Genomic DNA, 144,179 nt, shown 5'->3' with positions numbered 1-144,179 from the left:
CTATTATACATGTCCTGCAGATCACATAAGGCCAACAACCTTCCTGAGTGAATCTGACCAAACCAACTTCAAATGTTATTGGGAAATCTTTAACATAATTTAAAAAATACGATAAAACCGAGATAACATTGCATTGTAAAATGTAGTCAACCTGCAGCCTATAGTGATCCTTAGGTCAGCTTTGATGGCCCCTCCCAGGCTCCATCTGAGTCTGCTACCACAGCACTGTCCCACTCTCTCTGTCTTGGGCTCTCCTAGGGTGGGCTCAGGTTCCACTGAGGAACCTCTCCCCTCCCTTCCAGGTCGGATAGACAGAACCCCAAGGGCTGATGGCAGAAGCTGGATGAGGGGGGATGAGGGAGGATGACTGAGCCTCAAAACAAGGCCTAACTATTTTGCAATGTCTGAGTCCTGCTGCCTGGCTCACTTAGACCTCTAGGGGCCACTGGTAGGCTTCTAAGAAGGCAGAGAGGAACTAAGAAGTATCTGTAAATGGGGGAAGCAGAGAGCAGAAGAGGAGAAAAGGAGAGAGGATGAAAATGATCATCCTATCTCTGCCATTTCTTTTCTTTCTTTTTTTTTTTATTTCTATAGCCCCTGAAGGCTTATGTTCAGGACCTCCTGCGGTGAGCTTGGGGAGGTTCCCAGTGGCATGGGGGCAGTGACTCTCAGTTTTCTAAGATTCTGCCACTGGAAAGAACAACATGGCACTTTCTTTGCTTCTGAGTCTGGTCCTGGTAGCAGCTTGAGACCCAGGAGCCTGTCCACTGAGGCTTAGATTAGGGAAGCACAGGGGGCTCAGACCCAGTGGGCTGGCCATTGGGCAATGGAGTCTTTGCCCAGAGTGGCCCATGAAAAAAGGAATACCACAGGCCAGCCTTAGGGTTGTGATTGGCATTCTCCTGCCCACCTAGCCCCTTCTTAGTGATGGCAGCCACATGTCAGAAAAGGAAACAGAAGGCGGTAAAAGCACACATTATTTCAACCATTTCTAAATATTAACTTGACCGATACTGCTGTGAATGTGAGACCTTTGTTCAATGCTCAATGAGTAGCTTTACTGCTGGGGAACTGAATTACATCAATGGCAGTATTCTCTCTAGACATGACACAGATATCTGAGACAAAGAACAATTCCCCCTTCGGGAATAAATGGTTATTATCATAAGTCTGGGGATATGAACAGACTGTTCCCAGCTAAGAACTGCAGACTGTTAATGCCCGTATGGATGAAAGCCCCAAATCATCAACAGCGAGATAATGCAAATCACCACAACGGTCCCAACATTTCACTTTATATGTAACAAGTTGACAAAGATGAAAAAAAGAAAAATTCGTAAGTATAAGGGTCATTGAAAGACACTAATGCATTATTGGTGGAACTGGGAATTGGCCCACACGTTCTGGAAATCAATAGGGAATCATGTGGAAAAAACCCTAAAAGGTGTATACCCTTTAACTCAGAAATCCTAAGGTGGGCATGTATCTGAAGGTGAAAAATAGAAAGAAAGCTTCCCATATACAACTATCTTCCAAGCAACACTTTGTGTTTGTAACAAAGAACTAAAATCCATGCCTATTGACTTGGCAATGGCTAAAGAAATGATGGCACATGAATGTAATTGTGGATTATTTATCTATGAAAAGCAATGATGATGAAGAGTTCAGAGAAAATTGAGAAGACTCATATGGACTGAGACAAAGTGAAATAAAAAGCAGTGAATCATACTATTTTCCACTTTTTTTTTCCTTTCTTTTTTTCTTTTCACTTGAGTCTCCTTGTACAAAATGATTAATATGGAAATGTTTTACATGAGTGCATATATATAACCCGTATGTGATTGCTCACTGTCTTACAGACAAAACCCCAAAATGTTAAAAAAAATTGTTTTAACATTTCATTGGGGGAGATACAAAATATGTTTTAAAAAAGAACTGAGAATATAATACATGCGATGTCCACAAAAACATAAATGCAAAACAACAGCCTTGGGCTTGGGGAAAAAAAGAAAATATACCTCCTTGCCTTCTTTGCAGTAGCAGAGTTGGGGGAAGAGAGGAGGTATGGGTAACAAAAACTGATACATCACCACAACCAATTGATAGATTTGTTACTTTTGATAAACTGCTTTTCTTTTTCCTCTTTCAATCTTATTCTTTGTTGCAAGGTATAGCAGAGTGGGTAGTGGAATGGAGCAGGTTATACTTGGAAATGAAAGTGATACAAAAACTAAACAAAAGATAGCACTAAATTTTTTTTTAAATGAGAGAACGTGTAAGAAGGTGACCAAGAGAACATCAGTAACCAATGGCCAATACAGAGATATCCTTACCCATAGAAAATGTTTAGGAGAATAATCTGGACACATATAGGGCCATTGTGGCTAATGACCAAACAGGCTTTAACAAGCAGGCATTTGACTGAAAGATGTCAAGAGCAGAAGTTCCCCATGGGCTGACATTTGTATCAAAGTGACCAAAGTGGTAAAGCAAAACCTTGTCTTATTTCAAACCCTTCCAATGAGACGCTTCCCAGGTATACATCAAAATAAGCCAAAGAATGGAAATACTGAGATAACCTTGTTTAGCAAGTAAGATATAAAATGGGGAGGCGTAGGCCTCCTGTTGCTGGATGGCACTGTACCTGTTGCAGCAAGTTAAAAAAGACTGTCAATTCTTTGGCACAAGATCCTGAAGGATACAGCCAGTTATCCCACATCTTGACTTTCCCCATTGTGGTTTTGATGCTTTCCTGGTCAGCATGAAAAATTAAATGGGAATTGGTGTGTGTGGGGGGGAGTTTTGTGGAAGGTACAGATGACAGAAAAAGTTTAGAAACTCAGAAATGCATAAATGCTATTTAGAGAATTATAGAATATCAACATATTTTATCTCTTAATACCATAATAATCCAGACTTTTCTGGTATGAAGGGAAAGCCAAAATTCTATGCAGATTTTCCAGATTGGAGATTGGGATTTCTAACCCCAGTGATGTGGAAGGGAACACTGTATGTACTCAGGAAAAGCCGGACAGATAAAGACTACCTCTTATTACCTATTATTATTGCCTTTAAACAGATGGCTCACAGTGTCACCAGTAAGGATATTTGAACATCTCGGACAGATGCTGCAAAAGGACCATAAGTTAGAGCCTGAATTAAGTAGTAGAAGGAGACTGGACTGACTTGCCTTGGGGAAATTAGAAAGTTCTTTTAATAATGTTGAACTTCTCCTGGAAACCCAAGGCTCATCATTTTTTAATATAATTATTTGACCAATGTTGATTAGTGAATGTGAATCATGGAACATAACAATCTCAGAAGAACAAGGAGTTTCTGAGCTGTGGAGGACCTTAAACAGAATGTCAAGGTATGGAGCGACACGAGAACGAAGGACAGCGGGGCTAAGAAAGAACAGAGCATGTCATACACAAAAGGGACCTTGGAGCACAAAATGCCCTTGGGATGTATCAGGTCAGGTCTTGGAGTACTCCCGGAAAATAAGACAGAAATAATTAAAATCAGAAAGATCGTTTTTAGCTTCCTTATGACAAGCCCATGTTGTTATAGAGAAAGAAACTGAGACCCAGAGAAAAAGACCTTTTTTAATATATCCTATAGTTAAAGCATCAGAGCCAAAATTCTACCTCAACTTTGAGCCTCCGGTCCCATCCATAAACTGTGGGGAATAGGATGAAGAAAGGAGAGAAAGCAGGCACTATCTTGCCTCCTTCTTCACTGAAAGGGAAGGCTAAATCCTGAGGTTTTAGGCTCTATTCCCAAACCATGCATTTAGAGCTGGAAGGAACTCTGGGACCATTTTTTCCAGTCCCTTCACCCTACAAAAAAGGAAACTGAGGTCTAAGGAAATGATAAGATCTGCCTGGGGTCACAACTAGTAAGGGACTGAAGTGGTATTGGAACCTAGGACTTCCTGAATCCAAAAATCCAGTGGCCTAGCCACTTCCTTAGAGGTATCAGAGTTTAAATGTCATTGGAAAATCTTTAACAGAATAAATAAAAATACAATAAAACCGAAAAAACATTACATTGTAAAATGTAGTCAACCTGCAGCCTATAGTGATCCTTAGGTCAGCTTTGATGGACCCTCCCAGGCTCCATCTGAGTCTGCTACCACAGCACTGTCCCACTCTCTCTGTCTTGGGCTCTCCTAGGGTGGGCTCAGGTTCCACTGAGGAACCTCTCCCCTCCCTTCCAGGTCGGATAGACAGAACCCCAAGGGCTGATGGCAGAAGCTGGATGAGGGGGGATGAGGGAGGATGACTGAGCCTCAAAACAAGGCCTAACTATTTTGCAATGTCTGAGTCCTGCTGCCTGGCTCACTTAGACCTCTAGGGGCCACTGGTAGGCTTCTAAGAAGGCAGAGAGGAACTAAGAAGTATCTGTAAATGGGGGAAGCAGAGAGCAGAAGAGGGGAAAAGGAGAGAGGATGAAAATGATCATCCTAACTCTGCCATTTCTTTTCTTTTTTTTTTTTATTTCTATAGCCCCTGAAGGCTTATGTTCAGGACCTCCTGCGGTGAGCTTGGGGAGGTTCCCAGTGGCATGGGGGCAGTGACTCTCAGTTTTCTAAGATTCTGCCACTGGAAAGAACAACATGGCACTTTCTTTGCTTCTGAGTCTGGTCCTGGTAGCAGCTTGAGACCTAGGAGCCTGTCCACTGAGGCTTAGACTAGGGAAGCACAGAGGGCTCAGACCCAATGGGCTGGCCATTAGTGAATCGGGGAACATCATCTCAGAAAAACAAGGAGCATCTGAGCTGTAAAGGAGCAGAGTGGCCCATGGAAAAAGGAATATCACAGGCCAGCCTTAGGGTTGTGTTTGGAATCCTCCTGCCCACCTAGCTCCTTCCTAGTGATGGCAGCTGCGTGTCAGAAAAAGAAACAAGAAGGGGATAAAAACACACAGTATTTCAACCATCGCTAAATATTAACTTGATTGTTGCTGGTCTGAATGTGAGACCTTTGTTCAATGCTCAATCAGTAACTGTACTGCAGGAGCACAGTCTCCAAGTCCCATGAGATGGCAGCTTTATAATTCTTTTATTTCTTGATTGCAATATGCTCAGCTATAAGCCTCAGCAATTAAATTCAACAAATATTTATTGATCCCCTACTGTGATACAATCTGATCTATGCTTGAACAGAGGGTCACGTCTTCACCGTCACGCAACTGATTGAAATTCGTAGACAATCCAGGCTCCTATTCTGCTTTCCATTTGTTGATATATACAAATCATTCTCCCAACAAGGTACCTTCCAGGCACATATCAAAATCATCTCAGATTTCACAAGAGATGGAAAGAAACAGGGGAAAAAAACCTTATTTCATAATCCTTTGATTTTTAATTTTAAGCAAGGAATTTATCAGGGAGGTCTAGACTGTGCAAAGGTGTCTAGCTAGGACTTCTAATTTGGAAAGGGTTGCCCTTTGTATGGTGAGGTCCTTGACATACCCCATCTGTGGGGGGGCGGACAAATTCAAGATACTTCCAGATCTTCTAGATACTTAAGGGCACTGATATATATATATATATATAGATAGATAGATAGATATAGATATAGATATATAACTATATATCTATAAATATAGCTATAGCTATAGAAATAGATATATAGATATAGATACCTCAGTACAGACACAGGAAAAGACAAATAGAGGAAGACTACCTATTACTGAGATGATTTAAACAATTTAGCACACTCACTCCCCAGTGTATATTTTTATGTTTTAGACAGACACTGCAAAATGGAGTACAAATTTGGGCCTGAATCAAACAGGAGAGGGAGACTGAGCTGAATTGTCTTTGGGGAATTCTGAAGTTCCTTTAATAATGTCAAACTTCTGGCAATCAAGGCTTATCTTTTTTTTAATACAAATGTTCTGTTGGTATTGATGCTTAGCTATGAGTCATGGAGCATGAAATAGTCTCTAAAGAATTTAAGTTCAGCATCACTCACAGGGCTGTGCAGAGGCTCATGGTGGGTGGGAGCAGGCTGCTACAGAGAACAAATAAATTATTATGAAGAAGAAACGGGATCTAGGATGTAATCAAATAAATGTATGATTGAAAAGAAAACTATTCATATCTCTGGAGCTGCAAAGAGACCTTGATGATTAACTACTGCAATTTCTTCATTTCATAGATATGGAAAGTGAGGTCCAGAAAGTTGCACAGTGACTGGCCCAGGATCAAAATAGGCAGTAATCACTAGAGATGACATTTGGACCCAGTTCCCCTGATTTTTAAAATGCTACTTATTTATTTGCTTGCTTCCTCCACCCCCAATTGCCTGATAGAAATCTTTATTAAATATTCTGCATCCTTTCCTTCTGTACTGTGGATTAACCCTTTAGAATTACTGACAGCAGTAACACTTAGAGGTGAGATTTAAACACAGTTCCCCTGATTTTATCTTTAAAATTTTATTGATTCTGGAAACTGAATGGATGTCCATCAGTTGGAGAATGGCTGAATAAATTGTGGTATATGAATATTATGGAATATTACTGTTCTGTAAGAAATGACCAACAGGATGATTTCAGAAAGGCCTGGAGAGACTTACACGAACTGATGCTGAGTGAAATGAGCAGGACCAGGAGATCATTATATACTTCAACAACAATACTATATGATGACCAGTTCTGATGGACCAGGCCATCCTCAGCAACGAGATCAACCAAATCATTTCCAATGGAGCAGGAATGAACTGAACCAGCTACGCCCAGAGAAAGAACTCTGGGAGATGACTAAAAACCATTACATTGAATTCCCAATCCCTATATTTATGCACACCTGCATTTTTGATTTCCTTCACAAGCTAATTATACAATATTTCAGAGTCTGATTCTTTTTGTACAGCAAAATAACGTTTTGGTCATGTATACTTATTGTGTATCTAATTTATATTTTAATATATTTAACATCTACTGGTCATCCTGCCATCTAGGGGAGGGGGTGGGGGGGTAAGAGGTAAAAAACTGGAACAAGAGATTTGGCAATTGTTAATGCTGTAAAGTTACCCATGCATATATCCTGTAAATAAAAGGCTATTAAATAAAAAAAAATAATAAAAAATAAATAAAATTTTGTTTATTTTTACCTTGTTCTCCTATCCCCCTCTAATTTCCTGACAGAGATTTTTATTAAATATTCTGTACCCTTGTCTTCTCTACTGTGGATTAACTCCTTCAAATTACACAGCAGGGAGCTGACATCAGTAACTATTACAGGTGAGATTTGAACCCAGTTTCCCTGATTATATTTTATAACCTTTGTTTTCATTTATTTATTTATTTATTTTGCCCATCCTAATTCCCTAATAGAGATTTGTATTAAATATCCTGTACCTTTACTTTCTCCACTATGTATTAACTTTGTAGAATTACACAGCAGAGAGCTGACATCAGTAACTATTAGAGGTAAGATTTGAACCCACTTCACCTGATTTTATTTTTTGAATTTTATTTGTTTATTTTTTGCTTGCTCCCCTCCCCCCTCTAATTTTATGATAGAGATTTTTATAAAACATCCTGTACCTTTACCTTCTCCACTGTGTATTAATTCTGTAGAATTACACAGTAGGGAGTTGACATCAGTAACCATTGGAGGTGAGATTTGAACCCACTTCCCTTGATTTTATTTTTAAATTTGTATTTATTTATTTATTTATTTGCTTGCTCACCTCCCCCTCTAATTTTCTGATAGAGATTTTTATTAAATATTGTGTATCCTTACCTTCTCCACTGTGGATTAACTCTGTAGAATTACACAGTAGGGAACTGACATCAGTACCCATTAGAGGTGAGATTTGAACCCAGTTCCCCTGATATTAATTTTAAATTTTTATTTGATTATTTTTTGCTTGCATCTACCACCCCTAATCTGCTGATAGAGATTTTTGTTAAATATTCTGTATCCTTACCTTCTCTACTGTGGATTAATTCTATAGAATTACACAGCAGAGCGATGACAACAGTAACCCTTAGAGGTGAGACTTGAACCCAGTTCTACTGATTTTACTTTTTAAATTTAATTTGTTTATTTTTTGCTTGCTCCTGTCCTCCCCCTATTTTTCTAATAGAGATTTTTATGAAATATTCTATACCCTTACCTTCTCTACTGTGGATTAACTCTGTAGAATGACACAGTAGGGAACTGACATCGGTAACCATTAGAGGTGAGATTTGAACCCTTTTCCCCTGATTTTATTTTTAAAATTTTATTTATTTATTTTTTTGTTTTCCTTTTCTCCCCTTAATTTTCTGATAGAGATTTTTATTAAATGTTCTGTACCTTTACCTTCTCTATGGTGGATTAACTCTGTAGAATTACACAGTAGGGATCTGACATCAGTAATAGTTAGAGTTGAGATCTGAAGCCAGTTTCCCTGGTTTTATTTTTTAAATTTTATTTATTTTTTTCTTTGCCTTTCCCCCCTTGTAATTTTCTGATGGAGATTTATATTTAATATTCTGTATTTTGACCTTCTCCACTGTGGATTAACTCTGTAGAATTACCCAGTAGGGAGCTGAGATCAGTAACTATTAGAGGTGACATTTCAACCCAGTTCCCCTGATTTTATTTTTAAAGTTTTATTTATTTATTTTTGATTGCATTTTTCCCCTTCTAAACTCCTTATACAGATTTTTATTAAATATTCTGGATCTTTACCTTCTCTACTGTATATTACCTCATTAGAATTATAGAATAGGGCCTATCAACTGGAGAATGGCTGAATAAATTGTGGTATATGAATATTATTGCTCTGTAAGAAATGACCAACAGGATGATTTCAGAAAGGCCTGGAGAGACTTACATGAACTGATGCTGAGTGAAACGAGCAGGGCCAGGAGATCATTATATACTTTAACAACAATACTATATGATGATCAATTCTGATGGACCTGGCTATCTTCAACAATGAGTTGAACCAAATCAGTTCCAATGGAGCAGCAATGAACTGAACCAGCTACACCCAGCAAAAAAAACTCTGTGAGATGACTAAGAACCATTACATTGAATTCCCAATCCCTATATTTTTGCCAACCTGCATTTTGGATTTCCTTCACAGGCTAATTGTACAATATTTCAGAGTCCGATTCTTTTTGTAAAGCAAAATAACGGTTTGGTCAAATATACTTATTGTGTATCTAATTTATACTTTAATATATTTAACATCTACTGGTCATCCTGCCATCTAGGGGAGGGGTTGGGGGGAAGGAGGGGAAAAATTGGAACAAAAGGTTTGACAATTGTCAATGCTGTAAAGTTACCCATACATATAACCTGTAAATAAAAAGCTATTTAAAAAAAAAAAAAGAATTACAGAGTAGGGAACTGACATCAGTAATTTTTAGAGGTGAGATTTGAACCCAGTTCCCATTATTCATTTTTTAAATCTTTATTTATTTATTCATTTCCTTGCTTCCCCTCCCCCTAATTTCCTCAAAGAGATTTTTATTAAATTTTCTGTACCTTTACCTTTACCTTCTCTACCCTTACCTTCTCTACTGTAGATTAACTCCTTAGAATTACACAGTAGAGCGCTGACAGCAGTAATCATTAGAAGTGAAATTTGAACCCACTTCCCTTGATTTTATTTTTTAAATTTTATTTCTTTATTTTTTGCTTGTTCTCCTACTCCCTCTAATTTCCTGATAGAGATTTTTATTAAATATTCTTTACCCTTACCTTCTCTACTGTGGATTACCTCTGTAGAATTCCAGTGGTCCTCAAACTTTTGTTCTCAATATCTTTATGCTATTAAAAATGATTGAGGATCTGTCCAAAACGTTTTTGTTTATGTGGTTTATAATTATAGATATTGATCACAATAAAAATAAAAACTAATTATGAATTTGTAGACTCTCTGAAAGGATTTCAGAGATTCCCAGGATGCTCTGGACCAGACTTTGAGAACCACTGATACACAGTAGGGAGCTGACATCAGAAACTATTAGAGATGAGATTTGAAGCCAGATTCCCAGATTTTATTTTATAATCTTATTTACTTATATATTTAGTTATTTGTTGTTCTCCCCCCCCCCAATTTACTAATAGAGCTCTTTATTAAATTATTTTATCCTTACTTGATCTACTGTGAATTAGCTCTGTAGAATTACACAGTAGAGAACTGACAGCAGTAACTATTAGGGGTGAAATTTGAGCCCAGTTTCCCTGATATATTTTTACAATTTTATTTGTTTATTTATTCTTGCTCCTCCCTACTGTGGATTAACTCTGTAGAATTACACAGTAGAGAGCTGACAGCAGTAACATTAGAGGTGAGATTGGGACCCAGTTCCCCTGATTTTATTTTTAAATTTTTATTTATTTATTTTTTGTTTGCCTTTTCCTCCCTTAATTTTCTGATAGAGATTTTTATCAAATGTTCTGTACCTTTACCTTCTCTATGGTGGATTAACTCTGTAGAATTACACAGTAAGGATCTGACATCAGTAACCGTTAGAGCTGAGATTTGAAACCAGTCCCCCTGATTTTAAAAACGTTATTTATTTATTTATTTTCTTCCTTCCCTTCCCCCTAATTTCCCCATAGGGATTTTTATTAAATATTGTGTACCATTACATTCTACACTGTGGATGATCTGTAGAAGTATCCAGTAGGGAACTGATATAAGTAACCCTTAGAGGTAAGATTTGAACCCAGTTCCACTGATTTTATTTTTTAAATGTTATTTGTTCATTTTTTGCTTGCTCCCCTCAACCCCTAATTTCCTGATATAGATTTTCATGAAATATTCTGTACCCTTACCTTCTCTACTGTGGACTAACGCTGTAGAATTACACAGTAGAAAGCTGATATCTGTAACCATTAGAGGTAACATTTGAACCCCGTTCTCCTGATTTTATTTTTTACATTTTATTTATTTATTTATTTGTTGGTTTTTTTCTCCCCCTCCTAATTTTCTGATAGAGATTTTTATATAATTTTTTTATACCTTTTCCTTATCCACTGTGGATTAAGTCTGTAAATCTACACAGTAGGGAACTGACATCAATAACCATTAGATATGAGATTTGAACCCAGTTCTCCTTATTTTATTTTTATAATTGTATTTGTTTATATTTTCATTGCTTTTCTCCCCCTAATTTCCTGATACAGATTTTTATTAAACATTCTGTACCCTTACCTTCTCTACTGTGGATTAACTCTTTAGAATTACACAGTAGGGAGATGATATCAGTATCGATTAGAGGTGAGAGTTGAACCCTGTTCCCCTTATTTATTTTTAAAATATTTATTTATTTATTTGCTTGCTTCCCCCGCCCCGCAATTTCCACATAGAGATTTTTATTAAATTTTCTGTAGCTTTACCTTCTCCACTCGGGATTAACTCTGTAGAAATACATAGCAGAGAGGTAACATCAGTAACCATTAGAGGGGAGATTTGAACCCAGTTCCCCGATTTTATTTTTTGATTTCTTTTCTCCCATTAATTTCCTGATAGAGATTTTTATTAAATATTCTGTAGCCTTACTTTCTGCACTGTGGATTAACTCTATAGAATTACACAGCAGGGAACTGACATCAGTAACCATTACATGTGAGATTTGGATCCAGTTCCTCTTACCTTATTTTTAAAATGTTATTTGTTTATTTTTTGCTTGCTGCCTTCCCCACCTAATGTCCTGATAGAGATCTTTATCTCCACTGTGGATAAACTCTGCAGAATTACCCAGTAGGGAGCTGACATCAGTAACCCTTAGAAGTGAGATTTCAACCCAGTTCCCCTGATTTTATTTTTAAAGTTTTATTTATTTATTTTTTATTGCTTTTTTCCCCTTCTAAACTCCTTATACAGATTTTTATTAAATTTTATGGATCTTTACCTTCTATACTGTGTTCCCTACAGAGTAGGGAACTGACATCAGTAATGATTTGAGGTGAGATTTGAACCCAGCTCCCCTTATTCATTTTAAAAACCTTTATTTATTTATTTGCTTGCTTCCCCTCCCCCTAATTTCCTCATAGAGATTTTTATTAAATGTTCTGTACCTTTACTTTTACCTTCTCTGCCTTTACCTTCTCCTCTGTGGATTTACTCCATAGAATTACACAGTTGGGAGCTGAATTCAGTTAGTATTAGAGGTGAGATTTGACCCTGTTCCCCTCATTTTATTTTTTAAATTGTATTTATTTATTTTTTGATTGCTTTGCCCCTCTTCCTCAATTTCCTGATAAAGATTTTTATTAAATATTCTGTATCTTTATTATCTCTATTGTAGATGGACTCTGTAGAATTACACAGTAGGGAGCTGAGAGCAGTAAATACTAGAGGTGTAATTTCAACCCAGTTCCCCTGATTTTATTTTTCAATTTTATTTACTTATTTATTCATTTGTTGTTATTTCCCCCTCCTAACTTCCTGATTGAGATTTTTATTAAATATTCTGTACCATTAATTTCTCCACTGCGGATTAATTCTGTAGAATTACACAGTGGAGGGCTGACATCAGTAACTCTTAGAGGTGAGTTTTGAACCCAGTTCCCCTGATTTTATTTTCATTTATTTCCTTGCTTCTCTCCCCTCTAATTTCCTGATAAAGATTTTTATTGAATATTCAGTAACCTTACCTTCTCTACTGTGGATTAAATATGTAGAATTACACAGTAGGGGGCTGGCATCAGTAACTATTAGAGGTGAGATTTGAACCCAGTTTTCCTGATTATATCTTATAATCTTATTTATTTATATATTTTTTATTTGTTGTTGTTTCCCCTCCCCCCCCCCCCCCCGATTTCCTGAAAGAGATTTTTATTGAATATTCTGTACCCTTACCATCTCTACTGTGGATTAACTCTGTAGAATTACACATTAGGGAACTGACCTCAGTAACCATTAGGGGTGAGATTTGAACCCAGTTCCCCTGATTTTACTTTTTAAATTTTATTTATTTATTTTTAATTGCTTTCTTTCTCCTCCCCAATTTCCTGATAGAAGTTTTTATTAAATATTCTTGATCTTTACCTTATTATACTGTGGATTAACTCTGTAGAATTACACAGTAGGGAGCTCAGATCAGTAACTATCAGAGGTGAGATTTCAAAACATTTCCCGTGATTTTATTTTTTAATTCTTATTTATTTATTTTTTGTTTGGTTTTTCCCCTGCCAATTTTATGATAGAGATTTTTTTAAAATATTCTGTGCCCTTACCTTCTCTACTGTGGATTAACTCTGTGGAATTATACTGTAGGGAACTGACATCAGTAACCATTAGAGGTAAGAAATGAACCCAGTTCCCCTGATTTTATTTTTAAAATTTTGTTTATGTTTTGATTGCTTTTCTCCCTGTAATTTCCTAATAGAGATTTTTATTAAATATTGTGTATCCTTACCTTCTCCACTGTGGATTAACTCTTTAGAATTTCACAGTAGGAATCTGACATCAGTAACTATTAGAGGTGAGATTTCAACCCAGTTCCCCTGATTTTATTTTTAAAGGTTTATTTATTTATTTTTTGATTGCTTTTTTCCCCCTTCTAAACCCCTTATACAGATTTTTAGTAAATATTCTGGATCTTTACCTTCTCTACTGTGGATTACCTCTTTATAATTACAGAGAAGGGATCTGACATCAGTAATTTTTAGAGGTGACATTTGAACTCAGTTCCCCTCATTCATTTTTAAAATCTTTATTTATTTATTTATTTGCTTGCTTGCCCTCCCCCTAATTTCCTCATAGAGATTTTTATGAAATTTTCTGCACCTTTAACTTTATCTTCTGTACCTTTACCCTCTTCTCTGTGGATTTACTCTGTAGAATTACACAGTAGGGAGTAAGTATTAGGGGTGAGATTTGAACACTGTTCCCCTGATTTTTTTTTTAATTTGCATTTATTTATTTATTTCCTTACTTCCCTCCCCTCTACTTTCCTGAAAGAGATTTTTGTTAACTATTCTGTACCCTTACTTTCTCTACTGTGGATTAACTCAGTAGAATTACACAGTAGGGAGCTGATATCAGTAACCATTAGAGGTGTGATTTGAACCTAGTTCCCCTGATTTAACTTTTTAAATTTTATTTATTTATTTTTAAATTGCTTTCTTCCTCCTTCCCAATTTCATGATAGAAATTCTTATTAAATATTCTGGATGTTTCCCTTAGCTACTGTGGATTAACTCTGTAGAAATACACAGTAGGGAGCTGAGATTAGAGGTGAGATTTCAACCCAGTTCCCCTGATTTTATTTTTTAAACTTTATTTATTTATTTTTTATTTGGTTTTTCCCCTCCCAATTTCCTGACAGAGATTTTTATTAAATATTCTGTACCATTACCTTCTCCACAGTGTGTTAATTCTGTAGAATTACACAGTGGAGGGCTGACATCAGTAACACTAAGAGGTGACATTTGAACCCAGTTCCCCTGATTTTATTTTTAAAGTCTTATTTATTTATGTTTGGTTTGGTTTTTCCCCTCCCAATTTTCTGGCAGAGATTTTTTTTTCAATATTCTGTATCCTTACATTCTCTACTGTGGATTAACTCTGTGGAATTACACTGTAGGGAACTGACATCAGTAACCCTCAGAGGTGAGATTTGAACAGAGTTCCCTGATTTTATCTTATAATCTTATTTACATATATATATATATATATATTTTGTCATTTGTTGTTTCTCCCCCCCCCAATTTCCTGAAAGAGATTTTTATTGAATATTCTGTACCCTTACCTTCTCTACTGTGGATTAACTCTGTAGAATTATACATTAGGGAACTGACCTCAGTAACCATTAGGGGTGAGATTTGAACCCAGTTCCCCTAATTTTACTTTATACATTTTATTTATTTATATTTAATTGCTTTCTTTCTCCTTCCTAATTTCCTAAGAGAAGTTTATATTAAATATTCTGGATCTTTACCTTATCTACTGTGGATTAACTCTGTAGAATTACACAGTAGGGAGCTCAGATCAGTAACTATCAGAGGTGAGATTTCAAAACATTTCCCCTGATTTAACTTTTTAAATTTTATTTCCCCCCCCCAATTTCCTAATAGAAATTTTTATTAAATATTCTTTACCCTTATCTTCTCCACTGTGGATTAACTCAGTAGAATTGCACAGCAGAGAAATGACATCAGTAACCATTAGAGGTAAGATTTGAACCCAGTTTCCCTGATTTTATTTTTAAAATTTTCTTTCTTCATTTTTTGATTGCTTTTCTCCCCCTAATTTCCTGATAGAGATTTTTATGAAATATTCTGGATCTTTACCTTCTCTACTGTAGATTAACTCTGTAGAATTACAAAGTAGGGAACTGACTTCAGGAATTATAAGAGGTGAGATTTGAACGCACTGCCCCTGATTTAAATTTTAAAATTATATTTATTTATTTGTTTTTTTTCCCCGCCTAATTTCCTGATACAGAATTTTATTAAATATTCTGTATCTTTAGCTTCTCTTGTAGATTAACTCTGTAGAATTACACAGTAGGGAGGTGAGATCATTACCTATTCCAGGTGAGATTTCAACCCAATTCCCCTGATTTTATTTTTAAAGATTTATTTATTTATTTATTTGATTGCTTTTTTCCCCCTTCTAAACCCCTTATACAGATTTTTAGTAAATATTCTGGATCTTTACCTTCTCTACTGTGGATTACCTCTTTATAATTACAGAGTAGGGAACGGACATCAGTAATTTTTAAAGGTGAGGTTTGAACTCAGTTCCCCTTATTCATTTTGAAAAATCTTTATTTATTTATTTGCTTGCTTCCCCTCCCCCTAATTTCATCATACAGATTTTTATTAATTTTTCTGTACCTTTACCTTCTCCTCTGTGGATTTGCTCTGTAGAATTACACAGTAGGGAGCTGATATCAGTAAGTATTAGAGGTGAGATTTCAACCCAGTTCCCCTGATTTTATTTTTAAATTTGTATTTATTTATTTATTTCCTTACTTCCCTCCCCTCCAATTCCCTGAAAGAGATTTTTGTTAAATATTCTGCACCCTTACTTTCTCTACTGTGGATTAACTCAGTAGAATTACACAGTAGGGAGCTGACATCAGTAACCATTAGAGGTGTGATTTGAACCCGATTCCCCTGATTTAACATTTTAAATTTTATTTATTTATTTTTAATTGCTTTCTTCCTCCTCCCCAATTTCGTGATAGAAATTCTTATTAAATATTCTGGATGTTTCCCTTAGCTACTGTGGATTAATTTTGTAGAAATACATAATAGGGAGCTGAGATCAGTAACTATTAGAGGTGAGAATTCAACCCAGTTCCCCTGATTTTATTTTTTAAACTTTATTTATTATTTTTTGTTTGATTTTTCCCCTCCCAATTTCGCGATAGAGGTTTTTATTAAATATTCTGTACCATTGCCTTCTCCACTGTGGATTAACTCTGTAGAATTACACAATGGAGGGCTGACATCAGTAACCCTAAGAGGTGAGATCTGAACCCAGTTACCCTGATTTTATTTTTTGAATCTTATTTATTTATTTATTTATTGGTTTTTCCCCTCCCAATTTTGTGACAGATTTTTTTTTTCAATATTCTGTACCCTTACATTCTCTACTGTGGATTAACTCTGTGGAATTACACTGTAGGGAACTGACATCAATAACCCTTAGAGGTGAGATTTGAACAGAATTCCCTGATTTTATCTTATAATCGTATTTATTTATATATTTTGTTATTTGTTGTTGTTCCCTCCCTAATTTCCTGAAAGAGATTTTTATGAAATATTCTATACCCTTACCTGCTCTACTGTGGATTAACTGTAGAATTACACAGTAGGGAGCTGACATCAGTAACCATTAGGTGTGAGATTTGAACCCTGTTCCCCTGATTTTACTTTATAAATTTTTATTTATTTATATTTAATTGCTTTCTTTCTCCTCCCTAATTTCCTGATAGAAGTTTCTATTAAATATTCTGGATCTTTACCTTATCTAGTGTGGATTAACTCTGTAGAATTACACAGTAGGGAGCTGGGATCCCTATCAGTAACTATCAGAGTTGAGATTTCAAAACATTTCCCCTGATTTTATCTTTTAAATCTTATTTATTTATTTTTTGTTTGGTTTTCCCCTCCCAATTTTATGATAGAGATTTAAAAAAATATATTCTGCACCCTTACCTTCTCTACTGTGGATTAACTCTGTGGAATTACACTGTAGGGATCTGACATCAGTAACCATTAGAGGTGAGAAATGAACCCAGTAACCCTGATTGTATTTTTAAAATTTTGTTTATTTTTTGATTGCTTTTCTCCCCCTAATTTCCTACTATAGATTTTGATTAAATATTCTGCATCCTTACCTTCTCTATTATGGGTTAACTGTAGAATTACAGAGTAGAGAGATGATATCAGTAGGCATTAGAGATGAGATTTGAATCCAGTTTCCCTGATTTAACTTTTTAAATTTTATGATCCCCCTAATTTCCTAATAGAGATTTTTATTAAATATTCTTTACCCTTACCTTCTCCACTGTGGATTAACTCAGTAGAATTCCACAGCAGAGAAATGACATCAGTAACCATTAGAGGTGAGATTTGAACCCAGTTTCCCTGATTTTATTTTTTAAATTTTATTTTTTCATTTTTTGATTGCTTTTCTCACCCTAATTTCCTGATAGAGATTTTTATGAAATATTCTGTACCCTTACCTCCTGCACTGTGGATTAACTCTGTAGAATTTCACAGTAGGGAACTGACATCATTAACTATTAGAGGTGAAATTTGAACCCAGTTTCCCTGATTTCATTTTAAAATCCTATTTATTTATTTGTTGTTGTTCCCCCCCTTCCCCCAGTAATTTCCTGATAGGGAATTTTATTAAACATTCTGGATCTTTACCTTCTCTATTGTAGATTAACTCTGTAGAATTACAAAGTAGGGAACTGACTTCAGGAACTATAAGAGGTGAGATTTGAACGCACTGCCCCTGATTTAAATTTTAAAATTATATTTATTTATTTGTTGTTTTTTTCCCCTCCTAATTTCCTGATACAGAATTTTATTAAATATTCTGTATCTTTAGCTTCTCTATTGTAGATTAACTCTGTAGAATGACGCAGTAGGGAGCTGAGATCACTATCTATTCCAGGTGAGATTTCAACCCAGTTCCCCTGATTTTATTTTTAAAGTTTCATTTATTTAATTTTTGATTGCTTTTTTCCCCTTCTGAACTCCTTATACAGATTTTTAGTAAATATTCTGGATCTTTACCTTCTCTACTGTGGATTACCTCTTTATAATTACAGAGTAGGGAACTGACATCAGTAATTTTTAGAGGTGATATTTGAACTCAGTTCCCCTTATTCATTTTTTAAATCTTTATTTATTTATTTGCTTGCTTCCCTTCCCCCTAATTTCCTCATAAAGATTTTTATTAAATTTTCTGTACCTTTATCTTTACCTTCTGTACCTTTACCTTCTCCTCTGTGGATTTACTCTGTAGAATTACACAGTAGAGAGCTGATATCAGTAAGTATTAGAGGTGAGATTTCAACCCAGTTCCCTTTACTTTATTTTTAAATTTGTATTTATTTATTTCCTTACTTCCCTCCCCTCTAATTTCCTGAAAGAGATTTTTTTTCAATATTCTGTACCCTTATTTCTCTACTGTGGATTAACTCAGTAGAATTACACAGTAGGGAGCTGACATCAGTAACCATTAATGGTGTGTGATTTGAACCCAGTTCCCCTGATTTAACTTTTTTTAATTTTATTTATTTATTTATTTATTGCTTTCTACCTCCTCCCCAATTTCTGATAGAAATTCTTATTAAATATTCTGGATGTTTCCCTTAGCTACTGTGGATTAACTTTGTAGAAATACACAGTAGGGAGCTGAGATCAGTAACTATTAGAGGTGAGAATTCAACCCAGTTCCCCTGATTTTATTTTTTAAACTTTATTTATTATTTTTTCTTTGATTTTTCCCCTCCCAATTTCCTGATAGAGGTTTTTATTAAATATTCTGTACCATTACCTTCTCCACTGTGGATTAATTCTGTAGAATTACACAGAGGAAGGCTGACATCAGTAACCCTAAGAGGTGAGATCTGAACCCAGTTACCCTGATTTTATTTTTTAAATCTTATTTATTTATTTTTTATTTGGTTTTTGTCCTCCCAATTTTCTGAGAGAGATTTTTTTTCAATATTCTGTACCCTTACATTCGCTACTGTGGATTAACTCAGTAGAATTACACAGTAGGGAACTGACATCAGTAACCATTAGTGGTGTGATTTGAACCCAGTTCCCCTGATTTAACTTTTTAAATTTTATTTATTTATTTTTAATTGCTTTCTTCCTCCTCCCCAATTTCCTGATAGAAATTCTTATTAAATATTCTGGATCTTTACCTTAGCTACTGTGGTTTAACTCTGTAGAAATACACAGTAGGGAGCTGAGATCAGTAACTATTAGAGCTGAGATTTCAACCCAGTTCCCCTGATTTTATTTTTTAAACTTTATTATTATTTTTTGTTTGGTTTTTCTCCTCCCAATTTTCTGACAGATTTTATTTCCCAATATTCTGTACCCTTACATTCTCTACTGTGGATTAACTCAGTAGAATTAGACAGTAGGGAACTGACATCAGTATCCATTAGAGGTGAGATTTGCACACAGTTTCCCTGATTTTATCCTATAATCTTATTTATTTATATATTTTGTTATTTGTTGTTGTTTCCCTCCCCCCAATTTCCTGAAAGAAATTTTTATTAAATATTCTATACCCTTACCTTCTCTACTACGGATTAACTGTGTAAAATTACACAGTAGGGAGCTGAGATCAGTAACTATTATTAGAGGTGAGATTTCAACCCAGCTTCCCTGATTTTATTTTTAAAATTTTATTTGTTTATTTTTTATTGCTTTTCTCCCTTTTATTTCCTGATAGAGATATTTATGAAATATTCTGTACCCTCAATTTCTACACTGTGAATTAATGCTGTAGAATTACACAGTAACGATTAGAGGTGAGATTTTAACCTAGTTTCCCTGATTTTATTTTATAATCTTATTTATTTATTCATTTATTCATTCATTCATTTATTTGTTGTCTTTTTTTCTCCTCCTAATTTCCTGATAGAAAAAATTTTTTTAATATAGCTTTTTATTGACAGAACATATGCATGGGTAATTTTTACAACATTGTCCCTTACACTCACTTCTGTTCCAACTTCCCTCCCTCCACCCCCTCCCCTAGATGGCAGGCAGTCTCATACATGTTAAACATGTTATAGTATATCCTAGATACAATATATGTGTGCAGAACCGTAAAGTTCTCTTGTTGCACAAGAAAAATCTGATTCAGAAGGTAAAAATAACCTGGGAAAAAAAAACAAAAATGCAAACAGTCCACATTCATTTCCCAGTGTTCCTTCTCTGGGTGTAGCTGATTCTGTCCAACATTGATCAATTGGAACTGAATTAGATCTTCTCTTTGTCTCAAATCTGATAGAGATTTTTATTAAATATCCTGTACCTTTACCTTCTCCACTATGCATTAACTCTGTAGAATTACACCGAAGAGAGCTGACATCAGTAATGATTAGAGGTGAGATTTGAATCTAGTTCCCCTGATTTTATCTTATAATCTTATTTCTTTATATATTTTGTTATTTGCTGTTGTTTCCCCCCCACTTAATTTCCTGAAACAGATTTTTATTAAATATTCTCTTCTCTTACCTTCTCTACTGTGGATTAACTCTGTGGAATTACACCATAGAAAACTGACATCAGTAACTCTTAGAGTTGAAATTATAACACACTTCCCCTGATTTTATTTTATAATCTTATTTATATAATTAGTTTTTTATTGTTGCTCTCCCCCCCCCTAATTTCCTGATAAAGATTTTTATGAAATATTCTATACCTTTACCTTCTCTACTGTGGATTAACTCTGTGGAATTACACTGTAGGGAACTGACATCAGTAACTCTTAAAGTTGAGAGTTGAACACAGTTCCCCTGATTTTATTTTATAATCTTATTTATATATTTAGGTATTTGTTGTTGCTTACCCCTAATTTCCTGATACAAATTTTTATTAAATTTTCTGTACCTTTATCTTCTGTACTGTGGATTAACTCTTTAGAATTACACGGTAGGGAGCAGACATCAGTAATTATTAGAGGTGAAATTTGAACCCAGTTTCCCTGATTTCATTTTATAATCTTAATTATTTGTTTATTTGTTGTTGTTTTTTCCCCCTTCTAATTGCCTGATAGAAATTTTTATTAAATATCCTGTACCTTTACCTTCTCCACTGTGTATTAACTCTGTAGAATTAAACAATAGAGAGGTGAGATTCGAACCCACTTCCCCTGATTTTATTTTTAAATATTTATTTGGGGGGGGAGGTTGGTCCCCCCCACTACAATTTTCTGATAGGGATTTTTATTAAATGTCCTGTACCCTTACCTTCTCTACTGTGGATTCACTCTGTAGAATTACACAGTACGGAACTGACATCAGTAAGCATTAGAGGTAAGATATGAACCTAGTTGCCCTGATTTATTTTTAAATATTTATTTATTTATTTATTCTTGCTTCCCCCCCTACTGTGGATTAACTCTGCAGAATTACTCAGTAGGGAAATGACATCAGTAACAATTAGAGGTGAGATTTGAACTCAGTTTCCCTGATTTCATTTTATAATCTTATTTATTTATTTATTTATTTGTTTGTTTGTTGTTGTTTTTCCCCTTCTAATTTCCTGATAGAAATTTTTATTAAATATCCTGTACCTTTACCTTCTCCACTGTGGATTAACTCTGTAGAATTACTCAGTAGGGAAATGATATCAGTAACAATTAGAGGTGGGATTTGAACCTAGTTTCCTTGATTTTATCTTATAATCTTATTTATTTATATATTTAGTTATTTGTTGTTGTTCCCCTCCCCCCTCCCCGTTTTCTGATAGAGATTTTTATGAAATATTCTGTATCTTTACCCTTTCTACTGTAGATTAACTCACTAGAATTACACAGTAGGGAAATAACATCAGTAACCATTAGAGGTAAGTTTTAAACCCAGTTTCCCTGATTTTATTTTTAAATTTTTATTTATTTTTTTATTGCTTTTCTCCCACTAATTTCCTGATAAAGATTTTTATGAAATATTCTGCATCCTTACCTTCTCTACTGTGGATTAACTCTGTAGAATTACACAGTAGGGAACTGACATCAGTAACCATTACATGTGAGATTTGAACCTAGTTACTCTGATTTTATTTTTAAAATTTTATTTATTTATTTATTTATTGCTTGCTGCCCTTCCCCCCTAATATCCTGATAGAGATCTTTATCTCCACTGGGGATTAACTCTGTAGAATTACCCAGTAGGAAACTGACAGGAGTAACCCTTAGAGGTAAAATTTGAACCCAGTTCCCCTGATTTTATTTTTAAAATGTTATTTGTTCATTTTTTGCTTGGTCCCCTCAACCCCCAATTTCCTGCTATAGATTTTCATGAAATATTCTGTACCCTTACCTTCTCTACTGTGGCTTAACTCTGTAGAATTACACATTAGAGAGCTGATATCCGTAACCATTAGAGGTAACATTTGAACCCAGTTCTCCTGATTTTATTTTTTAAATTTTATGTATTTATTTTTTTGTTGTTTTTTTCTCCCCCTCCTAATTTTCTGATAGAGATTTTTATATAATTTTTATATCTTTTCCTTATCCACTGTGGATTAAGTCTGTAAATCTACACAGTAGGGAACTGACATCAGTAACCATTAGATATGAGATTTGAACCCAGTTCTCCTTATTTTATTTTAAAAATTTTATTTGTTTATATTTTCATTGCTTTTCTCCCCCTCATTTCCTGATAGAGATGTTTATTAAGTATTCTGGTACCTTTACCTTCTGTACTATGGATTTAATCTGTAGAAATACGAAGTAGAAAGCTGACATCAGTAACCATTAGACATGAGATTTGAAACCAGTTCCATTGATTTTATTTTTTAAATTTTATTTATTTATTTTTTGCTTACTTTCCCCACCTTTAATTTCCTGATAGAGATTTTTATTAAATATTCTGTCCCCTTACCTTCTCCATTGTGGATTAATCCTATAGATTTACACAGTAGGGAAATGACATCAGTAACTATTAGAGGTTAGTTTTCAACCCAGTTCACCTGATTTTATTTTAAATTTTTATTTATTTCTTTGTTTGTTTTTTCCCCTTCTAATTTTCTGATAGGGATTTTTATTAAATATTCTGTATCTTTACCTTCTCCACTGTGGATTAACTCGGTAGAATTACACAGTAGGGAACTGACATCAGTAACTTTTAGAGGTGAGCTTTGAACCTAGTTCCTCTGATTTTATTTTTAAGATTTTATTTATTTATTTATTTATTGCTTGCTGCCTTTCTCCCCTAATATCCTGATAGAGATCTTTATTAAATATTCTGTACTCTTATCTTCTCTACTGTGGATTAAATCTGTAGAAATACAAAGTAGAAAGCCGACGTCAGTAACTATTAGACATGAGATTTAAACCTAGTTCCCCTGATTTTATTTTTTAATTTTTACTTATTATTTTCCCTCTCCTAATTTCCTGATAGAGATTTTTATTCAATTTTCTGTACCTTTACCTTCTCTATTGTGGATTAACTCTGTAAAATTACATAGTAGCAAAGTGATATCAGTAAGCATTAACGGTGGGATATGAACCTAGTTCCCCAAATTTATTTTTAAAATTTTATTTATTTATTGCTTGCCCCCCCCTTATTTCCTGATAGAGATTTTTATTAAGTATTCTGTACCTTTACCTTCTCTACTGTGGATTAATTCTGTAGAATTACACAGTAGGGAGCTGACATAAGTAACCATTAACCATGTGTGATTTGAACCCAGTTTCCCTGATTTTATTTTATAATCTTATTTATTTATCTATTTGTTTTTTGTTGTTTTTTTTTCCCCTTCTAATTTCCTGATAGAAGTTTTTATTAGATATCCTGTACCTTTACCTTCTCCACTGTGGATTAACCCTGTAGAATTACATAGCAGGGAAAGGACATCAGTAACCATTAGAGGTAAGATTTGAACCCAGTTTCCCTGATTTTATTTTTAAAATTTTCTTTATTTATTTTTTGTTTGCTTTTTTCCCTTCTAATTTTCTGATAGGGATTTTTATTAAATATTCTGTATCTTTACCTTCTCCACTGTGGATTAACTCTGTAGAATTACACAGTAGGGAGCTGACATCAGTAACCTTTAGAGGTGAGATTTGAACCTAGTTCCTCTGCTTTTATTTTTACATTTTTATTTATTTATTTATTTGCTTGCTTCCCCCCACCCTTAATTTCCTTATAGAGATTTTTATTAAACATTCTGTATCCTTACGGAGCTGACATCAAAGCCATGGAAACCTGGATTCCCATTTTGCTTCAGCCACATGCTGGCTGTGTGACTCGGTACCCGTTCCTAACCCTCTATGCTCTAGGTTAGGGTTTCTTAAGTTTTTTCTCCTCAACATCCCTTTTTTTTTACAGGAGAAATTTTTACATGACCCCTGTTTCTGGTACATAAGTCTCTAAAATAGATATACAAATCATGCATTTCCTGATAATTGATTATAGTTTCAGGCCTGCCCCATTCAGTCCATCTGGACTCGCGGCCCATGTTTCAGAAGCTTTGCTCCAGACACTTCGGCGATTTTTAGTTGCAGAGAAAGCGCTGATCAGCATTAATAGAGGGAATCCCTGCCTTTAAAGTTGGTGAAACTTCAGAAGGTATTCCCACAGGTGAATAGCCTGTGTGTGATGATATCAGGAGAAAGCTAGGAGGTGACCTCCCACCCTGCCTCTGTGCACCAGGAGGACCCCCCCCCAGCTCCAATTATGGCAGGACAGGGCCAGGGGTCTCCCAGGGCCCCGGGGCGCCAGATGTGCTTGGGTTTGCTCCGCACTGGATCCCCCCTCCCATCCTTCCAGCTCCACTCCTTCCCTCTCCCTATTTGCCTCAGCAGTGTCTCAGTTTCTCTTCTTCCCCCCCCTCCACCCCATTCCTCAGCTTTGAGCAGACTTATTTGCGTCTACATTGGTTTTCCAGCTCCTCACACGTCCAATCTATTTCTCTATTTTCAATTTTCACACAGTGAACTTGTCTAAGTGGGTGTTTAATAAATGTTTCTTAGACTGATTCGAAGTTAGCTTATGTCTTCCTTATGCAAAGTTGGTCTTGGGGGGAGGGAGGAGAGAGTGGGGAGGCAGGGGTTGATGGGTAGCTACTTATGATCAAACATGCCAGAGTTCTACCAGGGACAAGGCACAGGTTTTTTCCTGCCAAGAAATTCATCTAATGGAGATGTATTTTGCTATTAGTCAAGTCCCATGTGTTCCAGTGAAGGCTCCCGGGAACAGTCGCACACAGATGGCTTCTCTGTCCTCACGCCCTTATGTTTTAGTCTTTATTAACTCATTTATGTAAATTATAAACAAACACTTCTGGAGTGCTTAAAGGGTTGCAAAATGGTTTTCTTTTAACAATACTGTAACTTAGGGAGCACAATGGGGCGTAGACGATGGAGAGCTAGAAGTCTTTAGAAACCATCTGGTTCAATCCAGTCATTTTAGACAGGTAGGAAAGGAGACCCAGAGGTGGGATGTGGGCTAGTGACTTGCTTCGGGAAAGCCAGGTAATTTCCAGGGCGGTCATTTAAAGGCCGGCTCATTCCACTACCTCACGAGGCTTCATTATTATCCCCATTTTACAGATCAGTGAATTGAGGCTCAAAGAATGAAGTGATGTGCCCTCAGGTCATTTAAGCAAATCTCTTGCCATCTCACACCTGACGTGAAAGATCCAAAGGACAATGTGATCTCCCAGTGATGTGACAACCATCTAAAAAGGATTAGTATGAGAGAAATTGGAGATTCAAAAAGGGGGCTTGAAAAAAAGGTGAATCTATGCTTGTAAGATATGACAGGGACAGCCTCCTGGCTCATCTCTCTGTCTCTCCAATATCTCCCCAGTCTCATTCCACCTTCACGATCAGGTCTGTTGCCCTGCTGCCCCAACAATCTTCCTAATGCACAGGTCTTGTCTCCTTACTGTCCTCCTCAAAAACTTTTCATGGCTCCCAAGGCCTTAAGGAACAAAGTGTTAATTCCTGGGGGGGAGGAGGGGAGGGAGTGTGGAATTCAAGGCATCTGGCTGTGTGACCCTAGGCAAGTCAACTTTACTCCATTTTTCCTCAGCTTCTTCATCCATAAAAATGGAGATAATAATAGCACCTACTGCCTAGAGTTCTGGGGAAGCTCAGATGAGATAATGTTTGTAAACAGCTTTGGAAAACTTCAAGTACTATATGAATATTATTATTATCTTTCTCATCTTACAATCCATGCCTTTGCTTAACAATGTGCTGGATTTGAAGAAAGAGGATCAGATTTTTCATTAGCTACTTTTATGACTTTGAACAAATCATTTCTCTCTCTGGGCCTTAGTTTCCTCATCTGTAAAGTAAGGGGTTTGGACTAGATGGGCTCTGCTATCCCTTCTAGATGTAGATTTTTTTAAGTTTATTTTTAATATACATTGCTTTATGAATTATATTGGGAAGAACCATGAGAGAGATTTTAAAAAAACAGAAAAAAGAAGTGAACCTAGCATGTGTTGATTTACATTCAGTCTCCTTGATTCTTTCTCTGGTTGCAGAGGGCATTTTCTGTCCCAAGTCTATTGGGATTGCCTTGGATCACTGAACCACTGAGAAGAACCAAGGTGATCATCACACTTTTCTTGCTGTTACTGTGTACAATGTATCTATTCCTGGTTCTGCTTGTTTCTCTCAGCATCAGTTCCTGTAAACCTTTCCAAGCCTTTCTAAAATCAGCTTGTTCATCATTTTTTATGGAACAATAATATTCTTTTAACTTCATATACCACAGCTTATTCAGCCCTTCAACAACTGGCAGCCATCCATTCATTTTCCAATTCTTCGCTACCACAAAAAGAACTGCTACAAACATTTTTGCACAAATGGGTCCTTTTCCCTTTTTAAAAATCTCTTTAGGATCCAAGCCCAGTAGAAACACTGCTGGATCAAAGGGTATGCACGTTTGATAGTCCTTTGGGCATAGTTCCAAATTGCTCTCCAGAATGGTTCGATCAGTTCACAACTCCACCAACAATGTATCAGTGTCCCAGTTTTCCCACATCCCCTCCAACATTCGTCATTATCCTTTCCTGTTATTTCAGCCAATCTGAGAGGTGTGAGGTGGTGCCTCCGAGTGGTTTTAATTTGCATTTCTCTAGTCAATGTGATTTAGAGCATTTTTTCACATAACTAAAAATGGCTTTAATTTCCTCATCTGAAAATCATCTGTTCATATCCTTTGACCATTCATCAACTGGGGAATGACGTTCATTCTTTTAAATTTGACACAGGTCTTTATATATTTTAGAAATGAGCCCTTTAGCAGAAACGCTGGCTGTAACAATTTTTCCCAGCTTTGTACTTCCCTTTTAATCTTGTTTCTGTTGGTTTTGTTTGTGCAAAACCTTTTTAATTTAATGTAATCGAAGTTGTCCATTTTCAGGCCTAGGTTTCTGACTCTGTGATCCTACCTCCCTTCCTTCAAGGCCCAAGGCAGGCCACAAAACCTTTCCTGGCTCTACCCCCATGCCCTCAGCCTTTAAAATTGTATGATTGGACCTCTTCTTTGTGTTAGTCAACTCCTACCTTGTTTTATCATTATTAGGGCCTGTGATCTTCCATCCATCACTGTTCTTCGATCTATTCTCCATATACGTGTATCCATGTACACACAGGAAAATCTACAAGTCACTGACAGAGAGTGTTTCCCCTGCTTAAGACCAGGGACTGTTTCCCATTTCTTCCTTGTTTCTAGCATAGGGCCTGGGACATGGGGAGCTTGAAAAATCCTTTTTAATGATTAACCCAATCAGTTCCCTGTCTCCTCACCTCCTTCCTTTATTCTTCCCTAAAGCAGGATGGGAGTAACAGAGCTAGCATAATATCCCCTGGGGTCAGGACACGGTGTCTTGCACAAAGGAGATATTTAATGAATATTCATTCAATTGAACCACTAATGAAAACCCGCTTACCGTAACAGACTTAGTAACAGAACATTATAAACTTACGTGGGACTCGGGGCCTGACAATATGCTGAATGTCCTGTCCCCGTTGTGCATCTGGGGAGATTGGTTTTAGAAATGGCTTGCTTAAGTTCATACAGTTGTTGGAAAGGATGTACAGCTCCCTCCTCCCTGTTAGAAGGGATCAATTGATTTGGTCCAATTCATCCCCTCATTTTACAGAGGAAGCAACAGGCCCAGAAAAGAGAAATCATTTATTCAAAGTCCCACCTAAAGTCATGAATTTAGAGCTAGAAAGGATTTCTTTTTTGATAGAGGAGGAAACTGAGGCACACTGAAGTGACTTGGTCATCGAGTCCAACCTCCAGGTTTATAGAGGAGGAAACAGGCTCAGAGAGTAAAATTGATTCATCCAAGGTCACACACATAGCAAATATCCGAGGCAAGTCCACTGATCCCAGAGACTCTTCTACTGAACCACGCTATCTCTGAGGCAGAGCAAGAACTCAAATACAGCTCAAGCGGGCAGCCCCCTGCAATCAGACTACAGGAAGTTCTCCAAGCATGGGGTTGCATTGTCAGGAAACGGCGCATGCAGTTTCACAGTCTTTGGTAGTCGAGAGATGGGATGTGTGGACATTGGCCTGTTGCAAAGGGAAGTGGGCTGAATCCGGCAATTGGCACAGAGGGCCCTCGCTTGCCTTGGCCTGGAGGTGGGGGAGATGAGAGCTGCCAAGTGCCAACTCTGGAGGAAGCTGAGGAGACCCTAGAACATGGCGGCCAATGGCTCCATAGGCCATGTTGACTGGCTCAGGCTGGGCGTGGAAGGCCCAAGGGTGGAACGGAACAGACGGGTCCAGACGGGTCCAGACAATAACAGAAGAGTTAAAAAGTAGGAAGTCACAGCCAGAAAGTATCCTGGACTGTCAAACTTCTGAGATGATCCAGTCCAGCTGGGTTTTGTCTCATTCTGTGGGCCTTTTCATGAGAGAAAAGGCTCGAGAAGAATTTTCAACAAGAAGAATATCAATTATGAAATCCTGTCTGTATAAAATACTTATTATACTTGGTGATTTTTTCCATAATAGGTTCATCTTCTTTTATTTTCCTCTAAAACAAACCTCTGACCTCCTGTACCTGGGAGATACTCCATGCCCCCAGTCCCTTTGAGCAGCATTTATGGCTCCAACAAAAAATCACAAGCCCTGCTCCCTCCTCCCCCATCATTGTTCTGGAGCCAACTAAGGTTGAGAAATATTCATCTAGACCAAACCCTTAACTTTAGAGAAGAGGAAACTGAGGCAATAGGAAGAATAAGGGACTCTCAAGCTCATAAGGTTCACCTAGAGAAATGATGTAGAAAAACCATCGAATCTGACACCAGAATAGACTCAAATACCACCGTATGACCGTACTGGCAAGTTACTTAAAGGCTCAGCGCCTCTCTGAAATGGATTCCATCTCCAGACTCCATGCTTTTTGCCTTGGCTGTGACCCTATGCCTAGAAAGCTCCCCTTCTTATTCATACATGCTGACTTCCCAGGTTTCCTTCAAGGCCCATTCTCTACAGGAAGCCTTTCTCCATTCCCTTTAATTCTAGTGCCTTCCCTCTGGTGATTATTTCTCATTTCTCCTGGATATAGTTTGCTAGGACACGGTTCTTTGTACACTGTTTTTTTTCATTTGCCTTTCTTAGGGTCTCTAGTGCAGGATGCCCGGTACACAGTAGGCCCTTCTTACTAAATGCTTGCTGATAGACATGCTCTGACAATCCATATTGTAAGGTCCCTTCCAGCTTTCCCATTGCATCAAACTCCTTTGGGGGTTAAGTGACCCCAGATTATTACATGACTGCCGTGTGTCCAAGCCAAGACTCAAGATACTAGCACCAGCTCACTTCCCAGCATACCTCACTACCTTTCCCTATAGTCAGGGTTTTCTAATTTAATGGTTCTCTAAGTGTGGTCCAGGGAATCCTGGGGGTCTCTGAAACCCTTTCAGACAATCTACAAATTCTAAATTAGTTTTTATTTCAAATATGGTAAATATCTATAAATATATCCCACATAAACAAAAACTCTTTGGACAGATCCTCAATAATTTTAGCTTCCAAACTTCCAAGGCAAGACAAACATCCTAAGGCCACTGACAGAAGAAAAGATCATGAAAATCAGTCAACTTCAATTTGGGAGTGTTTGATCTCTAAAACATTACCTCATCTGAGAGACATCTAGGCACAAATATCTGGAGGTTTGTCCCAACCGTCTATAGTTAGTTCCTTAGGAGGTGCCTAAGACATTTGGAGATTCAGTGACTTACCCAAGATCACACAGCTAGCGAGTGTCCGAAGCAAAATGTGAACCCAGGACTTTCTGGCTCCAAGCCAAGTCTATTCCGTGGTGCTCCTCTCACCTGTAAAAAAAAAAAATATATATATATATATAATAAGCTTTAAAGAATGGCATAGAGCAAAGCTGCTTAAACAGTGGGTCATGAACTCATATGGGGTTGCAAAAAAATTTGGCAGTAATAAAAAGTACCAAATATTGCACCAAGAATTAAAAATGAACAAATAAATTAAATAAGAAGCACCATCTCATTAGTATGCAAATTTGCTTTCCTCTTTAATAAATAGTAAAATTATATGTATGGTAGAGAATTGTTTTAAAATAAATTTCTTTATGATTTGTGATTATGTTTGATTTGTACACCCATTTTATGTACCTGGGGTTGCATAAAAATCTCGTGGGCAAAAAGCAGAAAAAGTTTAAGCAATCCTGGCATAGAGGGTTGACCTCGTACGTGGGTTCAAATCTGGCCGGCAACACATCCCGGCTGTAGGACACCGGGCAACCTTCTGGGACTATCAGTGATGGGGCGTTTGCTGTTCTCCAATGGTAGAGGGAGCTTTCCCACGGGGAGCTCCCTGTACCGACAAAAGCCAAGCACCCAACCCTGCCCCCCACATCTTTTCATGTTATACTGTACCAATTGTTTTGTGAGAAAAACACTTTGCAAACTTTATAATGCTCAAGAAATGGGAATTATTCTCATGTCTATCTCTGATATTAAACTCTAAGCTCTCTAAAGGAAACATTTGCGTGAGATCCTGCCTTGTATCCCCAACGTCTAGCCAAGGGCTTTACCCATAGACAAGGCTTAATAGATGCTTGTCAGATTGAAAAATACACTTTGTCAGTTTTCAAATTCCCTAGAAATGTGAGTTATTAGTATTGTTGTTGACTTTTGACAACCTTGTTTCCACAAAGCCCCCACTAAAAACTAAATACAGCATTTTACCTGGAAAGGGAGAGGAGGGAAGGGAAGCAAAGCTGAAGGATAGATAGCTTATCTAATTCACCTCTCTAAGAAGGAAGGAGAGAAGAGTAGTACTTAGACCTTCCTATTGGGAAAGTAAGTCCCTAGCAAAAAAAAAAAAAAAAAAAAGACACCTCCCAGAAGCCTCCAGGGTTTAGTCAGGGGGTATAGTGAAACAGGAACCAATTCTGACCCAACTTGGGGAGAGTGGCCAAGACAGGAGGGAACTAGAAAGCGGGCTGGCCATGTGAAAATCAGGTGAGGAAACTGGGGAGGTTTTGACTGAGGAAGAGAAGACTTAGATGATTGTCTTCAGGTCTTCAGATATCTGCAGGAGAGAGAAAGGGATTCATCTGGTTCTATTTGGCACCAGAGGGCAGGTAGATCTAAGTTTAATTTAAAGGGAAAGAGCAATTCCCAAGCAAAATGTGCTGCTCCGGTGGCTTGGTTGGCCAGGTTGGCTGACCTCTGGCTGGGGATGTTGTAGTTGAGGGGATTCCTGCTCAAGACCCAAGTAGACTAGACATTTCAAACTCCAAGTATCTAGAATTACGTGGTTCAGGAGGTAATGAGCTCCCTGCCCCTGGGAGACTTCAAGAAGTTGAAGGACCTTTTTTGAGAAAATTCTTTGGCGTGTGAACGGTCACTAATTTATAGATTTCAAGCTAGAAGGGACCTTAGAGACCTTCTAGTCCAATGCTTTCATTTCATAGATGGGGAAAGCGAGTCCCATAGAAGGGAAGTGACTTGCCCAAAGTCATATCACTTTTCACTGGCAAGGCTGGGACTAGAACCCAGAGAGGGGGAGAAGCTGGATGCAAGGAGACACATTAAGAAGTCATCGTAAATACAGTCAAGAAATGATGAGGGTCGTAGGGTGGAGAAGGCACATACGAGTTTCTAAGCTCCTCTCATCTCCTCACAACCAACTATTAAATTCAGCCTCAAAAATAGCTCTTCACTGCTGAAACTCATGAAGATTAGAAGCACACAACTTACCAGCAGAAGAGAATCTGGAAGATGCCAGGAAAGGTTTGTCCTGAGGGGCCAGAAACAGACCAGCGCAGGCAGGGAGAGGCTAGCGTCCTGAGCAGACCAGGGGCGGGGGTGATCTCTGTGGCTAGAGAAGTTCTAGAGACCACTCTCCCAGAGGCTAACTGCTCTGCCTCGATTACAAAGCAGTAAAGCGGCAGAGAAATGAAAGCCTAAAACTGAAGGGACTCGAAAAAACGCCAGAACCTAACAAGGTTTTAACCACCCAAACCCGGAAGTGATTCAGGCAGACCCTTAACGCAGGCCTGCAGTTCGGGGCTTTTGAGGGGCAGGTACAAATCCGCAGGGGAGGGGGGCACAGTCTGGGCAGCCTCTAACCTGCACAGCGGGGGGCCTCGGCCTGCGGCAATAGAACTTTCGCAGCAAATTGTGCTTCTGGGGCAGAGACACTTCCGGTCCCTGCAGGGCTCTTCACGTTGCTCATACCCACAGCCCCAGAGCGGGATTTGGCTTGGGGTAGTGAAACTTTCACTGCTCAGCGTCTAGCCCCAGGGCAGTCGTTAACCCGCATAGCACGGTTCTTTACAGGGCACTTCCGCAGCTGCGCAGTGCAGGCCTGAGTGACTTCCGGGGGGAACTCTTTCCCAAAGCACTCCAGTATCTCACTGCTTTTTGCTACCCGAATATACCTATCACTGCTCTGCAGAGGAAGCTGGTAACCTCCTGGCCCTGAAGGCAGACCCTACAGGCTTTAACAAAATGAGGAAAAAAATCAAAAGGACGACTGATAGCTTCTAGACAGAAAGAGAGCAGCTTTTCAACCCCAAGGAAACTAATAGCAGTCTCCAGACAATTGCTGGTCCCCAATACAAACGGTGCTCCTAGAAGAGGCTGTTAAAAACCTTAAAAGAGAACTAGAAGAAAAATGGGAAAAGGAAAGAGAAGCTATGCAAGAGAGCAACAACTTCCTCAAAGGTGAATTGGAAAAGTAAAAAAGCTCCCAAGAAGTGCAGGGAAGTGAAGGTGGCCTCACTGTACCTGATCTAAAACTGTATTATAAAGCAGCGGTCACCAAAACCATTTGGTATTGGCTAAGAAATACATTAGTTGATCAGCGGAGCAAGTTAGGTTCACAGGACAAAATAGTCAGCTATAGCAATCTAGTGTTTGACAAACCCAAAGATCCCAACTTTGGGGATAAGAATTCATTATTTGACAAAAACTGCTGGGATAACTGGAAATTGGTATGGCAGAAATTAGGCATGGACCCACACTTAACACCGTATGCCAAGATAAGATCAAAATGGGTCCATGATTTAGGCATAAAGAACGAGATTATAAATAAATTAGAGGAACACAGGATAGTTTATCTCTCAGACCTGTGGAGGAGGAAGAAATTTGTGACCAAAGATGAACTAGAGACCATTACTGATCACAAAATAGAAAATTTTGATTACATCAAATTAAAAAGCCTTTGTACAAACAAAACTAATGCAAACAAGATTAGAAGGGAAGCAACAAACTGGGAAAACATTTTCACAGTTAAAGGTTCTGATAAAGGCCTCATTTCCAAAATATATAGAGAATTGACTAATTTATAAGAAATCAAGCTATTCTCCAATTGATAAATGGTCAAAGGATATGAACAGACAATTTTCAGATGATGAAATTGAGACTATTTCCACTCATATGAAAGTGTTCCAAATCACTATTGATCAGAGAAATGCAAATTAAGACAACTCTGAGATACCACTACACACCTGTCAGATTGGCTAAGATGACAGGAAAAAAGAATGATGAATGCTGGAGGGAATGCGGGGAAAACTGGGACACTGATGCGTTGTTGGTGGAGTTGTGAATGAATCCAACCATTCTGGAGAGCAATCTAGAATTATGCCCCCAAAGTTATCAACCTGTGCATACTCTTTGATCCAGCAGTACTACTACTGGCCTTATACCCCAAAAAGATACTAAAGAAGGGAAAAGAACCTGTATGTGCCAAAATATTTGTGGCAGCCCTGCTTGTAGTGGCTAGAAACTGGAAAATGAATGGATGCCCATCCATTGGAGAATGGTTGGGTAAAATGTGGTATATGAATGTGATGAAATATTATTGTTCTGTAAGAAATGACCAGCAGGATGAATACAGAGAGGCTTGGAGAGACTTACATGAGCTGATGCTGAGTGAAATGACAGAATCAGGAGATCATTATATACTTTAACAACGATACTGTATGAGGATGTATTCTGATGGAAGTGGATTCCTTAGACAAAGAGAAGATCTAACTCAGTTTCACTTGATCAAGGATGGACAGAAGCAGCTACACCCAAAGAGAGAACACTGGGAAATGAATGTAAACTGTTTGCATTTTTGTTTTTCTCCCCAGGTTATTTCTACCTTCTGAATCCAATTCTCCCTGTGCAACAAGAGAAATGTTCAGTTCTGCACACATATATTGCATCTAGGATATACTGTGACATATTTCACATGTATAGGACTGCTTGCCATCTGGGGGTGGAGGTGGAGGGAGGGAGGGAGGGGAAAAGTCAGAACAGAAGTGAGTGCAAGGGATAATGTTGTAAAAAATTACCCTGGTATGGGTTTTGTCAATAAAAAGTTATAAATATTTTAAAAAATAAAAGATTTTAAAAAAAGAAGTTGAAGGACCTTTTTTGAGAAAATTCTTTGGTGTGTGAATGGTCACTAATTTATAGATTTCAAGCTAAAAGGACCTTAGAGACCTTCTAGTCCAATGCTTTCATTTCATAGATGGGAAAAGTGAGTCCCATAGAAGAGAAGTGACTTGCCCAAAGTCATATCACTTTTCATTGGCAAGGCTGGGACTAGAACCCAGAGAGGGGGAAAAGCTGGATGCAAGGAGACACATTAGGAAGTCATTGTAAATAGAGTCAAGAAATGATGAGGGTCTGAACCAGAGTGGGAACCGTGGAAGTACAGAGAAGGGACTTCCTTGAGAGGTGTTATATTGGGCAACTGAGTGGCTAAGGGGATGAGGAAGAGCGAAAACTAGGAAGGGATGTGAGATCGTAAATGTGGGATTATAAAGTTGCTGGGAGCAGCCGGTGTTTATAAAGAACACTGAGCACTTGCTAGCATGTAGGCACATGGAAGCAAAAACCCAACAGTTCCCCCTCCTGAGAAGCTTATATTGTAATGGTGGTGTCCTGGACAGAAAAAGGGAAGTTGCCAGAAAGGGTGGTTCAGGGAGGGGGGTGCCAATTCAAAATGTCCAAGAGACAGTTGGTGATGTAGAAGCAGAGTATGAGACTGCCCAGGGCTGAATAGATGCACGTGGAGTCATATGCAGAATGATGAGAATTCAGTCCGTGAGATAAATGATCCAGGCCATCATGAGCCAATGGGGAGGCGGGGGAGAGGACCTTGCCAGGACAGATCCTGGGGCACAAATTCAGTGAAGGAGCTGCACATGGATGATGAAGGAACTGAGGAGGAGTAGTCTGATGGGGGGAGGAGACCTGGGAGGGAGAAATGTCACAAAATCCCAGAGAAGGAGGGAGCAGTCAACAATGTTGAAGACTGAAGGGAAGTCAAGAAGCCTGAGGATGGCGCTGGGGCCATCGGATCGAACACTCGAAGGAGCGGCAGTGCCCTCAGAGAGAATGGTTTCTGTCCAGTGGTATGGTCAGAAGCCAGAGAGGGCACAGGGTGAGGAGGAGGAAAGATGAAGCCATGAAAGGAGACAGATTTTTCGAGGAGTTTTGTATGAAAGTAAAGGGAAATAAGGAGATGATCAGGTCAAATAAAGATTTTAAGAAATGTAGTGCGGCTGTGGGTCTCAGAGAGTGAAGCCGTGGCCCAGCAATTAGGGAGAGAGGAGAGATGAGGCAAGGGGAGCTTTTGGAGCAGGTGGAAGGTCGGAGGCTAAGAAGGGAGGGCCTGGAAAAAGGGAAGGGGGGACAGAGGAAGAGCGGGTCGGGGGCTGAGAGAAAGGGAAGCCTGCTGCTGACCTCCTCACCGCCTTCTGAGCCTCTCTGGACCACAGACCCCTTGGAGTCTATGGATTCCTCCCAATCATCTGAAATGCTTCCAATCAAATCTAGAACCTTCCAGAGGAAACCAGTTAGATGGAGGTGCGGTCATCGAAAAGGTGGAAGAAAAGCAAGTTTGTGGATCCCAAGTTAAGAGCTGTTGAGTGCTGGAATCATTATGGCACTGATGGAAAACCTGACTTTAAATTCCACTCTGGGCATTTGGGGACCCTGGCTAAGTCACTTAGCTGCTCCGGGCCTCAGTTTCCTCATCTGTAAACACCTGGAAAATAGAATCAACCTCAGGGGATGTGGTGAAGAGCAGGCGATATTCTATATATGTGTGCATATATATATATATATATATATATATATATAATATTTATATCTTATACATAATGAGGCAACCTTCTATAAACATACACAGAGAGAGCCATACACACATATGTATGTAACTGCAGAGAGGGCCGCCTCACTTTCCATATATGCAGATATTCCTGCACATGTATATTTCTATATGTATGTATAGAGAGGCCTGTCATATTTTATGTGTAAATGTAGATTATATATATATGTATATATATATATGTAATATATACATACACACACACAGATCTCTAGACATACACACATATATGTGCACACATGAATATACAGAAGACCGTCTCATCTTATATATGTGTATGTATATATATGCAGTCCTCTGTATATACACGTATATAATGAGACAATTTTCTGTGTATAGACACGTATCTATTCATAGACATACATATGCATATATAGACAGATTAGCTGTGTGACTGGCAAGTCACTTCACCCTGTTTGCCTCAGTTTCCTCATTTGTAAGAAAAACTAGAGAAGAAAATGGCAAATCGCTTCAATGTCTCTGCCAAGAAAACCCCCAGATCCCCTCTAATGCACATACACGCAGATATAGACATGCACATAGACAGACAGAAGTCAAAGAAACCTATTCAGGGTGTCTTGACAGGCTTTTAAGTGAAGTTTTAGGCTTTAACCGCTTCCAAGGGCCACTAAGGCTATGGGTGCCTTTCCATGAGAGGAGGACTGTTAGCTTTTCTCTAGAGAGCAGGAGGCAAACAAGACAAAGTCCTTGTCCCCATCCCTGCCCCTCCCTTCCCACTGCCGTGGGCTGGGCTGGCTCAGGGGTGAAATTAGGAAACGGGGTGGAGAAGGCCCAGAAGATAACTTAGGCTCCAGCCTTGGGAGCAGGGGAAGCGGGACCTTGGAAATCCACAGTTGGGGGGGGGTCCTCAGAAAGCAAGGAGGCCAAATCCTTTCAGCATAGGGAGCCACTCTTCAACATGGCTGACGGGCGGGCAGTCATCTGTGTCTCCTTGGGGCCCTCTAATGGAGCAGAGAAGGTCTCTCCTGGCTTTGGGGATATAGCTCGTGGCTGAGAAGTGTTTTCTGACATGGCAGCCCAATCCAGTCAACTGCTGGGACGGCCGCCTCCTCCATTTGAGTAGCACCCCTCTTTTGGCCTCTACCACCCCGGCCTCTCAGGTGACAACCCTAGCAGAGAAGAGGGTCTCAGGGCTTGGGGCTCAAGGCCCAGGGGCTAGATTAAATCATTTTAAAGGTAGAATTAGGTTTAGGAATAGTACCAGAGATGGAAAGGCCCTCAAGATCCAACCCTCTCCTTTTGCAGAGGAGGAAACTGAGGCCCGGGGAAGGGGGAGGGATTTGTCCAACATCAGCCAGATCCTCAACAAGAAAACTAGAATCTGATTCCAGATCCCCTTGCTCCAAGGCCATCCCCCTTTCCACCGTGCTCTGCTGTCTCTCATGATGCGAGTGCAGCTTGACTGAGAATTTTTTGGGGCCCCCAGGGAGCCACAGTGGGAACCCCATCTGGTGTGGGCCGCTGGACTTCAAGCCTTGGACCTTAGGTGAGGGGGAGGAGCTGCCCCAGGGAGGCCAAAAGCCAGAGTCCTTGGCGGCTTTTGGAGCAGGGGGGAAGTGGGGCGGGGCGGGGGGAGAGGGAAGAGGGGTATTTCACAACTGGGGAGTTTTGTCATGACCCATCCAGATTTCCGTTGGCTAACCTCAGTCTTATCTTCCTGCTTTGGGCTTCCTCTTGCAGAAGTCCAGAGGCCCTTCAAAACACCCAGCCTTCCTGCCTCCTGCCTCAGTGCTTGGCTCTCCCTGGTCCACGGAGCTTCTCCTTGCGACTTGTGAGCTATCCCCTACCCCCGGCTCCTACTTTCCTCATCCCTCACTACTCCAGGTACAGTATTTGGCTGCATCTCCCAGACTGGGGCAGAGGAAGAGGATGGGAGATTGCAGAGGGTTAATCTTTTTTCTAGAGAATGTCCTTTGGAGTCCCGGACCTAGAGCTGGAAGGGACCTCAGAGGCCACCCAGTCCAACCTCTTAATTTTACACACAGGAGAAAACTGAGAGTCCAAAGAGGGGAAGTTATTTGGGCAATATTGGGGAGCCATTAAGTGATCCAGGTGCCTTGAGTCCTGTGATTCCACCTGAGCTGCTCTCATCCTCAGCCTTCATCCTACCCAAGGTTTGCTGGGAGGGGAAGAGATATAATGAGGGGAAGAGGCAGAGAATGGCTCCTTTCTGTCTAAGGAGAGCCGGGGAAGGAGGCAATGCTTCCCACCGACCTGACCCCCTGGATTCTGTTTGGGGTTGCTCCCGTGGGAGATTACAGGATAAAAAAGGTAGACCGAGTCCTCTGGCCTGGACCGCTCCTTCTTGTGGCCACCTCTACAGAGGGGGAGCTACCAGGGGACCGGAACCAAACCTCGCCCTGCCCGGCCCACTGAGGCCCCCCAGACTCCAGTGCTAGAGACAAGGCAATTGGCAGAAGGTGAGGCTGGGACGAGCGCTGGAGTTGGGAGCAGAGGTTGGGTTTCTGCTTTGCCATTTGCTATCCGTGGGATCTGAGGTAAGTCACAGCTTCCACGAATCTCACTTTCTTCCTCTATGGGATGAGGGTTTTAGATCACAGGGTCATAGCTTTCAAGCTGGAAGGGACCTCAGATGGCATTGAGTCCAACCTCCTCATTTTACAGATGGGAAAACTGAGGCCCAGAGAGGCTGACTGTATTATCTCTAAGGTCTCTTCTATCTTGAAACCCTACCAGTGACCCTGGAGGTCACAACATTGCCCCTAGAAGGGACTTGTGGAAATACTGATATTCTCTGTGGGAGGGAAAAGCTATGAAATAATCACCTACAAAGCCCTCTGAGATTGGATAACAGAGTGCAGGGCCCTGAAGGGCTCAGAGACTCAGGTTGGGGAGGTTCTGAATGGCAGAGGCAGTGTGGGAGGCAGGGGAGGGAGTGGAAGAATAGGGAGGGAGTTAGAGGGAGGGGACTCAGAGTACCTAGTTCATGTCAAAGGGCAGTAGGAAGCCCAGAGAGTATATGCACAGGGTGGTGCAGGGAGGCAGGGCAGATTTTCCAGAAGAGAGCCTTGATGGCCCATGAAGTCCAAGGACAATTTCAGGGTAACTTTGGGCTCTGAGTGATTTTCCAAGTTTCCAAATAATGTGGGGAGTAGGAGAGAAGAGAGGATAGGCCCCACTTCTATTTGCAGGGTTTGCTGTTAATCAGCTCCTCCCTGAACTAGGACTTGAGTCCCCTTCTCTGAGAACTTTTCAGGGTCATGGAGGCTCCTCCTTCTTCACCGGTTTTGGAGATGAGCAGGGCCTCTTACTCCCTGCCCCTTCTCCTCCACCCCAGATGTCCCCAAGTCCCCATAGCTTGCCTCCAGCCGGTGACCTTGTGGCCCTGCCAGCCACTGGATGCCCAGTCCCCCACCCCACCCCGGGGGGGCCTCTTCGGTCAGCCCCAGGTGATCGGTTCCTGCCCTCCCCCCCCCATTAAAAGTGGCTTGGACTGCTGCTGAGCCCCATCTCCTCCCGCATCAGCCCTGCTTCCCAGAGCCCACCAACGCCGTGAAGCTCTGGCCAAACATTTTCCCTTCTCTGGGCCCCAATATTTTCCTATAGAAATTGGAGGGGGCCAGACGGCGAGACCTCCAGCTTAACATTCCAGACTAAAAATGATATGAACGCGAATTTTAGAAGCCGAGTCTTACAACTGCGAGGGCTCCCCGAAGGTCAATTCATTCATCCCTCTGCAGCAGGCTGAGTAGGTGGCAGCACCTATATGTAGTCAGGAATTACTCCTGGCTTTCAGGGTCAGGCAGGGCAAGAGAGGAGGAAATTGGTCCCTTCCTGACGACCCGCGCCCAGGCTACCTCCTAGCACTGACTTCAATTTCTCCCTTCTTCCCCCTTCTTCCCCTTCCATGGGCCTGGACAGATGGGTTTCTGAACGGAGGACGGAGAGGAAAGCCGGGGGGGGGGGTCTCAACCCTTCTCTGCTTTCCTTCCTTCCTTCTTTCCTTCCCTCCCTCCCAGAGTCCTTCAGCACTGTGGCAAGCACCTTGTTACATTTAGAGAGCTAGGAAGCGGCACAATCAGTTGGAAGTACGGAACATCTGAGAGGAACCCCATTCTAGTTCCTCATCTCCACCCCCACCCCCATCAAACCCTACTTGGCAATCTCTGGAGAAGCAAGTCCCCTCCTCAGTCACCACAGGATGTCTTGGGGGCCCTCCCCGGGTTCCCTCTGGGCCCTTTCCCCCTGCCTCCTTGGTTTGGTCCTTCTCAGTTTCTCTCTCCTACCTCCCAGGGCAGTGAAGAGTATCCAGGGGCTCATGAAGGGGGCAATACTTTGGAAAATTAACCAAAGGGTTAACCAAAGGGGGGGATTGAATCCTGGTTGTTTTATAATTGGGGAAACTGGGGGGAAGGGACTTGTCCAAGGCCACTTCCAGATGGTAGCCTATCCCCTGCCTCCGGACTCACAGACCATAGAAAAGTCCCCTCCCTGGGCCTTGGTTTCCCCAACTATGACAGGAAGAGGTTGGCTAGATGAGCTTTAAGATCTCTTCCATCTCCCAGATTCTGTGGGGTGCCAAGAAGACTCCCCGAGCCCTTGAGAAAAGGGCTGGGGAGGGCTGAAGGAGCAGAACTTCCTGGGGACCTCGGGGCGGAGGGCGGGGTTTACAAGGTTGCTGTCTTGGAAGATGGGGGCACAATCACACAGGACTCTTTCCATTGTCTAGAGGGGCCCATTGAGGCATGGAGCTGAGGATTCAAGGCCCCAAGACCTATAAAGCTGCCCCCCTTTCAGGGGAGAGATGGCTATTCAGCAATGGAAGGCTGTACTCAGGCCAGAACACACAAATACACCCCCACTCTCTCCCTCACTCCCTTTCTCTCTTCTCTGATTCTCTTTCTTTCTTGTTCTCTCTCTCTCTCTCTCTCTCCTCTTTTGTTCTCTCGGATTCTTTCTCTCATTCTCTGTTTCTCCCTCACTCCTATTCTCTCTTATTCTCTCTGCATGCCCCCCTCCATCACGTCCTCATCCCTAGTTTCAGTTTTTCTCACTGAGGCTTACCTTAGTTTCCCCTTTTGTAAAATGAGGTTAGACTGGATCACTTCTGAGGTCCGTTTCCACAATTCTATGATCCTGTTCTTTCTTTCTCCTCCCCTCCATCTCCTTCTCCTTCATCTCCTTTCTCTCTTTTTCCGTTCCTGTCTGTGTCTGCCTGTCCATCCGTGACCGGCTGTCCATCTGTGTCCGTCTGTCTCAGTTTGCCCGTGATTGCCCGTCCATTTGTGTCCGTCTGTCTGTCTGCCCGTCCGTCTCTATGTCTCTCTTTCTCCTCCAGGACTGCCCCTCGCCTCTCGCCTCCAGCTCCCTGGCCTCTCTTCTGACGGCAGGCCTGCAGTGCCACACTCCGTGTATTTGACAAGCTGAGTCGGACACTCCGTGTGGTAGAGTGTCAGTTTGTCAAATACCCCAAGTGAGGCATTTGCCTAGCAACCCCGGACTGGGGCCGAGTGGATGACCAGCGGACCGCCTTGCCAGCCTCGGATCTCCGGGCCCTGACCTCCAGAAAGCAGACGTCAACTCAATCAAGGGGGCAGCTGCAGGTGGTGCTCTCGGCTTGGCCCGAGGTGTTTGGGAAGTGGTTGGAGACACAGAAAATGGAAGGGGAGGGAAGGCAAGAAAGCTAAGCTTGAGTCCCACCTGTGCTATTTCCTAGCAGCATGACCTTGAGTAAGTCCCTTCCCCTTCAGTTAACACATCTATTAAATGGGCTCCGATGAGAAACCAGTGAGAAAACGTACATAAAGTGCTTTGTAAACTGTGGCGCACTAGATAAAAATTTGCTTTTAATAATACCAAGGCTTCGGAGGTCTTCTCCCATTCTAGGAGTAGCCACTCTTCAACCTCATGACCTGGCTCCGTGGGGCTGGGCCCAGCAGGCTATATAAAGGTCATCCAAGCCCTATGGTCCCCCGCATTGGGATGAGGGAGAAGGAAGAACTGAAGTCACCTCCTTGGGCCCTGTGTTACCTTGCTAAAATAATTTCTGTTTAAGTCCCAACTTCTCCAAATGGAGACAATAATCCCTGCCTCGACTACTCTTCAAGGCTGTTAGGAGAACCAAATGACAGCCATGTGTATAAACTAGAAAGTGCTAGAGAGGTGGGAGTTAACATTACTCTGCTATTATCATTCCTGCTTATTCTCTGTTAGAATGGAAGCTCCTCGAAGCAGAGACTGTTTTGCTTTTGTTATTGTAGCTGAAATACAGCAGGCACTTAATAAATGCTTGTTGATGGATTGCCCTGGGGTGCCAGAAAGCTGCTGGTATTGTCTATGGACACAGTCACTCCTCTTCCTAAATCCCCTGTTGCTACTGAGGGGACAGTCATCTAAGTGTCATCCTGGCCTCCTGAGTCATTCTCACACTCTGTATCCATACCTTTGCCAAGGCTTGTCCACCACATCTCACTTGGGCCCTACCCATAATCCCTTACTCTGGCCCTACCCATCATCCTTCACCTGAGCCCTAGCCACCAGTTCTCGTGGGCCCTGCCCAACATCCCTCACAGTGGCTCACACAGCCACTTCTCGTGTCCTTTTACCTGGACTATCTCCACAGCCTCTTGATTGGTCTTTTTGTCTCATGTTTTTCTCTGGATCCAACTCCTGTTTCACATGACTGGGAAAGCGATAATCCCAAAGCCTGGGACTCACCATGTCACTCTTTTGTTAATAAACCCCAGTGACTCTCTAACGACTCTAAAATTCAGGGCAAACTCCTCCGATATTTAAAGGCCTTCAGGCTGGCTCTGAGTCTATTTCTCCAGGATCATTAGACTTCACTGCCAGACAGATTGGTTGCCATGTCAGGGCATAACATCACCCCTCACTCAGGCCCTACCCATCATGCCTCACTTAAGCCCTACCCATCATCCTTCACTTGGGCCTACCCATCATCCCTCACTCAAGGCCTATCCATAATCCTTCACATGAAGTCTACCCATAATCCTTCACTTGAGCCTTACCTCACTGAGCCCCACCTATAATCTTGCACTTAAACCCTACCCATCATCCTTCACTCCCGGCCTACCCATCATCCCTCACTCAAGGCCTACCCATAATCCTTTCACATGAAGCCTACCCATAATCCTTCACTCAAGCCCTACCCATCATTCCTCACTCAAATCCTACCCATAATCCTTCATTTAAGCCCTGCCCACCATCTTTCACTCAGGCCTCCTCATTTCCTCTCCCTTACCTCTTAGGATTCTGAGTATCCTTCAAAGCTTAGCTCAAGTGCTACTTAATCATTCCAGCTTCTCATCCCTACCTCCCAAATCATCCTAGATTTATTTTTAGATATATCTTATATATTCTCATGGAAGCAGATTTTATATAGTATATATAAACTGTGTAACCCAGGACAAGTTGTTTAAACCTCCCTGTCTTAAGCAGCTAAGCAGCTAACTTGCAGCTTTCTGCCAGTCTGCCTTTGTCAAAGGAGTTTCCTCATCTGGGAGTCCTTTGTAGCTGGGAAGTCACAAGTTTAGTCCCTATAATCACACACACATACACATACATATTATCTCCTATAAGCATTTCGCTAATTGCTGCAGAACTGTGTTTCACTCATGCCTGACTCTCACGACCCCATGTGGGATTTTCTTGGCAAAGACACTGGAGTGGTTTGCCATGCCTTCTCCAGCTCATTTTACAGATGGAGAAACAGGGAAATGGGATGAAATGACTTGCCCAGGATCACTCAGGGAGATGAAGCTTCCTGCCTCTAGGCCCAATGCTCTATTTATTGTGCCACCTAGCTACATATATCCTTTTTTTAAAATTTTGTTTTATTAAAAATATATATAAGAACAAAGAAAAGCAGAAAAGGAATACAGAACAAAATGAAACAAAACAAAAGATAACATTGTCATGTGCTCAGCAGAACATCAGGGAGGATTCAAAATATGTAACAAGTCTATATAGTCATAGAAAAATTATATTCATGACTGTCCTTTACTTCCTTGTAAATTTTTCTTTTGTTCTCTGCTGTGCACTTTCTCACTTTATTTTTTCTCCTTTCATTCCCCTGCACAACCAAGCAGGCTATAATTAAGAAAGGATATATTTATGTATATATATATATATATATACACATATATACATACTTACACATACACATATCTTTCCTCTCCCTGCTGATTCTTTGTTTTAATTCTACTCCTCCACTTGCTTGCTGTTACTTAACCTCCCCCCATCCATGGATCCCTCCGCTGACTTCTTCCCTCACCCTTTGCATCCCCCTTCACTCATCCCTCCTCCCTTATTTCTTTATAGATTTTGGAGGGTGCTGTGAACTTCATAGTATTTACATAGTGTTGCCTATTTAACCCAAGCCCAATAGGAGAAGGTTTTCAGAACTGCAAGCCCTCCTCCCCCTCCAATGCCTCTGTGTCTATTCTTCCTCTGCACCTCATCTGAATGATATAATTACTATTTTTACCTTAACTCTGCCCCAATCTTGCTTTGGAGCTGCCCTATGGTTGATGCCAATCTTATACATACGGTATACATTTCCCATGGGGGAAAAACAAAACATAAACAATTTGCCACATTGAGTCCCTTGAGACTGATCTTTGACATTGGCTTTTACATGTTAAATTTTCCATTAAATTGGAATTTAGTGGATAGAAAGTCCTGAAAATCTGCAAGTTCACTGAATGTCTATTTTTTCACATTCAATATTATAGAAGATTTTGATGGACATGATATTTTTGGACTCAGGCCTAGTTCTTTTGATTCTTGGTAGGTACAAGTCCGGGACCTATGGTCTTTTATTGTGGCTACTGATAAATCCTGTATATTTCTAACTGTAGCTTCAGTGTATTTGAATATTATTTTGTTTCTTGCAGAATTTTCTCTTTGATCTAGGGGTTTTGAAATTTGGCAATAATGTTCCTATTGTTTTCCACAAAAGATCTCGTTGAGGTGATGATGGGTGGATTTTTTTTTATTTCTACTTTTCCCTCATGTTTTATCACTCCAGGACAATTTTCTTGAATAATTCTTGTATTGTTATATTGAGGTTCTTTTTTTGGGGGGGGGGATCACAATTTTCAGGCAGTCCAATTATTCTTATATTTTCTCTTCTTGATCTGTTCTCCAGATCTGACATTTTTCGGATGCATCACATCCTGTTCTATTTTCTCATTCTTTATATCCTATTTTGTTATTTCTCATTCTCTCATAGCTCCACTGCCTTCCCCTTGTCTAATTTCAATTTCCAAAGAGTCATTTTCATCTTTGAGACTCTGTATGTATTTTTCTAGTTGGTTAACTTTTGTTTTCATAATCTTATTTTTCTTGAATGGTTTTTATTTTATTTTATTTTTTATTTTTTTCCTCAATGTCTCTCATTTGAGTTCTAAATTCTTGAGTTCTGTAAATTCCCTCTCAACAGGGAACCATTTCATGTTACTCTATGGGGTAGAAGTTTTTTTTTTTTCCCTGAGGCAATTGGGGTTAAGTGACTTACCCAAGGTCACACAACTGGGAGGGGGAGCTTTTTTTTTTTTAAACTTCACTGTCCTCCATTGTGCCATGTTATTATAGACCAAATTCATGGATCCATAGTCAATACAGACCAGATGAGGGAATATATACCATTCATCCCACCTCAGAAACCTTGCTTTTCTTTGCCAAGGAGTTCCTGTTCATTTTTATTTTCAATATTCCTATGAATCCTAATAAACATCAGAGTTGGAAGGGGCCCCTGAGATTATCATATATCTAGGGCAGCTATTTGGTAGATAAGAAAACAGGGCTAGAGAGTGTCCCTCTGAGGTCGTGGAACTTGGCCATAGTCACACAGAGAAACTAAGTTTTGAACCTGTGTCCTCTAACTCCAAATTTCTTCTCCACTCTACTGTCCCTCTATACTTCCTTGCAGGCAGGGGTATACAAAAAGTCAGGGAACACTCCCCCAAATTTGACCCCACTCTACTAGCTATGTTCTCCTCTCACCGCATGAGATGGGCCATTAGATGGCACTGCAGTAGACAGAATATAGAGTCAGAAAGATCTGAGTTCCAATTTGGTCTCTGATACTTACTGGCTGGATGATGCTGGGCAAGTCGTTTCTCCCTGCTTACCTGAGTTCCCTCATCTGGAAAATGAGTTGGAAAAGGAAATAGCAAACCACTCCAAGTATCTTTGCCAAGAAAACCACAAATGGGGTCATGGAAAATTGGACATAACTGAAATGACTGAACAAAAACAAACCCTGGGCTTGGTCTTAATCTGCAATTCACTAAATGAAAATGGAATGGAATTTAAGGAAATTGAAGTCTCAAGATCTGGGATCAAACAGTTTGGTTATCTTGAGTAAGCTACATAACCTACGAGCCTTACTTTTCTCATCTATAAAATGGGTATAAGATCGGCGGTACCCATCTCACAGGGATGTTCTGAGGAAAGCACTTCAGAACCCTAAAAGCACTTGTCAGAGAACAGATTAAATAAGTCCAAGGAGCCATGTCACTGCTATGTAAGCAAAAAACAACCCTTGTCACTCACTGGGCGACTTTCTGGAGTAAGCTCATCTTAATCAGTAGATTGCTGTTGGTAATTGTTACTTCTCCACTAAAGTCTCTCCCTATGCCTCCTGGATACAACCGTAGGGCTTCTGGGTTATAAAAACTGAAAAAGTACCAGGTGTCACCACGCTAGGGAAGCTAGTAGGTGTACCTATATCAAGTACATCTTTTAAAGTGTTGAAGGAAATGTTGTTGGTGGGCTTGTGCTAATGTCTTCACAAATTTATCTGGACTCTGGGGTCAGGAACTGATCTTCTTCATTTTTGTGTCCCCCATCACACCTAAGGCAGGCTCCTGGGATGGAAGGTGCTTAGGGAATGGGTGTCAACTGATGGGTTTTCCATTACACCCTGTGTCTTTGGACCCTTCTCATCTCTGAGACTCAGTCACTTAAAAGGAAAGGAGTTGGGCCCATTTACATCTGAAGTTCAGTGTTCCCAGGTCAGATCAAGCCCTAAGGACAGTCCCAGCTATGGCCCCGGGTCACTATTGGTTTCCATATTCTTTCTTAGCGGGTCCCTTCCAGCCCCGATTTTCTCTGTTCTGAGGTCCCTCCGGGCTTTGTTCTCCTGTGACTCAAAGTTTCTCCCGATTCTGACCTTCTGTACGCTAAGTCTCCTTTTCCACACTGACATTCAATATTCTAAAGTCAGTTCATGTTATGACACCCTCAGTTTAATGTACTTCATGGCCCTAAACACTCTGTGTTCTTCGGAGACCGTGCCTTGCTTGGCGTGACTCATATCTATAAATCAACAGCAGCAGAACATCGAAATTAAAAAAGATGAATCTCAGGTTTCCAAGAGAATTATTATCTTCATTAAAGAAATTAAAATTTCCCAAAGACAAGTCAGTTCGGTCTCCTTTTCCTATTTAATTAAGAACTCAACTTGTTCATTTGCACTGTCTGCCCAAGATGTAAAAATACACACTCGGTGAATAGGATAAGCTGTCCGTTTAGAGGCCCGTTATCACCTCAATAATAGGAATTCTTCATCTCTCTGGCTTTCCCTGTGTATGCAATTAAGCCATATCCTTTAGGACTTCGGGATCTAGAGCAGTGGGTCTCTCACAGACATCATCACATTTAGGGAAGCTCTCTCCTACTTGGACCCCCACGCCGGATCTCCTCTATGACCATAGCGAGAAGCCTCGCACGGTCCATATCTCTCCCTTTTATGCTCTGCTTGACATTGGGGGTCAGAGGGTTAGCAGGGTACCTCTATGTTTCCATCTCTTAAGAAACCTTGGTTAATCATGCTGTGTGTCTGGAAGATCCCATGTCGGAAGTGTCTTTAAGACAAGGTTTTGCTTTACCAAGTCATTCATTTGCTATGAATATAAACCCATTGGGAGCTTCCGCTCTTTACATCTTGAAATCACTTGTGTGATGGTAAGTCTGTGGCCCGCCGTGATATACTGCTTGTCAAAACCCATCCGATAGTCATCCACAATGGCCCCCGCAAGGTTATTCCCCCCGCACATTTTCTATGGACAGAGACATCATTGTGTTGGCGAATGATTGTTGATGTTCCCTTGGTCACCTTATTTTCAGAGGTTCTCTATTTTTCTAACTTTTAATGATATATTATCTGTAAATCATTTTCATTTCCAAATATCTCTCTTCCCCCCCTAGAGGATCCAGAGAGCTCCTCCTTGTAATAAAGAGGGAAAAAAGAAAGAGAGGAAAGAGAGCAATTCAGCAAAACTAATCAACACCCATTGTTCCCCACCACTGCAAAGAATGGAGGGAGGTGCATTTTCTCACCTCTTCGAGCTCGAGGTTAGCCATTATAAATACAGTTATTCCTTACACATAATGGCTTTCCCCGTGGTGGTTTTGCTATATGGAGGATCGGCAGAGGAAATTAAATGGGAAATTTGGGGGAGTTTGGAGGGAGTCGCGGATGGCAAAGGCCATCGGAGGACACAGAAAAAGTTTCGAAACAGAGAAATGCATAAAATGCATGGGGAGTATCGTGTAATAGCACCATATTTTCTCCTTTAACACCATAATAATTTGGATTTCTTCTCTGGTATTCAGGAGGGCCAAAACATTTTACAGGGATTTTCTAGACTGGGGGTGGGGGGCTGTGGCCCTCACCCCCTTGATATGGAAGGGATAACTGTATAGAGTTCTGTTTCATGGCCTTTTTCTCCACCTTTTTGTAGACATTGCATATATTGTTTTTTCAGTTTTTTTTTTTTACTTCCACTTATACTCTTAAGACTTTAAGACTCACCACTACCTCCAGGTGCCCCAAAGTAGCTGGCTAGATGTCTTCAGCTCCCCTTAAGCCCGAGCTTACTTAGCTATTACTGCCTCTAATCCTGGGCCCGTTTTGTGCCTATGAGACAGAGAGTCTGCGGTAGAGGGAAGAGCACTGGATTTAGATTCAGCAAGATTTGGGTCCGAAAACCACCCTAAACATTGACTAACTCTGTGACCATCCACAGTCTAATCACTTAACCTCTCTGTGCTTCAGTTTCCTGAAAAACGGAGTTGGACTAAATGGTCTCTGCTGTCCTTTCTACTTCTAGAATTTGATGTGTCATGGTCTTGGGGTTCAGTTTCCTCCTCTGTAAAATGGGTCAAGGGGTAAGGAATGGCCCTTCCAGCTCTAGGATCTTGTGTGTGACACTGGGCCCTGTGCCTGTCAGAGCTGGCTCGGGTCTTGTTTTTCAGGGGGAGAAATAGGAACCACATGGCTTGGAGACCGAGGTGCTCGCTTCTCCTCCTTCCTCCCCACCCTGCTACTAACAACTTGTGGGGCTGACTGTGGGTTCCGAGATTGGAAAGAAAACTAGTGATCTACAGGGCTGCATCCGGGCTCTGGGAAGCTTGGGACTGGATGGTCTCGGGGCCAGATGTGCCAAGATGCCCAGAGGAAGCAGAGGCTCCATCCAGGAGCCGGTGGCCCGGTTCAGGAGCCAGGGTCTCGGGCCCAGGGTCGGCACCCAGGAAGGCACCTTTCTCCTGCCCAAGTGGCTTCAACCTGACTTGAGACTGCGCTTCCCAATTAATCGGGTGTTAGCTTGCCGCTCCATGATGACTTGGAACGCTCCTTGTAGCGGTTTTGCTATAAAATGAGTTTCCCAAGAGGGCTGAGATGTGGGTGAAAAGGCCGGCGCTAGGGGTGGCTCTTCAGCCAGCCTCGCCTTCACCTCCTGGCCAACTTTTGCTCCCCCTCAAAGCAGATTAGTATTGAAGGTGGGATTAAAAGGCCTCTGCTTGGGCTTCCTTCTTTATTGTGCTCCTGCCCTCCCCCTCCCCTTCTTCCCCTTTTCTCCCACTCACTCAACCTCTTTCATTCAGCATGTGTAACTTGAAGCTAATTTGTACCCCTGGAAAGCTGCCCAGAGCCACAGATACAGAATCTGTGTCATTCTTAGTGAAACACAGCATGGAATTAGCATTAACCTCAAGTCAAAACAAACCGAAATAAGAAGAAAGACAGAAAGACGGAGACAGAAGGAGGGGGGAGGGAGGGAAGGAGGGAGGGGAGAAAGAAGGAAAGAAAGAGATCAAAAGAAAGAAAAAGAGGGAAAGAGAAAGAAGGGATAAAGAGAGACAGAAAGAGAGGGAAAGAAAAGCAAAAGAAAGAAGAAAGGGAAAGAAAGGAAGGGAAAAAGAAAGAAAAAAGGAAGGAAGGAGGGAAGGAAAAAAAATCAGAGAGAAAAAGAGAGAGAGAAAGAAAGAGAGAAAAAGGAAGGAAGGAAGAGAGGGAGGGAGGGAAAAAGGAAAGAAAGCAGAATAAATGGCGAGCTAAGAAACAAAATGCCTGGGTTTGATTTTGTAGCCCTGATACTTAGTAACTATATAAAATGGTAGCCAAGTTCTTTTTCCCATTTTTGAAAAAATGTGGAGGATTACATTTGATGACCTCCCAGATGTTCTCCAGCTCTTCTATTGTACATTGTATTTTACTGGGGCAGCTGGGTGGGACAGTGAATAGAGTACCAGAAAGACCCAAGTTCAAATGTGACCTCTGACACTAACTATATGATCCTGGGCAAGTTACTTTCTTTCTATTTGCCTCAGTTTCCTCATCTGTAAAAATGAACTGGAGAAGGAAATGGCGAAACCACTCCAGAATCTTTTGCCAAGAAAAGCCCAGTTGGGCTCACGATGAATCAGACGAGACTGAAAGAATGACAAAAAAAAGGGGCCTCCCCGCTCTGACCTTCGATGTTCTAAAATCCTATCTTTTCTCTGTCCCAAGGCCTCTCCTACATCTGTGTTCTAAGGTCACTCTCCATGCTGCCCTTGCGTTTTAAGACTCATCTATCACTCTATGGGCTGAGCTTCCCGCCCCCTCCAGCTCAGAAGTTTGGTATCATCAACTCCCCTTGAGCCTTCCTATTCTCTATCCTCAGATCTCTTTGCCCTCCGACATTGTTTAAGTCCTGACACTGTGTTCTTCTGAGACTGTGCCTTCTGTGGCAAAACTCACATTCAGCAATTAATATTGTCCTAATATTTGTATTACAAAAAGGGAGCCCTGAGTTTCCAGGCGAATTTTATATCATTAAAGGAACTTTTTTAATTTCCCAAAGGCGAGTCAGGCCAGTCTCTTTCTTCTACTTCTTTTTTCTCTCTTTCTTTCTCTCTCTCTCTTTTTCTCTCTGATTTTTTTCCTTCCCTCCTTCCTCCCTTCTTTCTGTCCCTTTCTTCATTTTCCCTTTCCTTTCTTTCTCTTTTTTTCCCCTTCTTCTTTCTTTTGCTTTTCTTTCCCTCTCTTTATCCCTTCTTTCTCTTTCCCTCTTTTTCTTTCTTTTGATCTCTTTGATCTATTTAATTGTGGTCTGTGTGTCCCAGACGAGCAACTCAAGGATGTGTGTTCCTTATCTCCCTGGCTTTCCTGGGTGTGTGGTTGGGTCACAGCCAAGAGGATCTTCTGGATCCCGTGCAGATTTTTAAACTCGGTATGAGGAGTACAATTCCAACCACCAACAGGCCTCTCTTCCTTGGACTCCATGCTGGATCTCCTCTGGGACTACAGTGAGCTCTTTTACAGAGTCTATACCTCCATTTCATGCCACATCTTATCTCCACGTTTTGTTTGTTATTTGTTTGTTATTAAGCATCGGGAAATCGTTAAACAAGGCCGTCTCTGTGTTTCCATCTCTTTTTTGTTGTCGGGGAGGCAGTTGGGGTTAAGTGACTTGCCCAGGGTCACACAACCAGGAAGTGTTAAGTGTCTGAGGTCCCATTTGAACTTAGGTACCCCTGACTTCAGGGCATCTGATGCTGTAGCCACTGCATCATCCAGCTGCCCCCCTCCCCCACTGTGTTTCCATCTCTTAAGAAACCGTGGCTAATTTTGATCTGTGCCTGGGAGGCACCTCATTGGAACAATGCCTTTAAGACAAGACTTCCTTTTATTAAATCAATCACTCGAATAGAAATGTAAGCCCCGGGAGAGCTTCTGTTCTTTCCATCTTTCGATCAATTGTGTGACGGCAAGGCTGGGCCCGCTGGAGAATATTGTTTACCACAGCCTGCCCGGTGGTTGAGAAGAGAAAAGTCCCTCTGGCCACCGTTCAGAAGAGATTGGAGGGCCGAGGCCCAGAGATCGCCAAGAGTGAACAACGGACTCGTTCCAAGGGGACTAAGGGAGATTGGGGGTCAGACAGGGACCCTCCTTCATCCCTCTGCTTTCCTGGTCTTCCCTCCTTCCCTCTCCACATCTATTTACCCTTTGGTCAATTCTGCCCTGGTCTTTTATCCTGTTCCCTCCCTCCCTTACATCCAGCCACAGAGAGCCTGCAGGTCAGCCCAGGAGGCTTTCAGGGGAAGATGGAGTGTAGGCGAAGCTCTAGCAGCTGACCCTGATGCAGGCCCTGACCTTGTCTGTGACTTGAGGCCCTTTGGTCACCATCACAAGCTCACAGGAGCTTTGAGATGGGAGAATTCTTAGAAATCTGGAGCCTACCTTCCCCTCTTTCTTTTACAGAGGAGGAAACTGAGGCGACAACATGGTCATTAGGAACTCGCCCAAGCTGAGCTGGCGCATGCAGTCTGGGGCCTGTTTGGCGTGGCCGTGGTGTCAGAATTATGAGTGATCTAGCAGACAACATAAAGACACATGGTATAATGGAATGAGTACTGGAACGGTACTTGGAGATCTGGTTTGGAATCCAAAAACTCACTAGCTGTGTTTTTGTTATCTGTGGACCTCAGTTTCCCTCTCTGCAAAATGAGGGGGCTCAACTAAATGACTTCTGAAGGACATTCTATAGGGCTCTTGAGGCAAAATCCTATGTGTGCCTTTGGATAAGTCCCTTTTCTTGGGTCTCAGTTTCCTCACCTGTAAACTGAGAGGATTGGACTCTGGTGGTCCTGTCAAACTTTAAATTCCCACGGCCTTTTAATACCTGATATTCAAGGTAGGCAATAGTGTATCACCAATGACGTCTTAGAAACAAAAAGTTCCCTGTAAGACAGCATCCAAGAAATGTGGGATTGTGGGAAGGGAGGTGAGGCAGACACGATATAAGAGTGAGGGATGACAGCAACTGCCTCATGAGTGTCTGGGTCCAAAGAGCCAGGGAAAGGTGGATGCTCTTTTAAGGATTTATGGAAGAAAAAAAGAGAAAGAAAGAGAAAGGAAGGAAGGAAAGAAGGAAGGAAGGAAGAAAAAAAGAAAGGAAGGAAGAAAGAAAGAAGGAAGAAAGAAAGAAAGATATGGAGCCAAGTTGCCCAGGGTGGGCAGGAATGGAAGAAGTCTCCCCATCACTGAGATTGCATATGGGAAGAAGGGAAGTAGTATGTCACACTGGGAGAGACTGTGGGATTGACTGAGATTTCCAGTAATCTTTTATTGAGAAACAACACCGTGCCAGGCGTGGGCTCACAGAAGGCGACAGAGTCCATCTCTGCACAGTGTCCGAAACACTCTCCTCTAGGCCCAAAGAAATATGGAGAAACCCTCTATGTATCTAGCACCCGGCTGCCAAACCCAGGAGCAGTGTTTCTTTCCCTTGTCAGCATGGGGAGGCAGGGAGGCCGACGGCTGGGAGCAAAGCTGAGACCTACAGCGGCAACTTTCCAGGCTAAAGCCTATTTTTCCCAGAACATCTCATCCCATCGGCCAGGAACCGAGGGGTTTGTGCCGGGAGGTGGGATGGGAGGCGATGGCAGGGGAAGGGATGCGGCAGGGCTATGGGCAGCATGGTTGGGGAGGACCCCTCCTATCTCAGAGAGGGAGGAAGGGAAGGCGGGACAAGCCAGGCCAGTGGCCGGCCAGACCATCTGCCCCCCAGCCCCATTGTCTTTAGCGGTTGGGTTTTCTGTTATCTTGCATCTCTAATTCCGCCGAGTTGTTCCCACCCAGCAGCCGCGCGTAGTCGCTGTTGGCCTGGGTGATGATCTGATAATCCTGGGTCCCAGAGGGGTCACTGTGATACTCATTCTCAAGGGCCCTGGGCTTAGTCGCCGCCTGGCTTGGGCCTCCAGAGTAGATGGAGACTCTGGGGCCGTCTCCCGTACTCATCCTGTAGCCAACAATACCCAAGGTGGAGAAGGGAACGTGGTGGAAGAAGGTGCTCAGGAAGAGCTAGGGAGGGATGAGAACAGGCCCCAGGGTCCCCCCCCCCCCATTGGGCCTGCCCTGTCCCCTAGGAGGATAGGAACCAGGGTGGAGGTCAGGGAGCCCTGAATCTGGAAGAGAGACTGAGGCAGGGGGTGGATCTGAGACCTCATTGAGAGAGGGAATTCTTGCAGGAGGAAACTTCTGGCCTCTTAGTCACCTAGCTGCATAGCCCTAGTTATGCTCAGCCCTGTCCTCTCCCTCACCTTCCATCTCCAACCAGCTACCCAGTGTCGTCCATCTGATCGCTCTAGGCCTTTCTCGGCCTTTTCTGCCAGCCCACTCGTGTCCTCGTCACCTTTCCTTGTTAGGGTCTCCTAATGGTTTTCTCCACCTCTTGGTCTCTCCCCATCCCCCCGACATCCCCCACAGAGTTGCCAAATTTGCTCTTCCTAAAGCTCAGATCCAATCAGGTCATTCCCCTGTTCTACAAGCATCAGGAGCTCCTTCTTGCTTCTAGAATACAGGCCTTTAAAGTCACTTCAGAATCTGGTTCCAGGTTATGAGTCTAGATTGACACCTTCCCCTTCTTTACCCACTGTCCAGTCTGGGCCAACTGGCCCATCTGTGCTGCCATTTTCCCTCTCTTAATATCTGTGATTGGCAACCTCCGTACTTCTTCCTCTAAGAACTCTTCTCTTTCCAGGTCCATCTTAAGTCTCAGCTCCTACCAGGGGGCATCCCGCAGTTACTGGTGCCCTCCTCCACTGGGGGAATGATTGTCTATTTTGTATAAACTCATCCCCCTTCCTCAGTAGGAGAGAAGTGTCTCGATGGCAGGGCCTACTGATGCAGTAGGACTCTTTGGTCCCCTGATCTTTGTGGAGGGGCCTGGGTCAGAAGACCCTGAATCTGCTGGTTCTGGCTCCCCACTCCTCCCCACCCTTAATTCACATGGCCTTGGGAAACTCCTAAAATAATCCCCACCCTTAATTCATCTGGAAATTATTCCCTAGACCACCACCCTTGGTCCATCCGCTCCCTGGCTCCGGCCTACAGGAAACCAAATAAAATTAATCTCTGTCTCTTAATTCCCTGCTCCTTTCCCAATCAGGATCCTCGCTCACTGAGAACCCCTCGGTGTCAATAAACCCTCTTTGGCCAAACCATAACTCAGAGACTGGGACTGTGAATTCTCGCAAAGCCTGCGACACGGGCCTGGGGACCTCCCACCCAGTTAGGGCACCCTCATCCCTCAACACTATGGCACTTTTGACTTAGTGTCCCAAGTAGCCAGCGGCGTGCCTGACGTATAGTAGCTACTTTAGACATGATGAGTGACCAAATGAAGCTGCCGGAGGTAGACTTTCCTCCTTAGTCCCAGAAGGGGAGCTGTGAGACCTAGTTCCCAGCCTGGTCACTTCTGGGCTGTAGAATCCCTTCTGAACCACTGTGGACGTCTCCACAAAACAAAGGTCTCGGCCCACATTGTCTCGAGTCCCTTCCGGTAGTAAGGCCTGTGACCCTTCGAACGCTACCTAGGCCCATCTGCCCTAACATCCGCCAGCCGGTTCCAAGGAGACTGATGAGGGTGTGGGGAAGGAGGGGCAGTCTTACCTGGCCACTTCGTAGATGTGCCCTGCAAAAGAAGACAAAGGATGAATCAAGATGGGGACTCTGTAGCAGCGGCACCTAGGGCCAGGCCTACTAGCCAGCAAGACTCGAGGGCCAAGTGCCAAGGGTAGTCCTGAGTGGGGAGGGGCTCAGGGGGCCCCTGGGAGGATAAGTAAGCGGGGGACAAATCTGAGCCCTTGTGCTTCCCTGCCCAGCCAGCCCTGCCGTTGGGGAATAGCTAGAAACTCTGAAACTTTACAAAGGGCTTTCCTCGCATCGGAGAATTTGGCAGATGAGGAAAGAGGTTCTGGGAGGGAAAAGAGACACACAGCTGGGAAGTGGCACAATGTCTTGCCTCTAAACTCGGTCCCCTTCCCACTCCATCAGGTTGTCTCAATCTTTTGGGGTCCCCCCTCGTCAAAGTGACCTTGAATAAGTCACTTTCCTCTAAGTCTCATGCGTAAGATAGGGCTAATCGTAGTTCCACTGCCTACCTCACAGAGTGTCAGGCGGATTAATTAAGAAGCTTTGAGAAGGGCAGGGGGACACGAGCTTTTTAGTACTGTCATTGTCACTTTCTTAGAGCAAGCCTCGGTCTGCTCTAGGCTCTGAATGGAAAGCTCTGCCTCATCTGTTCATGCTCAATCCTTCCAGGAGGGCCCCCCCCAGCCCTTCCTCGGTCCTTGGGTGTCCTTGAGGAGGGACCCAGAATGGGTGATTCCCCAAAATCCTAGGAGCCAGACAGTGAAAGCTTCCAGGGCCCCTTGATGGGGGACCAAAGAGTCATAGCCAATGGGGCAAAGGCAACCGGGTAAGCCTAAGCCCTGGGCCAATGGCATCCACTTGCAGGGAGGGCCCAGACGTGGTACTCTTCACTGTTCCTCCCTTCTGCTATTTCTTGAGTCAAGTACACAGGAGACTACGTGACCTTGAGCAAGCCACTTGACCTTCATAAAATGAGGTGATCAGAGCAAGTCGTCTGAGTCTAAAATCCTGAGTTGGAAGGGACCTCAGAGACCATCTCATACCATATCTGAGCAAGAACCCCCTTTAAAACATCCCTCTCAAGTAAGCTTCCACTTGAATATCTCTCGTGATGGAGAACTCACTACTTTCCAAGAAGCCCATTCCCCGGTTGGATACCTCTAACTGTTACAAAGCTTATCCTGGCATGCTTAGCATGGCCCTGGCGCATAGTCAGTGCTCACTAAGTGCTTGTTGACTTAACAATTCCTATCAAGCCTTTCTCTGTCTCATTGCTACCCCAGGGGGCCAAGTAGAACACATTTTCAGTGAGGGAAGGAGTACCCATTAGGTATCGATAAAATGATTTTAATTGTAGGAGACGGAAGTCAAATTGGGGAACAAAGTAAATTTGGAAAGGAGAAAATCTAAGTGGGAGGTGAGGGGGAGTGGGAAAGAGCTGCTTCCCTGCGCCACTGACTGTCACCAACAGGAAGAAGTAAGACGGGTCCCTGTCCTGGGGAGAATCTAGTCTCGTTGGGGACCCAAGGCACACACCGGTCAGTCACGCCAGCAACGCCCAAAGATGGTGAGAGCCGAGCCTTAGCAGGGGCCACGGGGAGGGGCGTAGGAAGAGCGAGAAATAGAACAGGCAGGAAAGGGGCCCGCCGGGGGCGGCTGAGTCCGGCCTTTCTCCAGAGTGTCTGAGTCTGGCCTTTCTCCTACTTTCTCAAAGGGCACGTGCAAGTGAGCCCTGAGCATCATGGGATGGGCCACAGAGTTGGCAATGTTATGCTACTGCAGGTAAAAGAAAATGATATACATATTTAATATGTATGGGGCTGCTTGCTATCTAGGGGAGGAGGTGGGGGGAAGGAGGGGAAAAGTTGGAATAGAAGTGAGTGCAAGGGTCAAAGTTGACAAATTACCCATGCATCTGTTGTGTAAAAAAAAAAAAAGCTATAATAAAAAAAAAGAAAATATTATAAACGAGTGTGGTTAATATACATCTGGCTGTCCCAGCACACGCGGAATTTTAAGCAGAGTACTTGCAAGATCAATATAAGTTGCCCGTTACTCACACGCCCTGCACACATGCACTAATCTTGAAACACAGCAGACCTTGAACTAGCAAAGAACTCAGCCAAAACAGCTGCTCTTTCTTAGGGAAGGGAAACTGCACACAAGGGAGGCTCCCAATCCTCCCCCGGAGCTGCCAACCCAAACATTCAGCGCCTCTTGCTGAAGGTCTTCAAGTCGAAGAATATTGAACCATGGGAAAGAATAAATTTGGGAACCGCTGCACTTTTCTTGGGGGAGTCGCTAGGGATGGTTGACTTGGAGAAAGATCTGATGAAAAAGTCTGCTTTAGGAAAGTCAAATGAGGAAAAGAATGCTAGGGGTGGTGGGGGGGTGAGGAGGGAGGGGTTGGGCTGGATTCGTGTGGAGAGAGGAACTAGAGAGAGAAGGAGAAGAAGAGAGCACTGGGGACCATTTGTGGGCAGACACCAGTCTGGCTCGAGTGCGGGGTGCTGGAAGGGGACTGGGATGAGCAGAGTGGGAGTAGTTTTTTTTCTCTTTAGTGATGGGGACTCTGTGGAAAGAACACTGGCTTTGGGGTTGGAGGATCTCTCTGTCACTTATTCCCTCTATGACTCTGAGCGACCTCCCTTGGTCTCAGTTTCTTCCTCCATAAAAGGAGGAGAGGTTAAGTTGGATTTCCCATCAAGGATGGTGGGAAAACACATGCTTCGGCTCCCACCCCCTCCCCAGGAGGCCTTTCCCCACCACCAAGGTGCTTGTGCCTTTGCCACTCAGGCCACCTTCCAGCCGCTCCCATATAGCTTGGATGTGCCCAATTATTGCCATCACCTCTTCCATTGGAAGCAGGCAGGACCGTAGGTCATCCCTTCACCGCCGCAACTTTCCCATCATGGGCTCAGTAAGAAATTAAGTGGGAACTGGGGGGGAGTTTTGCGGAAATGGAAGTCACAAATGGCTGGTGAAGGCCAGCAAGTGACAGAAAAAAGTTTAGAAGCTCCAAAATACAGAAAAAATGAATAGTATTATATAAAGTCAACATATGTCATCTTTGAATGCCATACTTGTTTTTGGTACAAAGGGAGGGCTAAAACATTTTATGCAGATTTTCCAGATGGTGGGGCTGCTGTGCCTCTGACCTCGTGCCATGTGGAAGGGATAACTGTATTTTTACCTTTCTTTGTATCCTCCGTGCTTAGACAGCGTCTGGTATACAGTAAACACTTAGTAAATGCTTGTTAATCATTGATAGTTTTGGAGCAAAGAGGGCCCGGGTTCAGATTCTACCTTAATTATCTTTCTATCAGACACACTGACCTATGTGTGCCCATAGGTAAGTCATTTCCCCTTTTGACCTCTATTTCTTCATCTATAAAATGAGACTAGATGACCTCCAGGGTCCTTTTTGATCCTAAAACTATGATTCTCTGACTTAGTAAGTGGCGAAGCCAGAACTGAAAGCCGGTACTGTCTCTCCCAGACTCCAGATCTGGGCTCTTTCCACCATACTGATTTCTTCCCTTCCCTGACCTCCTAGAGCACTCTCATCCTCCCACAGAGCACTTGGGAGGTGAGGTCAGTTAAGCTATTCCCAAGGGGGACTCCTAAGTGGACTGTGGGCACCTTGATGCAATGCAGAAAGGCCTCTGGGTAAATCATTCCCTTTTCTGAGGCTCAGGTTCCTCCTGTAGAAAATGAAGAGATCGCACTAGATGGTCCTCAAAGTCCTTCCCAGCTTTGACATTGGGTAGGTTCCGTGAACACGGGAACTGGGGCTTCTGGTTCTCTGGGTGTGGGGCAGGCAGTTGTTGAGGCTGCGAATGGCCCATTCAATAGCTGTGGCCTGGTCAGCCCAAGGCCTGTGTTCACTTCTGGGTCACGTCTGAGGGGCGGCACTGACCAATTGGAGGCGTCCAAAGGAGGACTGTTAAATGCTCCGAGTCCCAGTCGCCGAACAAGAGTGAAGGGAACTGGGGCGTTGAACAGAGAGGAGACAACAGGAACCCTGGCGTGTGTCTCCAGGTACCAAGGGCTGGCCTGTGTGTGTGTGGCAGAGGATTATCCTTGGTTGGCTTGGCCCCATAGGGTAGAACTGGGAGCAATAGTGGGTGTGAGGCTGGATGTAAGGGGAAACTTCCTGCCAGATGGAGCTGTCCCAGGGCAGAAGGTACTGGCTGGGTAGTGAGTTCACTCTCACTAAAGGTCTCCAAGTGACAAAGTGACTTCCCCTTTAGTTCTGAGACTGTGAGGCGGCATAACTGAGGAAAAAGGCCACGCAAAGCCCTGCCCTCCTCACTCACCCTCTTGGGATCTCCTCCGGCACAGGCCAAAGGCTATGGCAAAGACCAGCACGATGCAGACGAGGGTGATCAGGATGATGGCATAGAGGGGGAGGCCCTGGGCTGCTGGAAGAGGACACATTCCCAGAGGGCCTTGGGGCGGGCCGGGGGCAATGGGCATTACCCCCTCCCCTCCCCAAGGCTGAGTCTCCCACTTTCCCCTTCTCCCAGGGGTCCCTTTCCCATACTGGCCACAGGCCCGGGGTGAAGAGAAGAACACAGTTCTAGAGCTTAGTTAGGGTGTGCTGGACACAGCTTCCCTCTAGTCCCTGAAGACAGAGAGAACAGGAGAAGTGGGGGAAGGGAGAGAAGGGAAGGGAAGGGAAGGGAAGGGGGGAGGAGAGAGGAGGGAGAGGAGGGGAAGGGGCAGGAGAGAGGGAGAGGGGAAGGAAAGGAGGGGAGAGGACTGGAGGGGGGGAGAGAGGAGGAAAGAGGAAGGGGGGGTAGGGAGGAGAAGGGAAGGGAGGAGACAGAAGGGAGGGGAGGGGCAAGGAGGAGAAGGGAGGGAGGGGACAAGGGGAAAGGAGGGGTAGGGAGGAGAAGGGAGGGGAGGAGACAGAGGGGAGGGGAGGGAAGGGGGCAGAGGGGAGGGGAGGGGCAAAAAGGAGAAGGGAGGGAAGGGGGCAGAGGGGAGGGGAGGGGCCCAACATCTCCTTAGCTTTAGACAGGTGCTGGGCTGTGAGCAGTGGGCCAGTCACTTATCTGTCACCAAACACGCCCTCCCCAGGGGCCTCCCTTCAGGAACACCGCCTCCGGCCCCTCCCCGCTTCCCCCAGCCCCTCCTACCTGTTCTTTTGTCCACGTTTCCCTGGTCCCTCCACGTAGCTCTTGAAGTCGGCCCTGCGGAGGAGGAGGAACATGGGATGGTCTGTGGGCTTTGCGGGGAAGTGCAGCGCAATGGGCAGAGTCAGGGGAGGCGGATTGGAATCCCGCCCGTGCCACGGAGCCGGTGCGTGGCCTTGGACAAGTCTCTTCCCCTCCAGACCTTTGTAACATGTAAGGGTTGGGCCAGGCAATGAGAACAGAGACCGGCGTTGGGCTGCGTTTCAAGGCCCGGCAGGACCATGAACTCGGGGGAGCTGAGTCTCCGGGGTCTCCTCTTGCTCCGCCGGCCTGTGGTTCTCAAGACTGGACGGCAAAAGTTCCCGGGCTTCGAAGGTGCCCCTGGTAGCCCATGTCTCACCCTGTCTAGTGTGTGTCCCTCCACACACACACCCCCCACCCCCGTTTTCCCTCCCCCCCAAACCGGGAGACCCGGCTGTGGCTCGAGGCCATGGGTGAAGAAAAGGACCTTTCCCAAGGGTCATGAAGCCCACGGGGGTCTGATGACAGACAGCCTCGTTGCCCAATCAGCATTGGGGGCTGTCGGTTGAGGGCTGGGGGCTTGAAAGCCCAAACCCTCTGGTTGAGGACTTTTACGTTTCTTGCTTTTTCCTGTTCCCCATGACTCTCATAGCCACAAACAGAGATCAGCTTGAAGGATTGGGGAGAAGCAGAAAGAAAAAGGTCCCAAGGGACAGCTAGATGGTGCAGTGGCGCAGCAGATAGAGCACCAGCCCTGAAGTCAGAAGGACCTGAGTTCAAATCTGGTCTCAGGCACTTAATACTTCTTAGCTGTGTGACCCTGGGCAAGTCACTTCACCCCAAATGCCTCAGCCAAAAAAAGAAAAGTCCTGAGTGGGGGAACACTAAAACTAATAGGTTTTGAGTGCGTAACTCCGAACCTCCGAGCCAGAAACAGAGGCTGGAAGAGCATAAGCCCACAGCCTAGAGAGGCTGCCATGCTGTACTGGAGGAAAGAATTTCTGGCCCAATGAGACGGGACCTGGGTCCACCCCTCCTCACTCCCCACTGAGCCCCTCTCTTTCCTTGTCCCGGGGGAGGCCCCATACTGCCGCCCGTCAAAGCAGTCGAGCCATCGGGCACCAGGATGACTCATGCCAGCTGAAGAGGGCCTTAAGGCCTTGAATTCAAATCCAGCTGTGTGATCTTGGGCAAGTCCCTTAACCTCTCTGTGCTCCGTTTCTTCATCTGGGCAAGTCCCTTAACCTCTCTGTGCTCCATTTCTTCATCTGTAAAGGGGGGGGCGGAAAAAGCACCCACTACCCAGGGTTGGTGCGAAGAACAAAGAAAGCGCTCATTGTTGAGTGCTGGGACAGCGCTTGGCACACACAGTAAGTGCTCTGACAGACAAAGCCCACAGCCGAGGGGGGCCGAAGGGTAAAGGCCGTAGGGGCGGGGCTAGGACCCAGAGGTGGAACTCTCCCGGTTGCCCAGAGCTGCCCGAGCCGAGCTGGAAGAGGTGTTCTCCCCACCCCCCACTGGGCCCAGGGTGGGGGTGGGTAAACAGGGAGCCTGTCATTCTCCTGTCATTAAGGCCCTCGGCTCTGAATCCCATGAAGCTCTTGGGGAGGGAGAGGGCCCGCCCCCGGACGCTTGCAGATCATTGGCTGAGCATTGAGGATCTCCGGGTAGAAAAAAGGGCTGCTGATCTTACCCGGCCCTTCACTTCTCCCTCCGGCGTGGCTGGTCTCCATGGTTGCCTGTTTCCCAGGAGACGTGTCTGGAGTAGCTGGATGCGTTGCTATGGCAACAGAGAACCGAGATTAAAGCGGTGTTCAGCAGGGAGCCGAGCCCTGGACGCAAGTGTGAGGTTATCATTACCCACCCCCAGCTCGGGCGTCTGAGAGCACGGGCGGGGTGCTTGGGGGCGCTCTGGAAGCAGGGAAGAGGGGCAGAGCCTTACCTGGCCTCGCAGCGCTTGTCTCTGAGAAGCTTCCCGGGGTCCATGTCTGATCTCTAGCCGGGGGCTCAGGGGAGGACGGGCGTAGCACTGGGCAAACAAAGAAACAAGATCAGGGCCAGCCAGATGAGAGACTGCAGGGAGGATTACAGGGGACGCTCACATGGATCACCATTAGGGCAGAAAAGACTCCGGGGTCAGGCTGGACCCCAGCAGGGTCGTGCAGTGGAGATCACATCTCAGGAACAGGAAGCTTGGGTGTGTGTCAAACATGTCCCAAGGAGACCCATTGATTAGACTTTCCCTCTGCCAGCTCATCACTCTGTTCAGCTAACACAGAGAACTTACAGAAAGGACAATTGAGGTAGCCGAGGATCTGGAAAACAGATCTCACCAGTGGAGGGAAGGAATATAGCACCAGGAAGTCAAAGTCTATGGGGCCTGGAGTAAATAGTCTAATTACAGATAAGGAAACTGAGACTCAGAGGAAGGGAAAGAAATGACTTGCCCAAGGTCACATGACTTCTCCCTATAGTCAAAGAACTAAGATTTGACCCCACATCAGTGTTCATTTCTTCTTAGGGGTCTATGTCATCTTGCAGTGAAGGCTACAGGCGTGGGCTGTGGGCTATACAATTGCCAAATTGAGATGAGTTGTACAACCATGATTAGCTTTGTTTTACAAGTGAGGAAACTGAGGCCCAAAGAAGTTCATGTGACCTAACCAGAGTCGCAAGGTCAATAAGTCCCACAGCTGGGACCCAGTCTCAGACCTGAGGACTTTTAAATCTCGGGCTTTTTGCTGTTCCCCATGATTCTCACAGCCACAAACAGAGATCAGCTTGAAGGATTTGGGGAGAAGCGGAAAGAAAAAGGTCCTGAGGGGCACCTAGGTGGGGCAGTGGATAGAGCACCAGCAGGCCCTGAGTTCAAATCTGCCTTCAGACATTAACATGTCCTGGCTGTGTGACCCTAGGCAAGTCACTTAACGCCAATTGCCTCAGCCCAAAAAAAGAAAAAAATTCTCTTAAGTTATGTAGTTCAGGGAGGGTTTTGCAGCCCAGTTTTGCCGGTGTGAATCCCGAGGCCCACTTTCCCATGCCCAGGAAGTGACAAAAGCGAAATCCCCACTCCTCATACCCGGGTACTGCCACCCATGGTGCCCTGGCACCATAGGTCATGACTGGGACCTCGGGAGTCCCCGGGTGCTTCTCCCAATGGTCTGTCTCCTCTTGTCAGAGGTCCTGACCACTTCCCCTTGGTAGCCAGTAAAACTCACCTTCTGGGTAGGGGGTAGTGGCTGTCAACTTCCCAGGCTGCATCTGTGTTGTAGGCCTCTTAGAAGACTCTATAAGGGGAGGGGAGGGTACACAAGTGAGCGTCCCGTTCTTTCTCCCCTCCCCCATGGCCCACCGCTGTGGGCCAAGGGTCTGGCCTAGACTGGGAAGGTCTGTTTGACCAAGACCCAATCTGTCTCTGCCCTCGGCCTCCGTCCCGGCAGGCCCCATAACCTCGGGTTTGCCCTCCTTCCCCCCGACAGCTTGGAGGTTCCCATCCAGCCAATTCTGCTTCCCACCAGCTCTGATCTCTGAAATCAGCAAGGGCCGGCTCAGTCACTGCCTCAGAGTTAGACGGTATTGATTCGAATCCCAGATGGGTCCCTCTTCTCTGGGCCAGAATTTCCACGTCTGTAAAGTGAGTCTAGATGAGGGCGAAAGTCTCATCTGGGTCTCGGACCCTAGGGGGTTTCAGGTTCCAACCAGAACCAGATGGTTCCGGCTGATTCTGGCACGACTAGGAGGTTCTAGGTGCCTGCCTTCAAACCTAGAAATGATCACTGAAGTTTCTTTTGGACTGAAAGTGCTTTCCAGCCAATCTTCAAAATATCCTTGAGAGGCAGGTGGTACCAGTACCCTCATTCCCATGTTATGGAGGGGAAAACTGAGGCCCAGAGAAATAGTAACTTCCCATAAAAGTTGTGTGAGTATCAGAAGCAAGATTCAAAGGTTAGTTCTGATTTTAAAATTAGTCCCAGCATTCACTGTCCCGGATGGAACCATTCCCAGGTAATTTGCTTAAAGGAAGGTCGGTTTGGGTCTTTTTACCTGAGTCTGGGTCCCCAGTGCCCAGCAAACAGTAAATGCTTAAGAAATGCTTGTTGATCGACCGACTGATTGACCATCAGCATCCCCTCCGTGAGTATCATGCTTAATAAGGCTTCTGCGCGGGTATTAGTAGCCACATTTCCTGATGAGTAAGGCCGCTCGGAGGCTTTTAGGAGAACTGACTTGCCAGAATCACATGACAAGTGAACAGAGATTAAAGCCAGAACCCAGATTTTCCCAGGAACCTGAGCAACAAGCAGGTGAAGAAGATGGTAGCTCACCTGTGACCACAAAGTGGACAGGGTCACTCATCTGCTCAGGACCAACACGGGCCTTGGCTACGCAGAAGTATATCCCAGAGTCAGAGACCTGGGCGGGCTTAAAGAGCAGAGTGCCGAGGGAGGTCACCTGAGTCGGAGTACCATCTGGGGTCCCCTTGTACCACTTGTAGGTGATAGGAGGAGAGCCTCGCGCCCGGCACAAAAGACTGATTCTCATGCCATGGGGCACCTTGAAACCATAGCCAGAGCCCGTGGTCACCAGGGGCTTCGAGACAGGGACTATGGCAGGGAGAGAGACAAAGGTTAGGAATGAGGAAGGACACGGGGACCGAGGGTGGGTCTCGGGGGGTGTGTGTGGAAGGTGACACAAGGAGGGCTGGCACAGGGGGAAAGCAGCTGGGGGCACAGGCCTGGGAACCTGAAGGGACCAAAAAACAAAGAAAAGGAGACATTGTCCTCCCACAGTACAAACAGGGATATGCTGGGAAGCCATGGAAGAAGGGAGAAAGGGGAAAGGGAAACAAAAAGAGAAAATTGGCATCCACAGACCCAGAGAACCGAGCAGAGAAAAGGGAAGGAACTTAGAGTAGAGACAGTCAGAGATATCACGAATCTCAAAACACAGAATATCAAATGCGGGAAGGAACGAGAAGCGTATGAATGTCAAGGCTGGGAGGAAGCTTAGAATGAAGAACGTAAGGACACCGGAGGGTTGGAAACCCAGAAAGTCAGAACTGGGAGCAAACCTGGAAGAGAGAGACAGTTGAGTTGGAAGGATTTTAGAACACAGAATATCACAGTGGGGAGGACTGTTAGAACAGGGACACTTAGAAATGACAGGGACCGTAGAATGCAGAATGTCAGAGCTAGGAAAGAATCTAGAACAGGGAAAGTATTGAAGGAGAGGGGCCTTAGAACAATGTCACAGCAGGGAGGCCCAAAAAGCAGGGCCTGTTCCAGCACAAAAGTGCCTTAGAAAGCAGAAGGTCAGAATTGGGAAGGCCTTTTAAAAAGGGACATAGTGAGAGGGGGCTTAGAACATAAAATATTAGGGCTTAAAAACCTCCTGGAACGAGACAGGTAGAATGAGAGGAGCCTTAAAACAGGAAATGTCACAGCAGGGAGGGCCATTGACCAGGGACTGTGAGAGCACCCAGATGCCTTAGGAAACAGAATTTCAAAGTTGGGATGCTTTTAGAAAAGAGACAGAGTGAGAGGAGGCTTAGAACACAAAATGTCAGAGCTAGAAAATAGCCTAGAACATGGGTGGCAAGAATGAGAAGGTCTTTAAAACACTGTGTCACTACAGGGGATCTCATAAACTAGGAACATTGAGAGCTCAAAAAGTCTTAGAAAGCAGAATGTTAGAAAAGAGACAGTGGTCTATGTACAAAAAAAATCCTGAGTATTTCTTATTAAAAATCTATCATTTGCAAAATAAATAAATAAAATAAAAAAAAAGAAAAGAGACAGTGAGAAGGGGCTGAGAATACAAAGTGGTAAAGATTGGAAAACACCTAGAACAGGGATAGTTAGAAGGGGAGATAGCTTACAACAGGGAATGTCACAGCAGGGGCTCTTAAATTAAAGACAATGAAGGTTTCAACGAGTCTGGGAAAGCCAAGTGCCAAAGTTGGGATGGCCTTTAGAAAAGAGAGAGTGACAGAAGGCTTAGAACACTAAAGGTTAGAGTTTGAAAAGCACCTAGACTTGGGATACTTGGATGAGAGGGAGCCTAAAACAGGTTGTTGCACAGCAGGGAGCCACATATACCAGGGACTGTTAGAACCCTCAGCAGAATGACAACGTTGGAATGGCCTTTAGTAAAGAAAAATAGAGAAAGGGTCTTAGAACACAAAATGTCAGAGATTGAAAAGGACCTAGAACATGGGTAACAAGAATGAGAGGGTCTTTAAAACACTGTGTCACTACAGGGGGTCTCAAAACCCAAGAACAATGAGAGTTCAAAGGAGCTTTAGAATGTCAGACTTGGGATAAGCTTTAGAAAAGAGACAGAATGAGGGGGCTGAAAAGACAAAGTGTTAGAGATTGGAAAGATCTTAGAACATGGATAGTTAAAGGGAGAGGGACCTTACAACATGGAATGTCATAACAGGAGGTCATCTAAACTAAAGACAATTAAGGCTCCTAAGAGTCTGGGAAAGCCAAGTCTCAAAGTTGGAATGGCCTTTAAAAAAGAGAGACTGACAGGGGGCTTAGAACACTAAATGTAAGAGTTTGGAAAACACCTAGACATGGGATATTTGAATTAGAATGAACCTAAAACAGGTTGTTGCACAGTGGGGAGCCATATTTCACAAGGACTGTTAGAACCCTCAGCAGTTTTACAAAGCAGAATGACAACACTGGAATGGTCTTTAGTAAAGAGAAATAGAGAAAAGGTCTTAGAACACAAAATGTCAGAGCGAGAAAAGCACCTGGAACCTGGGTAACAAGAGTGAGAGGGTCTTTAAAACACTATGTCACTACAGGGGATCTCATAAGCTAGGAACATTGAGAGTTCAAAGCAGCCTTAGAAATCAGAATATCAGTCTTGTGATGGCTCTAAAAGAGAGACAGTGTGACAAGAATATAAGAACACAAAATCTCAGAGCTAGAAAGGCACCTAGAAAAAGGGTAGCAAGAAATAGACGGTCTTGAAAACACTGTGTCACTACAGGGGGTCTCATAAGGTAAGAACATTGATAGTTCTAAGGAGCCTCAGAAAGCAAAAAGTCAGTCTTGTCAAAGTATCTAAAAAAGACACAGTGTGAGTGGGGCCTTAGAACACAATATATTAGGGCTTAAAAATCACCTAGAACAGGAAGAGGTAGAATGAGAAGAGCCTTAAAACAAGGAGAGTGACAGCAGGGACCCCCATCGATTAGTGATAGAGCAAACAGGTGCCTTAGGAAGCAAAATGTCAGAATTGAGATGTCTTGTACAAAAGTGAGTGTGAAACAGCTTAGAACACAAATTGTTAGACCTGGGAAAGCACCTAGAACAGGGATAATTAGAATGAGAGGAGCCTTAAAACAGGGAATGGCATAGCAGGGAGGCTCATTGACCAGGGACTGTGAGAGCACAAAGATGCCTTAGGAAACAGAATTTCAAAGTTGGGATGCTTTTAGAAAAGAGACTGAGTGAGAGGGGGCTTAGAGCACAGAATGTCAGAGCTAGAAAAAGATCTAGAACAGTGGTAGGAAGAATGAGAGGGTCTTTAAGACACTGTGTCACTACAGGGGGTCTCATAAGCTAGGAACAATGAGAGGTTAAAGGAGCTTTAGAAAGCAGAATGGAAGTCTGGGAATGGGCATTAGAAAAGAGACAGTAAGAAGGGGCTTAGAACACAAACTGCTAAAGATTGGAAAACACCTAGAACAGGGATAGGAAGAAGGAGAGAGGTCTTAAAACAGGGAATGTCACAGCAGGGAGGCCCATTGACCAGGGACAGTTGGAGTCACAGGTGCCCTAGAAAGCAGATTGTCACAGTTGGGATGGCCTTTAGAGAAGAGACTAGTGAGAGGGGGCTTGTAACAGGTCTAGTTTGAATCAGAGGGGAGTGTCACAGCAGGGAGTCTTACTGACAAGGGACTGTTAGATCATACTGGTGCCCAAAAGGCAGGTTGTCAGTGTGGGGACGGCTTTAGAAAAAAGACAGGGTGAGGGGGGGCTGAGAAGACAAAGTGTCAGAGATTGGAAAGCCCCTAGAACAGGGATAGTTAGAGCAAGGGGGACATTACAACAGGGAATGTCACACCAGGGGGTCTCCTAAACTAAAGACAATTAAGGCTCCAAGGAGAGTGGGAAAGCCAAGTCTCAAAGATAGGAAGCCTTTAAAAAAGAGAGAATGACAGGGAGCTTAGAACACAATGTTAGAGTTGGAAAAGCACCTAGACATGGGATACTTGAATTAGAGGGAGCCTAAAACAGGTTGTTGCACAGCAGGGAGCCACATTTCCCAAGGGCTGATTTTTAGAAAGCAGAATGACAACATTGGAATGGCCTTTAGTAAAGAGAAATAGAGAAAGTGTCTTAGAACACAGAATGTCCCAGCGAGAAAAGGACCCGGATCATGGGTAAGCAAGAATGAGAGGGGCTTTAAAACACTCTGTCACTACAGGGCTTCTCGTAAGCTAAGAACATTGAGAGCTCAAAGGAGCTTTAGAAAGCAGAATGTCAGACTGGTGAAGGCTTGTAAAAAAGAGTGTGAGAGGGGGCTTAGAACACAATATTTTAGGACTTAAAAAGCATCTAGAACAGGGATAATTAGTAGGAGAGGGACTTTAAAAAAGGTATTGTCACAGCAGGGAGTCTCCTAAATTAGGAACAATCAAGGCTCCAAAGAGTCTCAGAAAGCAAAGTGTCAACATTGTCATGGCCTTTTGAAAAGAAATAGTGACATGGGGCTTAGAACACTAAATGTTAGCGTTTGGAAAGCACCTAGAACCGGAGTAGTTTGAAGGAGAGGAACCTGAAAATGTTGTTGCACAGCAGGGAGCCACATATACCAGGGACTGTTAGAAACCTCAGCATTTTTAGAAAGCAGAAAGACAACATGGGACTTGCCTTCAGAAAAGAGAAATAGCAAAATGGTCTTAGAACACAGAGGGAGAAAAAAACCTAAAACAAGGGTAGCAAGAATGAGAAGGTCTTTAAAACACTAAGTGTAACTACAGGTGGTCTCATAAGCTAAGAACAATCAGAGGTCAAAGGAGCATTAGAAAGCTCAATGTCAGACTTGGGATGGGCTTTAGAAAAGACACTGTGATAGGGAGCTTGAAACACAACATATTAGGGCTTAAAAAGTACCTAGAACAGGGAAAGGTAGAAGGACAAGGACCTTAAAACAGGGAATTTCACAGCAGGGGGTCCCCTAAACTAGACACAATCAAGTCTGCAAAGAGTTTCAGAAAGCCAAGTCTCAATGTTGGGATGGCCTTATGAAAAGAGAGAGTGACAGAGGGCTTACAACATTATATGTTAAGAGGTTTGGCATTTGTTAATGCTGTAAAGTTACCCATGCATATAACCTGTAAATAAAAGGCTATTAAATAAATTTTAAAAAACCATTATATGTTAGAGTGTGGAAAACTCCTAGGCAAAGGATACGTTGAATGAAAGGGATTTCAAAACAGTATGATGCACAGCAGGGAGCCACATTTAGCAAGGGCTGTTAGAACCCTCAGCAGTTTTAGAAAGCAGAATGACAACATTGGAATGACCATTAGAAAACGAAAAAGAGTAATTATCTAAGAACAAAAAATATCAGAGCTAGAAACGGACCTAGAACATGGGTAGCAAGAACGAGAGGGGCTTTAAAACACTATGTCACTTCAGGGGGTCTCTTAAGCTAGGAACATTGAGAGCTCAAAGGAGCCTTAAAAAGCAGAATGTCAGTCTTGTAATGACTTTCAAAAAAGAACAATTGTGACAGGGGTCTTAGGACACAAAATCTCAGAGCTGGAAAAGGACCTAGAACAGGGGTAGCAAGAATGAGAGGGTCTTTAAAACAATGTGTTTTGCATTTACATTTACAGGGTATCTCATATGGTAAGAACATAGAGAGCCCAAAGAGTCTTAGAAAGAGAATGTCAGGTTTGGGATGGGGTTTAGAAAAGAGACAGAGTGAGAGGGGCCTTAGAACACAAACTCTCAGAGCTAGAGAAGGATCTAGAACAAAAGTAGCAAGAATGACAGGGTCTTTTAAAACACTGTGTCACTACAGGGGGTCCCACAAGGTAAGAACATCTAGAGCTCAGAGGAGCCTTAGAAAGCAAAAGGTCAGTCTTGTCAAAGCATCTAAAAAAGAGACAGTATGACTGGGGCCTTAGAACACAATATATTAGGGCTTAAAAATCACCTAGAACAGGAAGAGGTAGAATGAGAAGAGCCTTAAAACAGGGAGAGTGACAGCAGGGACCCCCATCGATTAGTGATAAAGCAAACAGATGCCTTAGAAAGGAAAATGTCAGAACTGAAATGTCTTGTACAAAAGAGAGTGTGAAAGAGCTTGGAACACAAAATGTTAGACCTGGGAAAGCACCTAGAACAGGCATAGGTAGAATGAGAGGGGATTCATAACACTGTCACAGCAGAGAAGCCCATTGAGAAGTGAGTATTAGAGTCAAAGAAGCCCTAGAAAGTAGATTGTAAAGTTGGGATGGCCTTTTGAAAAGCAACAGAGGAGAGGGGGCTAAGAACACAAAATGGTAGGCCTGGGAAAGCACCTAGAACAGGAATAGAAAGAAAGAGAGCACAGCTGGGAGGCCCACTGATTAGGAATAGGTAGAGCAAACAGGTAGAGCATTAGGGAGCAGAAAATCAAAGTTGGAAGGCATTTACAAAAAGACAGAGTGAGAGGGGCCCTAGAACACAATATATTAGAGCTTGGAAAGCACCTACAACAAGGATATTTAGAAGGAGAAGGGCCTAAAAACAGGGAGTTGCACAGAAGGGAGGCCCATTGAACAGTGACTGTTAGAACACAGGTGTTTTAGAAAGCAGAATGACAACACTGGGATGAATCTTAGAAGACAGAAATAGTGAGAGGGGCTCAGAACACAAAATGTCAGAGATAGAAAAAGACCTAGAACATGGTGAGTGAGAATGAGAGGGGCTTTAAAACACTTTGTCACTACAGGGGGTCTCATCTACAGGGGACACTCAGAGCAGAAGGGAGTCTCAGAAAGCAAAAGATCAAAGTTGGGATGGCCTTCAGAAAAGAGACAGAGTGAGAGGGGGCTTAGAACACAAAATGTCACAGCTAGAAAAAGACCCAGAACAGTGGTAGGAAGAATGAGAGGGTCTTTAAAACACTGTGTCACTATAGGGGGTCTCATAAACTAGGAACATTGAGAGCTCAAAGGAGCCTTAGAAGGCAGAATGTCAGTATGGGAATAAGCATTAGAAAAGAGACAGTGAGAGGGGGCTTAGAAGACAAAGCGGTAAATATTGGAAAACACCTAGAACAGGGATAGTTTGAAGGAGAGGGACCTTACGACAAGGAATGTGACAGCAGGGGGTCTCCTAAAGTAGGCACAAGTAAGGTTCCAACGAATCTGGGAAAGCCAAGTGCCAAAGTTAGGATGGCCTTTAAAAAAGAGAGAATGACAGGGGGCTTAGAACTCTAAATATTAGAGTTTGAAAAGCACCTAGATATGGGATATTTGAATTAGAGGAACCCTAAAACAGGTTATTGTACTTCAGGAAGCCACATTTACCAAGGACTGTTAGAACCCTCAGCAGTTTTAGAAAGCAGAAAGACAACATGGGACTTGCCTTCAGAAAAGAGAAATAATGAAAGGGTCTTAGAACACAAAATGCCAGAGCTAGAAAAGGACCTAGAACATAGGTAGCAAGAATGAGAAAGTCTTTAAAACACTGTGTCCCTACAGAGGGTCTCATCAACTAAGAAAATTGAGAACTGCAAGGAACCTTACAAATCAGAATGTCAGTCTTGTGATGGATTTTTAAAAAGAGACAGAGTGAGAGGGGGCTTAGAACACAAAATCTCAGAGCTAGAAAAGGACCTAGAACAGTGGTAGGAAGAATGAGAGGGTCTTGAAAGCACTGTGTCACTACAGGGGGTCTCACAATGTAAGAAGAATGAGAGCTCAAAGGAGTCTTAGAAAGCAGAATGTCTGTCTTGTGAAGGCTTGTAAAAAAGACACAATGTGACTGGGGCCTTAGAACACAATATATTAGGGCTTAAAACTCACCTAGAACGGGGATAGGTAGAATGAGAGGAGCTTTAAAACAGGGAGTGGCACAGCAGGGGGTCTCCTACCTTAGGGACAATCAAGGCTCCAAAGGGTCTGAGAAAGAAAAGGGTCAACATTGGAAAGGCCTTTACAACAGAGAAATTGAGACAGGGTCTAAGAACACAAGATATCGGAGGTAGAAAAGGACCTAGAACAGGGGTAGCAAAAATGAGAGGGTCTTTAAAACACTATGTCACTTGTAGTGACATAGGGGTCTCATAAGCTAAGAATAGTGAGATCTCAAAAGAGCTTTAGAAAGCAGAATATAAGACTTGGGATGAGCATTAGAAAAGAGACACAGTGAGAGGGGGCTTAGAACACAACATGTTATGACTTAAAAAGCATCTAGAATAGGGATAGTTATAAGGAGAGGGACCTTAAAACAGGGAATGTCACAGCAAGGGGTCTCCTAAATTAGGAATAATCAAGATTCCAAAGAGTCTCAGAAAGCCAAGTGTCAACATTGTCATGGCCTTTTGAAAAGAAATAGTGACAGGGGCTTAGAACACTAAATGTAAGAGTTTGGAAAGCACCTAGAACCGGGATAGTTTGAATGAGAGGAACCTCAAAATAGGTTGCTGCACAGCAGAGACCCACATATACCAGGGACTGTTAGAACCTTCTGCAGTTTTAGAAAGCAGAATGACAACATTGGACTTGCCTTCAGAAAAGAGAAATAGTGAAAGGGTCTTAGAACACAAAATGTCAGAACGAGAAAAGGACCTAGAACAGGGGTAGTAAGAATGAGAGGATTGTTCAAATACTGTGTCACTACAAGTGGTCGCAAAACCTAAGAACAATAAGAGCTCAAAGGAGCCTTAGAAAGCAAAATGTCAGACTTGGGATGGACTTTAGAAAAGAGATAGTGTGAGAGGGGGCTGAGAAGACAAAGTGTTAGAGATTGGAAAGCACCTAGAACAGGGATAGTTAGAGAGAGAGGGACCTTAAAACAGGGAATGTCACAGCAGGGGGTCATCTAAACTATAGACAAAGAGGCTGGGAAAGCCAAGTGTCAAAGTTGGGATAGCCTTTAGAAAAGAGGGAGTGACAGGACCCTTAGGACACTAAATGTTGGAGTTTGGAAAGAACATAGACATGGGATACTTGAATTAGAGGGACCTTAAAACAGGTTGCTGCACAGCAGGGGGTCTCCCAAACTAGGGACAATCAAGGCTCCAAAGAGACTGGGAAACTCAAGTATCCAAGTTGGGATAGCGTTTATAACAGAGACGGACAGGGGGCATAGAACCCTAAATGTTAGACTTTGGAAAGCACATAGACATGGGATATTTGAATTAGAGAGAGCCTAAAACAGGTTGTTGCACAGCAGGGAGCCATGTTTACCAAGGACTATTTGAAGCCTCAGCAGTTTTACAAAGCAGAATGACAACATTGGAATGGCCTTTAGTAAAGAGAAATAAAGAAAGGGTCTTAGAACACAAAATGTCAGAGCTAGAAAAGGACCTAGAACATGGGTAACAAGAGTGAGAGGGTCTTTAAAACACTATGCCACCCCAGGGGTCTAATAAGCTAAGAGGATTGAAAGCTGAAAGAAGCCTTAGAAAGCAGAATGTCAGACTTGGGATGGGCTTTAGAAAAGTGACAGAGTGAGAGAGGGCAGAGAACACAAAGTGTTAGGGACTGGAAAGCCCGTAGAACAGGGATAGTTAGAAGGAGAAGGACCTTAAAACAGGGAATGTCACAGCAGGGGGTCTCCTAAACTAGGGACAAGCAAGGCTCCAAAGAGTTTCAGAAAAACAAGTGTCAAAGTTGGGATGGCCTTTAGAACAGAGAGAGTAACAGGGGTTTAGAACACAAAATGTCAGAGCTAGAAACAGACCTAGAACATGGGTAACAAGAGTGAGAGGGTCTTTAAAACACTGTGTCACTACAGGGGGGTCTCATAAACTAAGACCATTGAGAGCTGAAAGGAGCCTTAGAAATCAGAATGTCAGTCTTGTGATGGCTTTTAAAAAAGAGGCAGAGTTAGAGGGGGCTTAAAACACAAAAATTTAGAACTAGTAACGAACCTAGAACAAGGGTAGCCCCAATGAGAGGGTCTTGAAAATATTGTCACTACAGGGGGTCTCATAAGGTAAGAACATTGAGAGATCAAAGGAGCCTTAGAAAACAGAATGTGAGATTTGGAATTGCCCTTAGAAAAGAGACAGAGTGAGAGGGGGCTTACAACATGAGATATTAGTGCTTAAAAAGCACCTAGAACAGGGATAGGTACAATGAGAGGAGCTTTAAAACAGGGAGTGTCACTACAGGTGGTCTGACAAGCTAAGAACATTGAGAACTCAAAGGAGCCTTAGAAAGCAGAACCTCAGACTTGTGATGGCTTGTGAAAATGAGACAGTGTGAATGGGGGCTTAGAACACAATATATTAGGGATTTAAAAGATCCTAGAGCAAGGATAGGTACAATAAGGGAAGCCTGAACAATGGGGTGTCAGAGCAGGGTCTTTCTTAAATCAGGGACAAACAAGGCTTGGCTCCAAAGAATCTCAGAAAGCAAAGTGTCCAAGTTGGGATGGCCTTTAGAAAAGAGAAATAGAGAAAGGGTCTAAAAACACAAAATTTCATAGCTAGAAAAGTACCTAGAATGTGGGTCCAGGGTGTTTCATCAAAGAAGAACATTGAGAGATGAAAAGGGGCTTAGAAATCTGAATGTCAATCTTGTGATGGGTCTAAAAAAGAGACAGAGTGAGAGGGGGCTTAGAACACAAAACCTCAGAGGTAAAAAGGACGTAGAAAAGTAGTAGCAAGAATGAGAGGAGCTTTAAAACGGGGAGTGTCAGAGCAGGGGGTCTTCTAAATTAGGGACAATCACGGCTCCAAAGAGTTTCAGAACAAAAAGTGTCAAAGTTGGAAAGGTCTTTAGAACAGAGAAATAGAAACAGGGTCTAAAAACACAAAAATATGGGAACTAAGGTAACAAGAATGAGAGGTTATTGAAAATACTCTGTCACTACAGGGGGTCTCACAATGTAAGAATATTGAGAACTCAAAGTAGCCTTAGAATGTCAGTCTTGTGAAGGTTTATAAAAATGACACAGTGTGAGAGGGGCCTTAGAACACAATATATCAGGGCTTACAAAGTACCTAGAACAGGGATAGGTAGAATGAGAGGAGCCTTAAGACAGGGAGTGTCAGAGCAGGGGTTGTCCTAAACTAGAGACAATCAAGGCTCCAAAGAGTCTCAGAAAGCAAAGTGTCAAAGTTAGAATGGCCTTCAGCACAGAGAATTAGAGAAAGGGTCTAAGAACACAAAATGTCAGAGCTACAAAAAGACCTAGATCATGGGGCCCAAGACTGAGAGGGTCTTTAAAACACTGCGTCACTACAGGCCGTCTCATAAACTAAGAACATTGAGACCTTAAAGGAGCCTTAGAAATCAGAAGGTCAGCCTTGTGATTGCTTTTTAAAAAGAGACAGAGTGAGAGGGGGATTAGAACACAAAATCTCTGAGCTGGAAAAGCACCTCGAACAAGGATAGCAAGAATGAGAGGGTTTTAAAAACATTGTGCCACTACAGGGGGTCTTACAAGGCGAGAACATTGAGAGCCCAAAGAGTCTTAGAAAGCAGAATGTCAGATTTGGAATGGGTTTAGAAAAGAGACAGAGTGAGAAGGTGATTAGAACATAAAACCTGAGAGCTAGAAGTGGACCTAGAACAGGGGTAGCAAGAATGAGAGGGTATTTAAAACACTGTACCTCTACAGGGGGTCTCACAATGTAAGACTATCTAGAGCTCAAAGGAACCTTAGAAAGCAAAACTTCAGTCTTGTTAAGGAATGTAAAAAAGGAACAGTGTGAGAGGGCCCGTAGAACACAATATATTAGGGTCGCAAAATCACCTAGAACAGGGATAGGTAGAATGCGAGGAGCTTTAAAACAGGTAGTATCAGAGCAGGGGGTCTCCTAACTGAAGGACAATCAAGGCTCCAAAGAGTCTCACAAAGCAAAGTGTCAAAGTTGGAATGACCTTTAGAATAGAGAAATAGAGAAAGGCTCTAAGAACACAAAATCTCAGAGCTAGAAAAGCACCTAGAACAGGGGTAGCAAGAATGAGAGACTCTTGAAAACACTGTGTCACTACAGGGGGTCTCATAAACTAGGAACATTGAGAGTTCAAAGCAGACTTAGAAAGCAGAATGTCAGTCTTGTGATGGCTTTTTAAAAAGAGAGAGAGTGAGAGGGGGCTTAGAACACAAAATGTCAGAGCTACAAAAGGACCTAGAACATGGGTAGTAAGATCCACAGGGACCTTAAAACAGCGTGTCACTACAGGGGGGTCTCATAAGCTAAGAACATTGAGAGCTCAAAACAGCCTTAGAAAGCAGAATGTCAGACTTGGGATAGGCTTTAGAAAAGAGACAAAGTGAGAGGGGGCTGAGAAGACAAAATCTCAGAGTACACTCTGAAAACACCTAGAAAAAGGGTAGCAAGAATGAGAGCGTCTTTAAAACACTGTGTCACTTCAGGGAGTCTCATAACCTAGGAACATTGAGAGCTCCAAGGACCCTTAGAAAGCAAAATGTCGGTCTTGTGATGGCTTTTAAAAAAGAGAAAGTGTGAGAGGAGCCTTAGAACACAAAATCTCAGAGCTAGAAAAGGACCTAGAATAAGGGTAGCAAGAATGAGAGGTTCTTGAAAACACTGTGTCACTCCAGGGGGTCTCACAATGTAAGAATATTGAGAACTCAAAGTAGCCTTAGAGAGCAGAATGCCAATCTTTTGATGGCTTTTTAAAAAGAGGCAGAGTTAGAGGGGGCTTAGAACACAAAAATTCAGACCTAGAAACAGATCTAGAACAAGGGTAGCAAGAATGAGAGAGTCTTTAAAGCACTGTGTCACTACAGGGGAGCTCCTAAGGTAAGAACATTGGGAGCTTAAAAGCTCTTTAGAAAGCAGAATGTCAGATTTGGGATGGGCTTTAAAAAAGAGACAGAGTGAGAGCGGTCTTAGAACACAACATATTAGAGCTTGGCAAGCACCTAGAAAAGGGACACTTTAAAAGAGAGGGGCCTAAAATTAAGGAGTGTCACATCATGGGGCCCCATTGAATAGGGACAGTTAGAACACCCTGGTTCCTTAGATAACAGAATGACAAGGTTGAGATGAACTTTAGAAAATAGAATTAGTGACAGGGGCTTAGAACACAGAATGTCAGAGCGAGGAAAGGACCTGGAACATGGCTAGTAAGAATGAGAGAGGCTTAAAAGCAGGGAGAGTCGCAGTAGGGAGTCTCACAAAGTGGGGAAACTCAGGACTCCAAGAAGCCTAAGAGCAAAATGTCAACATTTGTAAAAAAAAAAAAAATGTCAGATGGGGAAGGCCTTGGAAACGAGCAATAGTGAGAAGGGTTTGGAACACAAAATATTAGGGCTTAAAAAGCATCTAGAACAGGGACAGGTGGAATGTAAGGAGCCTTAAAACAGGGAATGTCACAGCAGGGAGGCTCATTTACCAGGGACTGTGAGAGCACCCAAATGCCTTAGGAAACAGAATTTCAAAGTTGGGATGCTTTTAGAAAAGAGACAGAGTTAGAGGGGGCTTAGAATACAAAATGTCAGAGCTAGAAAATGACCTAGAACATGGGTAGCAAGAATGAGAGGGTCTTAAAAACACTGTGTCCCTACAGGGGGTCTCCTTAGGTAACAACATTGAGCCCTTAAAAAGACTAAAAAGCAGAATGTCAGATTTGAGAGGGGCTTTTGAAAAGAGACAGAGTGAGAGGGGGCTTAGAACACAACATCTCAGAGCTAGAAAATGACCCAGAACTGTGGTAGGAAGAATGAGAGGGTCTTTAAAACACTGTGTCACTACAGGAGATCTCATAAGGTAAGAACATTGACAGCTCAAAGGAGACTTAGAAAGCAAAATGTCAATCTTGTAAAGGTGTGTAAAAAGACCCAGTGTGAGAGGGGTCTTAGAACACAATATATTTGGGCCTAAAAATCACCTACAACTGGGACAGAGAGAATGACAGGAGCTTTAATACAGGGTGTGTCAGAGCATGGGGTCTCCTAACTTAGGGACAATCAAGGCTCCAAAGAGTCTCACAAAGCTAAGGGTCAAAGTTGCAATGGCCTTTAGAACATAGAAATAGAATAAGGCTCTATGAACACAAAATGTCAGAGCTAGAAAAGGACCCAAACAAGGGTAGGAAGAATGAGAGGGTCTTCAGAACATTGGGTCAGTACAGGGCAATTCCTAAGATGAGAACACTGAGAACTTAAAAGACCCTTAGAAAACAGAATGTCAGATTTGGGATGGGGTTTCTAAAAGAGACAGAGTGAGAGGGGGCTTAGAACACAAAATCTCAGAGCTAGAAAGCACCTAGAACAAGAGTAGCAAGAATGAGAGGGTCCTAAAGCCCTGTGCACTTCGGGGGATCTCCTAAGGTAAGAAAATTGAGAGCTTAAAACAGCCTAAGAAGGCAGAAAGTCAGATGTGGGATGGGGTTTAGAAAGGAGACATAGTGAGAGGGGGCTTACAACACAAAATCTCAGAGCTAGAAAAGAATCTAGAACAAGGGTAGCAAGAATGAGAGGGTCTTTAAAAAACTATGTCACTACATGGAGTCACCTCAGGTAAGAACATTGAGGACTCAAAGGAGCTGTAGAAAGCAGAACGGCTTGTAAAAATGAGACAGTGTGAGAGGGGGCTTAGAACACGATATATTAGGGGTATAAAATTCCTAAAGCAAGGATAGGCACCATGAGGGAAGCCTGAAAAATGGAGAGTCAGCAGGGGGTCTCTTAAACTGGGGACAATCAAGGTTCCAAAGAGTCTCAGAAAGCAAAGTGTCAAAGTTGGGATGGCCATTAGAACAGGGGTCTAAGAACACAAAATTTCATAGCTAGAAAAGGTCCTATAATATGGGTCCCAAGAATGACAGGGTCTTAAAAAAAACTGTGTCACTACAGGGGGTCTCATCAAATAAGAAGACTGAGAGCTTAAAGGTGCCTTAAAAATTTGAATATCAGTTTAGTGATGGCTTTTAAAAAAGACACAGTGTGAGAGGGTGCTTAGAACACAAAATCTCAGAGCTAGAAAAGGACTTAGAACAGGGGAGCAAGAATGAGAGGGTTTTTAAACACTGTGTCACTACAGGGGGTCCCCTAAGGTAAGAACATTGAGAGCTCAAAGGTGCCTTAGAAATCTGAATGTCAGTCTTGTCAAGGCATGTAAAAAAGACACAGTGTGAGAGGGGCCTTAGAACACAAAATCTCAGAACTAGAAAAGGACCTAGAATAGGGGTCGCAAGAATGAGAGGGTCTTCCAAAAACTGTGTTTCTTACATAAGGTAAGAAAATTGAGACCTTAAAAGAGCCTTAGAAATTCGAATGTCAGTCTTGTATTGGCTCTAAAAAAAGAGACAGAGTGAGAGGGGGCTTAGAACAAGAAATCTTAGCTAGAACAGGACCAAAACAAGGGTAGCAAGAATTAGAGGGTCTTTAAAATTCTGTATCAATATAGGGGATCTCATAAGGTAGGAAGAATGTGAGTTCAAAGTAGCTTTAGATATCAGAATGTCAGTCTTGTGACGTCTTTCAAAAAAGAGAGAGTATGAGAGGGGTTAGAAAACAAAATATCTCAGCTAGAAAAAGACCTAGAACAAGGGTAGCAAGAATGAGAGGGACTTTAAGACACTGTGCCCCTACAGGGGGTCTCATAAGGTAAGACAATTGACAGCTTAAAAGAGCCTTAGAAAGCAGAATGTCAGGTTTGGGATGGGCTTTAGAAAAGCCACAAAATGAGAGGGGCCTAAGAACACAAAATATCAGGGCTTAAAAAGTACCTAGAACATGGATAGGTAGAATGAGAGGAGCTTCATACAGCGAGTATCAGAGCAGGCGGTCTCCTTAACTAGGGACAATCAAGGCTCCAAAGATTCTCAGAAAGCAAAGTGTGAAAGTTGGAATAGCCTTTAGAATAGAGAAATAGAGAAAGGCTCTAAGAACACAAAATCTCAGAAATAAAAAAAGCCCTAGAACATGGGTAGGAAGAATGAGAGGGTCTTTAAAACACTGTGTCCCTACAGGGGGTCTCACAAGGTGAGAACATTAAGAGCCCAAAGAGTTTTAGAAAGCCAAATGTCAGATTTTCAATGGGCTTTAGAAAAGAGACAGAGTGAGAGGTGCTTAGAACACAATATTTTACTGCTTAAAAAGCACCTAGAACAGGGATATGTGGAATGAGCCTTAAAAGTGGGAGGCTCACTACAAGGGGTCTGATAAGCTAAGAACATTGAGAACTCAAAGGAGTCTTAGAAAGCAGAACGTCAGACTTGTGATGGCTTGTAAAAATGAGATAGTGTGAGAGGGGGCTTAGAACACGATATATTAGGGGTATAAAATTCCTAAAGCAAGGATAGGTACAGTGAGGGAAGCCTGAAAAATGGAGAGTCAGCAGGGGGTCTCTTAAACTAGGGACAATCAAGGCTCCAAAGAGTCTCAGAAAGGAAAGTGTCCAATTTGGGATGGTCTTTAGAACAGAGAAATAGAGAAAGGGTCCAAGAAAACAAAATTTCATAGCTAGAAAGGACCTAGAATATGGGTCCTAACAATGACAGGGTATTTAAAAAAAGGTGTATCACTACAGGGGGTCTTATCAATTAAGATCATTGATAGCACAAAGAAACCTTAGAAATCTGAATGTTAGTCTTCTGATTCCTCTAAAAAAGAGACAATGAGAGGGGGCTTAGAACACAAAATCTCAGAGGTAGAAAAGGACCTAGAACAGTGGTAGCAAAAATGAGAGGGTATTTAAAACACTGTGTCACTACAGGGGGTCTCACAACTTAAGAACATTAAGCGCTCAAATGAGCCTTAGAAAGTAGAATGTCAGTCTTGTCAAGGCAGGTAAAAAAAGACACAGTGTGAGTGGGGCCTTAGAATACAATATATCAAGGCTTAAAAATCACCTAGAACAAGAATAGGTAGAGTGAGAGCAGCTTTAAAACAGGGAGAGTCAAAGCAAGGGGTCTCCTAAACTTATGGACAATCAAAGCTCCAAAGAGTCTCACGAAGCAAAGTGTCAAAGTTGGAATGACCTTTAGAATAGAGAAATAGAGAAAGGCACTAAGAACACAAAATGTCACAGCTAGAAAAACATCTAGAACAGGGGTAGCAAGAATGAGAGGGTCTTGAAAATACTTTGTCACTACAGGGGGTCTCTCAAGGTAAGAACATTGATAGGTTTAAGGAGCCCCAGAAAGCAAAATGTCAGTCTTATCAAGGCATCTGAAAAAAGACACAGTGTGACTGGGGCCTTAGAACACAATATATTAGGGCTTAAAAATCACCTAGAACAGGAAGAGGTAGAACGAGAGGAGCCTTAATACAGGGAATATCACAGCAGGGAGGGCCATTGACCAGGGACTGTGAGAGCACACACATGCCTTAGGAAACAGAATTTCAAAGTTGGGATGCTTTTAGAAAAGAGACAGAGTGAGAGGGGGCTTAGAAAGCAAAATGCCAGATCTAGAAAAGGACCTAGACCATGGGTGGCAAGAATGAGAAGGTCTTTAAAACACTCTGTCACTACAGGGGGTCTCATAAACTATGAATATTGAGAGCTCAAAGGAGCCTTAGATAGCAGAATGTCAGAATTGTGATGGCTTTCAAAAAAGAGACATTGTGACAGGGGTCTTAGAACACAAAATGTCAGAGCTAGAAAAGGCCCTAGAACAGGGGTGGCAAGAATGAGAGGGTCTTTAAAACACTCTGTCACTTCAGGGAATTTCATAAGTTAAGAACATTGAAAGCCTAAAGAGTCTTAGAAAGCAAAATGTCAGTCTTGTCAAGACATGTAAAAAAGAGACAGTGTGCGAGGGGCCTTGGAACACATTAGGGCTTAAAAATCACCTAGAACAGGGATAGGTAGAATGAGAGGAGCCCTAAAATACGGAGTCTCCGAGCAGGGGGTCACCTAACTTATGGACAATCAAGGCTCCAAAGGGTCTCAGAAAGAAAAGTGTCAACATTGCAAAGGCCTTTAGAACAGAGAAATTGAGACAGGGTCTAAGAATACAAGATTTCGGAGGTAGAAAAGGACCTAGAACAAGGGTAGCAAGAATGAGAGGATTTTTAAAACACTGTGTCACTACAGGGGGTCTCATAAGGTAAGAACATTGAGAACTCAAAGGAGCTTTAGAAAGCAGAATGTCGGACTGGTGAAGGCTTGTAAAAAAGAGACAGTGTGAGAGGGGGCTCAGAACAAAATAAATTAGGACTTAAAAAGCATCTAGAACAGGGATAATTAGAGAAGGACTTTAAAACAGGTATTGTCACAGCAGGGGGTCCCCTAAACTAGGGACAATCAAGGCTCCAAAGAGTCTCAGAAAGCAAAGTGTCAAAGTTGGGATGGCCTTCAGAAAAGAAATAGTGACATGGGGCTTAGAACACTAAATTTTAGAGTTTGGAGAGCACCTAGAACCAGAGCAGTTTGAATGAGAGGGACCTGAAAATGTTGTTGCAGAGCAGGGAGCCACATATAACAGGGACTGTTAGAACCCTCAGCAGTTTTAGAAAGCAGAAAGACAACATGGGACTTGCCTTCAGAAAAGAGAAATAGTGAAAGGGTCTTAGAACACAAAATGTCAGAGGTAGTAAAGGACCTAGAACATGGGTAGCAAGAATGAGAGGAATGTTAAAGCACTGTGTCACTACAGGGGGTCTCAAAACCTAAGAAAAATGAGAACTCAAAGGAGCCTTAGAAAGCAGAATTTCAGACTTGGGATGGGCTTTAGAAAAGAGACAGTGAGAGAGGGCTGAAAAGACAAAAGTATTAGAGAGTGGAAAGCACCTAGAACAGGGATAGGTAGAGGGAGAGGGACTTTAAAAGAGGGAATGTCATTGCAGGGGGTCTCTTAAAATAAAGACAAGGCTCCAAAGAGTCTCAGAAAGCAAAGTGTCAAAGTTGGGATGGCCTTTAGAACAGGGGTCTAAGAACACAAAATTTCATAGCTAGAAAAGGACCTGGAATATGGGTCCCAACAATGACAGGGTCTTTAAAAAAACTGTGTCACTACAGGGGGTCTCATCAAATAAGCACACTGAGAGCTCAAAAGAGCCTTAAAAATTTGAATGTCAGTTTAGTGATGGCTTTTAAAAAAGAGACAGTGTGAGAGGGTGCTTAGAACACAAACTCTCAGAGGTAGAAAAGGACCTAGAACAGGGGTAGGAAGAATGAGAAGGTTTTTAAACAGTGTCACTAAGGGGGTCTCCTAAGGTAAGAATATTGAGAGCTCAAAGGAGCCTTAGAAATCTGAATGTCAGTTTGATGGCTTTAAAAAAGAGACAGAGTGAGAGGGGGCTTAGAACACAAAATCTCAGACCTAGAAAAGGACCTAGAACAGTGGGAGCAAGAATGACAGTGTCTTTACAACACTGTGTCTCTACGGGGGGTCACAGAAGTTAAGAACATTGAGACCTGAAAGGTGCCTTAGAAAGCAAAATGTCAGTGTTGTAAAGGTGTATAAAAAGACCCAGTGTGAGAGGTGCCTTAGAACACAATACATTAGGGCTTAAAAATCACTAGCACAGGGATAGGTAGAATGAGAGTAGACTAAAAACAGGGTGTGTCAGAGCAGGGGGTCTCCTAAACTAGGGACAATGAAGGCTCCAAAGGGTCTCAAAAAGTAAAATGTCAAAGTTGGAATGGCCTTTAGAACAGAGAATTAGAGAAAGGCTCTAAGAACACAAAACGTCAGAAGTAGACAAAGTCCTAGAACATGGGTCCCAACAATGAGAGGTTCTTTAAAAGACTGTGTCCCTACAGGGGGTCTCATCCATTAAGAACATTCAGAGCTTAAAGGAGACTTAGAAATCAGAATGTCAGGCTTGTGATGGCCTTTTAAAAAGAGACACAGTTAAAGGATGCTTAGAACACAAAATCTCAGAGCTAGAAAAGGAACTAGAACAGTGTTAGCAAAAATGAGAGGGTCTTTAAAACACTGTGCCTCTACAGGGGGTCTCATAACTTAACAACATTAAGAGCTCAAATATGCCTTAGAAAGTAGAATGTCAGTCTTGTCAAGGCATATAAAAAAAGACACAGTGTGAGGGGGGCCTTAGGATACAATATATCAGGGCTTAAAAATCACTTAGAACAAGAATCGGTAGAGTGAGAGGAGCTTTAAAACACGGAGTGTCAGAGCAGGGGTCTCCTAAACTAGGGAAAATTATTGCTCCAAAGAGTCTCACAAAGCAAAGTGTCAAAGCTGGAATGGCCTTCAGAATAGAGAAATAGAGAAAGGCTCTAAGAACAGAAAATCTTAGAGCTAGAAAAGCACCTAGAACAGGGGTAGCAAGAATGAGAGGCTCTTGAAACCACTACAGGGGGTTTCATAAGCTAGGAACACAGAGTTCAAAAGCAGCATTAGACATCAGAATATCAGTCTTGTGATGGCTCTAAAAAACAGACAATGTGACAAGAATCTAAGAACACAAAATCGCAGAGCTAGAAAAGAACCTAGAACAAGGGGAGCAAGAATGAGAGGATCTTGAAAACACTGTGTCACTACAAGGGTTCTCTTCTGGTAAAATCATTGCTTGCTCAAAAGAGTCTTAGAAAGTAGAATGTCAGACTTGGTTTGGGCTTTAGAAAAGAGATAGAGTAAGAGGGGGGCTGAGAACACAAAATCTCATAACAATAAAGGGACCTAGAACAGGGTTAGCAACAATGAGAGTGTCTTTAAAACACTGTGCCACTACAGGGGGTCTCACAAGGTAAGAATATTGAGAGCTCAAAGGAGCCTTTGTAACCAAAATGTCAGTCTTCTCAAGGCATGTAAAAAAGACACAGTGTGAGAGGGGTCTTAGAACACAATATATTAGGACTTAAAAATCACCTAGAACAGGGATAGGTAGAATGAGAGGATCCTTAAAGCAGGGAGTGTCAGAGCAGGCATCTCTTAAACTAGGGATAGTCAAGGCTTCAAAGTGTCTCAGAAAGCAAAGTGTCAAAGTTGGAATGGCCTTTAGAACAGAGAATTAGAGAAAGGGTGTAAGAACACAAAATATTAGAGCTAGAAAAAGACCAAAACAAGGGTAGGAAGAATGAGAGGGTCTTTAAAACCCTTTGCCACTGCAGGGGGTCTCATAAACTGGGAACATTGAGCGTTCAAAGGTGCCTTAGAAAGCAAAATGTCAGTCTTGTAAAGGTGTGTAAAAAGACCCAGTGTGAGAGGTGCCTTAAGAACACAGTGTATTAGGGCTTAAAAGTCATCTAGAACAGGGATAGGTAGAATGAGAGGAGCCTTAAAACACGGAGTGTCAGAGCAGAGGGTCTCCTACCCTAGGGATAATCAAGGCTCCAAAGAGTCACAGAAAGTAAAATGTTAACTATCCTCCTTACCTTTGCTTTGCTTCTAGAGCTCTCTCCAGCTTTTTTTATTAAATGCTGTCTGACCCACACAGTTTTGGGGGCTAGTCTGGATCACACTACTTGTGGTGAGTAGGTGAACCCCTGGGGTGCTGGGGGGGTGGCGCCCTGCTCTGATTTAGGCAGCCCACCAGCGTTCAGAACTTCTCCTTATGTTGAGGTATAGATCGAATGTTGAGGTCTAGATTTGGGTACCTAAATGAAATCAAAGTTTAGTTAGGTCTAGTGGCAGGTTTGGGGTATAGGGAGTCAAACAGAGTTCCCCTGCAACCCCCTTGGATTCGGTACAAGGATACGGCGGTATTTCAGGTCTAGTAGCAGCATGGAATTCCCAATAAAAGCATTTATTGGCCCAGAGAGCTAGATTGATAAAAGAGGTTTATTACTGAGTTTGGAAGTAGGAGACAGGTGAAGGTAGAGATAAGGAGGGCACTGGACAGAGGGTCCAGTGGACAGAGGGTCCTCACATGGCTTGCATGTTTGGAATCTCTGGCAAGAGGGGTTCCCAGTGTGGTCCTTTTAAGTCAGAGACTTAGCTCGAGGGGCTGTGGGGTGTAGCCCCAAAGTTGGCTCAGATCCGGGTGGGGCTGGGACAGGTCCCGATCTTCTATTGGAATTCAAAGGGACCAGGATTTGTGAGTCAATGGGTAATTTATATTAACTAGGGGGGGTTGGGAATCAAAGATTGGAATCTTGCCCTCATCACTTACTCCCCAAGGTAAAGTGGGCCTAAAGTGGAGAAACTCAGAGCAAAGCAAAGGGAGAAATTCTGGGGTAAAAATCCCAACCGGTTTGGTGGAGGACAGGTATCAGTCAAGTAATTTGTTGCGCAACAACCCACAGGTAAGCCCCCGGTGAGGCCCTTGAATCCTTAAACTCTAGAGGGGTCTCTGGACAGGACCCTGTGAGGCCTGGAGACTTAAACGCTGGGTCTCTGGACAGGATAGGCTTGGGGAGGCCTTCTAGGGTGACTGGAGTCAATTGGCCACAATTGGCCTGTTTGGGCGTTTTGCAATTTAGATTCTGTCCAAATTCAATGGGTGTGGCCCAGTCCCAGCCAGCCCTGGCGGAGAGAAATGAGAAAAATGATCAGAAAATACTGGTAGATAGTCCCTTGGGAGATATAGAAGGAAAAAGCAAGAAAAAAAGAAAAAGATGCTAAGGTATTGTTGTTTTGTCAGGGGTGACAAAGATATTGGTGAAGGCATTGTTGAAGACTGGGTGTGTCAAAGACTGAATTTGTACCTGAAAGAGAAGGAAAGGATTTAATTCTAATTGCCCCTCAAAGGGCCTTCGGGCCAGGAGGAGAACTTAGGTCTATTTTGAATTCTCTCTTCTCAGCAGAGGAGAGGAGACTAATTAGAGGTGCAGCTATGCAGGAGTGGGACTGGAGAAACCCTGCAGCTGCAGGAGTAGTTTCAGCTGACCAGAAATACCTTTAGCAGATCCCAATTGGGAGCACAATCACCCTATACATCCGGGAAGTATGGGGGATCGAGAGAGTGAGGTTGGAATGGCCTTTAGAACAGAGAATTAGAGAAAGGGTCTAAGAACACAAAATATCAGAAAGAGAAAAAGACCTAGAACATGGGGCCCAACAATGAGAGAGTCTTTAAAACACTGTGTCCCTACAGGGGGTCTCATCAACTAAGAACATTGAGAACTGAAAATCATCTTACAAATCAGAATGTCAGTCTTGTGTTGGCTTTAAAAAAGAGACAGAGTGAGAGGGGGCTTAGAACACAAAATTTCAGAGCTAAAAAGGACTTAGAAGAGGGCTAGTAAGAAGGAGAGAGGCCTAAAAATAGGGAGTGTCACATCATGGGGCCCCATTGAACACTGGTTTCTTAGATAGAATGACAAAGTTGTGATGAAAGTTAGAAAATAGGATTAGTGAAAGGGGCTTAGAACACAGAATGTCAGAGCTAGAGAAGGACCTGGAACATGGCTAGTAAGAATGAGAGAGGCCTAAAAGCAGGGAGAGTCACAACAGGGAGTCTCATAACCTGGGGACGCTCAGGACTCCAAGAAGCGAAAGAGAGCAAAATATCAACATTTGTAAAAAATGTCAGATGGGGAAGTCTTGGAAACGAGCAATAGTGAGAAGGGTTTGGAACACAAAATATCAGGGCTTAAAAAGCTCCTAGAACAGGGACAGGTAGAATGAGAGGAGCCTTAAAACAGGGAATGCCACAGCAGGGAGGGCCATTGACCAGGGATTGTGAGAGCACCCAGATGCCTTAGCAAACAGAATTTCAAAGTTGGGATGCTTTTAGAAAAGAGATAGAGTGAGAGGGGCTTAGAACACAAAATGTCAGAGCTAGAAAAATACCTAGAACAGTGGTAGGAAAAATGAGAGGGTCTTTAAAACACTGTGCCACTACAGGGGGTCTCACGAGGTAAGAACATTGAGAGCTCAAAGGAGTCTTAGAAAGCAAAATGTCAGTCTTGCCAAGGCATGTAAAAAAGAGACATTGTGAGAGGGGCGTTAGAACACATCAGGGCTTAAAAATCACCTAGAACAGGGATAGGTAGAATGAGAGGAGCTTTAAAAGAGAGAGTGGCACAGCAGGAGTCTCCTAACTTAGGGACAATCAAGGCTCCAAAGGGTCTCAGAAAGAAAAGTGTCAACATTGGAAAAGCCTTTAGAACAAAGAAATTGAGACAGGGTCTAAGAACACAAGATATCAGAGGTAGAAAAGGACCTAGAACAAGAGTAGCAAGAATAAGAGGGATTTTACAATACTGTGTCACTATAGCGGGTCTCATAAACTATGAATATTTAGAGCTCAAAGGAGCCTTTGAAAGCAGAATGTCAGACTTGTGATAGCTTTAAAAAAAGAGACATTGTGACAGGGGTCTTAGAACACAAAATCTCAGAGCTAGAAAAGGACCTAGACCAGGGGTAGCAAAAATAAGAGGGTCTTTAAAACACTCTGTCACTACAGGGGGTCTCATAAGGTTAGAACATTGAGAACTCAAAGGAGTTTTAGAAAGCAGAATGTCAGATTGGGGATGGGCTTTAGAAAAGAGACAGAGTGAGAGGGGGTTAAAATACCAAGTGTTAGACATTAGTAAGCACCTAGAACAGGGATAGTTAGGAGAGGGACCTTAAAAAGGTGATGTCACAGTAGGGAGTCTCCTAAAGTTTGGATAATCAAGGCTCCAAAGAGTCTTGGAAAGCAAAGTGTCAAAGTTGGGATGGCCTTTAGAAAAGAGAAAGTGACAGGGGGCTTAGAACATTAAATGTTAGAGTTTGGAAAGCCCATACACATGGCATAGTTTGAATGAGAGGGACCTTAAAACAGGTTATTGCAGAGCAGGGAGCCACGTTTACTAGGGAATGTTAGATCACTCGGGTATTTTATCAAGCAGAATGATAACATTGGAATGGCCTTTAGAAGAGAGAAATAGAGTGTCTTAGAACACAAAATCTCAGAGCTAGAAAAGAACCTAGAATAGGGGTAGCAAAAATGAGAGGGTCTTTAAAATACTATGTCACCGCAGGTGGTCTCATAAGCTAAAACATTGAGAGGTCAAAAGAGTCTTAGAAAGCACAATATCAGACTTGGGAAGGCTTGTAAAAAAGAGACAATGTGAGGGGGGCTTAGAACACAACATGTTAGGACTTAAAAAGCACCTAGAACAAGGATAGGTAGAAGGACAGGGAACTTAAAACAGGGAATTTCACAGCAGGGGGTCCCCTAAACTAGGGACAATGAAGCCTCCAAAGAGTATCAGAAAGCAAAGTGTCAAAGTTAGAATGGCTTTTCCAACAGAGAATTAGAGAAAGGCTCTAAGAACAGAAAATGCAGAACTAGAAAAGGACCAAAACAATGGTAGGAAGAATGAGAGGGTCTTGAAAACACTGTGTCCGTATAGGGGGCCTCAAAACCTAAAAACAATGAGAGCTCAAAGGAGCCTTAGAAAGCAGAATGTCACACTTGGGATGGGCTTTAGAAAAGAGACAGAGTGAGAGGGGGCTGAGAAGACAAAGTGTTAGAGATAGGAAAGCACCTAGAACAGGGATACTTAAAGGGAGAGGGACCTTAAAATAGGGAACGTCACATCAGGGGGTCTCCTAAACTAAAAAACAATTAAGGCGCTAAAGAGTCTGGGAAAGCCAAATATCAAATTTGGGATGGCCTTTAGAAAAGAGTGACAGGGGGCTTAGAACACTAAATGATGGTGTTTGGAAAGCACCTAGAAATGGGATAGTTTGAATGAGAGGAACCTTAAAACAGATTGTTGCACAGCAGGGAGCCACGTTTACCAAGGACTGTTAGAAGCCGCAGGCGTTTTAGAAAGCAGAACGATAATATTGCAATAGCCTTTAGAAAAGAGAAATAGAGAAAGGGTCTTAGAACAAAAAATGTCAGATTTAGAAAAGGACCTAGAACATGAGTAGCAAGAATGAAAAATAAAACCATGTGACACTACAGGAGGTCTCATAAGCTAAGAACATTGAGAGCTCAAAGGAGTTTTAGAAAGCAGAATGTCAGATTTGGGATGGGCTTTAGAAAAGAGACAGTGTGAGAGGAGCTTAAAGCACAAAGTGTTAGAGATTAGTTAGCACCTAGAACAGGGATAGTTAGGAGAGGGACCTTAAAAAGGTGATGTCACAGAAGGGGGTCCCCTAAACTAGGGACAATCAAGGCTCCAAAGAGTCTCAGAAAGCAACGTATCAAAGTTGGGATGGCCTTTAGAAAAGAAATAGTGACACAGAGCTTAGAGCACTAAATTTTAGAGTTTGGAGAGCACCTAGAACCAGAGCAGTTTGAATGAGAGGGACCTGAAAATGTTGTTGCACAGCAGGGAGCCACATATACCAGGGATTGTTAGAACCCTCAGCAGTTTTAGAAAGCAGAAAGACAACATGGGACTTGCCTTCAGAAAAGAGAAATAGTGAAAGGGTCTTAGAACACAAAATGTCAGAGGTAGTAAAGGACCTAGAACAGGGGTAGTAAGAATGAGAGGATTGTTAAAACACTGTGTCACTACAGGGGGTCTCAAAAGCAATGAAAAATGAGAGGTCAAAAGAGCCTTAGAAAGTAGAATGTCAGATTTGGAATGGGCTTTAGAAAAGAGACAGAGTGAGAGGGGGCTTAGTACACAACATGTTAGGACTTAAAAAGCTCCTAGAACAAGGATAGGTAGAAGAAGAGGAACGTTAAAGCAGAGAATGTCACAGCAGGAGGTCCCCTAAACTAGGGACAATCAAGACTCCAAAGAGTCTTGAAAAGCCAAGTGTTAAAGTGGGGATGGTCTTCAGAAAAGAGAGAGTGACAGCGGGGCTAAGAACACTCAATGTTAGTGTTTGGAAAGCACCTAGACATGGGATTGTTTGAATGAGACGGGATTTTAAAACACGTGGTTGCACAGCAGGGAGCCACGTTTCCCAAGGACTATTTGAAGCCTCAGGTGTTTTGGAAAGCAGAATGACAACCTTGGAATGGCCTTTAGAAAAGTGAAATAGAGAAAGGGTCAGAGCTAGAAATGGACCTAGAACATGGGTCCCAACAATGAGAGGGTCTTTAAGACACTATGTCACTACAGGAGGTCTCATAAGCTAAGAATAGTGAGATCTCAAAAGAGCCTTAGAAAGCAGAGTATAAGACTTGGGATGAGCATTAGAAAAGAGACAGAGTGCGAGGGGGCTTAGAACACAACATGTTAGGACTTGAAAAGCATCTAGAACAGGGATAGTTAGAAGGAGAGGGACCTTAAAACAGCCAATGACACAGCAGGGGGGCTCCTAAACTAGGGACACTTAAAGTTCCAAAGAGTCTCAGAAAGCCAAGTGTCAACATTGTCATGGCCTTTTGAAAAGAAATAGTGAATGGGGGCTTAGAACACTAAATGTTAGAGTTTGAAAAGCAACTAGAACCGGGATAGTTTGAATGAGAGGAACCTCAAAATAGGTTGTTGGACAGCAGGGAGCCACATATAACAAGGGACTGTTAGAACCCTCTGCAGTTTTAGAAAGCAGAAAGACAACATGGGACTTGCCTTCAGAAAAGAGAAATAGTGAAAGGGTCTTAGAACACAAAATGTCAGAACTAGAAAAGGACCTAGAACTGGGGTAGTAAGAATGAGAGGATTGTTCAAATATCGTGTCACTACAGGGGGTCTCAAAACCTAAGAACAATGAGAGCTCAAAGGAGCCTTAGAAAGCAGAAGGTCAGACTTAGGATGGGCTTTAGAAAAGAGACAGAGTGAGAGGGGGCTGAGAAGACAAAGTGTTAGAGATAGGAAAGCAACTAGAACAGGGATAGTTAGAGCAAGGGGGACATTACAACAGGGAATGTCACAGCAGGGAGTCTCCTAAACTAAAGACAATTAAGGCTCCAAAGAGTATGGGAAAGCCAAGTGTAAAAGTTGGGATGGCCTTTAGAAAAGAGAGAGTGACAGGGGGCTTAGAACACTAAAGGCTAGAGTTTGAAAAGCACCTAGACATGGGATACTTGAATTAGAGGGAGCCTAAAACAGGTTTTTACACAGCAGGGAGCCACATTTCCCAAGGACTGATAGAACCCTCAGGTGTTTTAGAAAGCAGAATGACAACATTGGAATGGTCTTTAGTAAAGAGAAATGGAGTAAGGGTCTTAGAATAAAAAAAGTCAGAGCCAGAAAAGGACCTAGGATAGGGGTAAGCAAGAATGAGAGGGGCTTTAAAACATTGTGCCACTACAGGGGGTCTCAGAAGGTGAGAAAATTGAGAGTCCAAAGGAGCCTTAGAAAGCAGAATGTCAGACTTGTGAAGGCTTGTAAAAAAGAGACAGTGTGAGAGGGGAGATAGAAAACAAAATATCAAAGGAAGAAAAAGACCTAGAAGAAGGGTAGCAAAAATGAGAGGGTCTTAAAAACCACATGTCCCTACAGGGGTTCTCCTTAGGTAAGAACATTGAGCCCTTAAAAGAGACTAAAAAGCAGAATGTCAGATTTGAGAGGGGCTTTTGAAAAGAGACAGAGTGAGAGGGGGCTTAGAACACAAAATCTTAGAACTAGAAAAGAACCAAGAACAGCAGGAACAAGAATGAGAGGGTCTTGAAAACACTGTGTCACTACAAGGGGTCTCCTCTGGCAAAATCATTGCTTGCTCAAAAGATCCTTAAAAAGTAGAATGTCAGACTTGGGATGGGCTTTAGAAAAGAGACAGAGTGAGAGGGGGCTGAGAAGACAAAATCTCATAACAATAAAGGGACCTAGAACAGGGTTAGCAACAATGAGAGGGTCTTTAAAACACTGTGCCACTACAGGGGCTCTGACAAGTTAAGAATATTGAGAGCTCAAAGGAGCCTTTGTAACCAAAATGTCAGTCTTTTCAAGGCATGTAAAAAAGACACAGTGTGAGAGGGGTCTTAGAACACAATATATTAGGACTTAAAAATCACGTAGAACAGGGATAGGTAGAATGAGAGGAGCCTTAAAGCAGGGAGTGTCAGAGCAGGGATCTCTTAAACTAGGGATAGTCAAGGCTTCAAAGTGTCTCAGAAAGCAAAGTGTCAAAGTTGGAATGGCCTTTGGAAAAGAGAATTAGAGAAAGGGTCTAAGAACACAAAATATTAGAGCTAGAAAAAGATCAAAACAAGGGTAGGAAGAATGAGAAGGTCTTTAAAACACTTTGCCACTACAGGGGGTCTCATAAGTTAAGAACATTTAGAGCTCAAAGATGCCTTAGAAAGCAAAATGTCAGTCTTGTAAAGGTGGTGGAATCTTTACAAAGTGTTACGCCGTTGGAGTTGATAGAGATAATAATTATCTAATTTGGCCTGGTTCAATATGATTGATTTGATCTTAGAAAGAGATGTTTTGGGCCAGAACTTGAAACAAGGTACTAAGTACAACTGATAGAAACGATGCTTGTGTTCACACCTTTAGAGAGCTCATAAATATCTAAGTACTCAATGGAGTTCACATGTTTGGGAGATTTCAGGGTTTAGTATGAGATATCTGAATTCACACCTCCCTTAAGCCCTGCCTCCAGAAGGAGGAGTTAACCTTTGGGAGATCATATATATACAGGAAGCTCTTAGAGCTTGAGAGTTTTTTCTTGGGAACATTGACTGGGGTTGGAGAGGAGCAGTCTGGGAGGACGCCCACAAGCCCTCTCTCCAAGGCAAGAGAGATTCATCATATCTTCTACCTTGGTGCTGGCTGGAGTCGGAAGGACAAACCTTTGGATTTGGAGACATTTGGGCAGAGCTCTTAGACCCAAGCTGAGAGATAGGCCTGAGCTAACTGGGCTATATTGAAGGACATAATAAAAGATCTGAACTTTTATCACCTGGCTGTGTTTTGGAAACAAAACACCAACATAAAGGTGTGTAAAAAGACCCTGTGTGAGAGGTGCCTTAGAACACAGTGTATTAGGGCTTAAAAATCATCTAGAACAGGGATAGGTAGAAGGAGAGGAGCCTTAAACAGGGAGTGTCAGAGCAGGGGGTCTCCTAAACTAGGGACAATCAAGGCTCCAAAGAGTCACAGAAAGTAAAATGTTAACTATCCTCCTTACCTTTGCTTTGCTTCTAGAGCTCTCTCCAGCTTTTTTTATTAAATGCTGTCTGACCCACACAGTTTTGGGGGCTAGTCTGGATCACACTACTTGTGGTGAGTAGGTGAACCCCTGGGGTGCTGGCGGGGTGGCGCCCTGCCCTGATTTAGGCAGCCCTGCAGCGGCCAGGACTTCTCTTTACTCCCTAAGGTACAGTGGGCCGGAAGTGGAGAAACTCGGAGCAAAGAAAAGGGAGAAATTCCGCGGTAAAAATCCCAACCGGTTTGGTGGAGGACAGGTATCAGTCAAGCAATTTGTTGCGCAACAACCCACAGGTAAGCCCCCTGTGAGGCCCTTGAGTCATAAACTCAGGAGGGGTCTCTGGACAGGACCCTGTGAGGCCTGGAGTCTTAAACTCTGGGTCTCTGGACAGGATAGGCTTGGGGAGGCCTTCTAGGGTGACTGGAGTCAATTGGCCACAATTGGCCTGTTTGGGCGTTTTGCAATTTAGATTCTGTCCAAATTCAATGGGTGTGGCCCAGTCCCAGCCAGCCCTGGCGGAGAGAAATGAGAAAAATGATCAGAAAATACTGGTAGATAGTCCCTTGGGAGATATAGAAGGAAAAAGCAAGAAAAAAAGAAAAAGATGCTAAGGTATTGTTGTTTTGTCAGGGGTGACAAAGATATTGGTGAAGGCATTGTTGAAGACTGGGTGTGTCAAAGACTGAATTTGTACCTGAAAGAGAAGGAAAGGATTTAATTCCAATTGCCCCTCCAAGGTCCCTCAGGCCAGGAGGAGAATTTAGGTCTATTTTGAATTCTCTCTTCTCACCAGAGGAGAGGAGACTAATTAGAGGTGCAGCTATGCAGGAGTGGGACTGGAGAAACCCTGCAGCTGCAAGAGTAGTTTCAGCTGATCAGAAATACCTTTAGCAGATCCCAATTGGGAGCACAATCACCCTATACATCCGGGAAGTATGGGGGATCGAGAGAGTGAGGTTGGAATGGCCTTTAGAACAGAGAATTAGAGAAAGGGTCTAAGAACAAAAAATGTCAGAGGTAGAAAAAGACCTAGAACATGGGCCCCAACAATGAGAGAGTCTTTAAAACACTGTGTCCCTTCAGGGGGTCTCACAAGTTAAGAATATTGAGACTTAAAGGAGGCTTAGAAAGCAAAATGTCAGTCTTGTCAAAGTATTAAAAAGATCCTGTGTGAGACAGGCCTTGGAACACAATATATTACGGCTTAAAACTCACCTAGAACAGGGATAGGTAGAATGAGAGGAGCCTTAAAACAGGGAGTGTCAGAGCAGTGGGTCTCCTAAACTAGAGGCAATCAAGCCTCCAAAGTGTTTCAGAAAGCAAAGTGTCAAAGTTGGAATGGCCTTTGGAAAAGAGAATTAGAGAAAGGGTCTAAGAACACAAAATATCAGAGGTAGAAAAAGACCTAGCACATGGGTTCCAACAATGAGAGGGTCTTTAAAACACTGTGTCCCTAGAGGGGGTCTCTTCAACTAAGAACATTGAGAACTGAAAGTAACCTTACAAATCAGAATGTCAGTCTTGTGATGGCTCTAAAAAAGAGACAGAGTGAGAGGGGGCTTAGAACACAAAATTTCAGAGCTAAAAAGGACCTAGAACAGGGCTAGTAAGAAGGAGAGGGGCCTAAAAATAGGGAGTGTCACATCATGGGGCCCCATTGAATAGGGACAGCTAGAACACATTGGTTCCTTCGATAACAGAATGACAAAGTTGTGATGAAAGTTAGAAAATAGAATTAGTGAAAGGGGCTTAGAACACAGAATGTCAGAGCGAGGAAAGGACCTGGAACATGGCGAGTAAGAATGAGAGAGGCTTAAAAGCAGGGAGAGTCACATCAGGGAGTCTCACAAAGTGGGGAAACTCAGGACTCCAAGAAGCGAAAGAGAGCAAAATGTCAACATTTGTAATAAATGTCAGTTGGGGAAGGCCTTGGAAACGAGCAATAGTGAGAAGGGTTTGGAACACAAAATATCAGGGCTTAAAAAGCTCCTAGAACAGGGACAGGTAGAATGAGAGGAGCCTTAAAACAGGGAATGTCACAGCAGGGAGGGCCATTGATCAGGGACTGTGAGAGCACAAAGATGCCTTAGGAAGCAGAATTTCAAGTTGGGATGTTTTTAGGAAAGAGACAGCGTGAGAGGGGGCTTAGAACACAAAATGTCAGAGCTAGAAAAAGATGTAGAACAGTGGTAGGAAGAATGAGAGGGTCTTTAAAACACTGTGCCACTATAGGGGTTCTTATAAGGTTAGAACATTGAGAGCTCAAAGGAGCTTTAGAAAGCAGAATGTCAGACTGGGAATAGGCATCAGAAAAGAGACAGTGAGGGGGCCTTAGAACACAAAGTGCTAAAGATTGGAAACACCTAGAACAGGGATAGTTAGAAGGAGAGGGACCTTAAAACAGGGAATGTCACAGCAGGAGGTCCCCTAAACTAGGGACAATCAAGGCTTCAAAGAGTCTCGGAAAGCCAAGTGTTAAAGTTGGGATGGCCTGTAAAAAACAGAAAGTGACAAGAGGCTTAGAACACTAAAGGTTAGAGTTGGGAAAGCACCTAGACATGGGATACTTGAATTAGAGGAACCCTAAAACAGGTTGTTGCACAGCAGGGAGCCATGTTTCCCAAGGACTGATAGAACCCTCAGGTGTTTTAGAAAGCAGAATGACAACATTGCAATGGTCTTTAGTAAAGAGAAATGGAGTAAGGGTCTTAGAACAAAAAAATGTCAGAGCGAGGAAAGGACCTAGAACATGGGTAAGCAAGAATGAGGGGTCTTTAAAACACTGTGTCACTACAGGGGGTCTCAAAAAGTAAGACCACTGAGAGCTGGAAGGAACTTTAGAAAGCAGAATGTCAGACTGGTGAAGGCTTGTAAAAAAGAGACAGTGTGAGAGGGGGCTTAGAACACAATATATTAGGGCTTAAAAATCACCTAGAACAGGGATAGGTAGAACGAGAGGACTCTTAAAACAGGGAGAGTCACAGCAGGGACCCCCATCGATTAGTGATAGAGGAAACAGGTGCCTTAGAAAGCAAAATGTCAGAATTAAAATGTCTTGTACAAAAGAGAGTGTGAAAGAGCTTGGAACACAAAATGTTAGACCTGGGAAAGCACCTAGAACAGGCATAGGTAGAATGAGAGGAGCTTTAAAATAGGGAATGTCACAGCAGGGAGGGCCATTGACCAGGGATTGTGAGAGCACCCAGATGCCTTAGGAAACAGAATTTCAAGTTGGGATATTTTTAGGAAAGAGACTGAGTGAGAGGGGGCTTAGAAAACAAAATGTCAGAGCTAGAAAAGGACCTAGAACATGGGTGGCAAGAATGAGAGGGTCTTTCAAACACTGTCATTACAGGGGGTCTCATAAGTTAGGAACAATGTGAGGTCAAAGGAGCTTTAGAAAGCAGAATGCAAGTCTGGGAATGGGCATTAGAAAAGAGACAGTAAGAAGGGGTTAGGACACAAAGTGCTAAAGATTGGAAAACACCCAGAACAGGGATAGTTAGAAGGAGAGGGACCTTAAAACAGGGAATGTCACAGCAGGGAGGCCCATTGACCAGGGACAGTTAGAGTCACAGATGCCCTAGAAAGCAGATTGTCACCGTTGGGATCTCCTTTATAGAAGAGACTAGTGAGAGGGGCCTTGCAACAGGTCTAGTTTAAATCAGAGGGGAGTGTCACAGCAGGGAGTCTTATTGACAAGGGACATGTAGAACATACTGGTGCCCAAAAAGGCAGGTTGTCAGTGTGGGGACAGCTTTAGAAAAAAGACAGGGTGAGAGGGGGCTGAGAAGACATAGTGTTAGATATTGGAAAGCCCCTAGTACAAGGATAGTTAGAGGGAGAGGGACCTTACAACAGAGAATGTCACAGCAGGGGGGCTCCACAATTAAGGCTCCAAAGTGACTGGGAAAGCCAAGTCTCAAAGTTGGGATGGCCTTTAGAAAAGAGAGAATGACAAGGGGCTTAGAACACTAAATGTTAGAGTTTCAAAAGCACCTAGACATGGGATACTTGGATTAGAGGGACCCAAAAACAGGTTGTTGCACAGCAGGGAGCCACATTTCCCAAGGACTGATAGAACCCTCAGGTGTTTTAGAAAGCAGAATGACAACATTGGAATGGCCTTTAGAAAAGAGAAATGGAGTAAGGGTCTTAGAACAAAAAAAGTCAGAGCCAGAAAAGGACCTAGAACATGGGGAAGCAAGAATGAGAGGGGCTTTAAAACACTGTGTCACTACAGGGGGTCTCATAAGGTAAGAACATTGAGAGCTCAAAGGAGTTTTAGAAAGCAGAATGTCACATTGGGGATGGGCTTTAGAAAAGAGACAGAGTGAGAGGGGGTTAAAGCACCAAGTGTTAGAGATTAGTAAGCACTTAGAACAGGGATAGTTAGGAGAGGGACCTTAAAAAGGTGATGTCACAGCAGGGGGTCTCCTAAACTTTGGATAATCAAGGCTCCAAAGAGTCTCGGAAAGCAAAGTGTCAAAGTTGGGAGGGCCTTTAGAAAAGAGAAAGTGACAGGGGGCTTAGAACACTAGATGTTAGAGTTTGGAAAGCCCCTCGATATTGGATATTTTAAATGAGAGGCTCCTTAAAACAGGTTTTTGCACAGCAGGGAGCCACGTTTACTAGGGAATGTTAGAACCCTTGGGTGTTTTAGCAAGCAGAATGATAACATTGGAATGGCCTTCAGGAAAGAGAAATAGCGAAAGGGTCTTAGAACACAAAATGTCAGAGATAGAAAAGGACCTAGAACAATGGCTAGCAAGAATGAGAGGATATTTAAAACACCAAGTGTAACTACAGGTGGTCTCATAAGCTAAGAACAATAAGAGGTCAATGGAGCATTAGAAAGCTCAATGTCAGACTTCGGATGGGCTGTAGAAAAGACACAGTGTGATAGGGAGCTTAGAACATAACATATTAGGGCTTAAAAAGCACCTAGAATAGGGAAAGGTAGAAAGACAAGGACCTTAAAACAGGGAATGTCACAGGAGGGGGTCCCCTAAACGAGACACAATCAAGTCTCCAAAGAATCTAAGAAAGTCAAGTCTCAAAGTTGGGATGGCCTTATGAAAAGAGAGAGTAACAGTGGGCTTAGAACACTATATGTCCGAGTGTGGAAAACACCTAGGCAAAGGATATATCGAATGAGAGGGACCTCAAAACAGCATGTTGCACAGCAGGCAGCCACATTTAGCAAGGACTGTTAAAACATTCAGCAGTTTTAGAAAGCAGAATGACAACATTGGAATGGCCATTAGAAAACAAAAATGGAGTAAGGATCTTAGAACAAAAAATACCAGATCTAGAAACGGACCTAGAACATAGGTAGCAAGAATGAGAGGATCTTTAAAACACTGTGTCAGTACAGGAGGCCTCACAAGCTTGGAAGACTTGAGAGCCCAAAGGAGCCTTAGGAAGCAGAATGTCAGTCTTGTGAAGGCTTGTAAAAGACACGGTGTGTGAGAGGGGCCTTAGAACACAATAAATCAGGGCTTAAAAAGTACCTAGAACAGGGATAGGTAGAATGAGAGGAGCTTTAACACAGGGAGTTTCAAGAGCAGGGGATCTCCTAAACTAGGGACAATGAAGGCTCCAAAGAGTCTCAGAAAGTATAGTCTCAAAGTTACAAAGATTTTTAGAATAGAGAAATACAGACAGGGTCTAAGAAAACAAAATATGGGAGCTAGAAAAGGACCTAGAACAAGGATAGCAAGAATGAGAGTGTCTTTAAAACACTATGTCACTACAGGGGGTCTGATAAGCTAGGAACATTGAGAGCTCAAAGGAGCCTTAAATATCAGAATGTCAGCGTCTTGATGGTTTTAGAAAAGAGATAGTGTGATAGGGATCTTAGAACACAAAATCTCAGAGCCAGTAAAGACCTAGAACAGGTGTAGCAAGAATGAGGGGATTTTTAAAATACTATTTCACTAGAGGGGGTCTCATAAGGTAAAAACTTTGACAGCCCAAAGAGTCTTAGAAAGCAGAATGTGAGATTTGGAATGGGCTTTAGAAAAAAGACAGAATGAGAGGGGGCTTAGAATACAACATATTAGTGCTCAAAAAGTACCTAGAACAGGGATAGGTAGAATGAAAGGAGCCTTAAAACACTGAGGGTAACTACAGGTGCTCTGATAAGCTAAGAATATTTAGAACACAAAGGCGCCTTGGAAAGCAGAACATCAGACTTGTGACGGCTCTAAAAAAGAGACAGAGGGAAAGGGTGTTTAGAACATAAAATCTCAGAGCTAGAAAAGGACTTAGATCAGTGATAGCAAGAATGAGAGAGTCTTTAAAGCACTGTGTCACTACAGGGGGTCTCCTAAGGTAAGAACATTGAGAACTCAAATGACCCTTAGAAAGCAGAATGTCAGTCTTGTGAAGACATGTAAAAAGATACAGCTTGAGAAAGGCCTTAGAACAAAATATATTAGAGGTTAAAAATCACCTAGAACTGGGATAGGTAGAATGAGAGGAGTTTTAAAACAAGGAGTGTCAGAGCAGGGGGTCTTCTAAACTAGGGACAAACAAGGCTCCAAAGAGTCTGACAAAGCAAAGTGTCAAAGTTGTAATGGCCTTTAGAACAGAGAAATAGAGAAAGGCTCTAAGAACACAAAATGTCACAGCTAGAAAAGTACCTAGAAGAGAGATAGGAAGAATGAGAGGGTCTTTAAAACACTGTGTCACTACAGGGGGTCTCATAAGCTAGGAACATTGAGAGCTCAAAGGATCCCTAGATATCAGAATGTCAGACTTGTGATGGCTTTTTAAAAAGAGACCGAGTAAAAGGGGGGATAGAAAACAAAATATCACAGATAGAAAAAGACCTAGAAAAAGAGTAGCAGGAATGAGAGGGTCTTCAAAACTCTATGTCACTACAGGGGGTATCTTAAGGTAAGAACATTGAGAGTTTAAAAGAGCCTTAAAAAGCAGAATGTTAGATGTAGGATGGTCTTTAGAAAAGAGACCGAGTGAGAGGGGCTTAGAACACAAAATCTCAGTGGTAGGAAAAAAACTAGAACAGGGGTAGCAAGAATGAGAGGGTCTTTAAAACACTTTGTCAATACAGGGGGTCCCCTAAGGTAAGAAAATTGAAGACTATAAGGAGACTTAGAAAGCAGAGCGTCAGACTTGTGATACCTTATAAAAATGAGACAGTGTGAGAGGGGGTTTAGAACAAAATATATTAGGGCTTTAAAAGATCTTAGAGAAAGGATAGGTACAATGAGGGAGGCCTGACAAATGGAGTTTCAGAGCAGGGGGTCTCTTAAACTAGGGACAATCAAGGCTCCAAAGATTCTCAGAAAGCAAAGTGTCCATGTTGGAATGGCCTTTAGGACAGAGAAATAGAGAGAGGGTCTAAGAACACAAAATGTCAGAGCTAGAAAAAGACCTAGAAAATGGGTCCCAATAAAGACAGGGTCTTTTAAAAAACATGTCACTACATGGGCCTTCATCAACTAAGAACACTGAGAGCTCAAAGGAGCCTTAGAAATCTGAATGTCAGTCTTGTGATGGCTCTAAAAAAGAGACAGAGTGAGAGGGGGCTTAGAACACCAAGTCTCAGAGCTGGAAAAGGACCTAAAACAGTGGTAGGAAAAATGAGAGGGTCTTTAAAACACTGTCCCATTTCAGGGGGTCTCTGAAGGTAAGGACATTGAGAGCTTAAAAGAGCCTTAGACAGCAGAATGTCAAATTTTGGATGGGGATTACAAAAGAGACAGAGTGAGAGGGGGCTTAGAACACAAAATCTCAGAGCTGGAAAAACTCCTAGAACAACGGTAGCCAGAATGAGAGGGTCTTTAAAAGAAAAAGGAGCCTTAGAACTCAGAATGTCAATTTTGTTACGGCTTTTAAAAAAGAGGCAGAGTGAGAGGTTGCTGAGAACACAAAATGTAAGGCCTATAAAAACTCCTAGAATAACAGTAGCAAGAATGAGAGGGTCTTTAAAACACTGTTTCAATACAGGGGTCTCATAACCTAGGAACATTGAGAGCTCAAAGGAGTCTTAGAAAGCAAAATGTCAATCTTGTGAAGGCTTGTTAAAAACAGTGTGAGAGGGGCCTTAGAAAACAATGTATCAGAGCTTAAAAAGTACCTAGAACAGGGATAGGTAGAATGAGAGGAGCTTTAAAACAGGGAGTGTCAGAGGAGGTGGTCTCCTAAATAAGGGACGATTGTCCCTGAAGCTCCAAATCGTCTCAGAAAGTAAAGTCTCACAGTTGGAAAGGCCTTTCGAACTGAGAAATAGAGACAGGCTTAAGAACAAAAATGTCTGAGCTAGAAAAATACCTAGATCAAGGTAGCAAGAATGAGAGGGTCTTTAAAACACTGTGTCACTACAGGGGGTCTTCTAAGCTAGGAACATTGAGAGCTCAAAAGAGCCTTAGAAAGCAGAATGTAAGTCTTGTGGTGGCTTGTAAAAAATTGACATCGTGACAAGGGTCTTAGAACACAAAATGACAGAGCTAGAAAAGGACCTAGAACAGGGGTGGCAAGAATGTGAGGGTCTTTAAAATACTTTGTCACTACAGGGGGTCTCCTAATGTATAAAACATTAAGAGCTCAAAGGAACCTTAGAAATATGAATGTCAGTCTTGTGATGCTTTTAAAAAAGAGACAGAGTGAGAGGGGGCTTAGAACACAAAATCTCAGAGCTAGAAAAGCACCTAGAACAGGGATAGAAAGAATGAGAGGATCTTTAAAACACTGTGCCACTACAGGAGGTCTCATAAGTTAAGAACATTGAAAGCACAAAGGTGCCTTAGAAAGCAAACTGTCAGTCTTGCAAAGGTGTGTAAAAAGACCCAGTGTGAGAGGTGCCTTAGAACACCATATATTAGGGATTAAAAATCACCTAGAACGGGGATAGGTAGAATGAGAGGAGCCTTAAAATAAGGAGTGTCAGAGCAGGGGGTCTCTTAAACTAGGGACAATCAAGGCTCCAAAGAGTCTCAGAAAGTAAAATGTCAAAGTTGGAATGGCCTTTAGAACAGAGAATTAGAAAGAGCTTCTAAGAACACAAAATTTCAGAGGTAGAAAAAGACCTAGAACATGGGTTCCAACAATGAGAGGGTCTTTAAAACACTGTGTTCCTACAGGGGTTCTCATCAACTAAGAACATTGATAGCTTAAAGGAGCTTTAGAAATCTGAATGTCAGTCTTGTGATGGCTTTTTAAAAAGAGACAGAGTGAAAGGGGGCTTAGAACATAACATCTCAGAGCTAGAAAAGGACATAGACCAGGGGTATCAAGAATGGGAAGGTCTTTAAAACACTGTGTCTCTACAGGGGGTCTCACACGCTAAGAACATTGAGATCTTAAAGGAGGCTTAGAAAGCAAAATGTCAGTCCTGTCAAAGCATTAAAAAGACCCTATGTGAAAGAGGCCTTAGAACACAATATATTAGGGCTTAAAACTCACCTAGAACAGGGATAGGTAGAATGAGAGGAGCTTTAAAATAGAGAGTGTCAGAGAAGGATGTCTTCTAAACTACAGACAATCAAGGCTCCTAAGAGTCTCAGAAGGTAAAGTGTCAACGTTGGAATGGCCTTTAGAACAGAGAAATAGAGAGAGGGTCTAAGAACACAAAATCTCAGAGCTAGAGAAGGACCAAAACAAGATTAAGAAGAATGAGAGGGGCTTGAAAACACTTTGCTCTACAGGGGGTCTCACAAGGTAAGAACATTGAGAGCTTAAAGGAGCCTTAGAAAGCAAAATGTCAGTCCTGTCAAAGTATTAAAAAGACCCTATGTGAAAGGGACCTTAGAACACAATATATTAGGGCTTAAAACTCACCTAGAACAGGGATAGGTAGAATGAGAGGAGCTTTAAAACAGGGAGTGTCAGAGGAGGGGGTCTCCTATACTAGGGATAATCATGGCTCCAAAGAGTCTCAGAAAGCAAAGTGTCAAAGTTGGAAAGGCCTTTAGAACAGAGAAATAGAGAAAGGCTCTAAAAACACAAAATGTCAGAGCTAGAAAAGGACCAAAACAAGGGTAGGAAGAATGAGAGGGTCTTTAAAACACTGTGTCACTACAGGGGGTCTCATAAGCTGGGAACATTGAGAGCTCAAAGGTGCCTTCGAAATCAGAATGCCAGTCTTGTGATGTCTTTTAAAAAAGAGACAGTGTGAGAGGGGGGTTAGAACACAAAATCTCAGAGGTAGAAATAAATCTAGAACAGGTGTAGCAAGAATGTCAGGGTCTTTAAAGCACTGTGTCACTACAGGGGTCCTTACAAAGTAAGAACATTGAGAGCTTAAAAGAGCCTTAGAAAGCAGAATGTAAGATTTGAGATGGACTTTAGAAAAGAGACTTAGTGAGAGGGGGCTTAGAACACAAAATCTCAGAGCTAGAAAAGGACCTAGAACAGAGGTAGCAAGAATGAGAGGGTCTTTGAAACACTGTTTCACTACAGGGGTTCTCATCAACTAAGAACACTGAGAGCTTAAAGGAGCTTTAGAAATCAGAATGTGAGTCTTGTGAAGGCTTATAGAAAAGACACAGATTGAGAAAGGCCTCAGAACACAATATATTAGGGCTTAAAAATCACCTAGAACCGGGATAGGTAGAATGAGAGGAGTTTTAAAACAGGGTGTCCAAAAGTAGGGACAATCAAGGCTTCAAAGAGTCTCAGAAAGCAGAGTGTCAAAGTTGGAATGGCCTTTAGAACAGAGAAATATAGAAACAGTCTAAGAATACAAAATATCAGACCTAGAAAAGGACCTAGAGAAACAGTAGCAAGGATGACAGCGTCTTGAAAACAATGTGTCACTACAGGGGGTCTAAGAAACTGAGAACATTTAGAGCTCAAAGGAGCTTTAGAAATCAGAATATCACTCTTGTCATGGTTTATAAAAAAGAGAAAGAGTTAGAGGGGGCTTAGAACACAAAATCTCAGAGCTAGAAAAGGACCTAGAACAGGGGTAGCAAGAATGAGAGGGTCTTGAAAACAGTGTGTCACTACAGGAGGTCTCCAAAGGTAAGAACACTGAGAACTCAAAGGAGCCTTAGAAATCTGAATGTCAGTTTTGGGATGCCTTTAGAAACGAGACAGAGTGAGAGGGGGCTTAGAACAGAATGTGTTAGAGATTAGTAAGCACCTAGAACAGGGATAGTTAGGAGAAGAGCCTTCAAATTGGGAGTGTCACAGTAGTGAGGCCAATTGACAAGAGACTATTAGAACACACTGGTTCCTTAGAAAGCAGAATGACAACGTTGGGATGGCTTTTAGAAAAGAGAAATACTGAGAGGGGCTTAGAATATAAAATGTCCGAGCTAGAAAAGGACCTAGAACATGGGTAGCAAGAATGAGAGGGTCTTTAAAACACTAAGTGTCAGTGCAGGAGGTCTCATATACAAAGGACCTGCAGGGCTCAAAGGAGCATCAGGAAATAAAAGGTTAAAGTTGGGATGGCCTTTAGAAAAGAGACAGGGGGGCTTAGAACCCAAAATATTAGAGTCTGGAAAGCACCCAAATCAGCCATAATTTGAAGGACAGGGGCCTTTCAAGAGGGAGTGTCACAGCATGGTGCCTCATTGAATAGGGACAGTGGGAACACACTAGGGTCTTAGATAGCAGAATGATAAAGTTGTGATGAACTTGAGAAAATAGAAAAAGTGAAAGGGCTTAGAACACAGAATGTCAGAGCTAGAGAAGGACCTAAAACAGGGCTCACAATAATGAGAGAGGCTTTAAAAGACAGAGAGGCACAGCAGGGAGGCCCAAGGAAAAGGAAGATGGCAAAGATGCCCTAGGAAGAAGATTGTCATAGTTCCAATGGCTTCTAAGTATTTACTCAGTTAGAAGGGGCTTTGAACACAAAATGTCAGAGCTTGGAAAGCACCTAGAACAGGGATAGGTAGAATGAGAAGTGACTTAAAACAGGAAGTGTCACAGCAGGGATGCCCATTTTCCAGGCACTGCTCGAGCACACAGGTGCCTTAGAAAGGAGAAATTCACATTTAGAATGACTTTAAAAAAGAGACAGTGAGAGAACAAACTTAGAACATAAAATATTAGTGCTAAGGGGAGACCTAGAACAGGGATAGTTAGAATGAGAGGGGTTTTAAAACTCTTAAGTGTCACAACAGGGATTCTCATAAACTAGGGACACTGAGAGCTAAATGGAGACTTACAAAGAAGAATGTCAGACTTGGGATGGGTTTTAGAAAAGAGACAGAGTGAGAGGGGGCTGAGAACACACAGTATTAGAGCTTAGAAAGCACCTAGAACATGGATAGTTGGAATGAGAGTTGCCTTAAATAGGGAGCGTCACAGCGGGGAGGCCCATTGATTAGGGGTAGTTAGAGCCAACAGGTTCCTTAGAGTGCAAAATGTCAGCTTCGGATATCTTGTACTAAAGAGGCAAGAGTTATAGGGGGCTTAGAACACAAAATGTCAGAGGTAGGAAGGGACCTAGAACATGGTTAGTAAGAATAAGAGGGGGCTTAGGACCAACAATGTTCGAACTGGGAAAGTACCTATAACAGGGATAGTTAAAATGAGAGGGGCCTTAAAACAAGGAATGTCACAGCAGGGAGGCTCATTGGTCAGGGACTGTTAGAGCCACAGGTGCCCTAGAAAACAGATTGTCAGAGTTGGGATGAACTTCAAAAAAGAGACAGAGTGAGAGGGGGCTTAGAACACAAAATGGCCAAGTTGGCAATGCTCTTAGAATAGATAATAGAAAGTGTCAGTACAAGAAGAGACTTTAAACCCTCTATTCTAGAGTGTGCATGCTCCCTTGCTAGGCTCCCATTTCCCTCTAGAAACTCACGTTTCTGAATTTGAAGCTCTGTCATGTGCTCCCTCATCAGTTGGCCACCATCAGCGGTCTTCCAGGTCACTTGGCACACATATTCACCTCTGTCATCCATCTCCAAGTTGTCCAGTACCAGGGACACATCTCCCGGGGTGTCTTTGGTCACCTCCAGTCGACCTCGGTACTTGGTCTGCTGAATGTGGTCTCCGGTTCCATCCCGGACAAAGATGGTGACTGGGTCATTATTCTGCCGAATCAACCACTTCACTTGATGCTGGCTGTAACCTTCCATGGGGCGGTAGGTGCAGGTGATGTTGACACTCCCCTTCCAGGGACCAATTAACTTTTTAGGCCCTTCCAACATGGGGACAGCTAGGAGACGAGGAATAGAAATGATTACAATAATACTACCTAGCATTTCTCTAATTCAACATTCCCTGTTCCCTGGCAGTAAAAATCTCTTGGCGACAGGGAGTATTTTTTCGTCTACATTTTGTAAATGGAGGAACTGAAGACTAGTGAGAGCATGATCCCGGCCCGTCTCACACAGCTAAGGAGGGTCAGAGCTGAGAATCTGCCCAGCCTTTTTCCACTTTGCCACGTTGCTTTCCAGTTTGCCCATTATTCTCTCAGGAAGGAGGAAACTCCAGGCAGGAACTTTAGACAACCCTCTCCTGTCTTCAGGCTTTCTATTTCCTCTTCCCTCTCCCAGTCTTCAAAGTCTGTGTGATGATCAGAGAGAACTGAGAATCAGTAGTTCAAGGCCTGAGCATAACGACTTTTCAAAAGTGGCCAAAGAGGGGGTAAATGGTAGCTGTAAAGACAAGAGTTTGGGATGGTCCAGCTGGGGTGAACTGTAATGGAGATACTGTTCCTCACTATTCTCTTCACCCTCATCCTTACCACGGCCTTCTCCATTCTAACCGTTCCTCCCCCCATTCTAACCATTCCTCACCATCCACAATGTCTTCAATAGCCAATATGCTTCTCTCCTGGCTATCACCAAGTGCAAAGGTCATCATGGCCAAGATTGGGATTTACCCCCTCTAATTTCACAGCGTCAGTAGAGCTGGAAGGAACCTCAGATGCCATGTAGTGTGAGCCTTCCTTTTACAGAGGGGGAAATGAAGGCCCGGGAAAGGGAAGGGATTTCCACAGGATTTTCACTTTGATCTCAGAGCCGGGGCTCTGTCCTTTGTACTACTCTTTTCTGGTAGCACAGTATGGGTGCTCTATGAAGGTTTGGTGATTAAAGGGAAGATGGCAGGACAATCTGAACACCTCGTGGCAACCCCTGGTTCTGCAAAGGGCACTTTCTTCCCCAGATCAATCAATCAACAATCATTTAATGAGCAACTACCATGGATCCGGCACTGTCCTAGGTGCTGGAGATACAAAAACTAGATGTGGAACCTTTTCTAGGACCTGGAACCAGGACTGAACTGCCCCTTCTCCACCCCTGAGCTAGGAAGCTAGGATTAAGCAATGCCCCTGACCTTACTGGAAATGTGGGCAGGATAAAATCATTGCAGGGAAACAGCCACTGAGCCTCTGCCTTTTTTCGCCTGCCCTTAATCTTAAGTCCATGACCCTATGTTCTAAGGCTTCTGCTTCTGCACTTCCCTCTACAATCACTGTCCTGATTGTAGGTGCTGATATTCTATGTTCTATCCCAATGTTCTAGGGGCTCTAAAGACCCATCCACCCTGACATTTTGCGTCCCAAAGTCCTTCTCAGATCTGATATTCCATCCTCTAAAGCCCCTCTCGGCACTAGGGCTCTTCTACCAAAATTATATGAGAAGAAAGCACGGAAAGTGGCAGCCCCTTCACCCTCCCCAGAGGGCTTGGGCTTCCTTTTCCACAGGTCCCCACACTCTGGAGACCCCTTGGGGTCAATCACTGTCTCACAACAGGACCTTTCCCCAGAATAGGCCCAGACAAAGGCAAGAAGAGACAGCCCCAGAGACAGCGAAGGGTGGCTAAAAGGCCCCCGTTCCCAGGAGAGGGAATGAAGCCATGCCTGCTCCTTCACTACTTTGCCCTGGGTATGGAATGCTAGATTTCAATGAAAGACAAATAATAAGAGGGCAAAGAACAAGTGATGGGCCCCACAAGCCGCAGGCTCGGTGTACGTGTCTGGACCTGGCTTGTAAAATGCAGATAATAATCCCGCCATTCCCTACCACAGAAATTTGCTCTGAGGAGCTCCTAGAGCAATCAGTAGGCTCTTTGCCCTGGGACTAACATTTGCTGGACAATTGTTAGCATGGGAAGCCTTGAGGGTCCATCACTCCCCAGCAAGCCAGAAGAACCCAGTCATGGCAGAAGAGAGTAATGTGTCTTCTGCTTGAGCCAGTCTCCGACTTGTTCGCTCTAGCCCACCACCCGATGGAACCCCGAGAGCTTCACCACAGCTCCGAAATGCTTTACTGCTTCCTCCTTCTCAAATTCTCTACTTCCAATTATAGATGATGGTGTGTCAAAACTAGGAAGGACCTTAGAACGTGGGATGTCAGCCCTGGGGGTGGGGGGCACTTAGAACAGAGTGCCCAATGTCAGATCTGGAAGATACCTCTTGGACCAACCCGTCCTAATGAGTTCCTCTACAGAGAATTTTACACATCAGGAAACTGAAGCACAGAGGGACCTTGTCCAAGTTCAAAGTGGTAATTAAAAGCAGAGCTGGAACTATAACCTAAAGTCTCCCAACCCTTCCCTCCCCTCCCAGTTAGGCTAGAGAATTCATTACCATTTGTGTGTCAGTGATAACAGCTATCAGATCCTGTTGGAGTTTATTTTTTTTTAACAGGGATCCTACCCTTTGTTCAAGGGAGGAGGCTCCACTGGACAGTTTACCATATCAAGAACAAGTGGAGGTGGAGAGACCTTCAGAATTCCCAATATTTGGGAGCCTCAGTGGGCTCATCTTTAATTCTTCCTGACATTTAGTGACCCTGGACAAAATAGTGAACCTCCCTATGTGCAGGCAACTGCAGAAGACTCAGAATTTCAGAGAAGGTGCTGACTTGCTTTAGTGGAAGGAGCTTCCTCTCCTGGGAGTTCCCTATCGCTCCTCGGAGTACGGCTGAACAAGAAGGGTTCTTGGGGGCCACCGAGTCCAAGATTCTCTTTTTATAGATGAAGAAACAGAACCGGGATGACTTGGCCAGCATCACACAGCTAGCCACACGTGTCCAAGGCAGGATTCAAATTCGGGTCTGACTCTAAGTCTCAGGTCTCGTCCCTATCCCTAAGGGGTCATTCAGTCTACTGAAGAATAATAGTCTTAATAATGTTCAGAGGAGGAAACAGAAGCCGGGGGAGGCAAGGGACAGCTAATGAGCAGAAAAGCTGAACTTTCATTGGAAAGCTTCTGACCCCGATATCTGAATCTTCCATGGGCAGCTCCGGCTCTGACTTAGAACAAGTCATTATCAAAATTACCAGCTGACCCTGCACCAGGAGGGAGCCAGAACAAATGCTATCCTCCCATTTTCTCGATAGAAAAGCAGCTAAGTGGCCGGGAAGGCTCGTGGCACCTGAGACCCCGTTTCCTGGCACCCAGTGCGGCTCTTTGCCCTAAGCCATATCCCCGGAAGGCGTTCTTCTTTCAAGGTGGCCCAGTGGCTACTTGGTGCCCTCTTCCCTTTCCAGAGGATTCCCTCTACAAAAGACCCGGCTCAATGAGAGCAGAACTCCCCGACCCCTGGATCCCACCTGGTCACCCAGTGCTGTCAGGCCCAAGGGTGCCCCGGAACAGCTCTTACCGTTCAGATGGACCAAGAGGTGGGCCAGGAGAACCATCTCCAGGAACAGCGCCATCGCAAACATCGCTCGCTGCTGCCGTCTCCCTCCTGGTGCCGATGAATCCGAAGCCAACTCTGGTACCTTGCCAGTTCCCCTTCCTTCCCTATTATCTCTCACTCAGTTCGCAGCCCCACTGGCTATCTTCCTTCCTTATTTTAGGTTGAGTCATAAGGGTGTGTGTGGGGGAGCTCATTAGTGCTGGGTTTGGGGTTGAGGCAATCCCCTCCCTCCTCCCCCTCCTGGGATATTGACTTTTTCTGAAACAAATCTCAATAGTCTTTGAACTCCTAGGCCAATGGGTCGATGCTCGCTCCGGGGCCCCGTATGGGGCCCAGGAGGCGGCACTTGACCTGAGTTAGGAAAGAACCTGCAGAACTTGGGGGGTGAGGAATAATAGGGGGTGGGGTAGGGTGGGGAAGGAGTTAGTCTAGATGATCAAATGGAGAAGGAACAGGAGTGAAACTTATGCTATCACAGGGCTACCTTCCTTATCAGCAGATAGCACTAACCCCCATGTGCCCGGCCCATGGCCCCGCTCCCCAACCCCCACTGGGAGAGCATGGACCTCTGCATTTTAGAATCTCTCTGGCTTCTCCTAAATCCTAGCGGCTCTTTCAAAATTCACTTCAAAAGGCCAAGGTCTCCCCCTGCATCCAGGCCCATCTCCAGTCATCCTCATCTATGTCTTGCCACTGGACCCAGATGGCTCCGGAGGGGAAAGTGAGGCAGGTGACTTCACGCAACTGTCCCTCACTTAAATCCAGTTCACTTGTAGGTGGAGACATCACCCTTTTGACATCATTGGTCCTCTTCAGGAAAGCTAGGTGACACAGCCCTGAAGTCACCTGAGTTCAAATCTGACCTCAGACACTTAAGACTTCTTAGCCGTGATCCTGGGTAAGTCACTTAACCCCAATTGCCTCAGGGGAAAAAAAAGAATGAAGTACAGACAATTTCAAAAGCAACTTCCTCCTCCTTTGACTAAATAACAATGAAGATTTATAAAAAGAATTAATAAGGCTAGAGACTGAGCTTGGGCTTTCACTGATATGGGGTGACCAGAGGAGGAGGAATACAGAATGAGTCCCTCCATCTTTTCCGGGGCACTGAGGAGTAAAGAGACTTAGCCAGGGTCACCCAGCCAGTATGTGTCAGAGGCAAAATAGGAATCCTTTTCTCCCTGATGCTGAAGCCAGCTGTCTCCCATCGTGATAAGAAACTTATTTTCCACAATGGTGATACCTTGATATGATAATGATGATAACATGCATATGTTTTGAAAATAAAAAGCCTCAAAAAGAAAAAAAAAAAAGACCTCAAGATAGAGAGCGTTCCTGTTAGAAATCTAAACCAAGGGAGAACAGGAAAAGACCTGTCTCACTCCCATAGTCCTTCCTCTCCAGGGATTGCTAGTCTCTTGTCTTTGTATCCGTAGGATTTATCACAGTGCCTAGCACATAGTAGGTGCTTCCTGGTACCGACTGATTGATTGTCCAAGATACTTTCTGCCAGCCTACCAAAAATGGATCTGCATCTCAATAAAGTTTTAAAATTCTTAAAAAACCAGTGATTTTCCCCCACTTCATGAGACTGCCCAACACTGACCATTCAAGAATAGACTCTGGACAGAAAATGCCATTTGCTTTCAGAAAAAGTAAGGAGACTGAATGTAAATGAACACATGCTAGGTTCACTTCTTTTTTTTTGTTGTTGTTTTTTTAAAATCTCTCCCATGGCTTTTCCCTTTTGCTCTGATTTTTTTTCTCCCAAGATGATCCATAAAGCAATATGTATTTAAAATAAATAAATTTACTACAATTAAAAACAAAAACAAAATATAATAGCAGGGCTACAGCTCATCATGGACCTGTTTGAATAAAGACGAAGAATCCTTCTTGTCCATTTTAAAATGCCGTGGAAACGGTGAAGAAATGAAAACAATCATAACGATAATGGCCAGCATTTCTATAGCACCTTAAAATTCACAAAATGCCCTAATGTCCCATTTGCGTGTCCCAACAGTCCCGTGATAGACACTCCAGGCCTCAAGTGCCCTCTTTACAGAGGAGAAAACTGGAGCCCAGAGAGCTTAAGTGCTTTCCCTATGGTCACAAAACCGCTTGGTTGCCGTCCTTCATTTTCCGAGAAGCCCAAAATGACATGTTAGTTAGAGTCGAGAATGGTGCCGTCTTTTGATTTGTGCGTAAATTGGATTTAAGTGATCCAGACTTGCACAAACTCATCAGACTCATTCTCTGTCCAGTGGCAGGACAGAGTCAAGATGACCCGGGCTGACTCAAGATGCAGAAGATGACCTTGACATCTTCGATTCTGAACAAGCTTTCAGCACTCCACAGCACTGGCTTTAGCAACCTACATGGAACCGCCGTTGGAACAAATTGTTCCTTCTCATCCGCCCTTTCCACCAGGGGAAAGTCTTTACACGCTCCAGAAAAACATCTCCCCAATTCACTGACAGATTTGAGATCTGTCAGTTAACCTGGGTCTTTTCTGCCGATACAATTTACTGGGGTACGGCCGCTACTTCTCGGAGCCACAGGTGAGAGTTAGGTGGACCCCAAATGGGGAAAGCAGCCCTGGAAAGGACCCCGGAGCCTTCACAACAGAGGAACTAGTCTTTCCTGAAAACCCAAGACGTGGGTTCAAATGCTGGTTATGATACTCATGACTAGGTGACCCTGGGCAAGTCACTTCCTCGCTGGGTCTCAGTTTCTCATCTATAAAATAATAATAGCTAACATTTCCATAATAACATTTATTTCTATAAAATAATAGCTAATATTTCTATAACATTTATTTCTATAAAATAATAGCTAATATTTATAACATTTATTTCTATAAAATAATAGCTAATATTTCTATAACATTTATTTCTATAAAATAATAGCTAACATTTTTATAATAATATTTGCTTCTGTAAGATAATAATGATAGCTAACATTTTTATAACATTTGTTTCTATAAAATAATAATAGCTAACATCTCTAATAGCATTTATTTCTATAAAATAATAATAATAGCAACATGTCTATAATAAAATAATGATAACAGCTAACATTTCTATAATAACATTTATTTCTTTAAAATAATAATGATAGCTAATATTTCTAAAATAGCATTTATTTCTATAAAATAATGACAATAGCTAACATTTCTATAATATTGATTTCTATAAAATAATACTAATAGCTAACATTTCTATAATATTTATTTATAAAATAATGACAATAGCTAACATTTCTATAATAGCATTTATTTTTATAAAATGACAATAGCTAACAGTTATATGATATTTATTTTTATAAAATAATGACAATAACTAACATTTCCATAATATTTATTTCTATAAAATAATGTCAAGAGCTAACATTTCTATAGCTTTTATTTTTATAACATGACAGTAGGTAACATTTCTATAATATTTATTTTTGTAAAATAAAGAGAATAGCTAACATTTCTATAACATTTATTTCTATAAAATAATGATAATAGCTGACATTCCTATGTTATAGGCACTATGTTAAGTACTTAATGAACAATTATCTCATTTGATCCTCATAACCCCAGGAGGTGGACGCTATTATTTTCCCCATTTTGCAGTTGTGGACCCTGGGGTAAATCAAGTTTATTAAGTGCTTTGCTTAGAGTTATGTAGATACTAAGGGGTTGAGGCTGGATTTGAACTCATTTCACCTTGACTCCAAGCCCAGTGCTCTCATTATTGTGAAACCTAGCTGCCCCATAAATAGGCTATTGCATTATCTGGGAGTTCCATGTACTGATAACTTCCCAGATCTGGGCCCTATCCCTTACCTTATTATGAAAGTAAAGTCAGATAATGGCTATCTCATGATCTTTTTATCTTGGAAGGGAAGATCTGGTTTGGGACTTGGAGAAAAATCTCATATCATGAGAGTGTCATGTCCACTGGCATTTCATGGAGAGATCTAGGGGCATCTCCTGAGGGATCAGTCTGGGAGTTCCCTTATTGGTTTGGTGAGCAGATTGGGAGATGAGCCTTTCCCTGGGATTTTGGATTCTATCTTCTTGGGGAAAGTATGGATGTGCCCTTAGACACCTCCTAGAGGATGAGCCTCAGTAGCCCCCTTTTCCCATTGGAAAAGCACAGATCAGCTCATGTCAGATAAGAAGTCCTGGGTACTGGAGGAGGTATTTGGTTACCCCAAAGGTTTCCCCCCCCTCTTAACAGTTGTCAGTAATTTCCTGGGGTGGAAGGGGGAAGAAAAGCTCATGAAAACTCTCCATGTACACTTGGCCTCAGCCTTGGAGAAGTGGTGGAGTAATCCTTTTTATTAAAATAATATTTTATTTTTTCAAATACATTTATAGTTTTCAACATTCACTTTTGCAAAACCTCATGTTCTATTTTTTTTTTCCTTCTCTCTCTCCCTTCCTTCTTCCCAGGACAGCAAACTATCCCATATAGGTTAAACATATGCAGTTCTTCGAAACATATTTCTATATTCCTCATGCTTCGAATGTTTGTGGCAGCCCTCTTTGTAGTGGCTAGAAACTGGAAACTGAATAGATGCCCATCAGTTGGAGAATGGTTGGGTAAATTGTGGTATATGAATATTATGGAATATTATTGTTCTGTAAGAAATGACCAACAGGATGATTTCAGAAAGGCCTGGAGAGACTTACACGAACTGATGCTGAGTGAAATGAGCAGGACCAGGAGATCATTATATACTTCAACAACAATACTAGATGATGACCAGTTCTGATGGATCAGGCCATCCTCAGCAACGAGATCAACCAAATCATTTCTAATGGAGCAGTAATGAACTGAACTAGCTATGCCCAGAAAAAGAACTCTGGGAGATGACTAAAAACCATTACATTGAATTCCCAATCCCTATATTTATGCACACCTGCATTTTTGATTTCCTTCACAAGCTAATTGTACAATAATTCAGAGTCTGATTCTTTTTGTACAGCAAAATAATGTTTTGGTCATGTATACTTATTGTGTATCTAAGTTATATTTTAATATATTTAACATCTACTGGTCATCCTGCCATCTTGGGGAGGGGGTGGGGGAAAGAGGGGAAAAATTGGAACAAGAGGTTTGGCAATTGTCAATGCTGTAAAGTTACCCATGTATATATCCTGTAAAATAAAAGGTTATTAAATAAAAAAAAAATAACAATGCAAAAAATAAATAAATAAATAAAATGATTTTTGAAAATTCAAAAAGAAATAAATAAATTAAAAAAAAAGAAAGAAATGACCAACAGGAAGATTTCAGAAAGGTCTGGAGAGACTTACACGAACTGATGCTGAGTGAAACAAGCAGGGCCAAGAGATCATTATATACTTCAACAACAATACTATATGATGACCAGTTCTGATGGACCTGGCCATCCTCAGCAATGTGATCAATCAAATAATTTCCAATGGAGCAGTAATGAACTGAACCAGCTACACCCAGAGAAAGAACTCTGGGAGATGACTAAGAACCATTACATTGAATTCCCAATCCCCATATTTTTGCCCACCTGCATTTTTGATTTCCTTCACAGGCTAATTGTACAATATTTCAGAGTCCGATTCTTTTTGTACAGCAACAATGGTTTGGTCATGTAGACTTATTGTGTATCTAATTTATATTTTAATATATTTAACATCTACTGGTCATCCTGCCATCTTGGGGAGGGCGTGGGGGAAAGAGGGGAAAAATTGGAACAAGAGGTTTGGCAATTGTCAATGCTGTAAAGTTACCCATACATATAACCTGTAAATAAAAGGCTATTAAATAATATATATATACATACATACATACATACATATATATTCCTCATGCTTGCACAAGAAAAATCAGCTCAAAAGGCAAAAAACACGAGAGGGAAAAAAAAACTACTACGACAAAAAAGGTGAAAATATTATGCTTTGAACCATATTCAACTGGTGGAGTAACTTTTCTACCTGAGCAATAATCCCATGGAGAGGAAAACTTTTTTAATTAAAGCTTTTTATTTTTCAAAACATATATGTATGGACAATTCTTCAACATTAGCCCTTACAAAACCTCATGTTCCAATTTTCCTCCTCTTCTCCCATTCCCCCCCCCCAGTTGGCAAGTAATCCAATATATGTTAAACACGATAGAAATATATGTTAAATCCAATATATGTGTACACATTTATACAATTATTGTGCTGCACAAGAAAAATCAAATCAAACCAGTAAAATAAAAGAGAAACAAAATAAACTGTAAGCAAATGACAACAAAAAGAGTGAAAATGCTATGTTGTGAACAGCGCTCAGTTCCCATGGTTCTCTCTCTGAGTGGGTTGGAAGCCACGATCTGTAAGATTCCACTCAGCTCTGAATCTATGATCTTGATAGCCAGAGCAGTGAGAGTTTTTAAATCCCAGTCATCTTGAAGAAAGGGGGAGGTCCCAGATAGTGCCACACTTGGGTTTCCTGCTTAGCACTCCTTGCTTAGCACAAGAGTTTGGGGATCTAATCTTTTACCAAGTGAAGGGGAGTTCCTGGAAAGTCCCAAGTTCTTGGAGAAAGAATGGTCCTTGATACTCTGGGATCAGCCATCCTACAGGGGAGGAAAAGACTGAACTAAATCCTCTGCCGTCACCATATAGTGTTTGGACAATAAATGTCCAGTGGGAGAAAGAGGTTTCCTTTCTAGAAACCCCCAAGTTTGTTTCCTGGGGGGGGGGCATGAATCCAAATCCCTTAGTGTAGTACCATCTCCTTGGACATCATGATGGCCTCCAGAGATGAAAGTGAACAGGTAGATCAGGAAGTTGTCTCTCTCACAACAGGAAGTACATTTCTCTTTTAGGGGGGAGTCCACTTCCTAGGGGACTCCCAAAGGACTGAATGCTTGGCTGGGGCTTAAAGAGGTATGCTGCAGCCTCAACCCCAAATTTGTTTTTCTTCTATGAGGAGTCTGCCCCATAAGGTAGGGCTATGATTCTTCAGGTTCTTCAGGACCCTGGGGGAAGGTGGGACTCACCATAATTCTGTTGATTGTGATTGATGTAGATTTGTATTTTCCACAGGGCAGAATGAAGATAGTCCAGTGGCACTTATTCATTCCTTTTTTACTGTGAATAGTTACAGGAGAGCTGAGTACCCTTTTACCCACATCTGGGACTCAGAGCCATATCTGAGCTAGATTCTGCGATTTCCCAGAGTAAACTCTGGGTAGGGGCGGTACAAACCCCAACATTGTTGATTTCGGGGTAGTTCCTGAGATTAAACCTGGTTCCTACAAGCCAGGGGTTCTTAACCTAGAGTCCATGAACTTGTTTTTCAAAAGGGATTTTGTTAACTGTATTTCAAGTAAAATTGATGATTTGGACAACCCATGAATGTTCTTTTATGAGTTTAAAAACCTAATTCTTTTAAAAAAACAATCTGATTCTTGATTTCTCCATTAGTCTGGGAGCAATTTGAGAGAGCATGGAATATCTTATAGTTCTTCATATTACCAGTACATCACATAGCCTGGAACATATAAATAAGCAGCTAAAAAATGTGTCTGTTGATTGATTGACCCCTGTTTCCCCTGATGTAGCTTCCTGGTGCTCTTAGAGCATAAAAGTCTCCCACTGGGCAGTCAAGACCTCCAAACATGGTGGAGTTGTGAAGGCCATTCAAGTCCTTATACTCGTCTCCGACACTGCTTTGATAACCAGCTGTGGGTCTATATGGAGACGAGAGGGGCCGTGTCCAGAGAAGCTGTGTTACTATATCGCTGTTGTATTTCTATGCTGGGTTGCTCAAGGTAAACCTGCTGCTGTCAACTGTCAAAAAATAAAATGAACAAAAATACAAATCTGATTCTGAGGAGTCCATAGACTTCCCCAAATTGCCAAAGAAAAGAAACAGGGGAAGAGTAGCCCCAAAGAGCATGAAGGCTTGATGACAGCCCCCCAAGCAGCGAACGGGGCCACCCAGATTACCAGATGTTGGCCAAAAAGTTCCTTCTTAACTATCAAGTGATGGAGAAATGTGAGTGGCGATTACAAGGAAATCGACATCTTTGCCTTGTACTTAAGAGCCCACAATGAGGAAAGTATTGTTTTGGCTCCTTTATCAGTGAGGATGTTGAGGCACAAAGGGAGACCATAGACTTGCCCAAGGTCTCACTGCCAGGCTGTATCAGAGACAGGATTTGAACCTAAGACCTAAGTCTTCCTAGCAAGTTGGCATCCAAACTCAAGTCATCAGAGATCAGGATGGATGGGTGTCTATGGGAAAGGTGGCCCAATTTTTTCCGTGATATCTCAGGTTTTTATTTGTCCCTATAAGAGATTTCTGGGGGAGGTGTGTGGGGGGAGTTAATGTTAGTGCCCTATGGCTTCCTGATCCAAAATCAATGGATTGTGGGAAGGGATATGTGGGTGAATTCAGTCATGTTAGAAGCTGGCCAGTCTCAGGGGCATAGTGACAATGGCTGCCATTGAACTCCATCAAGATAGCCAATTGCTATCAATCACTTCCATTTGATTCAATAAATATTTCTTGTGTATGAGACTCTGTGCCAGCCCTGGGGGAGGCAAAGATGACTGAGCCAGGCCCTTACCATCATGGAGCTCATAATTTTGGAGGCAAGATGGCATGGAACACAGACACGGGATCAGTGCTCCAAATATTGGCCATGCCTTTAAAAGTGAGTTATGTTGGGAACATATTGAGTTGGATAGGATGGAAAGTCCAAAGGGAGACGCCTAAAAGGCATGATATATGAATATGAAATTTAGGAGACAGGAAAAATTCAGATAACACAGAATTTGACTGAAGGAAACACCTCCTTAAAAATATATTTGATGAAATGGAAAAAATATACTGAAGAAAACAACTTCTTAAAGATAGAATTGATGAAATGGAAAAAGAAAACAACTCCTTAAAAAATAAAATTGGTGAAATGGAAAAAGAGAACAACTCTTTAAAAAATATAATTGGTGAAATGGGGGAACAATCCAATGAATAAAACAATTTCGTTAAAAGTACAACTGGCCAAATACAAAAGGAGGTAAAAATGCCAACTGAATAAAAGAATTCACAAAAAATTAAAATTGGATAAGTAGAAGTGAATGACTCAAAAAGACATCAAGAATCAAACAAAACTTAAAATATGAAAACATAGAAGAAAATATAAATACCTCATTGGAAAAACAATTGACTTGGAAAATAGATTCAAGAGAGACAATATAAGAAATATTGGACTATCTGAAAACCACAATGAAAAAATAGAGTCTGAACAACACCTTTCAAGAAATCATCCAGGAAAATTCCCTGATATAGAGGATATATAGATATATAGAGGACAAAATAGTCATGAAAGAAGCCATAGATCACCCCCTAAAAGAGACCCCATAATTAAAAAAAATGAATATTGTAGCTGAATTCCAGAATTATAAGATCAAGGAGAAAATACTGCAAGCAGCCAGAAAGAAACAATTCAAATATCAAGGAGCCATTATCAGGATTACCTAGGACACAGCAGCTTCTATCTTAAAGGATAAAAGTCCCTATAATATGATATTCTGGAGGGTAAAGGAGCTTGGACTGTAGCCAAGAATCAACTACCCAGCAAAACTAAGCATTATCTTTCAGGGGAAAAGATAGGCATTCAATGAAATAGGGAATTTTCAATTATTTTTGATGAAAAGACCAGAGCTGAACAGAAAATATGATCTTCAAATACAGAATTCAAGTAAAGCATAAGAAGATAAAAAAAGAAGAAAGCCTGTTTTTTAAAGGTTAAAATGTTTACATCCCTATATGGGAAGGTGATATATGTTAACTCTTGAGAACTGTATCTTTGTCAGGGGTATACTTAGAAGGTGTAGGTATAAATTGACTTTAACATGATAATATAAAAAAGAAACTTAGGGTGGAAAAGGGATTGAACTGGACGAAGAGGAAAGGGGAGGTAAAATGGGGTAAATTATATCACATGAAGAGGGCACAAAAGGCCCTAGTTGAGGGAAAGAAGGGAGGAGGATGAGCATTGTTTGAATCTTAATCTCATCAGATTTGGCTCAAAGAGGGAATATCATACATACTTAGCTTGTTATAGAAACTTGTCTTACTCTGTAGGGAAGTAGGAGGGGAAAAGGAAAAGGAAAGGGGGTGGCTAATAGAAAGGAGGACAGAAATAGAAGGGAAAAGGGATAAGAAAGGGAGGAGAGGCTGTAAAAAGGGGAAGACATTGAGGGAGGTGGTGGTCAGAAGCACAACACTAGGGAGGAAGAAAAGGGGGAAAGTAAAGAGAAAAGTATAACTTGGGGAAAATAAAATGGTGGGAAATACAGAATTAGTCATTTTAAATGTAAGTGTGACTGAGAGGAACCCTCCCATAAAACAGAAACAGATAACAGACTGGATTAAAAGACAGAACCCTACGATATGTTGTTTACAAGAAACATATTTGAAGCAGAGTGATACATACAGAGTAAAGGTAAAAGGCTGGTGTAGAATTTATGCTTCAGGTGAAGTAAAAAAAAGCAGGGATAGTGACCATGATCTTTCATCAAGCAAAAGCAAAAATACATGCACCATTTGAAACAATGCTCAAAGGGTCATGAAACTATCACGTATCCCAAAGAGATCTTAAAGGAGAGAAAGGGACCCATGTGTGTGAAACTGTTTGTGGCAAGTCTCTTTGTAGTGGCTAGAAACTGGAAACTGAGTAGAGGCCCGTCAATTGGAGAATGGTTGAATAAATTGTGGTATATGAATGTTATGGAATATTATTGCTGTGTAAGAAATGACCAGCAGCATGATTTCAGAGAGGCCTGGAGAGACTTATAGGAACTGATGCTGAGTGAAATGAGCAGAACCAGGAGATCATTTTCCATGGAAACAACAAGATTACATGATCATCAATTCTGATGGACGGGGCTCTCTTCAACAATGAGATGATTCAGGCCAGTTCCATTGGTCTTGTGATGAAAAGAGCCATCTGCACCCAGAGAGAGGATTGTGGGAATTGAGTGTGGATCACAACATAATATTTTCACTCTTTTTGTTCTTGTTTGCTTTTTTGTTTTCTTTCTCTTTTTTTCCTTTTTGATCTGATATTTCTTGTGCAGCATGATAATTGTGGAAATATATATAAAAGAAGTACACTTGAAATATGTATAGAAGAAGTACATGTTTAACCTATATTGGATTACTTGCTGTCTCAGGGAGGCAGGGAAGGAGGGAGAAATTTTGAAAAATAAAAAAGTTATCAGTATAAAAAAAGATTGAAAAAGACTAGTGAAGGATGCAAGTATGAGGATGTAATATGGTACTCCCAGACATCAACAAACTGCCATTGTATTCCTTCTTCACCTGGTTCTGTAGATTCACCACCTTCCAAGGACTAGTCCGTAATGAGCCTAAATAGATTTTAGAGAGGATGCTCTACCAATGACTTGTTGTGTTATGTAGAACCACTCATTTGTCATCTCTGCTTCTCAGTTTTGAACATCCATCTGTCACCAGGGTCAGCATCAGGTCAATACCAAATCATAAAAAGTAATGGAAATGGTGAGCCTTCATGCTTAAGAACCCTAAAAACGAAGAACAAAAACATTGTGGTAAGGCCTCTGCTTCCTGGCCCATGGCTTGGAATAGGAATAGAATAGGAAGTAGAAGTATTAAACACACACACACACACACACACACACACACACACACACACACACACAGAGTTAAAGTAAGGAGCTGGAGCAGAAGCTATTATACTTCACTTCAAGTCCAAAAAACAGGGGTATCAATCATGATCTCAGATAAAGTAATGGCAAAAATAGATTTAATTAAAAGAGATAATTAGAGAAACTATCTTTTGCTAAAAGGTACCATAGACAATAAGGTAATATTAAAAAAAAAACATTTACAGTAACTTCCTCTGATAAAGGCCTCCTTTCTGAAATACATTTGGAGCTAAATCAAATTTATAAAAATTAATTATTCCCCAATTGATAAATGATCAAAATGTATAAACAGGAAGTTTTCAGAAAAAGAAACCAAAGCTACCAATTTGTTATTGTTCAATTGTTCGGTCATGGGTCATTCATGGGCTCTTTGTGATCCCATGAATCATAGCACACCAGGCTCTTCTATCCTCCATTATCTGCTGAAGTCTGACTAAATTTATGTTCATTGTTTCCATGACATTATCGATCCATCTCCTCCTCTATTTAAGCTTCAGCTTCAGTATTTGAACTTCCAGTGAATAGTCTTAATTAATTTCTTTAAGTATTGACTGATTTGACCTCCTTGCTGTACAAGGGACTCTCAAAAGCCTTCTTCAATACCACAATTTGAAAGCCAATTCTGTAGCATTCAGCTTTCCTGACAATCCAACTCTCACAGCCATACATTGCTACTGGAAAAACTATAGCTTTGACAATATTGATATTTGTTAGCATTGTGACATTGCTGCTTTTTAGTATGTTTCTCAGTTAAATAAATAAATAAATGTCAACATACAACCTTGTACTCCTTTTCCAATCTTAAAGCAACCAGCTGTTCCACGTTCAGTTCTAACTGTTGCTTTTTGGCCCATATAGAAGTTTCTTAGGAGACAAATAAAATGATCTGGTACTCCCATCTCTTTGAGCACTTGCCACATTTTGTTGTGATCCACAACAAAATTAATTAATGAATTAACTAATTGACTAGTTAATTAGCTAATGAAGCAGAAGTAGATGATTTTGGATTTTGGTTTTTTCCCTGGAACTCCCTTGTTTTTTCCATAATCTAGCAAATGCTGACAATTTGGTCTCTAGTTCCTCTGCCTCTTTGAAAACGAGCTATTCTGGAAATTTTCAGTTTACATACTACTGAAATCTTTTGCAGAATCTTAAGTATAACCTTGCAGGTATGTGAACGAGGGCAATTGTTTGGTAATTAGAACATTTCCTGGCGTTGTCCTTCTTTAAGGTTGGGACACAAATTGATCTTTTCCAATCCAGTGACCAGTGTTGAGTTTTCCAAATTTGCTGACATGTTGAGTACAGCACTTTAATAGCATCATCTTTTAGGATTTTAAATAGCTCAGCTAGAATCCCATCACCTCTATTAGCCTGACTGTTAGCAATGCTTCCTAAGGCCACTTGACTTCATTCTCTAGCTCTAGATCAGTAACCGCACCATCCTGGTTATCAGTGATGTGAAGATTTTTTGTATATAGTCCCTCTTTGTATTCTTGCCACCTCATCTTAATTTTTGTCTTTTATCATGTCCATTTTTGTATGAAAATTTACCGTGATCTCTAATTTTCTTCAAGAGATCTCATCTTCCCTCATTTATCTTCCTCTATTTCTTTGCATTGCTCATTTTAGAAAACATCTGATTTCTTCTTGTTCTTCTTGGGAATTCTGCATTCAGCTGAGTATATCTTTCCATTTTTCTTTTACTTTTTCTTCTTTCCTCAGTTATTTGTAAGGCCATTTTTGCTTTCTTGCTCTACTTTTTTGTTGTTGCCTCCTGTATAATATCACAAAACCTCTGCTTGTAATTCTTCAGGCACACTGTTTACCTGATCTAATCCATTAGATCCATTAGATCCCCTCAACTTCATATTCATAAAGAATCTTGTCTAGGTCATACCCATATGGTCTTATGGCTTCCCCTCCTTTCTTCAATTTAAGTCTGAATATTGCAATAAGAAGCTCATGATCTGAGCCACAGTCAGCTCCAGGTCTTGTTTTGCCTGACTATATAAAGTATATCCACCTTTGACTACAAAGTATACAATCAATCTGACTTCAATATTGACTATCTGGTGATGTCCATACATTGAGTCTTTTGTGATGTTGAGAAACAGTGTTTGCTATCTTGAGAAACCTCTATTGGTCTCTTTCTTGCTTCAATTTGTCTTCCGAGATCAAACTTGTCTGTTATTCCAATTATCTTTGGATTTTCTACTTTAGCATTCCAAAACTTTATCATCAGTATGACATCTTTTTTGGTGTTATTTCTAGATGTTGTAGATGTTCCTAGAATCAATCAACTTTGGCCTCTTTGGCATCAGTGGTTACGCAGGGGTTACTACGGCCCGCGGGCCAGATGCAGCAGCTGAGGACGATTATCCCCCTCACCCAGGGCTATGAAGTTTCTTTATTTAAAGGCCCACAAAACAAAGTTTTTGTTTTTACTATAGTCCGGCCCTCCAACAGTCTGAGGGACAGTGAACTGGCCCCCTATTTAAAAAGTTTGAGGACCCCTAGCCAGAGTATAGATTTTTATTCTTGAGATGTCTGCCTTGGATTCAAACAGTTATCATTCTGTTATTTTTGAGATTAAACCCCAGTTCACCAATTTCCATCCATTCATATTCACGGACACCCAAGATGTTTAATCTTTCCGTCTCCTGTTAGACCACATCCAGCTTGCTTTGGTTCATAGATATTATACTTTGGGTTCCTATGCAATATTGAGCTTTACAGCATCAGGCTTTCCTTTCATCGATGACCAGGCACATCCACAGCTGAGCTTCCTTTGGCTTTTGGCCCAGCCACTTTATTAGTACTAAAGCCATTTGTTGTCCTCTGTTCTTCCCCAATAGCGTGCTGGACATCTTCTGACCTCAGGGGCTCCTCTTCTGCTGTTGTACCTTGTGTTATTTTGATATCATCCATGGGAGTTTCTTAGCAAACATACTGCAGTGGTTTGCTATTTCCTTTTCCAGTGGATCAGATTTTGTCAAAACTCTCCACTATGATCTGTCTATGCTGGGGAACCTTGCATGGCACATCTCGTAGTTCAGCTCTGCAGGCCTCCCTGCCATGACAAGGAAGGGAAGCTATCAGTAGCCATATGGGGAAAAAACTCTTTAAGTCACTATTAATTAGAGAAATGCCAATTAAAACAATTCTGAGGTACCACTTCACACCTCTCAGGTTGGCTAAGATGACAGAAAAGGAAAATGACAAATGTGGAAGGGGATGTGGGAAGACTGGGACGCTGATACATTATTGGTGGAGTTGTGAAATAATCCAACCATTCTGGAGAACAATTTGAACAAAGGGCTATGAAACTATGCATACCCTCTGACCAGCAATACTACTGTACCCCAAAGAGACCAAAAAAGGAAAATGATCTATATGTGTAAAGATATTTATAGCAGTTCTTTTTGTGTTGGCAAAGAATTGGAAATAAGGGGATACCCATCAATAGGGGAATGGCTGTCAAGGTGCAGCATAGGATTAGATGTAATACTATTGTGTTGTGGGAAATGACAAGGGGGTTGGTTTCAGAAAAAAATGGCAAAACCTATATGAACTGATGAAAAATGAATTGAGAAAACCTGGGAGATCATTGTGCACAATAATAGCAATGTTGTAAGGATGACAACTATACATGATTTAGCTATTCTGATCAATACAACAACCCAAGATAATCCCAAAGGATTTGTGATGAAAAATGCTCTCCACATCCAAAGAGAAATGAAGAACTCTGAGTGCAGAATGAGAAGTAGAATTTTCTTGCTTTATTTTTCTTGAGTTTTTTTGTGATATGGCTAATAGGTTTTGCACAATCTCATATGTATAATTAAAACTGTATTGCTTTCTTGATAGGGGAGCGGATGGAGGAAGAGAGAATTTTTATTTTTATTATTATATCTTTTTATTGACAAAACATATGCATGGGTAATTTTTCAACATTGACCCTTGCAAAACCTTCTGTTCCAACTTTTTCCCTCCTTCCCTCCATCCCCTCCAACATTTGTCATTATTTTTCCTGTCATCTTAGCCAGTCTGACAGGTGTGGTGGTATCTCAGAGTTGCCTTAATTTGCATTTCTCTGATCAATAGTGATTTGGAGCACCTTTTCATGTGGCTAGAAATAGTTTCAATTTCTTCACCTGAAAATTGTCTTTTCAGAACCTTTGACCATTTATCAATTGGAGAATGGCTTGATTTCTTATAAATTAGAGTCAATTCTCTATATATTTTGGAAATGAGGCCTTTATCAGAACCTTTGACTGTAAAAAATGTTTTCCCAGTTTGTTGCTTCCCTTCTCATCTTGTTTGCATTAGTTTTGTTTGTACAAAGGTTTTTTAACTTGATATAATCAAAATTTTCTATTTTGTGATCAATAATGGTCTCTAGTTCTTTGGTCACAAATTCCTTCCTCCTCCACAGGTCTAAGAGATAAACTATCCCAGGTTCTTCTAATTTATTAATCTCATTCTTTATGTCTAAATCATGAACCCATTTTGACCTTATCTTGGTGTATGGTGTTAAGTGTGGGTCCACGCCTAGTTTCTACCATACCAGTTTCCAATTTTCCCAGCAGTTTTTGTCAAATAGTGAATTCTTATCCCAAGAGTTGGGATCTTTGGGTTTGTCAAATACTAGATTGATATAGTTATTGACTGTTTTGTCCTGTGAACCTATTCTATTCCACTGATCAACTAATCTATTTCTTAGCCAATACCAAATGGTTTTGGTGACCGTTGCTTTGTAATATGCTTTTAGATCAGGTACAGCTAGGCCGCCTTCATTTGATTTTTCTTTCATTACTTCCCTTGAAATTCTTGACCTTTTGTTCTTCCAGATGAATTTTGTTGTTATTTTTTTCTAGGTCAGTAAGATAGTTTCTTGGGAGTCTTATTGGTATAGCACTAAATAAATAGATTAGTTTAGATAGTATTGTCATCTTTATTATATTTGCTCAGCCTATCCAAGAGAACTTAATATTTTTCCAATTGTTTAAATATGACTTTATTTGTGTGGAAAGTGTTTTGTAGTTTTGCTCATTATAGTTCCTGACTTTCTGGAAGGGAGAATTTGAAACTCAACTTTTAAATGTTAAAACTAAATAAAAAAAAAAGGATATGACTGCAAAAAATGAATAGGAAGTAGGGCCAGACATGGTGGTACTATTCTATAATCCCTCCTACTGGGGAGGCTGAGATTAAAGGTTATCTTGAGCTTAGAAGTTCTGAACTACAATGAGCTAAGCCAATTGTCCAAAAGAGGGGCACCAAACTGCCCAAGAAGAGGTCAACAAGGGCAGTTTAAAAATGGAGCAGGCCAAAGGTTCCAGGCCAATCAGAGTTGGAACTGGATTGTGCTTGTACTGTGTGTCCATTCCTTTCTCTCCACTCACATTATAACCACCCTAATTCAGTTCTTCATTGTATGTTTCCTGAGTTATTGTAATGACCGAATCGGTCTTTGAAGCCACTCGCTGGACTTTTTCACTTACCAACCAGCAATCTGACCCTGCTTATGTGTTCTTCTTTGCCCCGACCCCCTTTCTGGCTTTCCTTTGTGGGTACTTCACCCATGAAAATGAAAGCATCTTGAGTGTAGGGACTGGTTTTTTTTGCTTGATTTTGTATCCTCAGTGCATAACATAAAGCTTGAAACATAGTAAGTTCTTCATAAATGCTTCATTTATCTATCTATCATTCTGTTCATCTACCCATCTACCCATCCACCCACCTGTGTATTTATATATGTATGTCTGTATCTATCTGTCCATTCATTTATCTATCTATCTATTTATCCATCTATCCATCTATCCACCTGTCTATGTACCCAATCACCTATGTATTTTATAAGTATCCATCTATCTACCCATCAATCTATCTATCATTTATCATCTATCTATATATCTATCTTTCTATCCATCCACCTGTCTATGCACCCAATCACCTATGTATTTATGTATGTATCTATCTATTCATCCGTATATCTCTCTTTTTATCCATCTATCCATCTACCCACCTGTCTATGCACCCAATCGCCTATGTATTTATGTGTGTATGTATCCATTCATCTATCTATCTACACACTTATCCATCCATCTATCTCCCAATCAATCAATCCAACTAGATATTTAATACATATTGACTGATTTGCCCTACTTTCCTTATTATGCCTGTTCCTCAAATCCTTGGGTCATTTCCTTTGTCAAGCCTTATGGATTCCTGGGAAGTAATGGAGGGCCCCAAGTGCATTTCCCATGTTCCTTAGCTGGAAATTCAGCTAGACAGAACTTCTGCAAATGACTTCCTTACCAGAATCTTCTCTTCTCCCTCCACATCCACTTTCTCCTATACTCCTAGAGGCAAGCATTTAGAAAGGGAAAAATCAAGAAATGACAGCAAAGCAGCATGTGAACGAGAAAGACTGTTGTTCTTATTATTTCTATAATCAAACGACACCTTTTTGTCGTGGCATCTTTGTGGGTGCGGAAGCCTCACTTTCTTTGTCACGTCTCGATATGGCAGATATGGTCCTTTCACCCTGTCATGAGGGAGGTTTTGCTGAGGGTGCTGCCCCAGCTGACTTTCACATCCCCATGCCAGGGTAGCAGAAGGGGTCCTGGCTTAGGCTTCTTCGCACATGGGAAAAGGGCATTGCCCCGGGATTTCACAGGCAAGCAGAATTCCCGGGATGAGGAAATCCGTTCTACCGATGACAATTGGCGCCATTGCTGACACTTAGTCTCATTGAATTGCCTGGAGCATTCTGGGTTAAATGACTTGCCGGGGTCACACAACTCTGATGTGCCAGAGGCAGGATTTAAACAGAGCTTCAGAACTGGCTCTTTACTCACCTTACCATGAATTAATAATCAATTAAATGAATAAACTATCAGTGAATTACTCAATTGGACTCAGAAGACCTGGCTTCTTCTCAGCTGGGCCAACCCCAGCAAGTCACCTAACCCAATTATTTAAATCATTTCAGAAGTGATGTAATAATATTCCTAGAGTTTGGCTTCCCTCGTCTCTGAACTAGAAGGATGCTGGTCATGTTTTTTTCTACAGCCGCTCTCTTGCCACTATTGGGCAAGAGCGGCATTGGGAGAAGCAATAGGCAATGATAAAGGCATTATAGACCTAGAGATTTTGAGTTCAAATCTGTTGCTCAACTTTGGGCCAGTCTTCTGTGCCTTAATTTCTTCCTGTGTAAAATGAGAGGGTTTTCTTCTAGGGCCTCTGAGATGGTATCCAGCTCAAGATCTGTGACCTTGGACAGTGAAGAGAGCACTTAGCTTGGATTCAGCAAGACCTGAGTTGAGCTGCATGACCCCGGGCAAGTCACTTTCTTTCTGTTGGCCTCAGTTTCCTTATCTGTAAAATGAGGATGACAATACCATCTATCTCCTAGGATTGTTATGATAAAGGAGATAGCACATGTAAAGTGTTTTCCAAAATCAAAATGTTATAGAAATACTATTTATTATTATTATTAGCATTCTGGCTTGCTCTCTCCTGCTCCCTTCCACATCTGGCCTCACGGTTCCTCCTCAGGTTTTACCACTTGTCTAGAAGCTAGAATTCCAGTTAAGAACGCTACGGGCTTCTGCTATTCTTGATCTCAAGGGTGTTCCCCAGGCACACCCCATTTGGGGGTTGGGGTTGAGGAAGGATGACAGATTTCATGCCAAGATAAGGGAAGATTTCTTAACAGTTTACACTGTCCAGCAGCAGAACAGACTGTACTGGTCTGGGTTCAAGTGGAAGGTTCCCCAAATTTGTCACCCCGATGGGTAATTCCCTGCGACACTTCTTGTTTGTCTCTGCCCAGCTCTGAGGACCAGAAGGTGCCCCAGAAAGGAAGGGAAATCCCTTTGGGGAGTGACATGGCCAGAAGCTGTCACTGATAGTAGAATGGGGAAGGTTTGAGTAAATGACTCTAGCTCCAGTTAGCTGGTTGTCGTGTGGTAAATGGAGGCTTTGGCCGGGCAGCGTCACCAGGCATGGAGGAGCGGGAGAAACTTGCAGGAACCTTGTCTGGCCTTCCATCCGTTAACACAACAATATAAGGAACTTACTGGGCTTATAGGGCCTGAGGAAGAAAAGGCGGTTGGTTCAAAAAACTCGCTGCACAAGTTGGGGTGACTGGGAACTGTAGGGAAGAAGTCAGGAAGGGCCCAGTTTCTAGGTTGGACTCTGGCCTAGGCTTGTGCCGGGCAACTGGGACACTTACTGCCCTTCTCCAGAGTGCATCTTCCTGCTGTGTAAAATGAAGGGGTTGAATGAGATGACTTTTGAGGTCCCTCCCAACCCCAACGTTCTCTGTTCTAAGGGCCCTCCCACCTTTGATAGTCTCTTCCAAAGGTCTTCCCAGCTCTGATTTTCTGCCTTGCTTTCAAGTTCACAAGTTATCCCCTAATCAGAACCCGTGGTTTTCTGCTTTAGCAAGGAAACTTAATCACTGGAAATCTAAAATGGGACCTTCTCTGTACCCCCTCTCCCCCCAGAGGGTAGCCTGACACAGGACTGAGTCGAGAGCCATTCCACAGGCCAGGTTTTCAGAAATCTGCCGGAGCTCTAGCAGTTTTCCTTTTCCGGAAGCTGAGGCTAAGGATAGCCCCCTTTGTCCTTTTTATTTTTTTGCACATACTGGTACTGAGGGATGCTAAGTTACCACCAGTCTCTGCATCGTCTCCTGGAAGAGAGTTGATGCAGTGTGGATCACAGGACTAAGTGCTGGGCCTGGAGTCGGGAAGACCTGTGTTCAAATCCTGCCCCAGACCCTTAACAGTTGTTTGATACCAAGCACGTAACTTAACCTCTCTAGCCTCAGTTTCCTTATCTGTAAAATAGGGATAATAATACAACATATGGCATAGAGTTGTGAAGAACAAAAGAAATATTGTCAACCACTTTGCAAACATTAAAGGGCTATACCAATATCGGTTGTCATTTCATTATTATGTTTTTGATTATCTGTCCCTGGCCTCCCAGTACTTCAAAAGCCTTTCTACTATCTGCTCCTAGAACACAGCAGTTCTCTCTCCACACTCAGCTCCAGCCGTGAGCTTTGTTCCCAGGATGGGCCTTGGTGATGGAAGGGATGAAACTTCCACTGTGACTGTTTCTGAAAGACTTGCCCTACAAAACCACCTGCGTTTGACTGATACAAAAGTCCACACTGACTTTCTCTCTCTGAATCATAAACATTCATTTGTACCTTAGAAATCAAAGAATCATAGAACGTCAGAGCTGAGATGGCCCTAAGAGCAGAGGATGGTTAAGACAGAAGGGTTCGTAGAACAGAGAAAGTCAGAATTGGAGGGGCCTTAGAAGGCAGAATGTCAGGGTGGGGAGGGCCCTTAGAACAGGGACATGGTAAGAGGAGCCCGAGAATACAGAATATCATAGCAGGAAGGCCTATGGACCAGAGAATGTTAGAGCTCACGGGAGCCTTAGAATGTTCGAGGTGGGAGGGTTCTTAGAACACAGAATGTTCGAGGTGGGAGGGTTCTTAGAACACAGAATGTTTGAGGTGGGAGGGTTCTTAGAATGGAGAATGTTCGAGGTGGGAGGGTTCTTAGAACACAGAATGTTAGAGGCGGGAGGGTTCTTAGAACACAGAACGTTTGAGGTGGGAGGGTTCTTAGAACACAGAATGTTAGAGGTATGAGGGCTCTTAGAACAGAGAATGTTATAGACATTAGGATTCTGAGAATAGATATTATTAGACCTGTGAGTGTTCTTAGAATATAGAGAACATTAACGGCATGATTATTTTGAGACTGGAGATTATTAGTGCTAGAAAGTTCCTCAGGAAAAAAAAATTATATTTCAAAAGGTTCTTAGAACCAAGAATATTAATGGTGTGAGGAATGTTAGAACACGGAATGTTAGAGGCGGGAGGGTTCTTAGAACACGGAATGTTAGAGGCGGGAGGGTTCTTAGAACACAGAATGTTTGAGGCGGGAGGGTTCTTAGAACACAGAATGTTAGAGGCAGAAGGATGCTTAGAACAGAAAATGTCAGAGCTGGAAAGACTGTAGAATAGTGAAATTAGAACAGCAAAGATGGTCTCATCCACCCCCTTCATTTTATGGAGAAGGAAACTGAGGCCCATTGAGGAGAAATCACTTATTCTGGGTGTTCCAGTACACTTGTAGCTGAGGCAGGACTTTTCCTCAGGCTCAATATTCCTTACCTTATCCCTGTTCTTTCTATTCTGCTTTGGGCTCAATGGTGAGGGGAGGGTGACATTTTCCCCATGTCTGTGAGTTTTCACAAGCCAGCTGGTCGCCATCATATATTTCTAGGTCCTTCTGGATATTAAAGTGTTTCAGCTCTCCCCCAAACACCTCAAGTTGTTAACATTTCCCAATAGATGGCATTTCCCATCAGTCTCGTCCCATTTTACAGAACATCTCCAGGACCTTCGGTTGTCAGCAAATCTTTTTTTTTTTTTAATTTAATAGCCTTTTATTTACAGGATATATGCATGGGTAACTTTACAGCATTAACAATTGCCAAACCTCTTGTTCCAATTTTTTACCTCTACTCCCCCACCCCCTCCCCTAGATGGCAGGATGACCAGTAGATGTTAAATATATTAAAATATAAATTAGATACACAATAAGTATACATGACCAAAACGTTATTTTGCTGTACAAAAAGAATCAGACTCTGAAATATTGTACAATTAGCTTGTGAAGGAAATCAAAAATGCAGGTGGGCATAAATATAGGGATTGGGAATTCAATGTAATGGTTTTTAGTCATCTCCCAGAGTTCTTTTTCTGGGCATAGCTGGTTCAGTTCATTACTGCTCCACTAGAAATGATTTGGTTGATCTCGTTGCTGAGGATGGCCTGGTCCATCAGAACTGGTCATCATCTAGTATTGTTGTTGAAGTATATAATGATCTCCTGGTCCTGCTCATTTCACTCAGCATCAGTTCGTGTAAGTCTTTCCAAGCCTTTCTGAAATCATCCTGTTGGTCATTTCTGGTTGTCAGCAAATCTTAAAGAACAAGTCCATGGTTACAACTGACCCTATGACTGTACCATTGGGAAATCCATGCATCCCATTGGCTAACCCAATGAAGCAATTCATTCATCACCAGACTGCAGTGGACACACCCTGTCCACTCTCACGGACTGCTTCCTTGGGTCATGGTGGAATTAGGGTAGGGTGGCCCAGAAATGGTGCTGAAAGAGTAGGGGGTGGAAGGGTTGGACCTAGAAGCCTTCAGGTGCACAGAAGGCTCAGGAATGCTTTTCTCTGCCTCCTTGCCAGCGCAGTGATCAGGTGAAGATGGATCAGGGTTAGAGGGGGAGCTCTAGTATTCCCTGGTCCCTGGGTGAGGGTCTCAAGACTTCAGAGTTGAAAACTAAGCAAGAACCTCTTCCTGGACATCCCCTAGAAGTAATCATCTAACTTTGCTCAGAAGACCCATGGTTAAAGGACACTCACTGCTTCCCCCAACCCAAGGCAGCACTTTTGGACCAATCTGACAACTAAAAAATTGTTTTGTTTTGTTTTGTTTCTGACATCAAGTTAAAACCTGTCTCCTTTCAACTTTACTGAGCTGTTCTTGAGTCCCACCAAGGTAGGACACTGGATTGGGTGTGGAAAAGACCCAAGTTAAAATCTTGTCTTTAGAGATACTAAGGATGTTGATGATCCTGGACAAATTACTTCCTCTGTGGCTTTGGTTTCCTCACCTCTCTTTGCAACTTTACGCCTACTCCACATGACCTCTTTACAGGTCCACCGACAACTGCCATGATTTCCCCTAATCTTTATCTTTTCTCTTGCCATACTTATTTCCTTCAACTGGCCCTCTTCTGACATTTGGAGAGCCCTCTCCATCTTGGTCCCCCTCATATCCAGCTTATCTGTGTCTTTCATTAATGGTGTCCAGATGGGACCTGACCAGGGCAGACTTGAGATAGATGGCCATGGAGGCCTCTGTGGAGTTGTGACCTCACGTTCCTGTTGCAGCCTAACATCTTGCTGCAGTTCTTGCACCAGGTGTCATCATTGGTTACCAGTCCTAGGATAGGATCATGGGAAACTTCAGAGATGCCCAAGGTCAGAAGAGCCCCTGCTTCAGGGCATCCCTGTGACCCACCCTCTGTCCCATTCTCTGCTGGAGATCAACTGATTGAGATCAGGATGGCCACTTGTTGGTGTATTGGCCAGGGAAGGGCTGAGCTTCCTAAGGCCTCTTTCCAGGTCTAGATCCAGAAGCCTAGGCGTGACCTTGGACAGGCCCTGTTAGGTCCCTCTTTCCAAGGCTGGCCTAGCCAATGTCCGAAGTTCCTCCCTGCTGTGCCATCTGTGAGGTGCAGTGACTTAAGGCCAGGGCTCCTGCCACCAAATTCAGCACTGCTTTAACTTTACAAGGGCAATCAATTGGAGAATGGCTGAATAAGTTCTGGTCTATGAATGCTATGGAATATTATTGATCTGTAAGAAGCAACCAGCAGGAGGATTTTAGAGAACCCTGGAGAGACTTATAGGAACTGAAGCTGAGTGAAGTGAGAAGAACCAGGAGATCATTGTACATGGCAACAACAAGACTATACAACGAGATGATTCAGACCAGTTCCACTTGTTCAGTGATGATTGAGCCATCTATACCCACAGAGAGGACTGTGGGAACTGAGAGTGGACCACTACATGACATTCTCACTCTTTTGTTGTTGTTTGCTGGCATTTTGTTTTCTTTCTCAGTTTTTTTCCTCCCTTATTGATCTGAATTTTTTTGTGCAGCAAGATAACTGTATAAATATGCATCCATATATTGGATTTAACATATACTTTAACATATTTAACATGTATGAAACTACCTGCCATCAGGGGGCAAGGATGGGGGGAAGGAGGGGAAAAGTTGGAATAGAAGTTTTTGCAAGGGTCATTGCTGAAAAACCATCCATGCATGTTTTGTCAATAAAAAGTTTTAATAAATAAAAATAATAATAATTTAAAAAACTTTACAAGGGCGGCCTGTGAAGACAAAAAAAGAACTTTCAGGAACTAAAGTAATAGTTATGCTAGAAAAATGAGCAACACTTGCAGACAAGAGGTCCTGGCTAATCCCTTAGGTAAGGATGACAGTTTATAAGGCAGATACCTCATAAATCTCATCTGAGCTCCGGGCAGTCAGAACTCGAGCTGCCCCTGAGCTCTGCAGATCTGGGAGCCACATTTGGGCTGGAAAGGACTATTTGGCTCAGAACACTCTTTTCCCTCCTCAGTGCTGGATGGACATAGTCCTCTTTTTTTCTGGACAATTACGGTACAGCTCAAGGCGACACTTAGTGTAGGACCACTGGGGTTTGGCCCCCAAGCACTGCTCTCTGCAGAATGTACCCCGCCTCCTGCTCCTGCAGGTGCTCACTGCCTTAAGCCTCTAAGGAGCTGGGGATGGGGAGGTGAGGTAGGTCCCAAGAGAGGGTGAAGGAGCAGAATCCTTGGAGGAGGAAGAGGAAGAGAAAGAAGAAGAGGAGGATGAGGAAGAGGAGGAGGAGGAGAAGGAGAGCCATCTCATCACCTTTCATAACTGACCTCCCAGTTGGTCTCTTCAAGGGTCCTCCTGCCCTTCCTCAGCCGCAAACCACCGGATCTGAGACCGGATCTGGGCTCTGAGGGAGGGCGCCTTGCTCCGTCCCCGACCTGGCTTAATTTGACCAAGGTGCTGGGCCTCTGAGTTACAGATCTAGCACAGATGGAATGTTTATGTTAATTCAAATATTCACTCAACAAATATTTAGAGTGCCTGCTATGTACATAACCCGACTAGTTGCCTCGAGGCGCACACAGGAGAAAGTGTATGAATAGTGAAAGAGTGGGGAGAACACTGGATTGAATGTGAAAGTAGCTGGGCTCAAACCTTGCCTCTGTAGCTTACTAGTTGTGAGGTCTTAAGCAAGTCACTTCCCTTCTGTGCGGGAAGGGGAAGGAAATAAACATATATCTGCTATGTCCTAAATGCCAGGCACTGTGCTAAGCACTTTTATAAATATTGTCTCACTTAATCCACATCCTGGGGAAGGAGGTGCTGTTATTATTCCCACTTTAGAGTTGGAGAAACTGAGGCAGACAGCGGTGAAATGACTTGTCCGTGGTCACACCAATAGGAAATGACTGAGACAAAATTCAAACATAAGTCTTTCCGACTCCAGGTTCAGGTTCTAGCCGCTGTGCCACCTAGCTTCCTTTGTGGGCCTCGGTTTTCTCTTCCTGGAAGTTAGACTTAATGATATTTGAATAGATTATGGACCCTAGATTGAGAACTGGAAGACACCTCAGAGACCATCTATTCCAATACAAATGAGGAGACGGGGGCACAAAGAGGTGATCTTCCCAAGGTCTCAAAAAAGAGTTCACTGAGGAGACAAGACAGAATCATGTGATTTACGTCACTCCCCGTAAAACGCAGTGTGACAAGGCATTAGCGAGTGAGAAAGATTAGAAGGAAGCCTGAAAAGAAAGGAGGCAATAGGGTGCTGGAGGAGGACCTGAAGATGGAAGAAGGTTCGCTAACCAGCTTCTGAGGCATTGCAAAGAGGGAAAGAAATGGATCCAGAGGAGAAGGAATCCATATGGTGGGTTGGGTAGAAAGGGAAGTAAGGTAACCTATTACCTAGAAGAAAAGTGTTTCCATTGGGAAATAATGGGAGATTGGAAGAGGGTTGATTGGATCCTAGGTCTAGCGCTAGAAGAGGGACCTCTGAGGTTATTGAGCCCAACACCTTCATTTTATAGATCAGGAAACTGAGGCACAGAAATGGCAAGTGACTTGGACAAGGTCAAATAGATGAGCATAGAGCAAGAGCTGGTTCTAACTGATCGTGTGACCTGCAATCTTGGGGAATCAATGACCAGCATTTATTAAGAGCTTATTTTGTGCCAAGCACTGTGATAAGTGCTGGTGATCCAAGTCTAGTAGCTCTCATTCTAATTGGGGAATTGAACAGGAGAGTTCTGGTGCTAGAGGGCAGGATTGGAAAGGTCCAGATATCCCATGGTCCAGCGGCAGGAAGGATGGCAAGGCCCAATTGTCCCTAGAAAAAGCTTGATGGGTGGGTTGGTTGAGGGCCCTTGACATGAAAATGCAGATCTAGGTAAGGTGCAAAGGAGATATCGTCACTGACGTCTGCTCCGCTACCTGCTCGTGATGTCGAGGTGATCCTAATTTTTCAAAGATCCTGCTAGTGGATCTTTAGGTTCTAGCAAGTCGGGGAGGTGTTGAGCAGTCTCGTCAACAGACTGTGTCTCCGGTCCCAGGGCCAGCCTAGGTAAGCACAGAGAGGCCCATCACCAATAGGCTGAATACTTTGGTCATTTTAAGTCATTAAGGAGACAGACACTGTGCAAATTCCAAGTAATAATTCAGCTTTATAAACAGCTACTTTCACGAAAGCCATGGCAAATTATTCAGAAAAGAATGAATGGCTTCATTCAGAGAATTTCTGAGTTGGAAAGGACCTCAGAGAGCCTTTAGTCCACCCTGGACTTAAACAGAAACTCCCTGTACAACACCTATGACAAGTGGTGATTGATTTTTACTAGGTACTTCATGGAGGGCATAACAAATCATCGGAAAGAGAGCAGCAGGAACGGTAACGTCTCTGACCCCTTCCATCAAGGGGATACCGTGAACATTCAGGGCTCAGTCGGATGGTGGACATTCAGCTGTAATAGAGAAATCAGTCCAAATGTTGACCAAAAATGACCGTGCCGGGATTTGAAGGGGAAACAAAGCAATGTGGTGGTCTAGGTCTCATTTTGATGGGAAAAACAAACAATGGGATAACGTGCCTTTGCTTGGCTGTGAAAAGAATAGGAAGTTCTAATGTTAACGGGAAAAGACGGACTAGAAAACAACTCACGGCTGCTACAGCTAAAAATAATCAAATTTGACGTTGTTTTAGAGTTTCAAGGTTTCTTTTCCTCATAACAATTGGGATTTGTGGGGGGACAGTTCCAGTTTTATGATCCTCATTTCACAGATGAGGAAATGAAGGTCAATAGGGGGAAGTATTGAAGCTCAGGCATGAACCCGGGTCACAAGATTTAGCAGTAGCCCTAGAGATCATAAGAAGATAGAAATTAGGCTCAGAGGCCTAACTTCTTCATTTTCCAAAGGCAGAATCCAAAGGAAGAATCTCAATCGTCAAGCATCAGAACGTAGCTTAATAAAGACTTGTTGATTGTTTGATAGTGAAGTCTTTATTAAGCACCTACTATGTGCTTGGCACTGTGATACAAAAGGCTGCTGCAGTCTCTGGAGGGGAGGTACTAGCCCTTAGCACGAATTGAGCTTTAACAGGAACCAGGGAGGCCAAGAGGCATTCGTGGTCCAAGGGGAAGCTCTTGAAAAGATGGGAGATGGAATAGCCCATATGAAGAACCTCAAGAAGTGGCCTTATTGGTCTGGACCAGAGATAGTATAACAGAGAATAAGAGAGTCAGGAAGGAAGTTTGAAGGAGGATGGGGAAGTACTTTAAGTGACAAATGGAGTTCAGAGTTAATGGGGGACACTGGTTTTTCTTGAGAAGAGAATTCACATGACCGTATCTGTTCTTTGAGGAAACTTTTGCTTTGACATCTGTCTAGGGAATGAGTGGGGGTGAGATAACTAAGGAAGAGGCAATAGTCTAGTTCCTGAGAGTGTAGGGTGATGGCTATGTGAGTGGAGAAGAAGGGAAAGATGTGAGAGAAGTAGAGGTAGAAAAAAGATTTGGCCACTGATGGGATATGGGGGGAGGTGAAAGAGCAGGGGATGACTCTGAGATTGCAAATTTGGTGACTGGAAAAATGATGGTATCTTGGCCAGAACTAGGGAGATCTGGTAGAGAAAAATATTTGGGGACAGTGATAACAGATCCTGTTTTGGACATAGTGAATTTGACAAGTCCACGAGGCACCCAGTTGGAAATGTCCAACAGACCACTGATGACAACAGGAGCTAAAGAGAATGGGGCAGGATATATAGATTCAGGATCCATTTGCATAAAGATTTTAATTAAACCTATGGAAGCTGATGAGATCACCAAGAGAGTGCGTAGAGAAGAGGACCCAAGACTCGGTTGGTTCTTGAACTTCATTCTCAGAAGACAAAATGACATCACTATATGGGAGTCAAGATACAGTGTGTCCAACTACACTGATGAGACCGATACGAGTTCAGAATATTCTTTTTTTCCAAGTCAAATCAACAAGCATTTCTTTTATTTTTAATGATAGCTTTTAATTTTCTTTTTCTTTTCAAAGTATATACATGGATAATTTTCAACATTCACCCTTGCAAAACCTTGTGTTCCAAATTTTTTCCCTCCCTTCCTCCCACCCCCTCTCCTAGATGGCAGGTAATTCAATTTTTGTCAAACATGTGCAATTCTTTTATACATATTTCCACAATTATTGTGGTGCACAAGAAATAGTGGATCAAAAAGGAAAAGAAAATGAGAAAGAAAACAAGACAAGCAAAGAACAAAAAAGGTAAAAATACTACGTTGTGATCCACATTCAGTTCCCACAGTCCTCTCTCTGGATGTGGATGGCTCTCTCTCCATCATAAGATCATTGGAACGAACTCAGAATATTTTACCACAGGTTGGGCACAAATAGTCCATGGGAACATTTAGGGTGAAGATGTCTTTCAATTTGTGGATTTCGGGATTCCCTTAAACTACTTTAATTCTGAGCACAATGCCTTCTAGGCACGTCATACTGGGTGATCTTGTGGCCAGGGTCTCCCAATTCCAACGTTCTTCAGAGAAACTTTAAAGCAGGGGTCCTCAAACTACGGCCACGGGCCAGATGCGGCAGCTGAGGACGATTATCCCCCTCACCCAGGGATATGAAGTTTCTTTATTTAAAGGCCCACAAAACAATGTTTTTGTTTTTACTATAGTCCGGCCCTCCAACAGTCTGAGGGACAGTGAACTGGCCCCCTATTTAAAAAGTTTGAGGACACCTGCTTTAAAGTATTCTTTTATCTCTTCTTCTGACTTTTGTATGAGTGCTCACATGTACGAATTCTCCATAAAATAGTCTTTTAGGCAAACGTGTTTGGCATTCAAATAACATGGCCAGCCAGGGAACTCCCCTCTCTGTGGTAGAGTTGGAACACTTGGCAGTGTAGTTTGAGAAAGGACCTCGGCATCTGGCATTTTATCCTCCAGGTGATCTTCAGAATCTTCCTAAGACAGCTCAAATGGAAGTAATAAAGCCTCCTGGCATGGAGCTGTCCAGCTTTCCCAGGCACACAACAGTGAGGACGGTACAATGGCTCTGCAGACCCTCAGTTTGGTACTCAAGTCTAATTCCTCTCTTCTCCCACACATTCTTTTGGAGCCTCTCAAACATTGAACTAGCTCCATCAACACACACATCAACCTCATTATCAATGTGCATTTACCAAAAAAGTCTACTGACAAGGTAAATGAACTTATCCACAGTACTGAAAACTTGTCTGTTTGCTGTAGAAGGCAGGTCCACATATAGAGAGTGTGGTGTTTTCTTGGTGTTCATCGTTAGGCCGAAATTAGCACAAGCAATGGAGAATTGATCCATACTTTGCCACAGCTCAGCCTCAGAGGCTACACTAAGAGCACGATTCTCTGAGAACAGAAGTCACACACCAGCCCTCCCTCCACTTTAGTTTTGGCTTGTAGCCTTTTCATCAGTGCGGTAGCTCTCTTTGAGCTTGATGGCTTTTTTTTCATGCTTGTTGAAGGTATCCAACAACATGGCTGAAAACATCATGCTAAAAAGCATGAGAGCAAGCATACAGCCCTGCTCTGCTTCACTCCACTGATGACTGAGAAAGAGAGAGAGCATCGAACAACATCCAGAACCCAAGAGAGCATGCCATTGTGAAGCTGGTGTACAATGCCGACTACTTTCTCTGGACAAACAAATTCTGGACCCAAGACAGAGCCTTGGACAGCATGCACAGTTAAGGGCAGGACATGGATGATGCTTGGTCTCATCCACAGTTAGGGGCAGGACGTGGATGACATTCAGTCTCCTTTAGACTGCAAAGTCAGGTAGGTAAGGAGAACCAAGAGAGAGGGCAGTGTCACGAAATTCCAGGGAGAAGAAAATATATAAGATGAGAGTCATAAAAGAATGAATCAAGGAAATCAATATTTATTAAACACCTACTGAATGCAAATACTTTATTTGATCCATTTGAACAATCCTGAAAAGTTGTTCAGTTGTTTCAGTTCTGTCTGACTCCTCGTGACTCCATTTGGGATTTATTTTGGCAAAGATACTGGAGTGGTTTTCCATTTTCTCCTCCAGCTCATTTTTACAGATGAGGAAACTGAGGCAAGCAGAACTAATTGACTTGCTGAGGGGCACAGTAGGGTAATTCTGTTTCTCCTTCCTTCCCCCTCATTCCTCAGTCCCTTGCAATATGAATTCTAATTTCATTATTTAACTGAAACTGTTCTTTCCAAAGTTACCAAGGAGCTTTGAATTGCCCAATATGGAGGTTTTTCTCAGTCCTTGACCTTTCTACAACCTTTGACATCCTTGATTAATAATAGAGGCAACTTGGTTTCTCAGAGGATGAGGTGCTGAGCTTGAAGTCAGGAAGATCTGCATTCAAATCTGATCTGGGACTCCATTTGTCTGTTCCCTAAAAGGGTAACAGTTTTAGAGCCAGGTATGAGAGCACCAGACTTGTGAAGTGAAGGCTTTTAAAGCATGGGGATGTCCTGAACATGTCTGCAGGCAAGCAAGGAAATTGGTGAATAGGAAAGTATCGAAGGTTAAAGACAGAGAGGGGAAACGTGCCCAGGAAGATCTGATGGAGGAGTAGGAGGAGATAGGAACAAGCATATAAGTAGAAAGGTGGACTTGGAAAGCAAAGGCCCTCTTTGTTTGAGACTGGAGTCAAGGAGAGTATGGGAGATGACACATAAGGTTTTGAGATACAGAGTAAGGGAGGAGGGAGATCATGTTCAATGGCCTCTTGTAAAGCACGAGTAAGGTCAGGCCCTCTGCTGAATTGAGATATGGAAAGTGTGAGTCTTAAAGTTGGGAACAACAGGGAATACAACAGAGAAACAAACATTTAGGGAAGAGTACACAGATTGCTTTGCTGCAGTGAGAGCCCG

General features: G+C 42.5%; 1 protein-coding gene and 1 long non-coding RNA gene across 5 annotated transcripts; one reads left to right on the top strand and one right to left on the bottom strand.

Annotated features, from left to right (window-relative positions):
* The first annotated feature begins 38,516 nt into the window (after positions 1-38,516).
* Positions 38,517-42,212, top strand: LOC116420195. Its single transcript, XR_004230476.1, has 2 exons — positions 38,517-38,667; positions 38,829-42,212. It is a non-coding gene; the product is annotated as an uncharacterized LOC116420195 (long non-coding RNA).
* An 11,987-nt stretch (positions 42,213-54,199) lies between these two features.
* VSIG4 (V-set and immunoglobulin domain containing 4) lies at positions 54,200-112,539 on the bottom strand. Of its 4 annotated transcripts, none has more exons than XM_031945169.1 (10): positions 112,264-112,539; positions 108,510-108,866; positions 66,021-66,299; positions 64,914-64,982; positions 63,638-63,724; positions 63,389-63,475; positions 61,678-61,731; positions 60,853-60,954; positions 56,552-56,573; positions 54,200-54,899 (listed from the first exon to the last, which is right to left on the bottom strand). In XM_031945169.1, exons 1-10 carry the CDS (start codon positions 112,325-112,327, stop codon positions 54,680-54,682), a joined length of 1,341 nt encoding a protein of 446 aa, XP_031801029.1. In that variant the 5' UTR covers positions 112,328-112,539; the 3' UTR covers positions 54,200-54,679. The 4 variants fall into 4 exon arrangements, with proteins under 4 accessions (XP_031801029.1, XP_031801028.1, XP_031801030.1 ...); XM_031945168.1 differs by having other exon boundaries at positions 60,853-60,957; positions 112,264-112,537; XM_031945170.1 differs by lacking the exon at positions 60,853-60,954.
* Between the last annotated feature and the right edge of the window lie 31,640 nt (positions 112,540-144,179).

Source organism: Sarcophilus harrisii, chromosome X (assembly GCF_902635505.1).
Source record: "Sarcophilus harrisii chromosome X, mSarHar1.11, whole genome shotgun sequence".
In the NCBI taxonomy this organism is placed as follows: Eukaryota; Metazoa; Chordata; class Mammalia; order Dasyuromorphia; family Dasyuridae; genus Sarcophilus; species Sarcophilus harrisii.
This window is presented reverse-complemented; position numbering and strand designations above follow the sequence as displayed.

What these genes read in the sequence shown, in the direction of transcription:
- VSIG4 (XM_031945168.1), bottom strand. Translation starts at nt 112,327, where the DNA reads ATGTTTGCGATGGCGCTGTTCCTGGAGATGGTTCTCCTGGCCCACCTC. An exon ending in TGTCCACTTTGTGGTCACAG is followed by an intron (nt 64,983 to 66,020) that starts GTGAGCTACCAT and finishes CTCCCCTTATAG; the next exon opens with AGTCTTCTAAGAGGCCTACA. An exon ending in AAACGTGGACAAAAGAACAG is followed by an intron (nt 60,958 to 61,677) that starts GTAGGAGGGGCT and finishes GTCCTCTTCCAG; the next exon opens with CAGCCCAGGGCCTCCCCCTC.